The sequence below is a fragment of the Macrobrachium rosenbergii genome, chromosome 48 (genome assembly GCF_040412425.1).
Source record: "Macrobrachium rosenbergii isolate ZJJX-2024 chromosome 48, ASM4041242v1, whole genome shotgun sequence".
Classification (NCBI taxonomy): domain Eukaryota; kingdom Metazoa; phylum Arthropoda; class Malacostraca; order Decapoda; family Palaemonidae; genus Macrobrachium; species Macrobrachium rosenbergii.
Genome location: NC_089788.1, coordinates 62,681,020 through 62,825,198, shown reverse-complemented (window position 1 = coordinate 62,825,198; position 144,179 = coordinate 62,681,020). Strand labels below are relative to the sequence as shown.

General features: G+C 39.4%; 5 protein-coding genes across 8 annotated transcripts in view; 2 read left to right on the top strand and 3 right to left on the bottom strand.

The window, feature by feature from the left end:
* The window catches only part of LOC136831467 (mannose-P-dolichol utilization defect 1 protein homolog), a 37,029-nt gene extending 20,876 nt beyond the window's left edge, over nucleotides 1-16,153 (bottom strand). The window contains exons 1-2 of the mRNA XM_067091963.1: nucleotides 15,816-16,153; nucleotides 6,350-6,548 (exon numbers count right to left, since the gene is read on the bottom strand). Of these exons, the coding sequence (XP_066948064.1) occupies nucleotides 6,350-6,548; nucleotides 15,816-15,903 (287 nt within the window). The 5' untranslated portion in view covers nucleotides 15,904-16,153. The remainder of the gene's footprint in view (nucleotides 1-6,349; nucleotides 6,549-15,815) is intronic.
* A 3,077-nt stretch (nucleotides 16,154-19,230) lies between these two features.
* On the top strand, nucleotides 19,231-71,023 carry LOC136831466 (testis-expressed protein 264 homolog). 3 transcript variants are annotated; one of them, XM_067091960.1, is made up of 8 exons: nucleotides 19,262-19,535; nucleotides 31,310-31,448; nucleotides 34,527-34,746; nucleotides 38,036-38,175; nucleotides 38,692-38,764; nucleotides 49,245-49,394; nucleotides 57,546-57,710; nucleotides 68,657-71,023. In XM_067091960.1, exons 1-8 carry the CDS (start codon nucleotides 19,414-19,416, stop codon nucleotides 68,986-68,988), a joined length of 1,341 nt encoding a protein of 446 aa, XP_066948061.1. In that variant the 5' UTR covers nucleotides 19,262-19,413; the 3' UTR covers nucleotides 68,989-71,023. The 3 variants fall into 3 exon arrangements, with proteins under 3 accessions (XP_066948062.1, XP_066948061.1, XP_066948063.1); XM_067091962.1 differs by having other exon boundaries at nucleotides 19,289-19,535; nucleotides 34,484-34,746; nucleotides 68,657-69,432; XM_067091961.1 differs by lacking the exon at nucleotides 57,546-57,710 and having other exon boundaries at nucleotides 19,231-19,535.
* A 7,174-nt stretch (nucleotides 71,024-78,197) lies between these two features.
* On the bottom strand, nucleotides 78,198-81,645 carry LOC136831465 (zinc finger MYM-type protein 1-like). The gene is made up of 2 exons (XM_067091959.1): nucleotides 81,349-81,645; nucleotides 78,198-80,922 (listed from the first exon to the last, which is right to left on the bottom strand). Exons 1-2 carry the CDS (start codon nucleotides 81,366-81,368, stop codon nucleotides 79,788-79,790), a joined length of 1,155 nt encoding a protein of 384 aa, XP_066948060.1. The 5' UTR covers nucleotides 81,369-81,645; the 3' UTR covers nucleotides 78,198-79,787.
* LOC136831122 (52 kDa repressor of the inhibitor of the protein kinase-like) lies at nucleotides 78,464-79,504 on the bottom strand. The gene has a single exon (XM_067091076.1). It carries the CDS (start codon nucleotides 79,502-79,504, stop codon nucleotides 78,464-78,466), a length of 1,041 nt encoding a protein of 346 aa, XP_066947177.1.
* A 3,322-nt stretch (nucleotides 81,646-84,967) lies between the features above and the next one.
* Nucleotides 84,968-140,557, top strand: LOC136831464 (kinesin-like protein KIF18A). Of its 2 annotated transcripts, none has more exons than XM_067091957.1 (17): nucleotides 84,968-85,176; nucleotides 93,751-93,955; nucleotides 94,205-94,440; nucleotides 102,275-102,432; nucleotides 102,543-102,755; nucleotides 114,166-114,331; nucleotides 114,541-114,740; nucleotides 119,310-119,405; nucleotides 119,536-119,664; nucleotides 119,775-120,005; nucleotides 120,101-120,304; nucleotides 120,467-120,646; nucleotides 125,920-126,110; nucleotides 127,435-128,414; nucleotides 128,648-128,817; nucleotides 132,267-132,486; nucleotides 138,558-140,557. In XM_067091957.1, exons 2-17 carry the CDS (start codon nucleotides 93,756-93,758, stop codon nucleotides 138,725-138,727), a joined length of 3,744 nt encoding a protein of 1,247 aa, XP_066948058.1. In that variant the 5' UTR covers nucleotides 84,968-85,176; nucleotides 93,751-93,755; the 3' UTR covers nucleotides 138,728-140,557. The 2 variants fall into 2 exon arrangements, with proteins under 2 accessions (XP_066948058.1, XP_066948059.1); XM_067091958.1 differs by having other exon boundaries at nucleotides 85,071-85,176; nucleotides 102,270-102,432.
* The last annotated feature ends 3,622 nt before the right edge of the window (nucleotides 140,558-144,179 follow it).

The following is a 144,179-nucleotide window of genomic DNA, read 5'->3' as shown; positions in this document are numbered from 1 at the left end:
TCAGGCGGAAGGTAACGGTGCCTCTTCGCCAGCTGCAGAGTACGCCCTCCTGATTGTCCCATGAAGCCAAAAAGAAGCCGTGTTCTAGGACACTTCTTTCTTGGATGAGCAAGTACTAACGAAGAGTCGTCAACACTCAGGCCGGAGATGTCGAATCCTCTTTAGATAGTACAGCAGCACTCTAACAGGACAAAGTAGCATCTTGTCTGGATCAATATCAACTAAGTCCTCTAGATCATGAAGGACTTGAACCTGGCGTCAGCGACCAATGGGTTCTGAGTTTTCACAACAAAATCCGGGGACGAAGTCGAGTGTAACTGAGCCCCATCCCCTCGAGTGTTTAAGACCAAAGGAAAGTCCATGAAGTTCGCATTCTTTTTTCGCCGATGCCAGGGCAAGCAGAAAGACAGTCTTGAGGGTTAGATCCCTGTCTGACGACTCTCATAAAGGCTCATACAGTGCATGAGTCAGGCTCCTCAAAACAAGAGCCACATCCCACGCAGGGGGCCTGAGGTCCTTGGGAGGGCAAGACCTTTCGAAGCTTATCATCAGTAATGAAATCTCCAATGAGGAGGAAATGTCTACACCTTTCAGGAGCAAGACTAGGCCAAGTACAGCCCTATAGCCTCTCACAGCTGAAATGGAGAGAAGCTTCTCTCGGCAAAGGAAGAAGAGGAAGTTCACAACCTGCTGAATAGTGGCTCCGACCGGAGAGAGACCCCGTCTACTACACCAACCACAGAAGACGGTCCATTTTCCCTGGCATACCACTGCTGAGGACTGTCTGAGATATCCAACCATCTCTGTTGCTGTGTGGCAAGAATAGCCTCTCACTCACAAGAGATGCTGGATAGTCTCCAGGAGTGAAGACACAGGGACTGCACTGCCTGATGGTACTGCTCCATGTGTGGTTGACACGGAAGGTTGGACCAAGGAGGAATCTCTCTCGGTGCCTCGGACAGCAGAGCTAGCAGGTCAGGATACCAAACAGCCTGTGGCCATTTGGGAGCCACCAGAATCATCCTGAGATTTGGGGTGATCAACTCCCAGCTGATCACCTTGAGAATCAGACAAAACGGAGGGAAGGCATAAACGTCGAGGTTTTCCCACAGGTGTTGGAATGCAGCCTCTGCAGCAGCCCATGGGTCTGGCACAATGGGACAGAAGACTTGAAGCTTTCTGTTGTGCCAGGTGGTAAACAGATCCATGACTGGAAGCCCCCACAGCTCGAACAACCTCTCCACGACGTCTGAGTGAAGGGACCACTCTGTCCCTATCACCTGATTCTGGTGGCTGAGCTTTTCTGTCACTACATTCCTCTTGCCAGGAATGTACCTGGCTGACAACTCTATCGAGTGAGCTTCTGCCAACTCATGCACCTGCAATGTCAACTGATGCAGCGGAGGGATACAAGACACCCCCTGCTTGTTGACATATGCCACTACTCTGGTGTTGTCGCTCATCAACACCAACAAGTGTCCCATCACTTGATCCTGAAACTCTTGGAGGGCTAAGAAGGCCGCCTTGAGTTCCAGGATGTTGATGTGAAGATGCTTGTCATCTCGGTTCCACACCCCCAAAGTCAACAACAACTTCTCCAAGTGTGTGCCCCATCCCTAGGTCAATGCATCTGTGAACAGAAGCATGTCGTGAGGGGAGTAGGGAGGGATACTCCTATTAAGAGGTTCCTGTCGTCCACCCACCAGTCTAAATTCTGTCTCACTTCCCCAGAAATGGGAAAGGATTGAGGGTCTTAAGAATGGGACCAGTACTCCTACATTCTCCATTGGAGAGAACGAAGGTGAAGCCGCCCATGAGGGACCAGCTTCTCCAACGACGACAGGTGACTGATGACGACTTGCCATTGTCGAGCTGGCTGCTCCCTTCGAGACAGGAACAACTGTGCTACCTCCCTGAACCTACTGATACAAGAGACTGAGGGAAAGACTCCTGCTGCTACCCTATCTACCAGCGTGCCCAGGTACTTTATCCTCTGCTTGGGGATGAGATCAGACTTCTCCATATTTACTATGACCCCTACACTGTAGCAGAACTCGAGAAGATCCCTGTCCTGTAGCAACTGCAAGTGGGAACTTGCCAGGACAAACCAGTCATCAAGATACCTCAAAAGACATATCCCGTGTGAATGGACCCAAGCTGACACCAGGGTGAACACTCACATGAACACCTGGGGAGCAGTCAAGAGCCTGAAACAGAGCACAGTACCCTGAACTGGAACACTGCTTCCCCGAGCATAAAGTGAAGGTACTTGCGAAAGGACGGATGGATCGGCACTTGGAAATACGCATCCTTCAAGCCCACCGTAAGCATGAAGTCGCTCTCCCTAATCGAGGCAAGCACTGAGCATGCTGTTTCCATTGTGAACTGAGTCTGGTGAACGAATCGGTTCAAGGGAGAGAGGTCTATGACTGGTCTCCAACCCCCACCGAGGCTTCTCTATAAGAAAGATGAAGCTGTAAAAGTCTGGGGACTGATCCAACACGACTTCTACAGCGCACTTCTTCAGCATTCCTTGCACCTCCTCCTTGAGTGTGAGATCCTTCGGCCAGCTGGGAACATAGGTGAGGAGACGGACCAGGTTGTTGGTGAGAGGTGGCCGAGATTTGAAGGAAAATAGATATCCCTCCTGAAGGACATCCATTGCCCAGGTCTCAGCTCCATGTCACTCATGTTGCCCAATGGCTCCACAGGCAACCCCCCACCAATGGCAGTAGATGGAGGGGAACGGCGCCCCTAGCGTCCTCCCTCCTTCTTCTTACCTTTGCCCCTTTTCCTGACTGGAAAGAGGGCTGAAAGGGAAGCAATAGCATGCCTTTCTTGGCAGAGGAAGAAGAATGCTGGGTGTCCTCGCGAGAGCCCTTTGAAGCCTGGGTTTTCTTAGGGACCGAGGAAGTGCTAGCTGACGAGAGGGTCGGGCCACAGTGACATGCAAAGACCCGGAGGTCTTGGCCACTGCCTGGTGAACAAGGTGGTTGTTGTCTTCGGCACGTTTCTTGTCCACTGCAGCATCTACCAACTCTCTGGGGAAGAGAGAGGCAGAACCTAAGGGTCAATGCTGACTCAGGACCTACAGGCCTTGAGATCCGATTCAGCACCAGGTTTGCCCATAGGTTTGCCGTCTGGTGGGCTAGGTAGGAGATAGCCCTACCTACAGACTGGCACAGTCTCCCGAAGGTGGAGTCCTCTCCAGGGATGATTGCACCCAAAGAGGCAGCAACCTTGGAAACTGTGAACGACCACAGATCCAACAAGAAGACTGCCTGGAGAGCCGCCATAGCGGTGGCCTCCAGGTTTGCTGCCTCTTGCTGCAAGAGGGAGACCCCTTCCACGGCAAGGTGCTGCAGCGAGAGACCCAGGCCTAGACGAACCAGGTCCGGGTCAACCTGCTTAGTCGGCAAAGACCCCTCCGAAGGCATGTAGAATCACTTTTGTTGAGGCAGAGGAGGGGCAAGGAGCTTATCCGAGTGGTTCGACCGAAATGAATTTTCCTGCCCAGAGACAAGGTTATTCACCTGATCGAGTACTCTCTCATCAAGAGCAGACCATGGCAGCCCCACCGAAGCCTTTGGTTCCTTCTTGGGACACCAAAAACGATTCGAGGCATGAAGGAGGATCCACAGAAGAGGCCATGGTCCCCTCCCGAGACCACTGTGCTGATGAATTAGCGCAATGATCTCTGCAAAGGTCCTCTATATCTCGGGGGTGTCCGCATCCTGAGGAAGAGGACCCTCGAGTCCTTCTAAGATGCGGTCCTCCCGACCTACTCTCCCTGCAGGAGGGAGAACCTCGGCAGACCCCTGGGTCCCCTCCTCGACAACTCAAGCATACAATCAAGCCGGTCCGAGAACCGAACCCAGGGCGTAGGCCCTCGTAGCTGAACTCCGAGAAGAAGCAACCTTGTCGGAGTCCCTCCTGTCAGACTCATACCTCCCGGTAAAACCCCAGGAGGTTGAGGGGACAGAGAGGGGATCAAGCACTCTTTCCTGTCCTGCCATGAGAACCAGCAAGAGAGGTAGGCAGTGGGCAGTCACCAACCTGTGGTGGTGATGGCGGCATGGGTCTAGGAGAGCACCTGCGCCTTGGTGAAGCTCTGTCCCGAGGAGAGCAGAAGGTCCATCCGAGCAACACCCTCCTCCCCCCGGCAAACAAGGCCAATCACATGAGCAAGATCGTGGGCTGACCAGAGTCAAGAACTCAGGAGCTGCCTGACGTGAACTTTCGCCGTCCTCTCGACGTGCTCTAGTCTTCTACAAGGATAAAACCTCCTGAGAAGACTGAGCAGAGGACCTGGTCGCACACTCGAAGTGGTGCTGGCAGGAAGTGTTGAAACACCTGCATGTTTTGGCACTTCTCCTGTCCTGTGCCTAAACCAGACCAGGGAGTGGACTCGCCAGTGCTGGTTTAGGGTGCCCAAATTCTGTGGGATCCTGAGCACTCAGCATGACTCAGCTCGGCCAAGCACCCAATACTTCCGAATCTCATACAGAACAATCAATGGGAGCGGTCTCTTCTTGAGTGTCTAAAGAAACTCAGGAAGAAACAGGCACAGCACCAGTCTTAGAAGAGGACTTCTTCAAACCGGTGTCGGGCACCCTAGGCTCCCGAGACACAAGACTCCAGCAGGGTACACAAACCGGATCCCAAGCCCAAGGTCCCGAGGTCTGGGAAGAGCCAATGAGAGATCCCACTGCCTTCCCTGTGGAGGGAGGCAGCCCCTTAGAAGACCCGAGGTGGGACTTCTTATGGGGGGAAGAGGCCGCCTTCTTCTTTGGCTGACGAACCTCAGAAGAAGGGGAGGAGGCAGCAGATGACGAAGTCGAAGATGACGATAACGACGACACCTTATGGGACCTCTTCTTCGATTTCTTCCTCGACATCTTCTTCAGGATGGTGGTCAGGTCCCCCATCCAAGAGGAAGCAGCAGAAACCACAGGAACAGCCAGGGCTGCTGGGGCAGCAGGAGCATCAGGAACAGCAGGAGCAGCAACAGGAGCAACCAGGGTAGCTGGGGCAGGAGGCACAGCAGGAGCGGCCTGGGCGACAGAAACAGGAGGAGCAGCCCGGGCAACAGGAGTAACCAGGACAGGAAGCACAGCAGGAGCAGTCAGGACCACGGGTACAACAGGAGGCACAAACACCACATACTGGGGTGCCGGAGCATGAACGGCAGTCTGGTCCACCACCGTTGGTGATATCAGAGTTGGAAAGTGCGTTGACACTAATGTGGAGACCTTCCCAAATGCCAACATGGTTACTGTGGTCATCATCAGGGTGGCCGCAGCATGGGTTACCACCAGGAAATGCCTCAGGTGTGCCAAGATACCCTGCACGGATGGAGCGCCTGAGAGCCCCAAGGAGATCCATGCTTCTTGGAGTTCGGCTACAAAACCTGAAGAAGCAAGCAAAGTCAGGTGGGTAGAGGGAGACTCCTCTCGCTCCAAGGGAAAAGTTTCCCTCTCGGAGCAAGCGGAGTACCCCCGAGGAGAGGCCATCCCAGTTGACTGCCCCAACCCCAATGAAGTGAGTGAAGATGACGAGGGAGAGATTGCTCCCAAACGAGAAACAGCCAGAAGGGGAAGTTCACCAGGTGGGAGAAATAAGGGAGAGAGGTTAGCTATCAAGGGTGTAGTCAGAGGCATGTATTGTTCTGACAACGCCTTGGCAGCCTTCCTCCTATACTGTTTCCTCCCGAACTTCACCCAATGCACAGGCAACCAAGAACAACACTGCACAAGTAGTGCAGAGGACATGAGGGTCAACATCGATTGGCGATCGGAAGTGGGTACAACCCTTGCCGCCAACACCAGGGCACAAGCACTGGGTGACAGCCTTCCGAAAAGGATTAGATGATTCGTGGGTTTGCATAATTCAGAATTAATATCAAACACACATACAAACAAGAGCAAGCAAAAAAATAAAGATCCCACCAGGAAAACAGCAAGGACAATCAGGGCAGAGAGCTAATACATGTCTGCATCGCACTACGGCCAAAAGCAAATTGGAATGTTCACATCTGGGCAGGCAGGACTCCTGCCTACCAGATGCTAGTTAACTGCCTAACCATCTTGTTTGAAAGTTTAACAGCCCTTTCCAGCTTCACTGAGAGTAATTCCTAATGTAAAGGACTGAGGGTTTGTATATCGTGTAGGAGCAATTACCATTTTTAAATATAGAGTATCAACACTAATATACTATACAGTATAAGTTTCAGGGGGCCCTTGCCATAAAACAATCATACTGATTCTTTTAGCAGTCAATAATTTGCTTAAATTAATTTCATACCTTACAATTGTTACAATACTGAAATATTAACCCACTATTTTCTTACCTAAAAGGATAACCATTAATAAAGTTATATGAAAAATTGGCAATAATGGCTGTGAGCTCCAAAATAGTACCAGTGATGCTTATCCCTTCAGCACTCTTAGCAGCTAGAATTTTCAGAATCTGTGGCACCTTCACCAGAAGAGATCCAGCCACAATTCCCAGCCCCAAGCTCTTGCTTATTGCTGCTTTCAGGCATGGCACTGAAAAGAGATGAAAGAAAATGGTTGGATTTAATCTGTCATACTAACCCCTTTATGAATTAAGAACTATCAGTTCTTTCTTGGAATGTTGCTATCTTTGTATATTCGTTATCAAAACTCACTGAAAAACTTGGAAATCTGACAAAACAATCAAATACAGTCAATCTAAGAACAGTTGCAATTGAGTGAAACGAAGTTTTCATAATAAAACTAATATTGTAATACTTACCTGAACACCTGAATTTACCCTTAATCCCACTAGCCCAAACAACTCTCAAATTATCAACCCCACTAGTGGGAAATTTTAACAGCCAGCGTTACCAACGCTGCAGGTAAAATCCTGTCGCTTGAGCTACCATAACAAACTGTTGGCAATGCTGACACAGGTGAATGTCGACTCCTACCTTCGTCAATTGCTTTATTCAAGTTCAAAATTGATGTGGGGAAAGGAGGGTGGGAATCATTCAGGTGTTCTCATAAGTATTACAATATTAGTTTTATTATGAAAACTTCATATTGCAACACCCTCCCTGAACACCTGAATTTGCCCGATTAGCAACATTTAAAGGAGGAGGGATCAATTCTACTGCACGCCCTTTTTACAACCGCAGAGATGGTAGCTCACCAATCTGTTCTGCATAGGATATCTGTGTACTCATACACTCACCTTATCAATCAATGCTTTCGGTGAAGAGACATGCTGGAGAGTACTTTGATCGTCAGTCAGGTCAGTACTGTCCCAGTCCGTCGACCTCCCATGTGGGTCTTCAGAGCCTCTCATGTCTGGAGGAGTACGATGAGCCTCCCAATTCAGAGCCTCTCATGTATGGAGGGGAATGAAGCAGTGTGCAGAGCCACTGACCCTCCGGGAAACCCATCTAGGTTGCGGATAAGGCCCAACGACCGACAAATAACGAAGTATCTCAGCACCGACGAAAAGAGCCTAACCTACTAGAGCACCTCCTTGGACTCTCGTAGGGAGACTATCAAAGACTAAGATACTTAGAAACATACTAAACCTAAGTTCATGTGATTATACTATCACTGCTGCCTAAGATTCCAAAGACTACTAAAGGAATTCCTCTATCTGGTTAACCTAAGAACCTCTGAACTAAGAGAATACAACCTTAGCTAAATGAGCACACCCTTGATAATAGAGTTAGCCGCTACACATGGACTAAGAGAATAACCCTCCGACGAGGCAAATGGAATGTCTCTTAAGTAAAAAGACGTAACACTGAGACGGATTTCCAAGTGGCCACCTCCAGAATAGAAGACACTCAATAATTACTTAGAAAGATGAAATGGCCATACTCCAAATACTATGCACTCGGGGTAAGACAGAGCTTAAAGACGACAAGAACCCGGAGAAGCTGGGAAATCACCTCCCTCAGAAAGTAACTAATCACGTTCTTTGATGGCAGATGGGAAGGATTCCACGGAGGGACAAAAGAGTTTCTCAACCTTTGACAAATGGACATTTAATGCTCACAATGGACATAAAGACCTCTCCACTGGATCACCAGCAACAAACTCTTGCAGAGAAAGAACCCTAAACGAACGAGGCAGAGGGCTGACCTCCCCTCCATCTTCACCACAAATTCCAGAGGAAAAGACAAATACATATTTCCCGTATAGGAAACCAGCCTAGAAAATGCCTGAAGCTCGCCAACCCTTTTAGCTGTAGCTAAAGCCATAAGAAAAAGCACCCTCTTAGTCAGTTGTCTTAATGTTAGATCTTCAATGGGTTCAAAAGCAGGGGCGTGCAAAATTTGAAGTACTTCCGACAAATCCCACGGCAAGACAGGACGTTCAATCTTAAAAGAACATAATAATCATGGATGATCTTACTGCTAGAAATTTCGGGAAGATGGAAAGTAAATGTACTGCTAAGCATTGAGCGGTTGCCAGCAACAGCCGAATACAAAAGACCCTTGACTTTCCGAAGGAGTAAAAGAAAGCAAAAGAAGGTCTAGAGGTGGAATAACCCTCTTTAAGACACCAACATCTATACATTGTCCATCTGACCTGGTAAAGCTTACGGGTTGACTTTCTCAAGCAGAAAGAAAGCTATCTAGCCACAGCTTTAGAGAGTCTGGCCTGTCTAGCTGCTCACTCGACAGTCGCCATGCAACTAAGTTCAGCACGTGAGGGTTTAGGTGATAATGGTGAAAATGCGGTTGTCTGAGAAGATCTTTCCATTTGGGTAGGAACATCAGAACTTCCGTGAGGAGCTCTAAGAGTTCCGGAAACCAAGAGCGTTGGGGCCAGCAAGGAGCTATTAGAGTCATAGAGGTCTTGACACTCTCCCGCAATTTACTGATTACCTGATGAATGTGACCGAATGAAGGAAAAGCATACACCTGCATGTGATTCCAATTTTGTAACATCGCATCGGTGCCTATCGACATGGGGTCCACCATTGGTGAGAAATAAACCGGGAGACAATGGTTTATTCTCATCGTGAGTAAGTCCACAGCTGCAGGCCACTTCCAGAGAACCTGACATACTACTTCCTGAGCCAAGTCCACTCTCCCCCAATACCTGATGAGAGCGACTTCACAAACCGGCCAGTACGTTGACACTCCGATACAAATTGGGGAAGAAGAGACCGATCCGAAGAGAACCCAATTAAACATGACAACATCCAAAGGGCATGCGAAGGAGCCTCAGTCTGATTGTGCAACACAACCTCCAAAACACCTGCTTCCCTAAGAGAAATCCCTACAAGCCGAGACAACGCTGGAGACCTAGACAGGACTGCCTCATTCGATTCGTTGAGTGGCAACCTGACACCTGCCGAAGGATTATCTTGAACTGAATAACTCGCCTTACGCAGAGAACAAAGAGAAATGTCCTGCCTGTTAGAAGCCACAACTGACACTAGACGAGACCGTCCGCCTCCTCCAAAGCCTGCCTAACCCGACGAACCAAACCAGCATACACGAAAAAAGAGCAGGAGCTGGCTTAGTGGTATAAAAAGACTCAAAGACTGATTTGATGAATGCAGTTGGTCCAGAGCTCTTGCTTGAGGGTACAAAGAAGTAACATCCTCAAGCATACGTCTGTAATCTTTACTGCTAGCAAGAGGACATTCTAAGTCTGCCGGAATCTTCTAAACTTCCGGATGAGAATCCTGTTCTGCAAGTCCAAATGGTCTAAGACAGATGAAGGAGGAGGAACTGACCGAAACCCAGACGACGACGAAGAGTCTGCAAACAGACCACCATAACCAGAATGCTGAACACTGACACCTAACCGGGTACCCGGAGCTGAACGCACATTGTTGATTCCACCGGGAGGAAGAGAGAGAAGAACCTAGAAACCTGGCGCCGATTCCACATTGTTAACAAAAGGGAAGACAAGTGAGAGGAGCTGAACCCACATTGCTAAACCCTGGGGGAGGATGAGCAGACAAAACTGCTTGTGGCAGGACGGAAGAAGACAAAGAGGAAGGAGGGAGAATGCAAGAGGTAGAAGCTACACTCAAGAGGATCCGCAGTGGAAAATGACAGCTGCAACTCGTTCAGAGAAGGTGCCACAAGACCAGTCAAAACAGTGAAGAGCAAACCCAAACTAGAAGCGACAGGCAAACCCTGTGAAATACCTGATACTACCGGAACAGGCACTTGATGCAGAAGTAAGGGGTTGTGCGTACCCAAAGGGTTGGAACATGAAACGCCTGAGGCCAAATTCTGCCGAAACTGCGTTTTCATCTGTCTGGAGAAAGGAAAGGTGGAAGAGAGAGGAATAGCTGATGAAGAAAGAGTTACCTGAGAAGAGGAAATGCCAAAAGTCGAAGAAGGAGGGAAAGCGAAAGATGCAGAAGCCCCAGGAAAGACAGAAGAAGAAGAAGCCGAAGAGGAGACTGAAAAAGGAGCAATGGAGAATGTGGGAGCCAAAGATGAAGCGACAGATAACCCACAAGAAGAAGAAGAATCCTTAGAATGAAGGGACAAAAAGTACCCAGAATCTGCCCCTCCTTGATAATCCTGAAGCATATCCAACAAGAATTCTGGACACTCCTGTGTCACCTACTCTCTAATGTCAGAGAAACCATTAAAAAAAAAAAACCCTCACACCAAAAATCTGTACCTTTTTGAAAGACCCAACAAATCCACATTATATCCTGCCACATCCAATTGCCAATCACGCAAACCACTTTTAGAAGCCAAAAAAAAGACACCAGAATCTGCCTTACTAGATGAAGGAGAAGGAAAAACAGAGAAGGGGGAAACTAAAGTACAAGATTCAGGAACAGTCGAAAGAGAGTTAGGAGCTAAGGCAAAAGGATTCTGCCCACAGGAACTGAAACATTGACTTGAGACTTTGAGCCAGACCGAAACAGAAGCGATGAAGGCGAAAATTCTGCCGGAGCACAAATTCCACTCGGACCTGAATCTGGAACCCGTCCAAGAGAACGACTCTGTCCACATAATACTTTCTCCTCACTACCTAACCCAGACCTATCCATCTTTGTCACGCCTAGATCCTGATCCTGACTAACATTATCAACATTAAATTTATTATCAACACTACAAGGGGTTGGGGGGGGGGATCCTTCACTGCCTGCTCCGCGCTGAGGGGGCCGGCAGAACCTACCCACTCAGAGGCTTGCAGTTCTCCATTACCCTCAGCACCTGTTAGGGCTGGTTCTGGAACAGGCAGGGGAGCTGAAAAGGAAGATGGATTAGACATCCTAACACTACTACTATCCCTATCTGAAAATTTTTGAAAAATACTAGCTATTAAATTTGTCATACTACTTGCAATCCTATCCTCTATATGTTTGACTACCTCTGAACGCAGTAAATCTTTCAACTGATCTGTAACAGAAGCCTGAGACAATAGAGGCAATGAAGAATCGGAGCACCATTTGCCGCCAGCCAACGACTTGCGATGACGAATGTAGTCCTCCATCTCTTCTACCATCCAATCGGAACATTCATTGCAATGAGTCTGCACATCACGCTTAACCTTCCTACATACCTGACAGATTGAATGTCTATCGTGTCTCAAGGTACTCATCCATCTCTTGCAGAAAGAACAGGAGTGATGAGCGCTGGCATCCACAGTCGCTTGGGCAGTCGAAGTCGGAGTCGAAGCCAAAGGCGCGGTAGTAGAAGGAGAAAGAGAAGACTTGTCCATGATGACCAATCAAGTCTGGGAACCGGCACATCCAAATCCAAAAACGTTCCACATCAAAAATATCCAGAAAAAGCTCAGCAACCAAGCTTAAGTCATATATGCAGGAGAAAAACCCAGTACAGTATATACAATCCAGTTCTTCACTAGAAACTCAATTACAAAAGAGAAGTGGGGCAATAGGATTAAACTTCGCACTGCAGAAGGAAACAACCGTCCAGCAGCATAAACAAAAAGCAATTGATGAAGGTAGGAGTGTTGAAACACACCTGTGTCAGCATTTGCCAACCATTTGTTATGGTAACTCAAGTGACAACATTTTACCTACAGCGTTAGTAACGCTGGCTGGTAAAATTTCCCTCTAGTGGGACTGGTAATTGAGAGTTGTTCGGGCTAGTGGGAAGGGGGAATTCAGGTGTTCGGAGAGTGTATTGCAATATTAAACATTAGTAAAATTATATTCCGTCACAAAGTACTCATAAATTATCATGAGTGGAGGAACAAATCCACAGTTATGTCTGTGTACAAATATATTTAAAAATAAAGCTCTCTAACTTTATTTCTAAATACTGTACACTGTACACATACATACAGTAATTGCAGATTTGTTTCTCCATTTCAAGACTCATGCTACTGTGAGTATTTTTTAATTACTATGACTATTTAACTTGGGTATCAATATTCAAGTACTGAAAACAATTACAAGATAGGATGTAAGAATAATTAAGCAATGAAGTACATTTACTTGTACTGGTATGAGTCTACACAGAGTTCCTAAAATGAAGCTGAGAAGAATAGCAATTTATTATTATTTTGGATTTATAAAATAACAGATCTATAAACAAATTATCAAGCAAGTCAGTACAGTGTATAAAGTACAATAATGAGGGAGAAATGACAATGAAACATCAAGAAATTAAATTTCACAAATTCACTTAATGATTTAATCAACGAAACATTATTTGCCTTGTTTTTTCTTCAAGAAATTAATGCTTTCCTCCCACCTGACTTCAAGCTGGGAGAGTGCTGAGAGCCTATTTATGCTAATATCAATAAACTTAGAGTTCAATGCTTCCAAGAACAGTTACAGACATTAACATATGAAAACTTGGAAACAAAACTTAAGATAGGTCTACTTCAGTATTTCAGGGCCATTTACAAACAGGAGCCAATCTTGGAAGGCTCTCATCAGAAGCAAGGGGCTTCTTGGATACATATACAACTCTTCCATGAGATGCTCCTCCATACTTGTGTAGATCAGAACAGAATATAAAATTTGGGCAAAAGGCCAAGCACTGGGACCTCAGAGGTCATTCAGCACTGAAATGTTAATTGATGGTAAAAATACTTTAAAGGTGTAACAGGAGGAAAACCTCACAGTTCCACTATGAATCAACTGTTAGGAGAGGGTGGAAAGTAAGATGGAAGAAAGAGAATATGAACAGAGATACAGTAAAAGGAATGAAAGGGATTGCAGCTAGGAGCTGAAGGGACGCTGCAAAGACCCTTAGTAATGCCTACAGTGCACTGCATGAGGAACATTGACAGCACTAACCCTTATGGGGCCAAACTAGTGTAATCCTATATTCATTCTCAGAATTAGTCTTTTCAACTAATGATAGCTTTTATTTCCAACTTGGATTCACTTCAGCTTCAGTTTTTCTATAGATATTAAGGCATTTTTAAGGTCTTTTGATTATACACTCCATCCCATATCTTGACCTTGCTGTACATAACAGGTTTCACAATCATACAAACTTTATGGGGGTTACGAACTTGATGGTTTGTACAACCTAGGCCACTGACTTACAGACTGAATCATTTGACTGGCTCTTCAAAAAAGGCAGTTCTTTCATATCTTACAAATATAACTCAATCCATACAACTGCCCTGCAGTGACCAATTTTAATTTTGATAGCCGTGTCTGTCCTGCTCACTTGAGAATAAAAATATTAATTTTTTCAAAGTGATTTATATTTATCCCAAGTATTTTTGTTGGAACAAATGAGACAAAGCCTTCCATAAGAATTCATAAATTGGTTTTTATACTGAAAAGTATAAAGATCATTACCCACCATTTTGAAGGCAACTTCTTTTCAACCATTTTTTTGGTAACTTCCTTGTTAATTCTGAAAAAGGTTATGATATTTACATGGTAATAGAGGGATCAATCCACAAAATATGAGATGAAAAAGAAATTACTCTAACTTATGACCCTTTTTTAATACCAATAGATCCTTGTGCTCTACCATCACCAATGACATTCTTATACCTAGTTTTCTCTTCATGATGTTAGATGTGTAAGGAAGTCTTCCAACATCCTGTCTTGTGAACTTCTGCCTAAATTTCCATCTGGTACAAGCATTCATTTATACAATTTCTCCATGAATTTCTGGCCGTTCCTATCGGTCTTTCATCTCCAACTGCCATATCTACAATCTCATTAACTGTTCCTTCCCCATGTCATCTTATGCCAAAACCATCTCTGTCCATTTTCCAACTTCTGGGCACCACATCTCCCAGCACCTTCTTTAAACAAATTAAAAGTGCTTAAAAAGAAACGAATGCAGATGGCATCAACATTGAAAGCAACCTTTCCTGCAGTTCTTAGCAAATCCTCTTAATAAGACTAATTTTAGGGAATGCAGTCATATCTAGATTGTTTCTTGGGTCTTAGGATTAATCTGCCTTCTGGGCTAGAATTACAAAAGTAAATAAATCAAACTCACAACACTGAGATGCTGCAAACAAATGGACTACTGTATTAAATTCTCTTGTAATGTATCTGCATCCACCAAAGCAACTCCTACATGACTGTTTGTTCATATATTCTGTCTGTGGTGATTTCATGCTTCCATCTCATTTTGATTCATGGTTGTGAATGGTTATAATTATTTCTTTTGCCTCCAAAGCTAAGAAATGTCATGTCCACTGTCATGAAGTGAATCCTTTAATAATTTTCAACAATGGTACTCGTTAAAAAACTAGTTAAATAAGGATTTTCTCTTAGATTTTGGTGGGATTCTGAAAAATCTGATTCTCATCTTCATCATGTCTAACAAAGTGAGGGAACAAAAGAGAGAAACCATACCTTTGGGGTCAGGTGAAGAGGGGAGGAGGGTGTTATGAAGAAGAAAGTATAATAAAATTTTGAGTTATTTGGTTTCAGTTCTCAACCTGTTCCCACTGGGTGACCACCGCAATGCAGTTATATGTAGGGACTTACAGTTGTTAAACCAAGCATTCCCCAGGGAAGTGCATTTCAACTGTGTACATATTTTCCACCCTCATAACTCTATCATAAATTATACTGGCCTATTTTTGGCCTTCCAATCTTTATACCTACAACAGACCAAAAATTACAGTGAAACCTTAAGGTAACCTAAGCTAGACTTGGCTACAGAGAACCAGTTCTCATTAATATAAGGCCCTAATAAGCCATAAACACTAAAATACATAAAATTTTGTTAGCCCACATAGCCTAACACAAATTCTTAATTTATTAACAAAATTTTTTTAAACAAGAAGCTTTTTCCAACTTTATCTTTACAAATTATTACTATGTACGATATTAAAATTGTATAAATCAAAATCAATACTAGAACTTTCGGTAATCAGGGTTAAATTAGTTTTGGGAGGGTCACGGCTGGTCAAGTTAGGATCCAGCACCCTAGTTAGGTTGGGTTAGGATAGGATGTATACCTGTTGAAAGATGGCTTTTCTGATCTATTTCAGATTTTTTAAAGATTTTATTGATTTTTACTGGTGGTCCATAAAACTGGTTTGCCGAATTTTTACGGGTGGTTTACGAACGAAAGTTACCAGAATCATTCGAAACACCCACTACCGGTCAAAATACCTTTTGCAAAAAAAAACGCTACGTGCACTAAGCCTACAAAATTTTAACCAAAGGTCTAACAACGAAAGCTGTGCCTGGTGCAATTAATAAATCTTTATTTGCCGGCTACAAGTGCTAATATCAGCTCTATCCAAACGGAGTAGCCGTAAAATTCAGCCAAGTCCCTGCAAAGACTAGCCTACTCCATGACAATCAAGTCATGGCTCCAGTCATATATGAATAAGAGAACGACGTTTATCAAAGACTTATTGCTCATTTCTTACCATGAAGAAAATTAAATTTGATGAAAAACTCATCGTAGCAAGCCTCTGTAAGTACCAATAAGCAAAGCTGTCTGAAAATCGCAGCCATTCTCAAAATCAATTATCCAATCACGGCCACTATCAGCTGTTTCTGCCCGCAACGCAACGTCAGCTCAGCATAGACAGACAGACACGGACGCACAGGAACAAGGCAGATGGGACCTGCGGTCATCTACCTAATATAATCCAGAGTCACTTTCGATTACCATAATAGACTTCATTGCCAATGCTTCCGCGGTATTCACCGTAAAATTGAATATGACATACGCCATCGTATTTTGAGCATGATTCGTCATACTTTATCGTAAACTCTTTTAAAAACTATTCGTCAAGCAAAGCTGATGGATGCATCATCAGCGTCAAGCAGGAAAATCAAAGAGTTGACGTGTTCTTGTTCGCATCACAATTTGTTACAAATATATATTGAGATAGTCGTTTCCTTGGTGCTGATATTTTTTGGACCGATAATTTTCCTTATGTCTGTTGATTATTCAGTTGTTTTTAAGTCTTAAAAAATGTAGGTTTCTTCGTATAAAGGATTAATAATACTTTATCTTAATCAATGAAACGGTATTATAGCTTTAAAAAGAGGTGAGTGAAGATTACTGTAAAACCATTAATGGAAAACGTATAAAACAAATTTGTTATAGCAAACTTTACAGTTCGGCATCAGTTTGTAGGGACAATTCAAGCTTGATTCCTGTTTACCAAGGTCACATTTTCATCTTTACATATCACTGATGCAATGCTTAAGGAAACTGAGCTTTATATTTCGACCTTTTCTGCCGTCTGCTTAAATCTAATATTTTTTCTTTTATTTATTTGCATTATTCAGTTTCACCATTATCCTGCCACGATATATAATCGTATATTGTATGCATGCACTTAAACTATTTCCCAAGATTACCAAGAGAACTACTTGTGTGATTTACGTTGTCGCTATGTTATTTAATGAGTAAGACACTTCTAGCAAAATTTAATTGAAAATGGCGAAAGTGACTCATACTCAGTGTAATTAAAATATTATGGTTGCAAAAGAAGACACGATTGATGCATTTGTGATTTAATCTTGAAGGATTTACTTTTATTCAGGGGGAATAGAACATCCCTGTACAACTAAGATCTCCCATAATATCTTTTCATTACATTTGCCCCCAAATATTGGTCTTTTTACAGCCATTAGCTCTGTTGTATTGTAAATATAATGACGTTATAGGAATATATCACTAATCAAGATCGCTCATTTGTAAATGGTCAAGAGGCCTTCCTTTGTTAAGATAGTTGAAGTGAGCCTCTCTGATTAAGTATGTATGAGTATGACTCATTTGCATATGATTATGTGCCCTTAGTACCCAAAGAACTCTTGTTATACACTGCCAATTTAGGCGTTGTGTTGTTTCTCTGTAAAGAAATCACAAATTGTTAGATTTTCACCTTATATTTTACATATTACAAAATGTCACTACTGAATTTCTCTAACGCAATGTATTATGCAACGTCATTGTAGAACATTCATCCAATTTTTGCATGTAAAACCCTTGGGCAGACACTAGAATTTAGTATGTTATAGTTAGATAGCCTTGAAGTCCAAAGTAGGCTGCGCATCTGATAGCTTTCACACACAGACACAGACATACACAAACACGCGCGCACACACTATACTAGCCTTAGGGCAAGGGACCACGCTGGCAAAAGCGGCTTTATCTAAACCAATCATCCTGAAATCCCAGGTTGTGTGTAAGGCAGTGATATTGGTGACATATTCTCCCCGGTGAAGTATGTGTCAATGAAGATTAGATTACCCCTCCCCCGCTCACAAATAGCAGGCTACATTTTAGTTTCAATTCATGGAGTTGTCTTTAACTTTCAGTTATCCTTAAGCTAAATTACGTTTTATTTATCCCCTATAAACTTTTACTTATGTTAAAGTAAATATATCATATCAATGGAAAATGTCAACGAAAGTATTGTTCGGTGTGGGTCAATAACTAGACGCCATATACAGGAAAATCTATAAACGGAACAGTTGTTACAGGTGGTTTAAAAACTAAGTATTCCATACTAATACAAAAATGGCAGATAAAACATCACCCGAAGTACTTCAGTAACCAAGTATACCACATCAATTGAATATTGGCATGTAATCATTGCTGGAGTTGGTTCAACAACCAACTACACCACACTAATAGAAAGAAAATGTAAATGTAAACACTGCTTGAGGCGGTTTAATAACTGAATACGGCATAACAGTAGAAATGTAAATGTAAACGTTGCTCTGTGTGGTTTAATAGCTGGGAACACCATATACTAATATAAAATGTTAAAGGAGACATTGTCAGTGATGGTTTAAAAAGATGAACGAACGATACCAATGGTAGAATGTTAAGGGAAACATCACTAGAGATGATTCGGTAACTAAATATGCCATACTAATGGAAGAATACAAATAGAAGCGGTACTACTGAGAGTGGTTCAATAAATGATTACACACTATCATTGAAATAATTTAAATGAAAACATTGCTCGAGGTTGTTCAATGCAGCGAATCAATACGAAAAGGTCAAGTACATCGAGATCAATAGGCTAAGATCCTCGGTTAAAGCATTGATGGTTGAGAACAAGGTACTCTGTATGATGAATTCTCAATAGCATAATCAAGGTTTTACTTGGGAAGTAATGAGAACAAAATGTTTTTTAAACGAAATGTTTTTCAGTAATCCTTTAGATAATAATATTGTTTCATTCGGTATATTTTCATGCTTGTTTACATGATGGTTAATAAAGGGTTATTCGTTTAACTAATGTACAATAGTGTACAGTAAAAATATATTATCCAGGTTAAATGAGCTACCGTTAAATGTTTCAGTAGATCTCACGCTGCTGTATATGAATAAATGTACCCGGTTGCAATCTATAGTGAGGATGCGCGGGCAGATCACAAATTACAATAGTAACGGTGCTATTCTTATCATATAGATTGCAAGCAACATTTCCGAAAATCTAATACGACTTCGCCGCACCCCTCTTAAATTACTCATGTTCTATAACGAAAATTTTCAGTCATAGTTTAGTCAAATCATATCAGAAACTGTCATTTTACTTCTCGTACCGTCATGTGACTAAGTAATTAGAATGCAATGACTGCCATACCCCCATAGAACCAGTAGTGCATATTAATAAGGAAAAAATATGCATACGGCGAGCTCTGGAAGACTCGGTGTGTTCTATTGAGACAATTGTGTGGATGGAGACTGATAATTGAAAGATATATACAGACACTTTTTTCTACTAGTTTTGAAGAAATTGTCATAATAAGTCATTAAATGAACATGAGATCTTTCTATGTGACATTTCCCTTCCGTTAACCTAGGTCTTCAAGGAAAGCGCGAGCTTCCAGTGGTTTGCGCAATATGAAAATCATCAAACTAACTGAAGACACTACTCGGTAACTGAAGAAGAAGAACTTCGAGGTAGTTTAGGAACAACAACAAAAAGATCACAGAATAATTACGCATTAGTGGTTATTGTGAAGTTTGCTGATACAGAATTACTGGCCGACATGGAGACGGACGCAGCCTTATTATGGGGATTCTTGATCCTCATATTATTAGTCGTAGCCACGGTGACAGGACTTCTGATTCATTCCGGCCTCCTAACTACTGTCGAAGTTAAAACTTGCAAGTGAGCTTCTTTTACAGTTACACTTGACTAGTCAGTCATCTTTGTCTAACACTTTTGTTTGTTATATTAAGGCCTTGGCGTTTTCAGTACATGAACTGTTATGCTGTTGGAAGTTGGTATTCTTTGGCTTATTAATATTTCAAAATTTGTCAGGTAGGCCTAAAGACATCGTAAGAAGGCAAATGGTCGGGGTTGGTAACTTTCTTCAGGTTATGATCTGCTAGAGGCTGAAAGTATACGAGAGACGTGATGGCATTTTAAGATTTAGGCTATTGGTGGTAATTTCCGGGAGTGTCGATTCTTTCAGACCCCTCCCTACCCTAGGCATTATCCGTTTGTGTTAGGCCAATGACGGTGGGGATAGGGGGGCGTTTTCTGCTTAAAATTGGTAAAATGGTAAACCATTTTGTTATTTCTCGATTTCATGATTTGGATTAAGTTGATAGCCTGCTCACTATAGCAAAAATAGGTAAGCTTCTGCTTTTACAAGTTGTCCATAGTTGAATTTAGCAATTGCCTATTGCTGCATGAGAAATATGTCTTATGATAGTTTTGACGTTTTGAACAAGTTTGATGATGTTTGTAAGAAATATTTTAACACATTATTACTCTTGCCCTTACAATGTAATCTAATGATTTTGGGACAACTCTGTGTGTGACACTAGGGTTTATGGATAGAGAAAAATGAAAAAAGAGGATGAAATATGGGAATAGTAATCACATTGCCACTTCCTAACCCAATACAATAGCCAAGGATACTGGGTGCTGTCTTGATTTGAGAGGGTGGGGTGGCAAGTCGGGGTCTTTCCTAGATAGCCTAGTGACTCCCAAGGGTTTTAACCTGGTATGTATCCACTTTTTCTGCATGTTTATTATAACCCTGTTGGGGATTACTGTAAAAACATAAACAAAAGACTAAATATCATAAAGATAATGACCCCCAAAGAAATATTAGTCGTAGATAATGACCCCTAAAAACCTTTGGGGGTCACTGTCTAGGAAAGAACCGGCAAATCCAGCAGGACAACCCAGCTTAACCCAAAATTAAAATTTTTAATAGAAAGACAGTTTTACTTAGTGGACACTACCGAAGTTATGAACCAAATGTGGAACATTATGGAGTTAAATGGCGAGTAAAAGATTGACATTAATTGAAGATAAAACAGAATAGAATTTTATAGCTGAAAAGAAACTGTAAAAATAAATGGTACAGAGGTGCATATAGTAAAAACAGTAAGAAATATAAGCGTGGTAATTAATGGAGATCAAAACATGAAAGATCAAATTGTAGACTTTTACTTTACACCATAATTGGATTCCGGAATTAAAAAGATGACTTTCATGTTTTAATTTGTACTTTGAATATTCCTGATATTCATTTCAGTAGCAAATTAGTAATTAAATACTGGATCCTGCCCCTCTTATATCCTAAGATTATTGGGGAACACAGTGGGAAAGCAGGGTTTTTAGCTGGGAAAAATAAGTTTAATACAAGGATGTATTAAATTTAACCTAACCAAGGTTGCTGGTTCCTTAGCTGGATGCTAGATGGTGAGGCTATAATTTCCTGGACCCACCCCCACCAAATCAAACCTAGGACACTAAATTAAAATAACAATTAGGGTTGGGATTTAACCTAACCTAGGATACAGGAGCTGTAGCTGGCCAGTGGGGTTTTGCTTGGACTTCAACCCCCCCCCCCCAACCTAACATAGGGTACTGTAAGTTAAAATAAATAGTAGGGTTGTCATTGGGGACTCTGGGTCCTTACTGGCCTAGGGTTTTGGCTCCTCCTGGACCTCCATCACCTGACTTGACCTAGGGTACTGTAAATTAAAATGAATAAGGTTGTGACCTAAACTTCCCAGGTTACTGGGTCCTTACTTGGCCCAGGGGGCTTCATTCCCCTCCCCTTGACCCGTCCATTAATATAGCATAGGTTACATTGTCAATACTTATCCAGTTCATGGTGTCCTTTTAAATATTTTCAATAAATGTCACCCTAACCAGAAGAGTCATGGAGATTTTGAAATACATTCTTGGATAAAAAATTTATGTAATCCCCCTTCCCAAAAACCTCAGTTTCCCATTGTGGTCCCCCCATAATTGTTGGATATAAGGTGTTCCAGTATCTGTAAATTACTAATTTACCAAAATGAAAGTTAGAAATATTCAAAACAGAAAAAATCAGCTGTAATCATCTGAGGAACAAGAGTTACATATGTGCTCCAAAGGAACCATGACTATGAAATAAAGCTGTCTTTTTTTTAATCAGTACTGGAATTCCCCAATTGGCAAAACTTACAAGAACTCATCATGTTCCAGCATTGTCCATGTACCCACATATCCAGATGACAAAGCCATTCCGAGTACAGGCAGTCCCTGGTTAATGGCGATCCAGTTTTACGGTGCTTGTCTAGCGGCAAAAATCGGCAATTTTCGGCACTGAAAATCGCTGAGTTCTGCTTATCGGCACTGATAATTGGGTATTGGCGCCAATACATACCTAATAGAGGCTCTGATAACTGAAAATCGGTGATTTTTGGTGATCATCACACCTCAGAACGGAACCCCCACTGATAACCGGAGACTGCCTATGCTAATCATCTCTGCCCATAATGCTCTAGGACAAAAAAAAAAAAAAAAATCCCATCAGGAGCCCCACTTACATGGAGTAGCAACATTTGTTGGTAAATATCTTTGTAATAGCAAATTTATGGTAGATTTTAATGAGATTTTAATATTAAGCACATTAAGGAGACTTAAGAACTAGGCAAACACTCCAGTATTGAGAACTGGTAGTAAAGTGAAAAGATATTTATCAAATATTAAATGTAGTGAAAATAGGAGATTATCACCTAAGAATTAAAACTTCAATAAAGAAATGCCTAAATGTGGTTATGTTGGAAATACTTGTAATCACAAGACTAGAGGAGGTAATTAGTCTAAGCAGTGACACCTGGAATAATTTCTGAAGAAGCTTTAGTGATACATACATAAGAAATTCAATTAAACAATAAACTGTATCAGACAAAGAAATGGTTTGGGGCAGATAGGCCAAATGAAGGCTGAAATGAAGGCCATCATGAATGAACAAGGAGGATGATGAAGATGATAACCATACCAAGAGCGCTATTAATCCTGGAGGAGAATCCAGAACTGCATGCTAACCAAACCTGACTTGTAATACCTAAGGTCCTGCCTGACCAGGGTGCACCCCAACCTAACCTAACCTAACCTACAGCACTATAAAATATGCAGAAGTATCTCTACCAATCTTTGCCATGGCTCCAGAATGAAATTGATAGATGTAGGGTGTCGGTGGGTCACTGATACATATCGGATGGAAATGAAAGTCAAAATAGTCATTAAAAACAAAAATTAATAGAAAGCCATTTATCAGTAATGATTTAAATGATCAGCAATCTGTAAAATTAAATGGAATGTGTTAAGCCCTATAATGTAATCTAAATAGCATGGAGTTGATCTAATTATGCTGCAGTAAATATAACAAAATTTAAATTTCATAGCTTTATCATCTGAATGGTCTCTGCATTTTTATTATTTTTAGTGAAGTATTATTTTTAGCCAAAAAACTTAACAAATACTAAAGACAGCCTTAGAAAGGCAGATCTGATAAATTCAGTGAGCCTAAAACTCTACCATAATAACAACACCTAACAGGCAAAGTGAAAGGAATCGTATGACTGGTATGTAGTAAAACAATTGGAAAACCATTCATCATTGGGTAATGTTAATGCTCTCATAATAAAGAGGTTGGTGAAATGGCAGCACATTAGACTGAACTACAGTTGAAAAATACCCCATGATGATTAGGGTACCATATGTAAACAAACAAAAGATAATCTCTTAATCCTACAAATATTAGGTAAACTACATTTGCTGCGGATATTGCACAAAAGAAAATCTATCAGTTTCTAGGTAGCAGTAGAAAACAACGCAATGATTATAGTAAGTTTTAAGATAATACTGCAGAAATAAAAGATTTTACTGACAAATAAGTGGGTTGGTGTGTCAGACTTTGTGTAATGTTAAATCAGTGGCAAAATTGTGTTTTTATATGAATAACTCATCAAGTAATTACATTGCTATAGTTTCTATTAACTGCAGCTAAAAATTTTGAAATTTGCGGAGCGCTCTATTTTGTTTGGCTAGGTGACTAACCCTGCCCACTTTCGGGTTAAGAGAGGAACAACTAACAAAATTATTCAGTTTGTTTCTGCCGGCTAATGGCTGTACACCAGCTTTTAGAAGCGTCTCTGATTTTGGAATTCATCTTTTCTAATGGTTTCTCATCATATTTGGTGAAATATTCTTGCTTTGATAGCCTTTCGGCATTATTAGATAGAGTTAGACTCTGTTTTTTTACCTTAGACTCTGTTTTTTTACCTTTATTGTGATTTTCTTTATAAAGACTCCTTTACTGATTGTGACTTTAGTTGACTTGTTTTTCCCAAATGTCAGACTCAGTTTGACTAGCTTTACGTATAGCAGCAAAGGCTGCAATATGCGTTTGACTAAGGAATCGTACGATTCACATTCTATGAGCACGGATTGTAAGGGATAAATTTGTTCAGAAGATTTACGATGTAATGAATGTGTAGACTGAGACAGTAAGAAGTGGAAGACTTTAAGATCTCATTTAAACAAACTGGCTAGAGATGAAAAGAGAAAAGCGACAGCCAGAGGATTAGTAAGTCTTTAGCTAGTCAGAGATCTCCTGTTGATCATGATATTGATAATGCTAACATCTAGATTGACGTTCCTGTTATTTCTGTTGATCCCGTACCAAGTTCTCCTGCTATGCAACCCACTCCTTTACCCTGCTGTCTCGCTTCTGAACCCAAGACCATTGCCAGCCTTGAGTGTAAAATTGATTAAAGGTTCGAATTGATTGTCGAATCTATTGCACAATTAGCCTCTTCGATTAAGGTCCTTATGGACAATAAGAGTGATTCGGAGCACCCTGTTACTCCTAGTGCCAGTGCAGTGTCGGTGGAGCGCCTGATTGTGCCTAGTATCAGTGATATGTTGGTGGAGGAGGTGGCTGCCCATCCCGTCAATTCTCCTAGGCAGATGTCAATGTCATACACCCCTAAACTTTGGAGGAGTCAAACTGGTAGCCTAAGAGAGGTCGGTAGGGTCTGCCCACCGGTAGTCCCCCCCTTGGTTGAACCTGTTGTTGAATCCCAGGTTGCAGCCAAACGCTGCTGGAAAGGCATATCCCTGGATATGCATTGTCTTTCATTTAGCTCAGATGATTCTTCTCCCAGACGCCAATGGCGTTTTGTGGATGAATCACGCCCTTTGAAAAGGCGTGCGGGTGATGTGTCTCATTCTCCTCCAGTACCGGGTATGAAATTCAAGGAACCTATTTGCAGTCGTCTCCCGTCATGCAGTCATTGGGACAGTCCAGAACATTTTCCTTCTGTTCTGCCCTTGGTAGAGAGTCAGAGAGCGACTTCCAAGTATCCTGCTTCTCGTAAGCGCTCTTCATCTAAGGCGTCTTCTGAGCATCCTCTTGCACTCGAGACTCCTCTCGCTCCTGAGCGCCCTGCAGTGTTGGAAGCTCCCTTGACTGCCGAACGCCTGGTTTCTTCCGAGCGCCTGAAATCGTCTCAGCACTCATTGGCTCCTTCTCGTGCTGCTGCATCAAAGCGCCCGTCTTCTCTAGAGCGTCACAGAGCTCCTGTCTTTGTCCGTCCACTCTTTGATTCATGGATCGCCAACTAAAGCGCCCAGTGACAACTGAGCTTCCTTTGGCTCCCAATCTTCCGTTGGCAGCAGAGCGTCACCATGCTCATGCTGCCGACGTTTTGACTCCTTTTGCTGTTATTGTTCCCTGAGCAGTTGGGCGTTCTTCTGTCTTGAACTTCTGCACCTCAGGCTTTACCCTCCATGGTAGACCCGATTCAGAGCAAGCTTGGCAGTATTTTGAGCCTGTTGAAGGAGGCTCTGTCAGCCCCCCAGCCTATGGACTTAGCTTTGTCTCCTGCATCCTCGGACGAGGAAGAAGAAGTTATTGCTCAAGATGCTCGTCCTTCAGCTTATGCATCACTGCTAAGGTATCTTCTTGCTACCTCCCCAAATTGCTTTTCGCCTGCAGCTCCTTCTTCATCTGCGTCGACTTTTCTTGGGGAGTCACAGTCTTCCAAGTCTTCGAGACTACCGAAGTTAGTGCTTTCTTCTTCCGCCAAGAAAGTCTTCGGTATTATTGAGGGATGGCTAGTGGAGTAGAGGGAACAAGGTAGAGCCATTTTCAGCTTCCCTCCTTCTAGATTGTCTAAGAGGAGACAGCTCTCTTATGCCACAGGGGAAGCTCCTGTGGGATTGTTTGCCTCCTCCCAGGGGGACTTCTCCGGGTTGATCGACTCCTCTCGTAGATCTACCTTTGCTTCAGCGAAGATCATGTTCAGTTCGACGGAGCTCTCACACCTTAAAAACTTGTTTAAGGTGTTCAAAGTGTTGAGTTTTCTCAGTTGGGCAGTGGGCTCTCTTTCCCGTAAGATTAAGGACTGCCCTACTATTCTTGAAGATAGTGCCTCCAGTTTGCTTGTGGTCTTCTCTTGTATCGGTAAAGAAATCAGAGACGGTTCCCTGGAATTAGCTTCCCTTTACACAATGGGAGTTCTAAAGAAGAGACAACTCTGATGTTGCTACACCTCTAGGGGAGTGACTCCCTCCCAGAAGTCGGCCCTTCTGTTTTCCTTTGTGGATGATCATCACCTGTTCCCACAGGCTACAGTTCTGAAGGTTTTTTCAGGTCTTCAGAAGAAGAATACACAAGATCTTGCCCAATCCTCTAGGCGTCCTAAGGAGGTGCTCGCTCATACCTCCAGGACAGTCTCCCCGCTGCAGACTCGGCCCTTGCGTGGCAGCAGACAAAGATCCCTGTCTAGATCCCGTTCATCCAGCAGATTTGTCTCCAGAGCCATTATGAGATCCTCATCCTGTTCTGCCTCTAGTAAGTGAGAATTTCGTCCTTCTCTTCTGGGAGAAGTGGAGAGGGGGGTGGGGGGCAGAGCCCTGGATTGTCAACATTCTGAGGGAAGGCTGTTCTATCCCCCTTCAAAGAAAAGCCACCTTTAAGCAGCTCTCCAATAACATTGTCAGCGTACTCCAAAGGCTTGAAGAAGTCTTTGGTCCTCTCAGAAGAAGTGTTGTCCCTTCTCAAGAAGGGGGCGATAGAATTAATAGAGAATGTGGGCTCCCCGGGGTCCTACAGTCATCTTTTTGTGGTGCCCAAAGCTTCAGGGGGCTGGAGACCCGTCCCGGACATAAGCGCATTGAATGTCTTCGTTCAGTAGACAAAGTTCAAGATAGAGGCAAATCGGACTGCCATGTCATCCATTCTCCAGGGAGACTGGATGACATCTATAGACATGCAGGATGCGTACTTCCACGTCCCAATACATCAGGAATTGAGGAAGTTTTCTGAGGCTCGTGTTTGGGAACAAAGTGTTCTAGTTCTGCGCTCTATCTTTCGGGTTATCAACAGCGCCTCAAGTGTTTATCAGCGTGCTTGCTCCCTTAGCAAAATGGCTCCATCTGATGGGAATCAAAAGCTCCCTTTACTTGGACGATTGGTTACTTCAGGCCCAAGCCCTTTGTTGGCTGAACCGGTTGAGCTTCAGACTGTCATTCGATGGGCCGGAGTTCAATTCCCGCGGCCGGCTGATGAAGAGTTAGAGGAATTTATTTCTGGTGATAGAAATTCATTTCTCGCTATAATGTGGTTCGGATTCCACAATAAGCTGTAGGTCCCGTTGCTAAGTAACCAATTGGTTCTTAGCCACGTAAAATAAGTCTAATCCTTCGGGCCAGCCCTAGGAGAGCTGTTAATCAGCTCAGTGGTCTGGTAAAACTAAGGTATACTTAACTTTACTTCAGGCCCAATCGAAAGAGAAATGTTCGGAGGACCTTCAAAAGACTCTTCTCCTAGCCCAGGAGCTGGGAGTGATGATCAGTGTTCAGAAGTCTCAGTTGATTCCATCACAACGGATTCTTTATTTAGGGATGATAATGGACTCTGAGGGTTTTCTGGTTTTTCCCTCGCCAAAGAGAATACAGTCTAACCTCAAGATAGTGCACACATTCCTTCTTGTGGACCAATGCTCCGCCAACGAATGGATGAGTCTTCTTGGGATGTTATCGTCCATAAAACAATTCGTACTCTTGGGCAGACGTCATATGAGATTCTTCTAAGAATCAGTTGGTAACTCCAGAGATAAAAGAGAGGAAGGTTGTAGAGCTTAGAAGGAAGGTTGTCGCAAGGTAAATCTCTCCCTTTGAACCCCAACCTAGACTTCTTCTCAGACGCGTGAAACCTAGGCTGGGGAGCTCTGTTGGGGGACAAGGGAGTTTCAAGGACCTGGTCTCCGGAACAAAGAAATTGGCACATAAATGTCAAGGAATTGAAGGCAGTTCATCTGGGGTTACAATTTTTCAAAGAAGAAGTGTACAACAAGACAACCAGAGTGCACTCCGACAGTAAGACTGCCCTGGCGTATATCAAGAACCAAGGGGGGGACACACTCTTTCTCACTTTATGAGACGGCAAGGGATCTTCTGCTTTGAGCAGAGCAATTTCAAGTCAAGCTTCTTACTCGCTTCATTCAGGGGAAGCTCAACATTCTGGCGGATGAGCTAAGTAACCGAAGACAGGTGTTACCCAAGGAGTGGACTCTGGATCCTCATGTTTGCTCGGATCTTTGGAAGTTGTGGGGGACTCGGGTCATAGGCCTGTTCGCGACTTCCAGAAACCATTGTCTCCCTCTGATTTGCTCGCCAGTTCCGGATCCTTTAGTGTCGGTAGCCGATGCCATGCTTCAGGACTGGTCAAACCGTCACCTTTATGCGTTTCCCCCCTTCAGCATGATAATACAGGTGATCAGCAAATTCCAAACTCACCAGAATCTGTCAATGATCCTAGTGGCCCCCTTTTGGCCAACAAAGGAATGGTTCCCAGATCTTCTCGACCTCCTCGCAGACTTTCCAAGGTTGCTACCTCAAAAACCTCATCTGTTAAAACAACCCCACTTCTGGTGTTTTCATCAGGAATTGTCTACTCTGGCACTGACAGGATACAGACTGTCAGCAAACTTCTTAGGAAGAAGGGGTTTTCAAGATCGACTTTGCAAGCAGTTGCCAAATGCAGGCAACAGTCCTCTGATAGAGTATATCAGGCTAAGTGGACAATTTTCAGAGATTGGTGCAGGAAGCGCAGAGTGTCGTCTTCTCAGATATCTTTAGACCGACAGGAACCTGTCATCCTCGACGATCAAGGGTTATAGGCCCATGTTAAGCTCTTGTCTTCAGATACAGGGGAGTGGACCTCTCCTCTAATCAGGATGTATCTGATCTAATTAGATCGTTTGACAATACGAGACAAAAAGAGTTAGCAGTAGTGCCATGGAATCTGGATGTGGTCCTTAAATGGTTGTCTGGTCCCCGATTTGAGCCTATGCATTCGATTTCCCTGAGAGATCTAACTAGAAAGACCCTCTTTCTAGTCGCTTTAACAACCGCAAAACAAATCAATGAGGTCCATGCAATAGACAAAAGAGTGGGTTTTTTTCCAAGAGAATGCTGTGTGTTCCTTCTCATTAAGATTTCTAGCCAAGAACAGGTCCAGTTCCAATCCATGGCCTCGTTCCTTTGCAATTAAAAGCTTGTCTGAGATTGGAGGCCCAAATGAGGAAGAGAGAACTCATGAAATTAGGGCTGTAGCCACTTCGTTGCCATTCAAGCATTTTGCCTCTCTCCTCGATATTGCAAGCAACTTTTTGGAAATGTAAGTTGGTCTTTGCAACTCATTATTTGAAGGAAATTGAAACAGTACGATAATTGTAGTACTCTGGGTCCATTTTCGGTGGCTTTTGTGGCGTTAGGGGAAGAAGCGTAGGAAGTAATCCTTCTTTCCTTTCTTCGCCTTGATTTGAGGTGGTTGAGTTTTTAAGGGAGCCGGGGGGTACAGTGTACTGGAGTGCCCTCCAGTCCTTCGTAGTGTGGCAGTGGTTTTTAACCTTGTATGGTATTAGGTGACGTTTATTTCATTGTGGTTTTTTCTGTACTACGTCCTGGGCAGGGGCAGCATTATTACCTTTGTTAGCAGTTGGAATCATCCTTGCTACAAGGTACCCACTAATATAGTAGGCGAGCCTTGGCTATACCGCCGCGCCACTATACGATAAGGAGAGCGCCAATATAGGCAGTACCTTCCTGCAGCAGCTCCCTTATCAAGTAAGGAAACAACAGGCATTTTTTATTGCTAGCAATCCTTTCTATTTTCAAATTCATTACCATTATTAATGTTTTGGGGGTAGATTTGCTCATGCATCCCACCTCCTGTCAATGTGGGAATTAGCAATGTAAATACTTGGTAAGTTATTTATGTAAAAATGACATTTTGATGACAAAAGTTATATATATATTTACCAAGTAATTACATGATTGGAGTCCTCCCTCCTCCCCTCACATGAACATTATGGCACAAACAAATTGAATACTTTTGCTAGTTGTTCCTCTCTTACCCCAAAAGTGGGTGGGGTTAGTCACCTAGCCAAACAAAATAGCGCGACCCGCAAATTTCAAAATTTTTAGCTGCCGGTTAATAGAAACTATAGCAATGTAATTAATTGGTAAGTATATATAAAACTTTATTTTATTATAAAAATGTCATTTATGTTTAAGGGAAAAAGTTTAAATTTTATCAGTTGTCTCAAAAAATGTTTCCATGTCCAGTAGCATAAACCAGGGAGTGGGGATATCTTCATATAACATTCAAACATGTAGCCTGCCTGGGGTACAACTTGATGTAGCCTTACCCTAAGGTAACTGAATAGGGCATATCATCTTGACTTAATTGGGGTCTTAGCAAGCTGGGGGCTATCCAGATTTATGTAGGCTACATATTTCTCACTTAACTTGGGTGTTTGGCTCTGGATCCCCAAGGAACAGAATGTATTGAACCTCACTTTACTAGAACTTTAAAGCATATAACGTATGTTGTCACTGCAGTATGTAAAATTGAATGTGTAGCCTAGACAACTGCAAGAAAAATTCTGGAGAAAGACGACAGATGTACAGGAGTTCATCTGTTTGGTGCAAATTCCAATTGATACTTGGTAAACAGAGGTGGAGAAAGGTTATTTAGACCCATACTGCTAGATATTTCAAAGAATGAGAGACGTGAGGTACAATTCTTGTTGATACCACATTAACTTCTGTACAGTAATACTTCACCTTACGCCATTGTACCATTAAAAGTGTATCTGAAATGGATGTTGATTGTCATCCAGTCTCATTCTGTTCCAAGTTAAGAGCAGGTCACTGGCTGCTTCCCATCTCATCTCTGTGACAGATGCCAGATGCCACCAGTTTCTTGCATAAACAATTCTTGTTTTTATTTTTACCGGTTTCCAGCTAGCGCCAGAAGATTTACCCTAATGTTAAAACTGCAGGTTTGTTAGCTATGAAAAATACAAATTAATTTAAATTTGTCATTTTTTATGGGGGAAATCCATGCTTCCCTCTCACAGGAAGTTTCCTGTAATGTCCAGTTACCATTTTGCTTAATTTTATCAGTTATTTTCAGCACTCGATTTGGGGTGCTGTAGCTTATTATTTAGATATGATTAGATGTCAGATAGTATTTGTACTGTATCTGTGAAATAGGAATTATTCAGTACAATATTTACTTTTTCCATATTTCAGATTACAGTATACTTTTTTTTCCCCCCCTTTCTTTTCAGACCAGATATAGGAGAGATAAAGATAGCCTACAAATTTGCCAGAGGTCCTTATAAGGAGTCTGGAATGCTGTACACTCAGGTTCACACACTTCTACCGCAGTACAGAACAGTTGGAGTGTACTATGATGATCCTAAAACAGTAAGGCTTACCTTGCATTTCTTTTGGCATTCCAGGTTTACTAGGGCGACCCTTAATTGTTGCCAACCGAGGAATTTGTTATTCTACTTTCATTAGTGTATTGAAATCTAACTGAAAACTTTACTAATTCATGGTATGGTGTGTAAATGTAGGAAGGGAAAGCAGTTATAATTGCTTAGTATGTTCGTAACATTGTAGTAGCTCCGTTCTTTTACATCGTTTTCCCTTAAGTCATGAATGATAAACTACCTTGATGGAGCATTAAAGGACTGAAGTAGTTATATTTAATTATAAACTATAGTTTTCATGTAAGTAACTTACCAAGTAATTACATAGCTATAGAACCTCGCATGGCAGCCTTTTATTTAAAAATCATGATAGTACTTAGATAGCTAGTATAGGTGATAAGCCCCACCCACTTAATGGGGAGTGTTGGAAATACTAAGCCGGGAGCGTCATTCTGTTTTTGCCGCTCACACGGTCAACATCGTTGAGTTTGCTGCGGCTTTTTTCACGGGTTTTTGGTTGTTTCTTGCTGGATTTCAATGAAGTATTGTCGCTTTTGTGTAGCCTTCAATCTTTTGTTTGCTTTTGTCAGCTTTTTGGAATTAGTTATGTCTGATTCGAGTGCTTCTAGTGTTTGCTATTGTAGCGAAGGCTGTAGAACTAGATTGGCAAAGGTATGTTATGATTCGCACACTGTGTGCAGTAGTTGTAGAGGGCAAGTATGTTGTAAAGTGAATATTTTACTTATGATGAGTGCAAGGATTGGGATGAGAGAAAGTGGAATGCTCTTGAATCTCACCTTAGTAAGCTTGAAAGAGATAGGAAGAGAAAGGCGTCCTCTAGAGCCTAGTGCGGGGCTTCTGTTAGCCTAGATTCTACCCTTAAGGCTAAGTCAGATCTTAATCCTGCTATTCCTTCTTCCCCTTTTCCCACCTATTCTCCTATTCCCAGCCCTCCTGCTATCAATCTACTTACTCCTGTGCCTGGCTCCCATGCTTCTGACCTTGATGCCATTGCCAACTTTGAATCCAGGTTTGATAAGGTTAAACCTGGTAGTGCATGCTGTGCCTGAGAAAGGGGTGTACCTGAAAGTCCTAATGGACAAAGTGTTCTGTGATAAAGTGTCAAGTGAAGTGCAAGTGGCAGTGGTGGTTACCCGTCCTGCTGGCTTTCCTAGATGAAGGTCACTGTCCTGCTCCCCTAAACCTGGGAGAAGACATTCCAGAAGTCCAAGGGAGGCTGGTGGGGTTTCCCTACTGGTAGTTGCCCCCTCAGTTAAGCCTGTTGCAGAAACCCAGGTGTTGACAGACAGCTGTTGGAAAGGCCTGTCTCTGGATGTACGTCATTTGTTGTCAAGTTTGGATTCCGATTCTGATTCCAGCGCCACAGGCGCTTTCTTGAAGAGGCATGGGGACGACGTTGGCCGTCTGCTCTTCTCCGCTGCCTTTTAAGCAGTAGAAGGAGGCGCTTCACAGTCTACAGCCTTCCTGCAGCTACACTGTGGATCCCTCCATCTTTGCCCCAGTACGACTTCCTTCTCACCCATGGGATTCACCAGAAGTATTCTCTCCGGAACGCCCTTCTGTTGAGCATCCTCTTTTGGATCTCAGGCGCCCAAAGGACCACTTCAGGCGCCAGTCGTCTAAAGACCTGTCTCTTTCCAAGTGCCCAGCGCCTGCTCCTGAGTGCTCAGCGCCAGTTCCTGAGCGACCAGTACCAGCTCCCAAACACCTGGTGCCAACTTCCGAGTGCCCGGTGCCAACCCTTCATCACCTGTCTACTTCTCCTGAGCACCAATGGCCCACCTTGGAACAAGATGAACCTTCTTTAGTGCCCATGAAGCAACAGTTGTCTGAGATCACGAGCTTCCTCAAGAAAGCTCCCTTCTCCAAGCCTGCTTATGACTTATCCCCGTCTCTGATCACTTCTGAAGAAGAGGAGGAGTTCAACCAAGACCTTGCTCCTCCTTCGGCATAGGTAGCTCCCCTTCGCTACCTGTTGGCAAGTTTTCGGTCTTTTTTTGCTCCAGCAGCTGCCCCAGACTTGCCTGCTTCTTCCTTCCTGATGAGGAACCTCCAAGAAGATAGCTCCAGGCTTCCCAAGATTGTTCTTTCCTTGTCGTCTAAAAAAAGGCAATCAAGGAAATTGGAGACTGGCTCTCTGCTGAGAGGGAGCAAGGTAAAGCTACTTTCGCACATCCTCCCTCTTCTCTGGTTAAGAGGAGATACCTCTCTTACACCACCAGGGAAGTTCCCTCTTTGGGAGTCACTGCCTCCTCCCAAGGGAACTTCTCTGGCCTCATCGTCGAAAATTGTCAAAAATCCAAAGAAAACCTTACTTTTAATGCTTTTGGTGCATTGAAAATGATGTAAACTGCATTTTTATTGAGTTTTTCATAAAAAAAACCTCAAAATTGGATTATTCTGCCATTTTGGAGACATATTTCTTCCGTTGGATTGACGTTGTAAGCGTCATAACCCCAGAACATGCGTCGTAAACTGGGAAATAATTTCTGATGAATATATTTGAAAAGCGTCATAACCTTGGAATGTCATAAGCCGGACCCGTCGTGTATGTCCATTCATCCCACCCCCTATCAATGTGGGATTCAGCTATGTAATTACTTGGTAAGTGACTTATATGTAAATGATATTTTTATAATAAAATTAAGTTTCATACATACTTATCAAGTAATTACAGATTCAGGGCCCTCCCTCCTCCCCTCTAACAGACATAAGGTCACAAACAGAATGACGTTACCAGCTTAGTCATTCCAACGCTCCCCGTTAAGTGGGCGGGGCTTGTCACTTACACTAACTATCAAAGTGCTACTGCGATTTTTAAATAAAAGGCTGCTGTGTGCTGTTAAAACTATAGCTATGTAATCACTTGGTAAGTATACAGTATATGAAACTTAATTTTATTATGAAAATATAATTTTTTTTGACAGTAATAGAACAAAGTTAGATAGGATTTTCAAAATTTGTTACGAATTAAGAATTTATTGTACATATTTTTTACAATTCTAGAGTAGTTAGTGAAATAAAGACTTGTGCGGTATATTCTACACAGAAGCAGCCTCATAAGTTACGTTATATAGTGGGCATCATTATTTCGGAGAATGGCAGTGTTACGCCACCAGAACACATCACTCTTTTAGAAGAGAATGGATACCACTTTGCCACCTTTCCAGCCATTGATCATGCTGTTCAAACACGGTTTCCGTTTAAGAGCACCATATCCATAATTGTAGCCATCATGAAAGTTTACCCTGCCATTCGTGAATATATTGGTAAGTATATGTGTGTCTTTTGGGGGGGGTTATCTATTAAAAGTTATATCTATACCATTTACTGATTCCCTTCACACTTGGTAATCTCTTGTTATTTTCAAGACTTTTAAGGATTTTAGACATTTTGTATTTAGTCTTAGGAAAATCATTGCCAGACCATGCTTAAATGCAAAGATATTACTGTTTGAAGCAATAATGTAAATAAAAACTTACATGGGTGAGACATTTGCTAATTTTTAATTAAATGAATTGAAGGTCTGTAAAACTGTAAAAAAAAACTTTCTGCAACTGCATTGGTGTTGATCGCATTATTACTAAAGTTATAACCACACCAATGCCTGTTCAGTTGATGGCAAGTTCCTTTTGGAATTAAAGTTGGACAGGTTGATAATAATAGTTGCCCTATTTTGCTTGTGTGTATATGTATGAAAATTATACTTATTTGTTTATTGTCAGTTTTGAGAAATCAGAATTTTGTGATGTCACCAAATTCTAGGAAAGCAATAACCCTTAAATGCCGAGCCTCTATTTACAAAAACGTCTCCCGTATGCCGGCGGCGTTCGGGAGTTAGCGCCTTGCCGGAAAAAAGTTTTTTCAAAAATCACAGCACGCTTAGTTTTTAAGATTAAGAGTTAATTTTTGGCTCCTTTTTTTGTCATTGCCTGAAGTTTAGTATGGAACCATCAGAAATTGCCTGAAGTTTAGTGTGCAACCATCAGAAATGAAAAAAAATATCATTATCATATATAAATATTGAAATATATGAGAGCGCAAAAAAAATTTTCATATATAATTTTATACAAATCGCGCTGTGAGCAAAACGGTTAAAGCTAACGTATTATTTTTTTTTCTTTGTATTGAACACTAAATTGCAATGATTTTGGTATATAACAAGTTGTAAAACGATCAAAGCAACACACAGAAAATATTATCACAATATGGTGCATGAATCCGTAACACGCGGACGTAAAAAAATGTTTTTTTAGAAAATTCACCATAAATCGAAATATTGTGCTAGACTTCCCGTTTGTTGAAAAATGAAGCTAATTAATTGAATATTACTAGTCTGTAAGTGTTTTAGCTTACAATTGCAGTTTTCGACCATTTCGGTCGAGTTAAAGTTGACCGAAGGTCGAATTTTTTCTATTTATTGTAATTTATATGAAAATATTTCAAAACTGATAAAAGCTACAACCATGAGATATTTTCTGTTGTATTCTACATGAAATTGCGCACATTTTCATATATAAAAGTTTATGTAACGACTAATATAAAATTGTACAAACATTACGACAACGTGACGAAAGAATTTCTGAGATGTTCGGCCGAGTTACCGCGCGAACGCAAGGAAAATGTTTTTTTCAAAAATTCACCATAAATCGAAATATTGTGCTAGAGACTTCCAATTTATTGCAAAATAAAGGTAAATGATTGAATATTACTAGAATGTAAGAGTTTTAGTTTACAATTGCGTTTTTCGACCATTTTGGTCGAGTTAAAGTTGACCGAAGGTTGAAATTTTGGCAGTTATCGTGATTTATGTGAAAATATTTCAAAAGTGATAAAAGCTACAACCATGAATTATTTTCTGTTGTATTCTACATGAAATTGCGCACATTCTCGTATATAAAAGTTTATGTAACGACTAATGTAAAACGATGCAAACATTACGACAATGTGACGAAAGAATTTCTGAGATGTTCGGCTGAGTTACCGCGCGCAGATGTAAGGAAAAAGTTTTTTTTTTTCAGAAATTCACCATAAATCGAAATATTGTGCTAGAGACTTCCAGTTTGTTGCAAAGTGAAGGTACATGATTGAATATTACTAGAATGTAAGAGTTTTAGCTTATAATTGCGTTTTTACCATTTTGGTCGAGTTAAAGTTGACCGAAGGTTGAAATTTTGGCAGTTATCGTGATTTATTTGAAAATATTTCAAAACTGATAAAAGCTACAACCATGAGTTATTTTTTGTTGTATTCTACATGAAATTGCGCACATTTCCATATATAAAACTTTATGTAACGACTAATATAAACGGTGCAAACATTACGACAACGTGTGAAAAGAATTTCTGGCGCGGACGTAAGGAAAAAGTTTGTTTCAAAAATTCATCATAAATCGAAATATTGTGCTAGAGACTTCCAATTTGTTGCAAAATGAAGTTAAATGATTGAATATTACTAGAATGTAAGAGTTTTAGCTTTCAATTGCGTTTTTACCATTTCGGTCAAGTCAAAGTTGACCGAAGGTTGAAATTTTGGCAGTTATCGAGATTTATATGAAAATATTTCCAAACTGATAAAAGCTACAACCATGGGTTGTATTTTGTTGTATTTTACATGAAATTGCGCACATTTTCATATATAAAACTTTACGTAACGGCTAATATAAAACAGTGCAAAAATTACGACAAAATGACAAAAGAATTTCTGAAATTTTCGGCCAAGTTACCGCGCTGACGTAAGGAAAAAGATTTTTCAAAAATTCACCATAAATCGAAATATTGTGCTAGAGACTTCCAATTTGTTGCAAAATGAAGAAGGTAAATGATTGAATATTACTAGAATGTAAGAGTTTTAGCTTACAATTGCGTTTTTCGACCATTTTGGTCGAGTCAAAGTTGACGAAGGTTGAAATTTTTGTAGTCGGCGTCACGATGCGTTTACTTGGCACCCAACAGGCAATTTTAGTCGACGTATGATACGTCCAGTAGGCGTTTAAGGGTTAATAGACTAGATCTTGTGGATAACTTAGAGCATACCCACTCTATCTGCTTTTGGATGAATCTGGCTTAGTGAACTGACTGGATGGGCATTCCTTAATTTGCCAGATACTGTAAATGAAGGCATAATCAAATGCATTACTGTATTTGAAAATAAAAAGTGGCCACTAAACTATTGTATTATTAGATAACAAAATGGGCATAGTTCGTTGATCAGTGCCTGACAGCTGGTTGCTAATAAAGCATTATATTTTTTTTTTATTTCAGTATTTATTTAGCACTTTTAATCAACCCTTACTGGGTGTTTAGGCATAAATAACTACAAAATCATAAATAACTGCAATATTGATACTATTGTATACCTCGCCGAGGAGCAAAATTTATTGGAAATGCATTCATAGTATATTTTATTATTTATTCATAGTATATTTTATTTTTGCAGCAGTTTAAGTCCTATACGCAGTGAATTTTCATAATTGTAAAGACATGTTTAGATTCAGTATAACTGATTTCTCAGTTTAATTATGAGATATATTTTCTAATAAACTTCGTGTATTAATAGAGTATCGCAGCCTTTGTGCACGACCTTTTTTGGAAGTGTATGACAACGAAAAATCGGAGATAATTTTTGTGGGCCCACTTGCACGTCAGGATGATTTCTATGTGCCTGAAGTTCAGCAGGAAGAAGATGAAGATAATAGAGTAAGTTTCATTTTTAGCATATGCTTATTGATTTTTCACTTACAGGCAGTCCCCGGTTATCGGCAGCATCGGTTATCGGCGATGTGGTTTTATGGCGCTTGTCTAGTGAGGACGATAACCGAATTTTCGACACCAATTCCCAGTTATCATAGCTGATAACCGGTTATCGGCGCTGATCGCCCGTTATCGGCGGCGCTGATCACCGGTTATCGGCACCGATAACCAGGAATCAGTGCTACTATCACCGATTTTCGGTTTTCGTCACGTTGTCGGGAACAGAACCCCACCAATAACCGGGGACTGCCTGTATACTGTGCATGTTCCTGCAAATACAGTAGATCTCCCGTACACTAAACATTGTGTCACAAACTTCTGAATATGAGTAGGACTAAAAATGAAAAAAAATTATGTTCATAAAATTGAAGAATGCTGTTTGGTTGTATCAAGTTATAGATTATTATTTCAGATGTAGCTTGTTAGGATTTCTTTTTTTTAATTTATGTGTTTCTGGCTCAGGATGAAGATTATGATGATGACAGGACTGAAAATTCAAGCCGGTCATGGGATGAGTCCGCTTCATTTGTAAGAGGTAAATGTGAGATATTTTATAGCACCTTTTTTAATTTTACATTGTAAATTTGATTTTAGAAATACATTATCAAAGACTGTTTCTTGAAGAATGACTCACAAGTATTACAAACATGATGTTGAGACTGAGAATAGTTGATGTTTATTAATTACTCTTCCTAAAGTGCAGTATACAGGTTTTGAAATTAATGTTTGTTTAGTAATACTGTATGTACTGTTATTTTGTCATCAGTACGTAAAATTTCCACAAATCAGAAAATTTGACAAACCAAGCTGGGGTCAGAAGTTAAGGCAGGCTGCTACACTATGCCAGTCTTCGTTTCCATGCTGTTCGAGAAGACATACTTTTCTTGCATTGTCCATTATTACTGAAAGTTTCATCTTTTTACTTTCTCCTTTAATATGGAGGGTTACAAGCATATGTGGAGTATTAAACAAACCTCCAGCCATAAGTGAATGAATTAAAAAATTTTGCTGATCTCAGAAAAGTAGAAAATCCTTTACCGAATTAAAAGAGGATCCTCCAGTCACAGGGTGTGCAAAGATTTTCAAAAGAAGGAAACAACTTTCTGTGTTGTGAATAAGGTTAAGGATAAAATCCATAAATTTTATATAAGTAACTTACCCAGTAATTACAAAGCTATTAGTTTCTTTTAGCCAGCAGCTCAAAATTTTGAAATTGCGGGTCACGCTAGTTTGTTTTGGTTATGGAGACGTGCCCCACCCACTTTCGGGTGTAAGAGAAGGTACAACATAGCAAAGAGCTTCAGTTTGTTTCTGCCGGCTGTGGTTGAAGGACTGTGATTGGCAGCAGCTCGAATTTTGGAATTTATACTTTGCTGGTGGTTTGCCTTAGCTTCAGTTGGTGAAGTATTTATTTTTGTAGCCTTTCAGCATAATTAAGATAGTGTTAGGCAAATTTTGATCATTGGTTGATGACTCTTTGCCCATTTTTTGGACTTGTATCAGACTTTACTGGGATGTCTGACACTACTAGTTCTAGTATTAGGTATTGTAGCAAAGGCTGCAATACTAGATTAACCAAAGAATCTTACGACCCGCACACTGTTTGTATTCCATGTAGGGGACAAACATGTTCAGTAGATTTACGTTGTGAGGAGTGTAATGACTGGGATATTAAGAAGTGGAAGACTTTAGATGCACATCTCAAGAAACTAGCTAGAGATAGGAAGAGGAAAGCTGAGCGGTCATCGTATGTCCTCCAGCTCCGAAGATTTTAGTCCCAAGCGCGCACGGCACTATGCAGACAAGTCACACCCACTTAAAAGGCGTGCAGCGGAGTTTGAGATTTCTTCCCCTGTTCCTTGCAAGAAGAGCAAGGATTCAGCGTGCCCGTTGTGCAGTCATTGGACATCGCGGAACAGTTCTCTTCCTCTTGTTTGAATGACGATCGTAATTTGGCACCGAAGTGCCGTGTGGCGCGGAGACGTTCTCCGTCGAATAAAGAAGCGACTGCATCAGGAGTTGTGCACCCAGCGCCTTCATCTCTACGATCAGCGGCCAGCATCTAGTATCATAGTGCCCAAGCTCTCGTTTGCGGTTGAGCGCCCGTTCTCCGACAGGTTTCGTCTCTGACTCCCGTCTCGACAGCGCCCCCCCGAGCTCCCATTGGCGCCCGCTTCTCCACTGCTTCTTAGTAGTGTCATCTTGGACATTGTTACTCTGCCAGTTGACCCGATTCAGAGCAAACTGGATAATATTCTCAGTTTGCTTCAGAAGGCTGCTCCTACGGCTCAGACAACAGCGGACTTATCGCTTTCTCCTGTCTCTTCTGAGGAAGAAGTTGTTCCAGAACAAGATACTCCTATTCACCCCCTTGGACATGATGTATATTTTTCCACAGGCTACAGTACTGAACATCGCCTCTGACCTGCAGAAAAAGAAAACTTAGGACCTGCTCTCCCAGTCTGTGAGGTGCCCCAAGGATTCTTCGACTCTCCCTCTTAGATTTTCGTCTCCGCTGCAACCTACTGCCTTTCGGAGCTCCCGTTCTAGACCCCAGACTAGAACAAGAACTTATACCCGTTTCCCACAGCATTCCATCAAGAAGTCCTCTTCCAAGTCTTACTCCAAGAAATGAAAACATAGTCCTCTGTACTCAGGTAGGAGCGCGGCTCCTTCACTTTTGGGAACGGTGGGAACAAAAGGGAGGGAGCGGAATCTTGGATAGTGTCTGCCCTGAAGAAGGGCTATACTATCCCCATTTTGAACAAACCTCCTCTAATCTACAAGTCTGTCGAATTGACAGTTTACTCTCCAGGCTCAGAGAGATTTGCTGCTCTCATGCTAGAGGTGCAGTCCCTTATTCAGAAAGAGGCTATAGAGCTAGTAGAGGACATTCATTCTCCTGGATTCTACAACTGTCTCTCTGTGGTGCCCAAGTCATCGGGGGGCTTGAGACCCGTTTAGGACGTAAGTGCTCTAAATGTCTGTAAAAAAGACAACATTCAAGATGGAAACAAACCATTCGGTCCTTGCATCCTTTCGCCAGGGAGAACGGATGGCGTCCATCAACATGCAGGATGCATACTTTCACACTCCAGTACATCTGATTGAGAAAGTACCTCAGGTATGTGTTTCAGGGCAAGGGGTTCCAATTTCAGGGTCTTTGCTTCGGCCTCTCAACGGCGCCACAAGTGTTCTCCAGGGTATTGGCTCCCCTAGTGAAATGGCTTCATCTGATGGGGATAAAGATCTCCCTATACCTAGACGACTGACTATTATTTTCCCGCTTGAAAGCTCAGTGTATGGAGGACATTCGCACGACTCTTCTCTTGGCTCAAGAATTGGGCCTTCTATCAATCGGGATAAGTCTTTCCTGATGCCTTCTCAGGAGATTCCTTATTTAGGGATGACGATCAACTCTCGGGATTTTCGGGTTTTCCCAGTCCCGAAAAGAATAGAAAAGTGTCTCCAGACAGTGGAAGAATTTCTGAGTCTAAACTTTTGCTCGGCCAATCAGTGGATGAGTCTTCTAGGTACCCTCTTATCCATGGAACAATTCATCACTCTGGGAAGACTTCATATGAGACCTCTCCAGTTCTTCCTCAGAGCCAGTTGGAACAGGAAAAAGTTTCAGGACTCGTTTGTGCTCCCTATAACGAGGGAAAACAAGGAGGATCTTCATTGGTGGAATTCCAGGAAGAGACTATCAGAAGGGAAATCTCTTCATCCTCTGAACCCCAGCCTAGAGTTCTTTTCAGACACTTCGTACCTAGGTTGGGGAGCTCTTTTGGGATTAAAAGAAGTGTCAGGGACCTGGTCTCAGGAACAGCAAAACTGGCACATCATTGTAAAAGAATTACAGGCGGTATTTCTGGGCCTGCAGTGCTTCGCTTGAGAAATTTTTGGGGAGGACAGTAGCAGTGCATTCAGACAACACGACGGCACTGGCATACATCAAGAAACAAAGAAGAACCCACTCTTTCTCCCTGTGCGGAGCGGCAAGAGACCTTCTTTGGTTACACCAGAACGACACTCAAGTGACAACACATTTTATCCAGGGGAGACTCAATGTTCTGACGGACGAATTGAGCCGTCAAAGACAGATCCTTCCTACAGAATGGACATTAGACCCGTTGGTTTGTCTGGATCTGTGGAAGCTCAGGGGGAAACCCATGATAGATTTGTTCGCGTCCTCCAGAAATCACCGACTTCTTCTCTTCTGCTCACCAGTTCCAGATCCCTTGCCATGTTGCAGGATTGGTCCAACAAAGATCTGTATGCCTTTCCCCCATTCAGTTTAGTGAGGCAAGTCATCAACAAATTCTGGTCTCATCAAAACCTATCCATGATCTTGATAGCTCCCTTCTGGCCAGGAAAAGAGTGGTTCCCAGGTCTACTAGAACTTCTTGCGGACTTCCCAAGACTGCTGCCACAGAAGAGACAACTTCTCAGGCAACCTCACTTCCATCGGTTCCACCAAAACCTGTCTTATCTGGTCCTAACAGGGTTCGAACTGTTAGGCGACTGCTCCAAAAGAAGGGCTTTTCAAGAGTGGCTGCAGACGCAATTGCAAATTGTAGAAGACAGTCTTCAGATAATGTCTGCCAGGCAAAATGGTCCATCTTCAGGTCCTGGTGCAGACAAAATAACGTGTCCTCTTCTGAGACCTCTGTAGCAGAAATAGTGGACTTTCTTCTGTTCCTACGCTCCTCTAAAGGACTTTCCACCTCTACCATTACAGTATACAGAGCTATGCTTAGGTCAGTTTTCCTCCATAAAGAATGGACTTATCGTCGAACCAGGATTTGTCCAACCTTATTAAGTCCTTTGACACCGCAGAGCTTAAAGAAAAACCTTTGCTGTCCTGGAACTTAGATGCGGTCCTTAAGTGCCCTTCTGAAACCCTTGGTCAACGTCCAGATCTGCTGGAGGACCCAGCTCCTGTTAAGCGGTACAAGCAATCTCTTTACAGTCCCAGACCTTCTTGCAGTTATTCTGTGGACCCTTATGTTTCTGCTCCTGTCCATCAGCGCCCACCTCTGTCTCCTTTGGACAGTCCAGAGACCATCTCACCTGAACTCTCGACTTATGACCCTGAGCCCCCACACCTGGCTTCCAAGTGCCCACTCACAAGCGTTTGACGTCCACTTCCAAGTTTTCTGCCAGCTCCTGAGGGCCCTGCTCCTGCAATTCAGCACCCAGTGCCTGCTCCCAGGCACCCATCACCTATTTCATCTTCTCAGAGGTTGTGGTCTCCTCCACCTCCTCCATTTAGACCTCCAGCGTCATTTCCTTCACCTATTGACCCTGACGAGCCTGCTTGTGGTCCTGTTAAAAGACAGTTAGCCCAAATTATGGACTTACTGAAGAAAGCTCCTTCTATTCCAAAGCCTGCTCAGGATGACAACCTGTCTCCGATGTCCTTGGAGAAAGAGATCGACCAAGAACATGCTACACCTTCAGCATATGCTGCCTTATTGCTATACTTGACGGCGAACTTTACCTCTTTTTTCACTCCACCTGCCCCCATCTTCACCTGCTTCAATGTTTTTGATGAGAAACCAGCTGGATGACAGGACACTCCACCCCAAGATGGTCCTTTTATCCTCCTTTAAGAAGTCATTTACGGAGATGGGAGACTGGCTTTCCGCCAAAAGAGAACAGGGTAAAGTGTCTTTCGCTTTTCCTCCTCCCTATCTAGTTTGCAAGAGGTACTTGTCTTGCGTGGACCGGAGAAGCTCCTCCTTTGGGAGTCACTGCCTCCTCCCAAGGGGATTTCTCTGATTTAATCGACTCGTCTCGTCGTTCTGCTTCCTCCTCGGCCAAGATTATGTTTTCAGCTGCAGAACTGGATCACCTAGTCAAGGACATGTTTACAGCTTTTGAAGTCCTCAGTTTCCTTGATTGGGTTGTGGGCTCATTGACCAAGAAGATCGAGGACCGTCAAGATCTTGATGTGGACATCACCTCGGACTGGCTAGAGGTTTTGTCCTGTGCAGAAAAAGCCGTTAGAGATGGCTCTCTAGAAAAAAAAAGTCAAGTATACCTTAGTTTTACCAGACCACTGAGCTGATTAACAGCTCTCCTAGGGCTGGCCCGAAGGATTAGACTTATTTTATGTGGCTAAGAACCAATTGGTTACTTAGCAACGGGACCTACAGCTTATTGTGGAATCCGAACCACATTATAGCAAGAAATGAATTTCTATCACCAGAAATAAATTCCTCTAACTCATCAGCCGGACGGGGAATTGAACTCCGACCCATCGAGTAACAGTCCGCAGCTCTACCGACTCACCCAACGAAGAGTCTGGCTGAGCTTTCTGCCCTCGTTACTTGTGGGGTACTGAAGAAATGAAAGCTCTGATGTTCTTGCCTGTGAACAAAAATCCTCTCTTCCCCCAAGGCACATTGAAGGAATAGCCTCTGACTTGCTGAAGAAGACGACACAAGACTTGTTGACCCAGTCTTCTAGGCACCCTAAGGACTCATCTTCTTTTCAATCTAGGACTACCTTCCCCCTCCAGCAACAGCCCTTTCATGGAGGGAGATCTAGAAACACCATTTAGGTTCCGTGCAAATGTCCAGTTTGCATCCAGGACCATCAAGAAGAACTCTTCTAAGCCAGTGCAGAAAAAGTGAGACACAAGTCCTTCATGTACCTGTTGGAGCCAGACTTCTAGAGTTTTGGGAGAAGTGGCTGATAGGAGGAGCAGAGCCATGGATCATCAGTATTTTAAAGGAGGACTATGTCAGCTCTTTTTTTGGGGACCCCCCATTCAGTCACCTCTCCTATTGCATTGACAGCGAAATGGTAGGCTCCAGGAGACAATCGGCCCTATTAGAGGAAGTTTCCTCTCATTCAGAAAAGGGCCATAGAGGAGGTTCAGAACACCAGCACAGAGGGGTTTTACAATTGTCTCTTTGTGGTACTGAAATCATCAGGGAGTTAGAGACCAGTCCTCAATGTAAGCACCCTCAATCATTTTGTCTTGAAGACAAAATTCAAGATGGAGACAAGCCAATCAGTCCTTGCATCCATTCACCAGGGTGTATGGACGGTGACCCTAGAGATGCAAGATGTGTATTTTCATATCCCAATTCATCCAGTTTCCAGAAAATATCAGAGGTTTGTCTTCCAAGATAAGGTGTACCAGTTTCGGGCCCTCTACTTCGGCCTTTCGACAGCCCCTCAATGCTTACTCAAGTTCTCGCTCCTTTTCGAAATGGCTCCATTTAGTAGAATTCAATGTCAGTCTTTACCTAGATGACTGGCTTCTTCGATTCCTGTGGAAGGACAAGTGCATGGAGGACATACACACAAGTTTCTTCTTCTGACCCAGGAGCTGAGCCTTCTTGTAAACCTTCAGAAGTCCCAGTTGACCCCTTCGCAAGAAATCTTCTATCTGGGGATGTTTCTGAACTCTCAGGGTTTTCAGGCTATTCTGTCCCCCAAGAGGATATCCAGCTGCCATCAGGCAGTCCGGAATTTTCTAGCCCTTTCGTCTTGTTCAGCTCAACAATGGATGAGCAGTCGTTACTGGTCTGGAACATGGGTTGATATGATAATTGAGCAGTTTCTGATGAAGGGATTTAAATCTTCTGGAGGACTTATGCATAGCAGGGGCATTACTGAAAGTACTTTAGTTCAGTGGATAAAAGCAATTCCAGCAAGCACAAATTTGTGAAGCAATGGAGAACTTTACCGGTGTATCCTCTGCAACAAGTGAACAGCATGTTGAATTGCAAGACTCGCACCAAATTCATTATGAGAACCATTTACTGATAATGAAAAACTGACTGAAATCTCACTCTCCATTTCAATAAACATTTAGTGGATTAGTATCTCCAGGAACACGATAACTGCTAATGATTTAGTGAATTGTGTCTTGGCAAAATCAATTGGTTTAAAAGAAATTTATGATATGGAAGGCAAAAAATTCTCATATATACACCTGAAACAGAAGAATAGAGTGCGGTCAGTATCAGTAATGACAGATGGACTTAAAGTTCGCAGTGACATTGTTGCAGTAAACTCTCAACAGCTATTCAGCAGAATTATGTGTGCTGAAAGATGATGATCAATTAGTCGATTATATGACCTATGAGCTAGCCCCTATGCCTCCATCGCTGTTTAACAACATCTCAATGAGGAAAGGAAACAAATCAGCAGTAGCAACTATGCCGGAATCTTGTGGATCTTGGGAAGGATTAGTTGCAGATGAATATAGGTATGTCGTGGATGGAGGTCATCTCCTTCATAAAGTTGTGTAGCCAAGGCCAGCTATGTACCGGGATATTTTTCAAGCCTACACAGATTATGTTCTCAAACATTGCGGCAAAGCTACAACTGTTGTATTTTATGGCTGCCCAGAACCAACAATCAAATCTGATGAGCAAAAACGTAGAGCATCTAGAAACTGTTCTGTAGAAGTTGCAGTGGAAGAAGTTTACTCAACCTTACCGCAGGCGGATCTCCTTTGCAATAAACATAACAAGACACATCTGATCAGTAAGCTTAAGGAACACCTCCATTCTGCTGGTATAATTTATAGTTGATAATGATGATGCATATATACCAATTGTCCAAACTGCTTGGCCTTTACAAGGTACAAGACATAAAGTTGCAGTAGTGGGTGATGACACAGACTTACTTGTACTTCTTTCATTCCTTTCTAATCCATCCACGAAAGTACTCTTCATTAAACCTGGTAAAACCCACAATCCCAACAAGTCATATGATATTGGCAAACTTCAAGATAATCTGGGACACATGTGTCAACATTTGTTGTTCCTCCAGGCACTCACAGGTTGTGACACAACATCAGCTATCTATGGGAAGGGGAAAAAGAAGTCATTAAATATCTTGAAGAATAGGCAAGACATGTGACACAGTTTCTGTATTTACTAACCCAGCAGCATCTAAAGAGGAAGTGGCCAAAGCTGGTGAAGCTTCCCGCCTTTCTGTGTACGGAGCAGTGGAAGCTGACAGATGTCAAACCTTGGATAAGTATCGCATTTATGAATACAAGAGAACGGTAGCAAAAATGTCAGTCAAATCTGTATTTAATCTCTACGTTGCCACCAACAAGTGATGCAGCTCGCTTGCACTCTTTTTAGAGTCTTCTTGCAAGTACGAAATTGGCATGGCAACCATCTCTCTCCAGTTGAATGGGGATGGGAGTCTTGCAGAACTGGACTGAAACCAGTACCTTCTGTTAATCCACGAGCTCCAGATGAACTGTTAGACTTGGTCAGCTGTAATTGCCACAAGGGCTGTCACCATCAATGTGAATGTAAGAGGGCTGGTTTATTGTGTTCATCCATGTGTGGCTAGTACCATGGAGTTGGATGTGAAAATTCACACCTATTTGAGGAAGAAGATGAATTGGATAGTGAGGTTATATAAAATTTATTTCGAAGTGTGCACATATGCTCAGTTTGTGTGATATTTACATATGATTCAAAATTTGGATTGATTCAATTTTAATTACTCTCATTAATACCTTCATGGCATGTTTATTGCGTATGAATTTAAAACAAACATGCTGTAGTCCTTCACGTGTATGTGCATTTATTTTGTATATTTCTTTGTTTTTCCCAATTGAAATATTTTTTATATCTTTTTATTTTTAAGATTTAGATGTTGGAATAACAGAATATTTACTGCTTAATTGTACACAAGATATTTGTGTGATATAGTTTCGCATGCATCCTATGATAATAGGGAAAAAAATTCCATCAGTTTCTCTCACTGTAATTTCCGAGCTCATTAGTAAACATAATGTATAAAGATACGTTACTGTTCAGTAATTGAGTGAAACTCTTGCAAAGTAAGGCTATCTTTTAATTAGGAAAAAAAAGTTACTATTTGATTTGTTTGTCTGGCCATTTCCCATATTAATTTTTTGTTTATTTACAGTGATTACTACATTGTTTTTCTAGATATGTTCAAACTCATATATATTTGAAAAGAAGGTGATTTTTTCTATAACTTTTGTTTCGAAACATTTGGTCATACAGACCACCAGTTCAGTGGAAATTGTTTTTGAAAATGAAATTATAGGATTAGTTTTACTATTTTTATTCTTATTTTGTATATAATAGCTTAATTTTGTAAAACAAACTACCTATTAAAAAATAGTTTCTGAACAACTTTTACTCAGTGATGTTTTTCGTGATGTTTTTCGATAAAACCATTATTTTATGAGACATTTCAATTTTAAGTGAATTCCAAAATGTGGCCATTTACAAATATGGCGGCTAACGCAAGCATGGGAGGCCACGGGACTTTTGATATGTTGTTCATGTCACATATCTACATTTGTGCAAAGTTTCAGCTTTTATGTAATTATTTCACGTCAAAACCCTAAGTTCCTGGTCTATCATCTTTCTCTCATTGAAATGTTAGTTAATATATATTGTCTTTTGACGCATCTTAAGTACAAACATTACTGTCATATCCCTTGAGAATATGTGCTGTACTTGAGATTTCAGAGGTATAATGCCCCCAGAGCCTTGATTCCAGAGGTATAATATCCCCAGTTGTTTCACAGAATCCATTGGACTCTCATATACACCTGGAATTCATAACTTTTTGAATTCTCACCTAAATTGCAATGTGTGGTTTATATGATAGATGGATATGAAACAAAACATGTTATTCAAACCTAGGCTTTTTTTTTTTAATACAAATCCATCACTCTTATACAAAGTACTCACCTCCCATGCCTTCTTTTTCACTGTCTTGTCCTATCTATGCAGACAGTGAGGATGATACCTACTACCCCCCACATGTCAAAGGCACACATGCTTAAACAGTTGCTCTTAGCTCTTATTATGCTGTTTTGAAGAATGTAATATATTTGGGAACATTCAAAATGCAAAGGAGGGCTCTATATAATTGATGGGTTTATATAGAAACAGTGCACAGTATATGTTTCATGCTGTAAAAGTTTTATTTCTACTATTTTTTTGTTTATGCAGTTTTGAGAGCTTTGTATTTATTGCACTTAGGTCATGAAATAAATGACTCGGAGTGCTCAGAAAGTGTAGGTGGCGATGACAGTTCCAGTTTTGCCCGACCATTACCTCCACCTCCTGTTAATCCCAATGCCTCATTAGACTCTTCTTTGCCACCTCAGCCACAAGCACCAGTAATGCCAGGTTAGTCAGTTTGCTTCATTTGAAGTTTAGGAGGTATTGGTTTCATGGTAATTCTTCAATTTTAGGTTGTTTGGAGGGAGATGATGCCTGAGTAGCAGGATTGTCTAGTTGGAACCTAACCTGACACTGAGAAGCCCTAATTAATGTTCAGCAGTGATCCAATATGTTAGTTTGTTTTATGCTTGGCAAATACTGTGTCAGTGGGACCTAGTTTTTGTAAATGTCTCAATTGTAGATAAAAATTATTACTTATTGAAATTGAAGTTTGGTAGAACAGTTCGTTTTGATTTTGAGACCAAAATTCAAATTGATGGTGAACTGATGATGTTGCATTTACATTTGTAAGTTACACTTACCATATGCCCAAATACACCCATCAAAGAAAATTTTGTTAAAGAAGGACTCTGAATATTGTAGGTACAGGTTGGAGTAATTAGGTGAAGTGATTTTTTTGCCATACAGTCATGTAAATTTAGCTGCATTTGTGGAGGAATGTTGTAACTCAGACTCCCACAGGCAGGACCACTTACAGAGTGATATGCATGACACGCTGTAGATGTTAACCCTTTAACGCCGAAGCCCTATTTTCAAAAACGTCTCCCGTATGCCGGCGGCCTCTGAGAGGTAGCGCCGAAGCGGAAAAAAAGTTTTTTTCAAAAAATCACAGCGCGCTTAGTTTTCAAGATTAAGAGTTCATTTTTGGCTCCTTTTTTCTCATTGCCTGAAGTTTAGTATGCAATCATCAGAAATGAAAAAAATATCATTATCATATATAAATATTGGAATATATGACAGCAAAAAAAAAAAAACTCGTATATAATTGTATACAAATCACGCTGTAAGGAAAACGGTTAAAGCTAATGAGTTAATTTTTTTAGTTGTATTGTACACTAAATTGCGATGATTTTGGTATATAACAGATTGTAAAATGATTAAAGCAACACAGAGAAAATATTATCACAAAATGATGCATGAATTAAACGCACGGACGTAAAAAAGTTTTTTCAAAAATTCACCAAAAATCAAAATATTGTGCTAGAGACTTTCCAATTGTGCCAAAATGAAGGAAATTAATTGAATATTACTAGACTAAGTTTTTTTAGCTTACAATTGCATTTTTGAACCATTTCGATCGAAAGTTAAAGTTGACCAAAGGTTGATTTTTTCTATTTATCGTTATTTCGATGTAAATATTAAAAACTGTGAAGAGCTAAAGGAATGATTTATTTTTGTTGTATTCTACATGATATTGCACACATTTTGATATATAACACTTTATGTAACGAATAATATGAATCGGCGAAAAATTACGGCAAACTGACGCAAGAAATGACATGATTTTCAGCGGAGTCTGCGTGCGTGGAGCGGAGGAAATTATTTTTTCAAAAATTCACCAAAAATCTAAATATTGTGCTAGAGACTTTCCGTTTGTTGCAAAATGAAGGTAAGTGATTGATTGTTACTCGAATGTAATAATTATGGCTACGAACGCGTTTTCGATCATTTCGGTCGAAGTCAAAGTTGACGAACGTTAAAATTTTGTCAGTTATCGTGATTTCGGCGAAAATATTAAAAAACTGTGAAGAGCTAAAGGAATGATTTATTTTCTGTTGTATTCTACATGAAATTGCGCACATTTTGATGTATAACACTTTATGTAACAAATAATATGAAACGGCGAAAAAATTACGGCAAGCTGACGCAAGAAATGACAGGATTTTCAGCAGATTCCGCGCACGCGGAGCGGAGGAAATTATTTTTTTCAAAAATTCACCAATATTCTAAATATTGTGCTAGAGACTTTCCGTTTGTTGCGAAATGAAGGTAAATGATTGATTGTTACTCAAATGTAATAATTATGGCTTACGGATGCGTTTTTTTATCATTTCGGTCGAGTCAAAGTTGACTGAATGTTAAAATTTTGTCAGTTATCGTGATTTCGGCAAAAACATTAAAAAACTGTGAAGAGCTAGAGGAATGATTTATTTTTTGTATTCTACATGAAATTGCGCACATTTTGATGTATAACACTTTATGTAACGAATAATATGAAAGGGCGAAAAAATTACAGCAAGCAGACGCAAGAAATGCCATGATTTTCAGCGGAGTCACACACAAGGAGCGAAGGGAAATTTTTTTCAAAATTCACCAAAAATCTAAATATTGTGCTAGAGACTTTCCGTTTGTTGCAAAATGAAGGTAAATGATTGATTGTTACTCGAATGTAATAATTATGGCTTACAGATGCGTTTTTCGATCATTTCGATCGAGTCAAAGTTGACCGAATGTTAAAATTTTGTCAGTTATCGTGATTTCAGCGAAAATATTAAAAAACTGTGAAGAGCTAAAGGAATGATTTATTTTTTGTTGTATTCTATATGAAATTGCACATATTTTGATGTATAACACTTTATGTAAAGAATAATATGAAAGGGCGAAAAAATTACGGCAAGCAGACGCAAGAAATGCCATGATTTTCAGTGGAGTCAGCGCATGAGCTTAAGGAAAATTTTTTTCAAAAATTCACCAAAAATCTAAATATTGTGCTAGAGACTTTCCGTTTGTTGCAGAATGAAGTTAAATGATTGATTGTTACTCGAATGTAATAATTATGGCTTACGGATGCGTTTTTCGATCAGGTTCGGTCGAGTCAAATTTGACCGAATGTTAAAATTTTGTCAGTTATCGTGATTTCGGCGAAAATATTAAAAAACTGTGAAGAGCTAAAGGAATGATTTATTTTTTGTTGTATTCTACATGAAATTGCACACATTTTGATGTATAACACTTTATGTAACGAATAATATGAAATGGCGAAAAAATTACGGCAAGCTGACGCAAGAAATGACATGATTTTCAGCGTAGTCTGCGCGCGCGAAGCGAAGGAAAATTTTTTTTTTTAAATTCACCAAAAATCTAAATATTGTGCTAGAGACTTTCCGTTTTTTGCAAAATGAAGGTAAGTGATTGATTGTTACTCGAATGTAATAATTATGGCTTACGGATGCGTTTTTTTATCATTTTGATCGAGTCAAAGTTGACAGAACGTTAAAATTTTGTCAGTTATCGTTATTTCAGCGAAAATATTATAAAACTGTGAAGAGCTAAAGGAATGATTTATTTTTTGTTGTATTCTAAATGAAATAGCGCACATTTTGATGTATAACACTTTATGTAACGAATAATATGAAAGGGCGAAAAAATTACGGCAAGCTGACACAAGAAATGACAGGATTTTCAGCGGAGTCCGCGCGCGCGGAACGGAGGAAATTTTTTTTTTTTTTTTTTTCAAAAATTCACCAAAATTCTGAATATTGTGCTAGAGACTTTCCGTTTGTTGCAAAATGAAGGTAAAGGATTGAATATCACCAGAATATGAGATTTTTTGCTTACCCAAAAGAGACCCAAGTAAAAAAAATATATATATATATATATATATATATATATATATATATATATATATATATATATATATATATATATATATATATATATATATATATATATATATATATATATATATATATATATATATATATAAAAAAATATATATATATATATATATATATATATATATATATATATATATATATATATATATATATATATATATATATATATACACACACTACATATATACAGACATTCATACATAAACACATATAAATTATATTGTTTTTTACTTTGTTACGAAAGCATAACTAAAAGGAATGGTTGTGAAAAACTTTGTTTTTGCATAAAACGAAATAATATACAAAACAGCAATGAATACAGATATATAAAAACTTGTAATAAATATAAAACTAAAAATAAATTCAATGCAGAATACTCACTCGTAAATATAAAACGAAAAATAAAATCAATGCAGAATACTCACTCGTAATCCTGACTCTTCGTGCTGTTCTTGTTTTCTCCCTCCTCCATTGAAGAGTCTTGCATTTTTTTCCTTCCGACATAACGGGGCACAAGCGGAGGAGGGAGACGCGCGCCCTTACTGCTGGTGGGCCGCCCTTCGGCGGCTCGCTGCGCCCTCCGGTGTCGCTCGGGCAGGCACACTCCAGTAAATAACCGCATTGTGGTACTTGCGGTTACACTCCTCTAACCTGCAAAGTGCTACCTTGCAGGTGCGACACACGTACCGGCTGTCTCTCCTTTTGCCATTCATATGGCACACCCGGCACTGTTTCTGTTTGCCCCCTTCTATTAGCTCCAGTGTGTGATCTCCTGGCTGCAGCCGACACACAGGGTCGGCTACCTGACGGACACTGGAATTCGAGCGCATCTTCAAAGGCGGCGCAGCATCTTCAAAGGCGGCGTCATCATCAAGGTCGGCGGCAGCAGGGGCGGCGTCATCATCAAGGTCGGCGGCAGCAGGGGCGGCGTCGGCAGGATCAGGAATTCTGAGGTCAGGGTACCTAGCAACATCTGCCCTTTCCTCTCGGGGCAGAGCTGGAGCTCGGGGCAGGGGTGCGGCGTTGGAAGGCCACTCCTCCGGATTGAAGTTTATGAGGGCATTCCCAGCCACCTCAAGAAACTGGATGTGGGTCAACCTCCGGCGTCAATTATACCCACAGTAAATGATGTAGGCATTCTGGAGGGCCAACTGAAGGAGGTATTTGAGGAGCTTCTGTGTCCACCTCCTGGTTCTCCTGGCGAAGGGATAATACTGGATGAGTTGATCAAAGAGATCAACTCCTCCCATATGCCTGTTGTAGTGTCCGATGACAGTAGGGCGCTGGACACGAAACTCCTCAAACGTAACTCGGCCCTGCCGGCATGTCTTCTTCCGCTGGGTGATCTCTTCTTGGATGAGCTCATGACTCGTCGTAATCATGGGCACGACTCGGAGCCCCTTCCAACAGATGACGAAGACATCTCCCTTCCGCCGCCACTCTGTCTCTCCTCTTGCAAGATGTTGCGGATGGCTAGCAAACCTCTTGAGGACATTCGGGGCCCCACACACCAACCGAAGGGTACCACTGACGTGCACACCTGCTTCATACAGTTCCTGGGCCAGGGATACCGAGTTATAATAATTATCCATAAACAGGTGGTATCCCTGGTTACGGAAACGATTCACAAGACCGAAGACAGTGTCACGCAGCGTGGAGAAGACCCCAGAATACACCAAGAAGTCCACGACGTATCCAGTGTTGGCTTCCGTAATAAAAAAATAACTTTACACCATATTTCTTTGGCTTCTTGGGTTGTACACTTTAATACTTAGACGCCCTTTGTATGGCATCATACCCTCATCCAAAGAAAGGTTCTTGAAGGAACCATGAGAGTCTGGCACCGTTCACGAATGAACTCCAACACTGGGCGGACTAAGATGAGGCGGTCGGGGTTATTCGGGTATAGCCCTTCGGTTGAAGGCATTGAAATACCTGTCCAACGCCAGGAAACTATCACGGGACATAATGCTGGCCACATTGGGCGTACTTAAAAAAAAATTCCGCCTCCAATATTGCCTGACGTCGGCAGCAGGCATCATTCCAAAGAATATGTGGAGCCCCAAAAAATGCGCTATGTCCGTGAGGTTGCAGGCCCGCCAGCGGTGCGACAACGTCGTCTGCAATTCCTCACGGCAGTACCGAGTGTAATCTGCCGTCTCCGCAACCAGGAATTCCAGCAGTTCCCGCGTCAGGAAAAGCTGAATGAACCCCAGTGCCGTGAGAGGCACAGGGACGGTCAGTCCAGGTACTGCCGTGAATGGGTGCATGTTAGGTGGGGTGGGGTCCTCCAACCACCCCTCACCACTTTCGGACTAACAGCCTTCACCCGAGCTGCCACGGCGTTGCGACCTTCTACGGGTTTGCGCTCGCACAAGCGCGCAAGACGCGCGCATCGCTGCGGCACGCCTTCGCACTCCCACACTTCCAGCTGGGCCGTCTCCTTCACTTTCGCCATCACTTTCGGTATCGTCCCCACCAGCCACAATCGGGCATCCTCCTCCTCCTCCATCTCACTTTCTCCCTCATAAGCACTAAAACCACTAAATTCTAGTTCGCTTTCCTCCTGTGGATCCCGTACGGACATTGGGGGCAAATACTCGTCATCGCTGACATCAGGCGTGATGTCCTCATCGCTAGATGACCAGCTACCACCGAAATCAGGACTTCCCACCTGCTCTCGATTAAAGCTCCGACAAGTACTCGTCTATGTCCTTCTGTTGGAGGCCTCCCAAATGTTTTCGGATGCCCCTCAGGACACCTCGATGCTTCCTAGGGGTCGTAAAAGTAACGGGATGTGGTCCTTGGTCGCCATAGGTCACACGTGGGCGAACAACACGCTGTTGAGAAGCTGGGTCACTTTGGTTGCTGGGTCCTTCTCCAGCATCCCAGTCTAAAACTCGCCACACGCTCACTTCCGACAGGCAGTATCGCCTTTCACGGTCCTGACGCCTTTGTGACATCTCTGCAAACGTTCTGTTGCAGCACGAATACGCTAACACTCGCAAAAGTTCAACAAAACACGTCTGCGTCAAAGTATCGCTCCCGCAAGGTGCTGCTCTGATGCTCTCTGATGCGAGATGGGGGGAATTCACGCATGCGTGTCTGGGTGACGCTCAGAAACAAAACAACAGCTGGATCCGTGAACTCCCAGCATCCGCCGAGGCGCGGGATTTGAAATCTTCTGCAAACTAGGCCTATAATTATTTTTCCGCGAATATTTAAAAAAAGCATTTTCAGTCGACGTTTGCAACGTCCACTCGGCATTCGACAGACAATTTTGGACGACGTTTAAAACGTCCAACAGGCGTTTAAGGGTTAATAGAGGTTCTTTGCAGTGTTCCTTTGTTGTAAGTTGTATTGCTTTATGTTTAACTTTTCATCCATTCCATTTGGTGTCTTACATACCTATCTAATGTTTTTTTTATCTTTACCTTGCTCCAATTTTCCTTTGTCATTTTAAAACAGAGCCTACAAATGATACTTAGTGGTCTCAGGAAACTTTTTATTTAGTATTATTATTATGATAATAATGATAAGGTCAGGCAGTTTTAACATTATTTATGTACACATATTTTGTAGCAATATCTGTTAAGTCCAATTTGTGATAAGAGACCTCATTAGTTGGTATTTATGTAAAGTTGGGATTTGTCACACATCACCATAACTAGTTGCTCTTAGCCTCAGAGTTAAACTTGGGTGTTCTGCCATCACATTTAAGATACAGGGTGCTCTGCCATCACCTTTAAGATACACCAAGAATTTCCTTGACCATTATTAAGACAGAAAACATGTGTAAAATGCTGACAAATTTTATCTTTGCAACTATTCAAAAATAATGTACAAGGGTAAAAATCCTTGAAATTATTGAAATAACTTACAGGCATTTTATGTTTGTAGATGTAAGGCTACACAGTAGTTTGTTGGCATGATCATGCAATTAGTTATATTTGTTTTAATTGGAATGAATGATTGTTCAAAAATTGATATTAGTTATATGAGGTATAAAGTATCTTGAAGAACCTAGAATAATTCTATTATGTAATTATTCTGGCTTTTGTTGTCTTTTTGTTGAATTTAAAGTTATAACAGTAGGTAGTGAGCTTTAGTGACACAGAAATACTTTCATGTACAGTGTACAGTAATGTAATTATGGCAGTGCTTTCCGTTGTATTGTGGTTTTTAGCTAGAATGGTATTTTCCATGTAGTATTCTTGTGCTTTGCTTTATTTTCTAAATCTTGTACTAACTGTCTATCTGTTTTGTAACATTTGTAACAGCTGCCATACTTTTAGACAACTCTCCCTTCTCTGCTCTCTTGTGAGCTGGTGTATCTTGTATGTGAGATTCCTATTTCACATGGAAGGGATTCCTCTTGATAAAGCTAAGAAGTGTCGTTGTTTAAATGATGTGCTTGATATGAAGAGCAGAACTTTGATGCCAGCTGCATGAAAGGGAGTAGTGTGATGTGCATGGGTTCCCCTTTGTTTCTTGGTCTCATCTTTACCTTTTGTGTAAGTCCCCTTGGTTACCTTATTTCTGTGAGAAAGATATGTAGATGCCTGGTTGTTGTAAGTGCACTGATTTTGCTTGCTGGTGCTGTATGAGTATGTGCATGGTTTATAATTAATGTAGTGAATGTTAAATTGTTAAGGACAACTTTTGAGACAAATAACTTATGTAAATGTGGTGCAAACAGATTATGACATGAATGATTCAGAGTGTTCGGAGAGTTTGGAAGATGACAATTCGAGTCCTCCAACCTTACTACCACAACCACCTGTACCACAACACACAGCATCCTACTCAGATGTACCTTCTGAGTCCCTTTTGTTCTCTCAACCTCCTCATGTTGCTCAAGCAGGTTAGTTTTTATTCAGGTTTTTGGTTTATTGTCAATATTACTATTCCTAAAGAATGAAACACTGTCTTGTGCATGCTGCTTTCTCTTTATCCTGCTCCTTTTAGCAGGAGATGATTCTTTTTTTGTGAAAAGCTGCTACTGTATGTTGGAGGGATTCCTAATACTGTATAATTGGTACTTCTGGGTTCTATTGGTTTTCTTCATTGGATTGGTCAGTTTCATGTCTTATCATGCTGCCGGATGATCATCTTTGTTTTGTTACGGAAATACTGTACATGTAGAAATTGTTTATTTTTCAAAAGAATGATGAGTGTATGTATTTACAAACCATAGCTTTACGATGCCATACTCACTGTTGCTAGTATTTGTTAAGGAATTAGTGTTGAAAACTTAATTGATAATTGGAGGTGTATGTCTTTTGAAATAATGTGCACCTTAGTGACCCACCTTCCATAATTAGACTTCTTTTACAAAGTATGTTTGCTCTTGCTACTGGATGAGCCCCGCATACGTTTTGACAGGATGTACAGATCTCATCCAAAAAAAGGCAACAAGAAATGTACGGTATTCAAGGATTGTTTGTGAGTGCAGTCCTTGAGTTTGGGAAGAAGAGAGGGGCGGGTTGTTGAGGTCTAGAGGTAAGCTATTCAGTTTGAGTAAAGGACTACCATTACTAAAAACTGGGAAGCTACTTTAAAATCTCTTGGAATATGATGACCTAAATATAGATTGTAATATGATGACCTAAATATAGATTGAAGTATTGGGAATTTTTCACATCTAAGAGGAAATCTCTCCTTTGGAAAGAATATGTATATGACTTTCAGTATTGACCCTTACAGAAGCAGGAACTATGATGAGTTACCACCAACATTTTTAAGAGCATTAACTGACAGTGTCATATCTATAACCACATGCTATAAGCATCTTTTCCTGACTGTATGATCTTATTGAGAGTTGTAGTGCACTGATTAACTTTGGATTTGTTGTATAGTAAAAGCGAACTTTGTGTCTGTTCCTTTATGGCCTTATCCTCAAGGGTTCCAGGAACAGTTCTGTTCCCAGCTGACTGGTTCCTTTTCTCATACGAGTTGTAGCATCCGGCTTGATGACTGTCTTCTATTTAGGCCACAGTAATCAATGTCTTCTAGTTAGACCACAGCAATCAAGGTCTAAACAGAAGAGAGTCACTTTCATCCTCTTCGTACATTGTTCCTTTGGTGACCATCTTCAGACATAGTAGTGATGGGAATTTTTCCTGTGATATTCTTTTATTGGCACTATCTACAGGCATGGTAGGGTATAATGAAGTGGTGCAGCATTGGTGGACTCTTGTTTGGCTCCTGTAATCTCAATATAGACGTGACAGCCTCTAAGCTTGCACCTGAGGATATCGTCAGAGTTTTATTCATATACATGCCAGCCAGTACTTATGTGAAAGACCTTTTAAGTAGGCTTCATGGGAATGCCTCTCTGTGTGTGTTTGTTTTAACATAAGATACAAAACATTTATTGTACCTTCCTCCCTCCCCCTTCTTTTTCTCTCTCTCTTTGGTACACTATTTTAGTTGACATATATTTAATGTAGTACAGAATTGTACTTGATACAGTAATGCAGTGTTACATAAATATACATTTTTTTCAGTCTTTATGTGTGCATGAATATATGTACACATGCACATTTAGTCAGGTAAACTGTACTCTCTCTCTCTCTCTCTCTCTCTCTCTCTCTCTCTCTCTCTCTCTCTCTCTCTCTCTCTCTCTCTCTCTGACACACACACTCAGTTGTTTATAGAAAAATGTGGCATTTGTTTGCCTTTCTCTGTATTTTACAATTTTTTAACAAGTAATTGAGTCAGGTCACCCTTTCCTGGATGTGAAGTGACTCCAGGTGTTGCAGACTTATACAACACTGGCTTGTACATGAATGGTGAGAGTGAATGCTATGAAAGGTTTCCTGTTTAATGTCAGGAGGGCCCTGTCTCACTCCTCCACCTTAGAGGACTAGCTCAGAACTTGACAGGGCAGTGCAGGTGATGATCAACAATAGATTAGTAAAGGAAAAAAGTCAGCTGCTTTAACTGGAAGAATGGAGCAAAGACAAATGAATCACATATTTGTGGTATGGCAAAAAGACAAGAATATTGCCTATGCTACTAGCTATCTTGTCTTATTACCAGCAAGATGAGACAGCTCTCTGGCAGATTGTCTAAGAAAACATCTCCCCTAAGGTCGATGAGGATAAAATCAAGCTTCTCAACTGCTGTAATAAGAAAATGAATACCTCATTATGAAGATCAGCCCAGCCTTTATGAATGGTGACCTTAAGAGGCATTGTTTGACATACAGTAGCTCACTGAAATAATGGATTAAAGTGTCCGAGCCTACCCCGCTTTAAAAGAAACTCCAATATTTTGTTGTATATGTACGTGAATGCGTGTTTTTGCATTATAAACTTGAGATAGCAGCAAGCCTACGTCCTCAGTCAACTGGCAAATCCTTTCTCTGAATTTCGCAGCAGCATCTTCATAAAAGGATAACTTTTCTCCTGACACTTTTACTTTTCGGCCCATGCCATGCCTCCGTTTAAACTAAAAGCCCAACCAATTGCATGAACGCTCAGTTTCTTGGCAGCCTTGATGAGCTGTTCAGCACCAATGCTGATTCCTGCTGTATATTGCTGCATGTACCATCTCAGTACCATTGAAGTTTTTCGTTTTCCAATGCCCTCATAGATTTTCGAGGAGCAGCAGCTTTGTCCCCTCTATATTCAATATCATAGCCTTTATTCTTAAATGCTGCCAGTTTGCCGTGAGCTTTCATAATGTCAGACATTGTTGGTGCACGGATACCATAAAGTTCAGCCACACTTTTCTGCGACAAACCTCTCTTTACTTTTGCAATAGCATCCAGCTTTTCCTGGATGCTTAAACGCTTCCTTGAATGCTTTGCTTGGGTAGGAGCCATTGTGCAAATCACTATAAATCACAAGTCAGATGCATCAACATGAGGGATGCTGGCAACCGAGTGCCCCATTGAGAGCGTGGGTGAGCCTGGGTGATGCGCTTTCTCCCTCACTCAAACTCCCAGCATTCCTTTTGGCATGTAATTTGAAAATACAGTTCGCTCGATCTGGAGGCGAAAACCCTCAAATTGATATTTCCAATTTGCACCGGTATATCCAGAAGTACAGTATACCACAGTCCGTTATCTCGGTGTGCTACTGTACTGATAATTGAGGTTGTCCTCATTCCTATGGTGTTATGGCCATCTGATGCAAAATCCTGGAAAAGTTCCAGGATATGGCAAGGCTGAAAGTGCTAAAGGAGAACCTACCCTGAATACCAATAAAGCCATTTTGAATCTTTTGTTTACACAGAATTATAATTTCATCACATGATTAGAAACTATCTTCCCCATGCTGATGTTGTGGTCATTCAACAAGCCAAGTCGAAGAGAAGACTTCAGCTGGTGAATCTTGGCATCTGAAGGCCTGACCTTCTCCTCCAGGGTGTTGATGGTGAGATGAAGTTTTTGTGTAGAAGGGGCATTATCTGACTTTGCCAGATGAATTTCCTAAGGTGTTCCTGTCACCTTGTGATAGTTATTCTGGCCTTGTTTGTGGCCCCTACTAATTCAACCTTTTTTCTTCCTTCTCTGCTCCTCCAGTGTTGTCCCATTCATTCATTCTTTATTATTGGAGGTTATTCATTCAGTGGGTGACACTTCTGGTCAGACTCAGAACAAAGGTTTCTGTACTCCAAGACCAGTTCCTTACTGCACTTGGTTTTATTTAAGTGAGTTAATCATGAGGTCAAGATTCACTGTTAGTGACACCCAATGTCTCGTTACCAGCGCTGTTGTCCCCTCCTGCTTCAGTGTTATCTAATTTGACTTCTGCTTCGTTGGTCCCACATGCTTGCTTGGCTTTGCCTACTCAAGTGGCCTCAAGTATTGACATCTTCCCATGTACCAGACTGCCTTTGCATACTTGGCTACCTCCATTGTAGTTATCTTCATCAGTATACCAGCTGTTTCTCTGTACTCTTTGAAGTAGGTACTCTACAGTAGACTGCTCAGGTGTCTGTTTCTGTATATTCCACTGTTTGAATGTGCTTGACTGCACCTGTGCTGCCTGTTGTGCCAGTGCCCATATTGTATCTGAAGAGTCTGTTGCTTTATCCACTTTCATTTTTAAGATATTCCTCTGCCAGTTGGTCCTGCCTCTGGTGTTCCCATGATCCTCCTTTTGCCAAACAGTGTCCTTAAGCCACGTTTAGGGTCATCTTCACTTCATGATAGTGGTTTGGTTCTTGGTGAGTCTCATGTATACAGTCCTGTTCAATCCCCAACGCCTGAAAGTGACCTGCATCACAACACTCCATCCTGCCCCAGTTAGCCCTTCACATTCTTTTCTTCATCCTTCAGGCCTCTCTCTTTAGTCCACCAGCTATCCCCTTTCTGCTCATTATTTTAAATTGTGCCTAACTAATTATCTTGATGCTATGGATATCTGAATAGTTTTTCTTTTCTGGTATAAGCGGAGATGCAATGTACCCTCCTAACTGTAATTCAGCAAATATTGCTAGGCCTCTTGAGTGGGGAAGCTTGTAATAAATGCTGAGTTAAGGAGTGCCGGGAAGCAATGTGTGCCCAAAATGTAAAAGATTTTATAGTAGCATCAGTATCTAAAACACTGTAGAACTCCATCAAGAAATGGAAGGGCTGTAAGTCTGGGACATTCAAAACACCCCTGCCTTTCCAGTATTTTTTTTTTTTTTTTTTTTATGTTCAATTTTAGCCAAAGGAGAGCGTAGCCTGTGTGTTGAACTAGATTATCCAGAACAGCCGTGCCTTATTGTATCTTTCTACCTTTTGACATTTTTCTAAAAAGCCTTTAAATGTTTCATTTATGCTTTTAGACCTTAGTGGATGGCAAGAAATAAATATTAGTATGCACTTTTGTTTTTGGTCCTAGGGTCCAAGAAAAATTAATTGAGGATGAGTAGCAGACACTGCATCTTGTGGAGGTTTTAGATAATACTGTATTCTTCCAATATGAATATTGGTACTGAACATTTTCCAAAATGTCATCCCTGTTATTGTTTTACAGTTTTTGGCATTTCCATTTAATAGTTGGAGTTATTTGAAAAAAGATGAACATTCAAATTGCTCCAGTGGATAGGATATTTTTAGACATCTTGAAATACCAGACGTGAGAGATACTGTTTTATATTGTCCAAGAAAAATACATTACCCATAGTTTCATGTTTAATATAAGTAACTTACCAGGTAATTACATAGCTATATGTTTTCAACCACAGCAGTCTAAAAAATTCAAAATTCGCATCAGCGCTTCTATTGTCTTGTGTAGATGACAGGTCCCGCCCACTTTTGGATACCGATAGAACAACTTAGCAGAGAGCTTCAATTCATTTTCTGCCAGCTTCTGACCAACATCTGTGGCTTTCTGCAGTCTGCTTCATTGGTTTTTGGATTTTGTTTTGTATTTATGGTGAAGTATTCAATTTTTTTTTAAGTCTTCAAGATTTAGTGATAATGTTAGCTCTAGTTAACTTTATTTGTAGCTTAATTTTGTCAGAATGTCTGATTCCAGTACTTCTAGCATTCGTTTCTGCAGTGAAGGATGTAAGACTAGGATAACGAAATCTTCATATGACTCTCACACCAAGTGTGTTAAGTGTAGGCGGCCAGGAATGCAATAAGGATGAGGACTTGCATAGAATGTCAGGATTGGGATGACTAACTCGAAAGGGGTAGGAAGAGGAAGGCGGCCTCTAGAGCCGAGAATAGGTCTAGCTTAGAGTCTTCCCCTTTACCTAGTATCATAGACAATAGAGTTATTCCTTCTCCTTCGATTCATGCTGTCTCCCATCACGAACCCTCCTTCTTCTTTACCACATACTCCTGTGCCAGGATGAGGTATCATTGCTAAGCTACTGGAGAAGCTTCCTCTTTGGGAGTATATACCTCCTCCCAAGGGGACTTCCCCGGTCTAGTCAATTCATCTCGACAAGCTGCGTTTGCGCCAAGAAAGATTATGTTCTTGTCTCCCGAGTTGGACCATCTCATCCAGAACACCTTTAAGGTATTCGAAGTCCTTAGCTTCCTTGACTGGACTGTGGGATCTCTAGCAAAGAAGATCGTCGACTGCCCTGTCCTTGCAGAAGACTTTACCTTGAACTGGCTGGGAGTGTTGCCGTGCACTGATAAGGCAGTAAGGGATGGTTCCTTAGAACTTGCCTCTTTGCCATGGGTATTTTAAAGAAAAGAGAGTCGTGGTGCCCCTTCACCACAAAAAGGGGTCACCACTACCCAGAAGTCAGTTCTTATGTCTCACCTCTGGACAAGTCACACCTCTTCCCTCAAGACACTGTTAAAGAGGTCTTATCTGACTTGCAGAATAAGTCAATGCACGATCTTCTTGCCCAGTCCACCAAGCGACCAAGAGAACCCTCCTTTGCCGCTAATACAGTTTCTCCTCTGAAACCCCAGCTCTTTCATGGAAGGAAGCAGAAACCCCAGCCAAGACCTCACACCATTTTTCGTCCCCCTTCAAGATCCATTTAGAAGTCCTCCTTCAAACCTACCCCCAAGAAATGAGAGTTTAGTCCTTTGTGCCCCGGTAGGAGCCAGGCTCCACCTGTTTTGGGAGGAATGGATCCGCAGAGGAGCGGAACCTTGGGTAGTCAAGGTCCTAAAGGAGGGCTGCGCCATCCCTTTCAAGGAGAAGCCTCCGTTAGCTAGGTCTCTACTCATGTTGACCGCATACTTGGAAGGCTCCGAGAAGTTTTCACCCCTCTCTCAGGAGGTCAAGTCTCTCCTTCTCAAGGGAGCTGTGGAAGAAGTAAGGAGTACAACTGAAGGGTTCTACAACTGTCTCTTCGTAGTCCCCTAGGAATCAGGGGCTGGAGATCCATTCTGGGTGTCAGCTCCCTGAATCTTGTCGTTCAGAAGACGAAATTTCACATGGAGACAAACCTTTCAGTCATGTCACCCATCCAGCAGGGGGATTTGGATGATCACCGTGGACTTGCAGGACGCTTACTTCCATGTCCCCATCCATCCGGACTCCAGGAAGTTCCTACGGTTCATCTGTAAGGGCAGAGTTCTCCATTTTCGGGCCTTGTGCTTCAGTCTGTCTACAGCCCCTCAAGTGTTCACTCGGATTCTTGTTCCTCTCGGCAAATGGCTACATCTTCTCGGCATAAATGCACGCCTTTATTTAGATGACTGGTTTCTCCATTCCCCGTCACAGGAGAAGTTCATTGAGGACTTAAAGAAAACTCTTCGCCTGACACAAGAGTTGGGCATTCTGATCAGCAAACAGAAATTCCAAATGATTCTTTCACAGCAGATTCTATATTTGGGGATGATCCTGAACTCACGGACTTCTCAGGCTTTTCTGTTCCCCAGAAGAGTCAGTTCCTGCCTGCAGACTGTTCGAAGGTTCCTTGCTATCCCAACCTGCTCAGCGATTCAGTGGATGAGTCTCCTGGGGACTCTGGCCTCAGTGGAACAGTTCGTAAATTTGGGCAGACTGCACATGAGACCTCTGCAGTTTTTTCTTAAGGTGAGCTGGAGCAGGAAGATCCAGCCGGATGCCTTCATCTTCCCCATCACATCAGAGATCAGAGCGGATCTTCGATGGTGGTCATGCGAAGAAAGACTTGGAGGAGGGAAGTCTCTTCTTCCGTTGAGCCCTGACCTAGACTTTTTTCTGATGCCTCAGATCTAGGCTGAGGAGCTCTTTGAGGGAGTCAGGAAGTTTCTGGGACGTGGTCCACAGAAGAAAGAAACTATCACATCAGTGTCAAGGAGCTGACGGCCATTCACCTGGACCTCCAGTCCTTCTCGACCCTAGTCTTCAGCAAGACAGTAGTAGTGCGCATGGACAACACTACTGCCCTGTCATACGTCCACAAACAAGCAGGCTACCACTCTTCTCCCTACAAGGCAGTGAGAGACCTCCTTCTCTGGGCAGAATGCAACCAGGTGACTTATCACTCAATTCATCCAGGGGAGCCTGAATGTCTTAGCAGACAAGTTGAGCTGTCTCAGGCAGGTCCTTCCAACAGAGTGGACTTTGGAACCCCTAGTCTGCAACAATCTATGGAGGTTATGGGGCAAGCTGACCATAGACCTTTTTGCGACTTTGAGGAACCACCATCTTCCTCTCTTTTGTTCCCCAGTCCCAGGCCCTCTCGCATGGGCAATGGATGCCATGCTCCTGGACTAGACAAACCTGGACATTTATGCCTTTCCTCCATTCGGTATGATCAGGGAGATGATAAGTTTTTGACTCATCGGAACTTGTCAATGACCCTAGTTGCTCCTTACTGGCCCAAGAAGGAATGGTTTTCAGACCTGCTTCATCTATTAGTGGATTTTCCAAGACTCCCGCAAAAATGGTCGCTGCTCAGACAGCCCCACTTCGTCGGGTTCCACCAAGTGTTGTCCACTCTGGTCCTGACAGGCTTCAGACTGTCAGGGGCCTCGTCAGAGCAAAAGGCTTTTTGAAGCCAGCTGCAGAAGCTATCGCTAGGTGCAGTCGAGTTTCTTCTAGCAAGCTCTATCATTCCAAGTGGATAGTTTACAGAAGATGGTGCAGCCTCAATGGTGTCTCTTCTTCTGAAACAATTATAACCCAAATTGCCGACTTCTTGCTCTACCTGAGGTTATCCAGGAAGATGTCACCCTTTTCTGTGACCTTGCCAGATCCTTTGAGACTTCCAAGCAAGAGAGGTCAGATCTTGTCTCTTGGAATCTGTATGTAGTCTTGAAGTGGCTTTCAGGTCCCAACTTCGAGCCTCTCTGCTCTGTCTCGCTCAGAAATCCTACCAAGAAAACTCTCTTCCTTGTGGCATTGGCAACCGCCAGAAGCATCAGTGAGCTTCAAGCAATCGAAAGGAGAGTTGGTTTTTCACAAGGGAATGCAATCTGCTCCCTCTCTCTGGGTTTCCTTGCCAAGAATGAGGACCCTTCTAAACCCTGGCCCTGTTCGTTCACCATCAGGAACTTAATAGGTATCCTTGGACCAGAGGAAGAAGAGAGACTCCTGTGCCCTGTGAGAGCTTTTAGGTACTACCTGCAAAGGACAAAGAAAATCAGGGGACCTTCTAACAACCCCTGGTGCTCAGTTAGGAACCCCTCCCGTCCTCTGTCTAAGAATGTTCTGTCCTATTTTTTGAGAGATTTGATCTCCGAAGCACACTCTCAGATTCAAGAGGACGTCTTGCCTACCATTAAGGTTAAAGCTCACGAGGTTCAGGCTGTTGCCACACTTGCTTTAAGGTATAACATGTCTCCCTCAGCCATTCTACAATCAACTTTTTGGAAATGCAAGTCAGTCTTTGCTTTGCACACTCTCAAGGATGTGGAAACTGTTTTTGGAAATTGTGTTGCACATTATGACCTTTATCCATGGCTGGTATGGTATTGGAAGAGGAAACTTATGGGGTTCTCTTTCCCTCTGCTATCCACTCGCCTTGATATTGCTATCCACTCGCCTTGATATAGGATGGTTGAGTCCCAAGGGAAGCCAGGGTGTACAATGTACCTGGAGTACCCACCAGTTTTAGTGGTCTGGGGTGTGTTTTATTGCAGTGTAGGTGACAGCATTGTTTGTCTTTATTCTGGTCTTCTCCTAGGGCAAAGGCATCCTTTTTAAACTTTCCTAGCCAACAGAAGGCTTCCTTCACTGCAAGGTTCCCACTAAAGTAGGGGCGACCCTTGCTATACCATCACGCCACCACAGGTTAAGATGAGCACCGACCGGAGGCAGTACCCACCTGTAGTAGCTCTCTTACCAAGTAAGGAAATAACAAGCTTTGTATTAGTGCTGGCAACTTGTCTATTGCAAAGTCGTCACTTTCCTTAATGTTCTGGAGTAGAATATGTCCATGTATCCCACCTCCTTTCAGTGTGGAATCAGCTATGTATTTACTGGGTAAGTTACTTATATGAAAATGAAAAATTTTCAGTTAATTTGTATTTTTCGTAACATACAAACCCTAGGTCTTTATATGTGGATAACTTTCGGCGAAGCTGGAAAGTCTGGCCGTCAAACTTTTGCAAGGCAGCTATGGTAACAGTTACCTAAGGTAGGGGCGGGAGTACTGCCTACCAAACCGGTATACATTCACTCTCTTCAGTTTACCTTTTGGCCTAGGTAAAAGAACAGACCCTCTGTGGTGGTGACCTCCATGCCTCGCATGATGGTTTCCGCTCTTGCTGTTCCTGGCTTCACTGGCTCCCAGGCTATCCTGGCTGCTCCACCTGCCCCAGTGATCCCAGTCGCTGCTCCTGGTTTCCCTGGCTCCAGGCCTGCCCTGGCTCCTCCATCTGCCCAGGACATTCCAGTCACCCCAGTCGCAGCTCTTGGCTTTCCTGGCTCCCACACTGCACTGGTTGCTCCGGCTGCCGCATTCACTGCTCCCGTAGATGACTTTAATGCTGGCCAGGTAGCTCCCGCTACCCTGGCCTTTCATTTATACTTAGCAGGTAATTACAGAGTGGGAGCCCTCCTGCCTCCCCTCATGTGGACATCAGGGGATAAAACGAATTGAAGCTCTCTGCTAAGTTGTTCCTATCGGCACTTGAAAGTGGGCAGGGCCTGTCACGTAGACAAAACAGTAGGAGCGCTGCTGCGAATTTTGAATTTTTTAGACTTACGTGGTTGAAAACCTATAACTATGTAATTAACTGGTAAGTGTATATGAAACTTAATTTTATCATGAAAATAACTTCCATAAAGGTTGATAATTATTTTACACAGGAAAATCTTGAATAGAAATTTTTTTTATTTTGTACAGTGTTTGGTCACTACTTTTAAGAGACAAAATAATATAAATTTAGCCTCTTAAGAACAAAACTCTTGAATTTTATACTTGAAAAGTAAATAATATAGAAACCTTATATTACAGAAGCCATTAATACCGCTGAGCCTTTTGTGAGGACACCTGTTGTGGCTGCACCAGTAAGTGATGCTGCTCCTGTAGCAGATGCACCAGTTCCAGTTCCTGATCTTGAGTTACCAGGAGCTGCTGCACCTCTCCCAAGTGAAACTGCACCTGTTGTGGATGTCGGGGAGAGTGTTGAATCTGCATCAGTTGGTGGCACTGAGAGTGACGCCAACACGGCATCGTCATTTGAGGAGATTGACGAGAAAGAAGCAGCCTCCATTCCAGATATGGAAGCAATCAATGGCAGTAGGGGATCAAGTCTCAGGAAGGATGAAGATGAAGGTGAACGATAAGGTATAATAAGAAAAGATCACTTTTTGTACTTCTTAATGAGGTGTGGTGTTAGAAACAGCATTTTCTTTTAAAAGTATATTTAAGATTCCTGAACAAGCAAGTTATTGTTTTTATTATAAATTTCAAATTAGGTGAAGAAATGTTTAGCTATTGCAGAGGAATTAAGTATTGTTAATTATCAGAGTTGAGTCAGTGGCTTGGTCAGATTATTTGAGATTATTATCATTTTCAAGTTATTTATATAAGTGAACTTGGAGAAAGTCTCATCATGTCTTAAGTAACTATAAATTGTTCATGAGAATAATATGTAATCTACAGACTGTGAGTACACTTGCTTTCGTTCTGATATTTAAGAATGTGCAGTAACTATACAGTATTTGTAATATCAGATTAGAAAAGTATCGTAAAAAAAAGTAGATAATTTAATTTGAAAAAAAAGAAAAGAGTGGAGGATATGCAGTATCAACTTAAGGGAAATTATGAGCAAGCAATGATTAGTATGGAAGATGGCCAAGATTGTAGGTTCATTAGATTTTCAATTTGTTGTAACTTGGTGGCTTGATTCTACTTATTTGTAAAAGTATCTTGAGATTGTGATTGCAGTAAAATTTACAATGTGTTTAAAATATTGTGCCATTTTAAAGATTACTTACTCTATAAGTAGGGAAATTGCCTTGGCCATGATGAAATTTTAGGTAGAAAAATATTCAAAAATTTATGTGATGTTACAAATGAAAGCTCACTGAAAGTGAAGTTGGTAACATTCTGATTTCTACGGTTAGTCAGTCTTACCCACACTTCCGTAGTTTCTAAAATGAGAGTGTATGCTTTGTGAGTTGAGCAAGTATATAATGAAAGTAATAAGTTGCTGTTTGTTGAAAGTATGATTATATAGACATTCTATGAAAATTAAGCCTTTTGATATACTGTACCTAAGATCAAAGATTTCTTCCTCAGTATGTGGAGTAGAAACACTATACTACAGAAAGGAAGAAATCCTATTTTACTGTAATTACATACACAGGGGATTGTGGTGTATGTGTGTTATCTGTTGGGGAAACATTAATATCAGAGTAATGAAATGGCATGACATCCGTCCGTTGTCTGTTTATCTTTCTTTAGTTTTGATATCGTTTAAATCATTTGTCTAGTCTTTTTTTTTTTTAACTATTGCTGTTTGAACACATAACCAAGTTTGAATTCAGATGATTTGCTTACATTCACTTCAACAATAGTAGTTTTTAAGAATTTATTCATTTTAAGAGAATCGACAAGAGTTCTTGTTTAATGTAAACACTGGAGTGTGGTAGTAATGTGTTAGCATGTTCTGGAAATCAGAAGGTCATACATTTCCGAGCATTTGTTTTAGACAACTTTGTGGCTACATTACAGGAGATCATATCAAAGGCTTAACAGTATTGAAGTCACTAGGAAGGGTGTTTTTAGGTGTAGAATGGAACTTTACATAATATTTTTTCTTTGTAGCTTTGAAATTACTTTTTGCAAGTTTTCGCATGTTCATAGTGCAAATTTACAAATTACTACAGGCACTTTTTATTCCTGTCCTTGATTTAGTATTCTAGGTTCTCTCTGTTTTTTAGGTATAACATCAAAATACATGTACATAAGACTTTCCAGTCATTTGTATCTTGTAACTTTATTTTCACAAGTACTTTTTCAAGTAGGAACATCTATGTTCTTTTTATTTTCTTTTAAAGTTTTATTTTGTTGTAGTTAGATGATTTTATGGAATTTTTCTTTTCATCTTTTTTTATGTTTTGACCCATTATAGAAAGGATGTTGAAAGGAAATGTTTCTTTACATAGCAGTGGTTAGTAATGTAAGGATTTGAAATGTAGAAACTTACATAACAATGGCTGCAGCTTTGCTTTTTTGCAAACATACAGCTGTCTGTATTTTGCTGGTTTGACCATCTTATTAACTCAAGCTGTCATACTGCAACATATTCTTCTTCTTTGGCGTGATCTAATTGCTCTCCAAATATAACTTTGAAAACAAAAAAAAAAAGAAAAAGTCAAAATGGCTATACTGTACTGTAAAACTTTCAGAAAAGAAGCTTTCCAAATGTGACAGATTCCTTATTTTTATTTTTGTTATCTACTAAAACATGCCACAGTTATGTGTAACAAAAAATAATTTTACTGTATTTGCCAATGGTAGGTCGTATTTAATGAATTTTTGTCATGCTGTTGACAATTTTGTGTGTGTGTGTGTTTGAATAGATTGGTGAACAAGATAGATGGAAAATGAATTCCATGTGTTGCTGAATATAGATTTTGAAGTGTTTGTTTACATTAATATTGTGTATACACACTGGTATGTTTTCATTTTGAAAGATTACATTTCAAATATTTGCATTTTACATTGTAAAAGTGTAACTGCTTTTCACTGGCTAATTAAGTGCATATTTTTGTGGTTGTTCATAAACATAACTTGTTTTCATGGCTAAAGTACCACTGTGTGATGCTCTCATGTCATTTTTTTATTTCTAGTCCTTGCATTTATACTTACTGAGGAGTCTGAAGAAAAAAGTTTTTTTCTTGATCTTGGGAATCTACAAGGCAAACTGTCAGTATCAGGGCTGCATTTATTACTGTGTAACATTCTGAAGGTTGTTCAGATGCAGCTAAATAAAATGTATTAGGAAAACAGTGCATATAGTTTTGTCATTTACAAATATGAAAATTGGCATTGAAGTGTTAGGAAATGTTTAAACAAGATTGAAGATTTTAATTATCTTGTGCAAAGAAATTACAGGAACATATTTTTTAATGGATTAACTGGTACAAGTGATGTACTGAAGAAAACTCAGACTGGTGTAATCACACTGATAATTGTAGTTAGCTTGTTAGTAAAATGGATTTGAAAGAGCATTGCAAAATACCCTTGATAAAAGCCATCATACTGCAGATTGCAATTCGGTATTGATGAAAAAATGTGAATATACTATTTTTCAATTTTATAAGTTTTATAAGTTTAATTAGGGGAGTAGTTTTCAGTTAACATTTTAAATAGTAGCATTTATAGTAAAATATTACTGTATGTTATTTTGAGTATGCTTTTCATTTTATGATTGGTAATAGAAAATATGTGAGATTTTAAGCAACATAGTATTGTATTTTGAAATATAGAACAGTATGAAAATTTTCATACTTAAAACTTAAACACAGCTGTATTTGTTGATTGCATAAAATACTATGAGAGTCATATATCAAGAATTTTTTATGGATAAATGTGGGTGGACTCCAGCACAAAATTTTTTATTAATATGTCAGCATTTCCATTTTAATTGATATTGCATGGCTTTGGATTCCAAAGAGTTTTCAATATTTAAGAAAAGAAAACGATAAAGAAATTGATTACTATAGTACATTTTGTTAAAACCCCTGGGTATAGAATTGCTATGAATTGTGTAAGAGTGAAGTTATAAAAAAGAAAGTTACTAGAGAGGAATATGTTTTTTAGTTGTCAGTTATGGCAGTTGGTAAGTTTTTCATTTTCACTTAGGAAGAAGAACTTTGCTTACTTTACATTTGATAGCAGCCTGATTTTTGTTTTTTTCATACCACTCACAAATCATTTTGTTCATATGATGTTGGATAGAGATGAAAGATTTGTTTATTTTTTGTACATGATATGGAAATTAATTTAACATTATATAAATTTATCAGCATTGAAAATTGTTTTAGAAATGTTAAGGAGTTGAGACTCGAGAATAGAAGTTTTGAAGAATAAAAAGAGGAAGTAAATTGCCTTGAGGTTAACAATTTTAGTTAGTGTTGGCAGCACATTGTATTTGAAGTTAACTGTGATAAGCCTAATCCCCTAGGAAAGTAGTAATCTGTATGACCCTGTGAAATCTTGTGTGAGCTAAGTTCATATTTACAGATGTTTAAGCATGAAGTGGTATTGTGGTGCAGAAAAGTAAATTTTCTTTTTTTTTTTATTTTTAAGTTTTTATCAACTCTTTCATTGTAGGTTTAATAGTGATGGCAGTTATTATTTTATTGATTTTGTAGAAGTCAAGAGGGTGAACAAAAGACCTCAAATTGTTTAGGTTACCTCGAGTGAGAGAGAAGTCTTTGCATCCTTGAGGGCAGTTTTGCAGTCTTATTAACTTAAAGTACTTCGATATGCTGTAGTGAGGTATAACACGATTCTCTATTGGCACTTATTAACTGAGATTTTATTACAAGAAGTTTGTCATTTCTCTTTAGATGTGATATACCAGTAAAGTCTTAAGACAAGTAAAAAGTTGGAGATGTGGGTGTTCGTTTTGGCTGCGGAGAAGATATTACTTGAAAGCAGATTAACTTGATTAAAAACAAAATGAGAATGTGTTTTATATTGAATCAAGACAGTTATACCTCAAAGCCACAAGGGAAGAGTACGGTACTCTAGCATTAATGATATTGGAAAATTGTTTTGTGGATTTTAATTCCAAAACTGTAACTTGATGTTAAAGTGTTAGGCAGAAAGACTGGTTCTGGTAGGTAAATAAATTGTTTCCTTGGAAATGACATCTGTAGAGTGCTGCTGTTGGCACTTGTGTTTTTGCGGCTACTTTACCAAATATGCTCAAATTTTTAGATGTAGTGCTCACTGTTTTAGAAACTATCCACCCATTTTAAAGCAATACACTGTACCTCAGTGACGTATTTTCCTGAATGTTGAGTATGAAAGCATTTCAGAAAGTATGCCGTTAATGAAGATGAAAAGGAAAAAAAGTTGCAGACGCAAGAACTGCATTATTAAAGATTGTTTGAAAATGAAGCAAATTATAGAAGAAAGTTGAATGGCTGGCTTATCTTCTATCCCTCTGCTGTTTTCCTTCTATTACTGAGTTACATGAATGGTAGTCAGAGGTGTAGAAATAACTACAGTATGTATCCAAGGAATGTTAAAGTATACTAGGTAAACTTAGATAAAATAAATCACCTGTAAGCAATATAGAAGTTTTCTCTTTAGTCCTTTCATTACATTCTTAACTTGATTGACTTCTGCTCTGATCATAATTCAGTGAAACTGTGTGTTGTATATTACTGTACATATAGAACCCAAGAATATAGATGAATAATACAGAGAATCCTGATACAGTACTCATTTAAGCTTAAAGGGTTTTGATTTGACTTGAATTATAGGGACATTGTTGTTATAATATTCCAATGTCAGCATTTTCTGCACCAGTTTTTCATAATACGATGCCTAAATGATACATGTAAATATATATATAAAATAAGTTTTGAGGTTTCAATTTTCGTAGTGTATAATCTTACTTTATTGTGATGAGTTCACGACTTAATGATAAAGAGTGTGATAAGAAACTTACCTCGTAAGGTATTTCAAATGTAGAATTTTTTTTTTAGAGGTCATGTTGTTAGTTAGAATAGCAGCATTTTTTTTTTTCATTTTGGCCAGTAGTGTCTGTTGCCTAAAGCCATTGCAGATGAAATCATACTAAGTCTTAATATGTTAGAAGTTGTCTGGGCTATATGAATACAAAGAGTAAAAAAATACTCATAGTAGCATGAGTCTTAAAATGGAGAAACAAATCTGCAGTTGTGTAAGTGTACAAATGTATTACAGTATGCAAATAGAACTTGACAGAGAGCTTTTGAGAATGTGTATGATTCTCCTTTTCAGTCTCTGTTACATAACTGTGGATTTGTTTCTGCAGTACAAGGAATGTGTTCCTTTTGCATCAAGCACAGATGACAGGTTCTAGAGAAACTTTACACTGATATATTTTATAGCTTAGTGTTTTATGGCAAAAGGTTTTTAGGACAAAAGCTTAAATATTAGTGGGAATTTTTTTTTTCATGTAATAACTACATGTTGTGGCATTGAATTTCAGATCCAATCCTTAACTCTGTCTACAAAGGCTTTGCAACAGTTTTGAGGTATCCTTAAGTCTTTCATCAGTTCATCTTTCCTCACTTCTCAGTTATTTTCTTTTGTGTTTAGCTACACTTACCAACAAGTGCAGAGCTCCTCTCCCCAGCATCCTATATATACTGTATACTCATAGCTGAAAGAAAATGAAGAGCTTTTATGTAGGGTAATACAGGTTGTTACCTTTTTTTAACAAATTTTCAATGAATTGAGGATTTAGTGTTTAAGCACATTTTTTCTTTGCACAGAACCAATGTATTAGCGTTTTGTAAGAATTCTTCTGTGGGTTATATGTAAATGGTCTTTATTGCTTATATGATTTAGTAGTAAGTGATTACATTGTAAATAATTCTGTTAGAAATACATTCCCATCATGAATTTTCTAGTGATGTTGCAATTGGTCTTCAAAGGATTTCATGTACTGTACTTAAATTATCATAGGAATGTGTCCTTTATTGAAATTTTATTCACCTTTGTGAACATTATCAGTGTCTTAGTTACTGTAAATTTGATGATAATAGTTATCACCTATCATTGATGAAAGATAACTTTGCCTTACCTAATTTTGTCAGCACAGGTTGCTGTGGTAATTTTTAAATTGGTATTGACATTTCTGTATTATTTGCTTTGATATACATTGGAATTTTCATTACTCATTAATTTTTATATTAATGCTGTACAGTATTTACTTAACTACTAATAAAGTTTTATTTATGCCTTCTTTGTTTCACATTACTCATTTACCCGATGTGCATTAGCCTCCTCTTTTCATCATAAAAATATGGGGTTACAGTAGACTTGCATCTCAGTGAAGCAGGGCTGTAAAGTTAGTCACCACAAAAAATAATGTGGAATTTCTGTTATTAAGATTTGTCTGTGTCATCAGTGAACACATAACATCAAAACATGTACTAAAAGTCAGATGTGGTTAATTTTCATTGTATATGCAGTGTCTAATGACACCATTCTCCCTATTGTGGTTGTAATTAGCAGTACTTAAGCAGCCAAAACCTGGACCAAATTCATGAGCAGTAGTTTAATAAAATAAGACTTATCAGTTAAAACTTTGTTTTTACAAACCATCAAGAGTTGAAGTTTGGGAATGATAATTCCAGTCAAGACAGGTGGCAAACCACTGATTTTGAGCACCATGTAGTGATACAGATCACAATTTTGTCCATCTGTTAAAACTTTTCTATAATCACTTATGTGATGAGAGAAAGCTGATTGCACCATCCAATTGTCCATGGTGAAGGTCATCTTCATACTGAATGCTCATTTGTTGATTAATTTCTTCTGCTGTCAAATTTTCATTTCCCCACCCTAGTTTCTGTGACCAAAACAAGTGGGGAAATCAAGACAGTCAAGTTAAAACAGGTTAAATTTTTATTACTGCCATAGGACTTCACTTTTCTGTAATGGGGCCTATATTACCTGTGGAACCATAAGTTGAAAATCAAATACTATCCCTCCTCACCCATAAAATTTGTTTAGCTGAAATGGCCAGGTAAGGTGGAAGAATGAGGTTTATAATGTGGCCATCGGTGCTAGGCTTGATTTCTAGAGATGGTCACAGACACTAAGGATCAAGTATACACCTCAAGGTTTATTCTGGGGACAGGTCAAGATGGATGGCCAGGAAGCACTGTGTTGTTGGTGAAGAGAGATGGAAGGAGGAGAGTCGTGTTAGGCAGGGTAACTTAAATATACTCCGAGAATTAATACTTGATTGAGCTACTGCAGCAGTAGTAGAGTAGCATTGCGAAGCAGGTGTAAGTGAGGTATCGTGGTAAAATTCCTCCAATGGTAGGCCTAATTGGTATATAAAGTTTGTTCATACTTTTTCATATGTGGCAACTGTATAACTGCTGTTGACAAATAGAGTACTGGACTTGGAAAAAATAAATAAATTACTCAAAGGTAAGACTGAGTGTCCTAACAGAAAAGAAATGACAGGTACCTACTAGCAAGGGGTAAATCAAAGAGATTTTTACATAGAATAGTAAATGGAAGAAGATTTAATAGGAAACGGCTAGTTTTTACTTTCCAAGAGGGAAAAAAATTCAAAGAAATAGCTGACGCCAAATCAAACTAGTGAATAATAAACGTATAAGCCACAAATGCTCCTTCATGTGGCATTCCTTTTACCTTGGAAACAACTCGCACTCAAAAAGACTTATACTTCATAAGTACATCTGCTCAGGCCAGCATTCAAACCTGTGCCTTTTGGGTTTGATGCAGAGGAGACAGAAAACGCATCCATGCGGCTGTCAAGAGAGATATAAATTGATTTCGATTCTGCTGTCCACACTGCTTTTGAATTTTGCTTTTTTGCTCGGAACGAAATTCAGCACATTTCCACCAAGATAGTTGATTATAAAAGGCTGTGTGTAATACTCCCAGAGTACACTGAAACCGATTTTAAGGATTTGTGAATAATTATCTATCTGTCTATATATATATATATATATATATATATATATATATATATATATATATATATATATATATATATATAATATATATAAAGAAAAAATCCACAAAGGAAAGAGAAACACTGGAGTGCTGCAAGTGAGGCCTTTCGATTGTCATCCTTTACTTAGCAGAGACAGTCAAAAGGCCTCGCAGCACTCCAGTGTGTCTCTTTTCTTTATGGATTTTGTCTTTATATTTATATAATCATGTTCCATATTTTTGTGAGTCAGTTACACTTTTTATATTATATATATATATATATATATATATATATATATATATATATATATATATATATATATGTATGTATGTATGTATATATATTATATTGTGATTTCTACCACTATGTATCAGTCTTTCAATAATGGCTTGGAAAAATTGAAGCTTGTTGGGACCTACACCAGTTTCTCACTTTTTCACCTGTGTTGATGTGTGATAAACGAATCAGTGTTAATTGGATTATAGTAATCCTTCATATATATATATATATATATATATATATATATATATATATATATATATATATATATATATAATTAAAGGCAATGCCACCAGTGGCGGATCTAGGTAATATTTTTAGGGGGGGCACTTGGCAGTTGGCATACTCAGAGCCGTCAGAGGCTTCCTTACAGAGTACTGACTGCTGAGTACAGAACAGTACCTACACTTGTTGAAATATGCGTCTACATTATTTGGGAATAAAGTAAAGTACCTGGTACTATATATATATATATATATATATATATATATATATATATATATATATATATATATATATATATATATATATATATATAATTTTATGAAAAAAAAGAATCAGTTTAACTACAATGAGGCAAATTTATTCTTTAAATATATTCAGAAAAAAATACATTCATAGCCTAATAGTATATTGATTAAAAAATGTATATTTAGTGTTCTTACTTATGAATTTATTTTTTAAATGTCAGAAAAGAAATACACTCATTTCTATAGATTGGTGAAACAAACAAATAGTAAATTTATTCTTTTTCTTACTTATCTCTTCATTATACTTTATAATTATGACAGGAGAACAAGTTGGTGTGATGCAGATTGTGACACAGCTTATATGATAAACTCTTTCCTACGTTTTTTCTTCTTGGAAAATATATCAATGATACTTGTGACAAAATTTTGAATCACATCATTATTAGATAGTTGACGGTGTATGCATACCTTGGCAAGGCCATTCAATCTATCTTCCCCCATTGTTGCTCTTCTGTAGGATTTTATGTGGTTAAGAGTTGAAAAACTTCTCTCAGCTGTGGCTGATGAAACAGGCAAAGTGGCATACATTAGTAACAATTTTTTTGTAACAGGATAATTTGGTGAACACTGCTCATACGTATCTAGTATAGTAGTTGGCCAAGAGCTTTTTTCCACAGCAGACCAACGCGATCTCCACATAGTGAATTCAGTGACATAATCATGTGTATCATCTAGTCCCAGCATAGAGTCATTTATGAGAAAGTTTTTATACAGCAATAAAGATGGGGCCATATCATCAAAAGAGGTTTTGTGAAAATAGCTTGGAATTAAGGAACACATTGAGCTAGCAGTTGCATGGTAATCTGAAAAGCGTTCCTCAAACTGGCTGAGAACAAAATCCAAAAAGGGGATGAAGACTGCTCTGCGATAGTATTCACTTGGTGTGGAAGATGGATGATTTGATCTATGAGACTGTCTGTTTGCTAACCTGGGCACAGATTCATTTACATTGATCTCAAGTCCTAGCTTAATTGCATCTTGATAAACTGCATCAAACACGTCATTTTCTCTCAGACTTTGTACTTTCTCATGAACTGACTTTATTTGAGTGGAGCATTCCAGCATGTCTGTACTGACTGCCTGAAGTTGTTGTGACAGTGGTCTGGTCTCAGTTAATATCGCACTAAGAACACTCAAAGAAACAATGAACTCGAAATCTATCTTTTTAAGCAAACTACGAGCATTTCCATCATTTTTCCAAGATGCTATATCTGTGAGAGCTTCTATGACATAAGGAAGCAACCTCTTGAAAACAATCAGAGCATCATGCCTTTCTACCCACCTAGTGTCACTAAACTTGTGCAACCTGTAGTAACTGTGAGGATGGCTCCATTTCATCTTTTTGGATTATGTTTTCCATACATTTTATTCTCTGTGGTGAAAAATGAAAAAATTTACAATTTCATTAATGTCATTCCAACAATTACGGATGGCAGGCACTTGGCTGGATTTGGAGATTACCAAATTCAAGCAATGAGCAACACAGTGAATATATACAGCTGCTGGGTACTTCTCTCTGATTATAGCCTGACATCCTTTAATACCACCACTCATAGCACTTGCACCATCATACCCTTGGCCAATCATGTAGAACAAATCAATGTTATGCCTCATTAATTCATTAACTATTTTTTTCAGCTATACCTTTTCCTGAAAGATCATCAATCTCTACAAATCCTAGAAAATCTTCCCGCACTTTCCCTTCATCTAAGTACCTGACACTAACTGATAATTGTTCCTTCCTATTGTTGTCAGTAGTTTCATCAGCTATTACTGAAAAAAATTTAGATTTGCTAATTCTCTCTGAAATTACATTGGAAATGTGTTCATCAATACACGCAATAATATCATTTTGTGTAGTCTTACTAGTGTAGGTTGCATTTTTTTTAGCATTTTTCAAGTGTTTTTCTAATGCAGTATCCCCTCTCCTGACTGCAAACCGCAGGAGCTCACGGAAATTACCTTCATTCCCTTCTCTCTCACTTCCCTGAATGTTGCCATCATCTCTGTGACCTCTTAATGATAAGCCTTGTCTGCCCAAGTAAACAATGCAGTGAATGATACCCTCTAGTCCTTTACGGTTCAAAGATACTTCTTCTTTATGTTGCTCATCTAGTGCTGCATGGATATTGGTTGTAGGATCTTTCATTCTTTCAAGAAAATTGTCTGCTCTCACTGCATTAGTCTGGTGATAGGATGTCTGACTGTGTTGAACTAAATAACCATCATTACCTGTCAGCCTGTCAAATCTCCTTAAAGGTTCAGTTACTAATGATTTTAAACCCTGCTTACTTTTGCCACCATCCCTTTGCTCAAATACCGTGCAGACTTTACAAAATAATCCCGACTTTACGTGAGAATATGCCAACCATGCAAAATTATCTAAATGGCTTTGTCTAAGAAACCTTTTCTTTCCACCTCTCTCTGTGTGAGGTAGCTGGTAAGTATCCCCAGGTCTCCATGAATTCTGAAGAATATCAACTTTGTCTTTATCAGTTTTTGACATGCCCACCCATAAACCTATGTCCATGGCTGACAAAGGTTCTCTATCAACACTTCTTGCATTTGAAAGGGAGTCACTACTGTCACTCAGTCTCAGGTTACCAGATTCAACCGTTCGGTCCATTGGTATTTCTAAAGATTTATGGGATCTAGATGGTTGTGGGATATCTGGAGCTGGAAGTGAGATACTACAGCTGCTGGTATTTTCAACTGAATCAACACCTTGTCTTTCATTCCTTGAAGCTGAACCGGATCTAGGTGAGAAAAAAAGCGCATTAGAGCATTAGAGCTATAGAGAGAGAGAGAGAGAGAGAGAGAGAGAGAGAGAGAGAGAGAGAGAGAGAGAGAGAGAGAGAGAGAGAGAGATTAGGCTTTAAAATAACCCTTAATATGTTTATTATATTTATAACCACCAGACAACAGCATAAAGGAGAGAGAGAGAGAGAGAGAGAGAGAGAGAGAGAGAGAGAGAGAGAGAGAGAGAGAGAGACATGGTGTTTATTAAACGTTCTTGAGATAAAAAGATAGATAAAGTGAGAGAGAGAGAGAGAGAGAGAGAGAGAGAGAGAGAGAGAGAGAGAGAGAGAGAGATTAGGCTTTAAAATAACCCTTAATATGTTTATTATAACCACCAGACAACAACATATAGGGGAGAGAGAGATTTTATGCTATTTACTTACCCAGGAGGCTGAGAAGGCATATTATCTTTCTTTTGAAATACATGTCAAGCTTGGGTTGTTTTGTTTTTTTACTGCTCCCCTGTGTACCCTGTGTTTCCCCGGGGGGAATTTTTGGTTCATTCACTGTCACACGTTTCATGATTGACGGTTGACCATTGATAATTTGATTTTCACAAGTCTATAATCAACACACACTACCAACAATGGTGAACAAGCGTCGCTAACTTTGCCTTGAACCGATCGAGACTGACTGCGCTGCATCAGCCGTCAGTCAGCCTGGGGCCCTGCGACGTGACTAGTACAGGAAAGCTTCTCGTCCGTTTTCTGCACTGTCGTCTCAGACTCGTCTGTTTATGAAAATTGTCGGACAAATAAGTCAACTTATAAAACTTCCAAAGTACCAGCTAGCTCCTTTTTGAGCAAACAATGCATTCCTATAAGTATAATGATCTAATTGACATATTCATAAATTACTGTGTAATTTACATTCCTATACATAGTATGATAATACGATCATGTGCCAAATGTACTTGATTGATAATTATCCGATTATTATCGTACCCTGAGTCCTGACAACTGCCTGCTGTAACAGACGCGAGTGTTTTAAGTCTTAATACAATACATTACATACGTGTACTCCAAGATGACAAGTGAATGTTATTTATTTGTTATTTATAAGTAGTTTTTTGTAGCTATGGTTAACTTTACATCTGTGAAGATTATTATTATTATTATTATTATTATTATAATTTTTTTTTTTTTGGATTTTGGGGGGGGCACGTGACCACAGGCCCCCCCCCTGGATCCGCCACTGAATGCCACGAAGGAAAGTGAAACGACGGAGTGAGTGGTGCTAGGCCTTTCGACTTACTGTCGAAAGGCCTAGCGGTGAGTGCCGGACAACTGAACCAGTGGACAACTGAACCAGTGTACGACTGAATCAGTGAACTACTAACCAGTGGACAACTGAACCAGTAGACGAGTAAACCATTATTATTATTATTATTATTATTATTATTATTATTATTATTATTATTATTATTATTATTATTATTATTATAAAGAACCAGTGAAAACTGAACCATTATTATTATTATTATTATTATTATTATTATTATTATTATTATAAGGAAGCAATGAAAACTGAACCAGTATCATTACAGCATGTCTCTTCAGTTTGGGATCACCGAACGAGGGAAATCTCTCCTATTATATGGTTCATTTGTCACTGGTTCAATCGTAGTTGTCCTAGATCCATTTTTAGAGTCCACTAACATGAGAGGTTTGCAGATTGGTGGACGTCGAAGGGATCCCCGTTTCCCTATCAAAATTTGGAACCACTTCGAGGATGCAGAATAATGTGCTCCAAGAACCACAAATTGTTGTGAAGGGTTCCATAATGCCCTGAAATCTGTGTACATGTGTGCTTACCCAACCACGTGGAAGTTTTTGAAGGGCATCGCTCGGGACATCGCTGTCCAGCATTTGGCGTCTAAGAGCCCGTCGCCCCGATGCAATCTCTTCCAAACACACGTGTGTGTTCGTGTGTTCGTCATCCATCGGAGGGGACAAGACAGAACAAGAGCATCTCGTTTTCTTTCTCTGACGGAACGCGACTTCACCCATACAATATTTCAGTCTGTTTCTCCCTAACCATTGTTGTCTCGATTTATGTACAATCACCGCTAATTGCATTGCCATGCAAGCATTCTAATCATGTACTCATAATGTTCCACCGAATCTTCTGTATCAAACTGTATGTATGTTTCCGTTTGTGAAGACGCCAAACGTCTCGCCATTTCTCATATATTATGCTACTGCATTGTGTGCATCGGTGCCATGCACCCACTAACAATTACATCAAACTACACCGTTGTACAGAGGTGAACTAGACAAGGTCTCCTATTTGCTAACAGTAACTAATATGCGGGTCGTGTAGATAGGGGACACTGTAGTGCACTGTATGTCATTATATCAGCTGGTTTATATATATTTTTGTATTGTATTTTCTTTTCCTACAGCATTCACAATGATTCATGATTTTTTAATAGATGAATGTTTCTTAATAAATGTTTCTTAATATTTTTTCATTGTATCTTCTTTTCCTACAGCATCCACAATGATTCATGATTTTTTTAGAAGAATGTTTCTTACTAAATGTTTTTTCAATTGTACTTTGGTTCAATTGTCATTGGTTATTGTCCACTGTTGTCCATTGGTTTAGTTTTCCACTGGTTCAATTGTCAGTTGTCCATTGGTTCAGTTGACCACTGGTTCAATTGTCTACTGGTTCAATTGTCACTGGTTCATTTGTCCACTGGTTCAGCTGTCCTAGAACACACATATATATATATATATATATATATATATATATATATATATATATATATATCTGTATATATATGTACAGTAGATATATATATATATATATATATATATATATATATATATATATATATATATATATATATTTATATATATATATGTGTGTGTGTGTGTATGTATGTATATACATATATGTGTGTGTCTTTTTCACTATGTATATGTGTGTAGGCTATTCCCAAACCTAAGTCTAATCAACGAGTTTTGGACTTAGGCCTGGATCCCATCTGCTATATACAGTTTAATTTAAACAATAGTAATTTTAAGGTTGTACAGAGAAAAATCTTTCCATATTTAGGTTAAATTTTCTCCATACATTAACTCATACATATTATATGTTTAAGTTTCCTTGTTCTGGGAAACAAATGACAAAAATTCTCTCTTTTCAAGACTTCCATACACCTTCTCCTTAACCACTTCTTAAGTAAATAAAGGTAACTCTGAGAGTCACGTTTGCTCATTGTTGATTCGTTTCATTTTTATGTTAAATTTTTATGTTAAGTGAAGTTTGTTCTTTAGAAAAAGAAATAATAAAAGGGAAGATAGCAAAATAAAACTACGTTAGATCCATTAACTGAAGCCAGCCAAATTAGATTTGAGTGCTAGAGATAAAAGAAAAAAAATCAACTTTGCCTGAGGGCTAAAATAACGAAAATGGCGTGGCGTACGAAATACAAAGATGACGTAGAATATTACCAGCTTGTTAATTTTTTCGCACAATTTACCTTTCCACAGGTGCTAATTATTTCGGTTATGGATTCTGTTGGTAGCGATAGACAGGTGCCTTTGACTAAAAGAGAAGTAAGTGATGATTTCTCAATGTTTTTGTTAAGATACTATCACAGTTACTTGAAATTTCAGTAAAATGATGGCAGACACCTGTTCATCGTCTAGTTTTATTTAGCCTCTCTTTAAATGATTAACGTTTAATGTAACGTTTGAAATTCAAGAAGACTCTCTAAAATTCCAAGAAATTAAGTGAAAAGTTTATTTTCAATTTTAAAATCCACTTTCTTAAAATAACAAAGGAATGATGTGATTGGCGAGCTTTGTCCAGACAGGCCAAGCATGTGTTGTTTTTGCGTTTTGCATTGTAGTGATGTAAAACACAGCAGAGTAAGAAAACTTTTGAATTTTTATAAAAAATCACAAGTCATATATCAGTGATGTAGTTGAGCGATTTGTATTAATCGTCCAGTGACAATAGATTTAAAAAACGCCGCCATACCAATCTGATGTGGCTGGCAACTTTGCCTAGCAGCTGATTGGTCAAAACGTGGAGTGGTAACTTATCCTCGTCGCTGATTGGTCCAGATTATTTAAAAGGACGACGCCATCCTACCGACAGATTCAAATCGGCCAAGTGAAGGAAGTGTCTCCGTTCAAGTGTTGTTTATATTGATAGTTATTGTGGTGTACTATGTGTGCGGCCGTTTGGTAATGAAGGTAATGTTGGAGAAGAGTTTTTTAAGTTTGCTTTGTCGTAAAAAGGCTGCTTTTTCACTTCAGGAGGACTTAATTGTGGTTAAGTCAAGCAGCCGCGTAGCCAAAGTTTGATTGCCCCGAAGGTCATACAAAAACTGTAGCCCATCTTAGCTGGGGCTAATGATTTCATACCTTAATCTAGGTTTTAAGATCGGCTTTATGAATAAAATTAATATAATTCACATTTGTTAGGATATTCAATAGTTAGTTGTTAGGTAAGCGTAGTTTAGCAAGTCTAGGCTAACCCTCCTCGAATCTCCGTGCGAGGTAGCCCAGACCCAACTGGGGTCCTTTGGTTTTCGTAGGTTAGGTTAATTCCCGTGTTAGGACCACCTTAAAATCAGAATTAGAAGGTAGACCTAGTTAAAGCCCACAGTTCAGAAATGGGCGTAGCCTGTGCTCCTGATAGGCCTATGTTTGGTTGTCTAGGGCTAGGCTAAGTCCAATAGGCCATTACCGCATTTCGTTTGCGACCAATGTACATCTGAAGGTCTCTAGAGTAGGCTAGAGTAGCTAGCCTATAGATGACAGTAAAGTTATTGGCCAGTATTGCGGTTAAATGTAAAGGAGACGGGCGCACGAAGATATCGTTTAACATAAGGGTAAAACGGGACGAGGCTCTAACCCTGGGATACCTCTGAATGGAAGCGTAGTCCATTGTTTCCGATGTTTAGTGGGTAAAACTTTGTAATAGTTGCGTGGCCTGGTTCCTGCCAGTTGCCAACCGGACAGGTTACCATCTTTTGGGGGGTGGTCAGGGCATGGCCCTAAGTTAGATTAGGTAGGTAAGGTCTGGTTAGGTCAGGACCTGGCATTATGGGAAAGGTTTGGTCTGTTTATGTATGAGAAAATTGTTCTGGTCGACAACTGGCGGGAATCAGGCTGCGCAACTATTGTAAAGTTTTACCGATGGCAGAGTAAAGGGTCACAAATTACTTTGGAGGGAGGGGTCTGGGGGACCCCCCCCTCATGGCCAGGTTAGGATGTGGTATTTCAGTTTAGGTTAGGTAAAAGTCAGTCTGGTTAGGTAAAAGTCAGTCTGGTTAGGCCATATCTTGGAAATGCTTACTACAGAAATACCCACTACGCCTACAGTATCCCTGACTCCTTACTCTGCTATTGCTCAGGGTAAAGGTAGTTCTGGTTAGGTTGTATCCCCTCTGAAATGCGTACAGGTAAATGTAGCCTATGCCAGACTGCATGACCCCTCTATTTACATTGACAACATAATGTCATCATGACCTTTTCTCTGATGATGATACTACCTAGATAATGATTTACAAGAAAAACTCAAAAAGGTTTTACCAGAATTTGCATTATTTACAAGTATTCAGATTTGGAGGTAGCCCAAGGTAGGTATACCTGCCCCACTTGAGGTTGCATCTTTTCATTTGTGCATGTACCCTCCACCCACTCTGTCAGACCAACAGAGCTAGTGACGTTCATTAGGTCACTTGACTTTTAGTCACTAGATATGAAGTGTTCTTCTTGTGGAAGTAGCGTATTGTCCACAGCATTATTGGTCTAAAATTCAATTTTACCCCTGGTCCTAAGACAAATTGTGTTAATACTTCTGTGAAATTTTAATTCCTTGCTAAAGATTTAAACTGTTTCTGTGACTTTTGTTTAAAGCATTTTTAACAAGGTCTATCGTATTGCAATAAATTGCTAATGACCCATTGGTTAAAATAGTTCACTAAATCAAGGATTTACTGTAAAGCACTGTAGGCATTACTTGTTCTTTGCAGCGTCCCTTCAGCCCCTAGCTGCAACCTTTTTCATTCCATTTACTGTGCCTCCTTTCATATACTCTTTCATCTTACTTTCCACCCCATCCTAAAACTTGATTCATGGTGCAATTGCGAGGTTTTTGCCCTGTTACACCTTTTAAACCTTCTTACTGTCAATTTCCCTTTCAGCGCTGAATGACCTTGTAGGTCCCAGTGCTTGGCCTTTGGCCTAAATTCTATATTCTGTTCTATTCTATTGCATAACTGGATGTAGGCTGTAATTAAATAGGAATTAGACTTAAATTATAAGCTACTTAAACCATGAGTCCAAGTTTTGACAGTTAAGCCTGACCGAACCTTGACAGTGGCATAATAGCACACTCTAACATGTAATGCCCACTACTGCAGACCTACAATATTCTTAGCTTAAGCTGTAACTTCTAGTCAGCATTCCCAGTTTGGCTAGCTTCTTTTTTTTTATAGAAAAATGCACAAACCTTTATTTCTCTGACTGTTTATCTTTTATTTATTTTTTCCCATTTTATTGGTACAAGTCAACTGGTTTTTGCAGTTACCCTTTTCTCAGTAAATATTGATTGCCTTCGGTCATGTGGTGATTAATGTGGTCACTATTTTTGGCAATTTTACTTTCAGGCTAATTTAATTCATGAAGCATTGGCCAGTAATGAAATTTATATATTTCTTATCTTTGTGATTTATCCCTGTCCAAAAAAAAGGGGGGGGCTGGTTAATACTAATTTTTTTTTTTTTACCAATACCAAATTGGGAATGGACTAGCCCTAGAAGTTATAGTTAGATGGAATAGACTAGGAATGGGTGCAAGAAGTAATTTAATCATGTTAGACGAATACCTCAGCATTAGAGCCTCGATGGCTTGGTTGGTAGAGTGGCAACCACAGACTTCATAGAAGCCTTTGGCGAGGGTTCAGTCCCCGCAGCCGACCAGTCAGAGGCGGAAACTTTGCTATCCATGTAGACATCTCGGGATTACGTATGTAATCAACGGATAGGTTTGCTGAAAGCAAATGGATGTTACAGACTAATACACACATAAACAAAGCCACTCCAACATCTTCTAAAAACATAAGACACCTCACACGTCTCGAACTGTCGGACTACCCGCCCAGTTCTCCTCGTGCTGCTGGGAGAAAGGGAGCGGGGGTTTCGGTAATACATGTACACATTCGTTACCGGGGTCTAAGCGATGTCAGGCAGGGCAGCTGGTCGAGGTTACGGCCTACCCCACCGCCAAATCAAAGTCCTTCAAAGAAGGCACCGTGCTTACCCCATATAAAAATGGGTATAAAAGCACGTTAAAACGAAGAAGAAGAAGAAGACGAATACCTCAGCATTGAGTAAAGAAAAAACACAGACTACAGAAATATGTAGACCTGGTCTTGGGACTAGTTTTGAATTTAGTGTACAAAACCCTGACTACTAAATTCATCTCAAGAAGCTTGACATTTTGTATTCTTCTGATAAATTATAAGCTGTATAGTATTATAGTTAGAGGGTATATTGTACCAGCAGTTATTTCCAGGAGAGCATGTTAATTTTCCTGTTAAGCTGATTAAATCTAGGATTGTTAGAGATTGTTATTACCTGAAACTTGGGTGCCTTGTCAATTTCTTTTGAGTGGAGCACCATGAAGAACAGTTTAAACAAAGAATTTGACTGGGCTGAGTAGGTTTTAATTATTGGTGGTTATTATTCTAACCTTCACACATAAAAAGGTAAGATCACTAGAAATAACCCCTGGGCATGTCAAACCCTCTAACTGCAGTGATAGTATACAGCCTGTAATTCATTTTAGGAATAAAAAGTTTAGTCTCCTGACATGAGGCTGACCCCACCGTTAAAAAAACTAAAGCGATCTACCAGTTCCGATGTCATGTGAGAGGGTGCCCCAGCACTTGTTCGACATTGCACTAAGTGAAGTGTACCTTAGTTTTATCATGCACTACGTTAAGTGTACCTTTGTTTTACCGGACAACTGAGCTGATTAACAGCTCTCCTAGGGCTGGCCCAAAGGATTAGACTTATTTTGCGTGGCTAAGAACCAATTGGTTACTTAGCAACGGGACCTACAGCTTATTGTGGAATCCGAACCACATTATAGCGAGAACTGAATTTCTATCACCAGAAAAAAATTCCTCTAACTCTTCATCAGCCGGCCGGAGACTCGAACTCGGGCCTGACGAGTGCCAGTCCACAGCTCTACCGACTCTCCCAGTGAAGAGCTCTCGACCTTGCACTGCACATGTGCTGCCCTTGCACCTTAGCAGCACTCCATATTTTAAAAGAAAAGCACTTCCTTGGCCAAACATTCCCTCTTCGTATGAATATATGGAAACCCATTATAAAAATAACCATTTTTTACGATAATGATGCCACCAACCAACACCCCTCAGCGAGATGCTTTAAAGAACCAAACCTGTAGATTATCCTGAGCCAGCCCTCTGTCAGGCAGTTGTTGGAATTATGGTAAAAGACCGTCATCCTTCATAATCAATTACCTGGTTTATGTGGAAAAGGGTGTCAGAGAACCATCTCCATAGCATGAAAACAGCTCCCGCCCTCCATCTCCTCACTATTATGACCAGAAACTGCATTATAATTCAGTACTTCTCAGATTTTCTTTTAGGCCATGTTGTGTTGAACTTCAGCAAAACTTTAACAGCCATATTTTACATTTAAGTGTTTTGTTACATTATACCGTACAGTATATTTATACAGTATTGGTTAAATGGAAAATTTTCCGTGTCTATACCTTCCTTTTGATGAAATGGATGTAGGACAATTATATTTCCCTAACAGAACAAGGAAAAATAGAGTATAAATTAAACTCGGGATGCAGCCATAATTTTTAATCATACATTCTGAAGATTATTCATTCTAATAATGTGCAGAGGAGTCTGAAGATTAGTTCCTCATTGGATGGGTGGGTACCATTCTCAGCTAATACTCTGCTGGCCCCACATTCGATTCTCTGACTGGCCAATGAAGAAATAAATTAGAGGAATTTATTTCTGGTGATAGAATTTCATTTCTCGCTATAATGTGGTTTGGATTCCACAGTGAGCTGTGTGTCCCGTTGCTAGATAACCAGTTGGTTCTTAGCCATGTAAAATAAATCTAATCCTTCGGGCCAGCCCTAGGAGAGCTGTTAATCAGCTCAGTGGTCTGGTTAAACTAAAGTATACTTAACTTATTCATTCTAATGTGCAGAAGAGTCTGAAGATTATTCATTCCAATGTGCAGAGGAGAGCCAGACTGACCTACCTACATAATATCATACACACAAACACTACAGTTAACTGAATACCTGTATACTATTCCTGTTCCCTTACATATTGCATAGTATCCACAATCTGAGATAGCTGGCCATGCTTTACATTTCTCATGACACTTGCTCCATAATATTAATCATATGTTGTTAGGTGGAAAGATGAGGGTAGAAGGAAGATGGAAATAAAATATAATGGTAGAAGCAGAGGTATAGTAAAATATAGAAAACCTTAGAACTATACAACAGGTAATTATAACTAGAACTAGATTGTAATAAACTTTAGAATTAGAACATAAGTCAGACATAATGTACAGCACAGTAACTAGAATTAGTTAGTATTACTTGAAACAACCAGAATTAATTTTAGCAAGCCAACATTAGAAATCAGTGCTAGATAAATAAAACAAACAAGAACATCAGTATTACTAATGGATGTTTGAGACAGTCGGTTGATCTCTTTTGTGAAATAAGTTAGTTCTTCGCACTCTGTTCATGATGAAGACGTATTCTGTGTTGGAATCCATCAATGGAATGCTTAATTTTCATATGCCCAGTCATCAGTCCTCCAGAAAGTACTTTTCCTTTGTCTGAGAAGGGAGTGTTTGCCCTATCCTTATGACTGGGAAATGCCTCTAGGTTGTTGTCAGCCTGGGCCCACTGCCATTTGATATTCCTTCTGCATTACCTCAAAGTTTGGCTAGTTCTAGTGCCATTGGAGATGCAATTGCTCCAAGACATGTCAGGAACTGGAGATCATGATGAACTGGAGGAAGTCAAATCTTGTGTCTAGGCAGCAGAAAAAGTACCTGTCAGGACAGGAACAACTAACTACTTTGGCAGGTTGTCTTTGGAGAAGTTTTGCCTCATGGGCACTGCTGCCATCTCTCACTTTATCGGCATCACGAGTAGCTTTGATCTGCATCCAGCAACCTTCCTTGCTCCTTGCGCCCTTAAGCTGGGAAATTGGAGAGGACATAACCTCTGGATAGGATAACAGGAACCTCCGCAGGGGATCTGGTCTTTTCAAGTGTGGACAGATGACCATGTGATAAGCCCCTCTAGTGTTGACCAAAGACACTATTATAGTAGCAGCAGAATTTTTAAGATAGTTGGGACTAAGTGATTCATACATCCTTACAAGGAGAAAGGCTCTTTTAGCTTTATAGAACAATGGAGATTGGCCTGTTTGTCACATGGCTAAACAATTCGTTCTTGGTGTATTGTCCTCCTGTTCCAGACCTAGTGTTGCCTCTCAAGATGCCTTCCAGCACCCATGGGACGATTTGGATGTCTACACCTTTCTGCCATAAAGTCTAATTTGCCTAGTGACTCTTTGTTGGCCCCATGCTGAGTAATATCTCAGTCTGCCAGCTCAGCTGATTAAAGCGTCCAGAAAAAATTCTCCCATAGACTACCGTTCTTTGTTAGTCACACCAGTTTATATTAACCGTTAATCATCACGTTGGTGGCTATCTAGGAACGCTTGCAAGAAAGAGAGGCTTTTATTGCAGGATTGCACAGATCTGACTGTTTCCAGAGGTCCTCAGCTGCCATGTATCATGGAAAGTTGGCCATCTTCTGTGATTTAACTTTAGCAGGATGCAACTTCTTCATCCACCCTTATAGAGACAGTCTCTTTTTAGTCCCAGCAGTAAAAGGCTATTGCTCTGCCTTCAACCAGGTCTTCTGGCTGAAGGGCATGGATTAATTACTCAGTATGTTATCAGTGCTCTTGAGGAATGTCGAACAGTCTTGCACACCTCTGGAACTAACATGAGTGTATAGTCCATAAGTTTTTCAGCTAAAGATTTAAAGAAAAAAAAAAGTGGGATATGACTTCCATCCACAGCTTAATTCAGATGTCTGTGGTTCTTTTAGGTAGGCCTCTGACTGAGATGATATTCTCAGGACTTTTTCTGACAAAGTATGTTGGGGAATTTCATGGCCTTTTGTCCCACGTGTGACACTTGGAGGGTTGGAAATCTGTTATTACAGTTATTCCTAAGTTATGGCGAAAACTCAGAACGTCATCATTTCAGATGAGAGGTCAAAGTTTCTAAACTCCCTCAGACAGGTGGTGTCCAGGAACACCCATTCTTCATAGGTTTAAGATGCAATCATATGGGTGCAAACTTCAGTTCAGATCAATCACAAAAACTCCCTTAACTTTCTTAAGGCAAACACAAAAACAATCATGGAAAAGATGCAGGATTAGATGATAGGCAAAATATTTGAACAAAAAATAAAAACTTTTTATCACAGTCTCAACCAACCAACATAGTCTTGATACTAAATAAAAGGGGGGGACTTCTGGCAGGAGAATGGGGAGACTCCCTACTAACCCAGTTGCTGTTAGTTAACCACATAGTTACCAATCTTCAGTGACCATTTTAAGCTCGTGCTGAGAAATTTTCGTATGGAAAGGCTCTAATTTGTCTACCTAGACAAAATACAGATTACTTTAAATCAGATGATTTCCATATACCCATCAGTCAGGTTAAAGTTCCTTGGCTTTGTCTGCATTGGGACAGTCTACCAGTCAAAAGCTCTGCATTTGACTGTCATCTGCTTCATAGGTGTTCATTCATGCACAGCCTATTTCAATGACATGTTGACCCTGGCATTCTCAGATGAGCAATTGCTCCTTGATTGCGATTGTCTTCACTTTGTCATGATCTGTAGATGGGGGATCAACTGGCAGGAGTCAGAACTTCAACCCTGGCAGTATATAGGCATGCTGATCAAATTGTTGGTGCCAAGATGCTTTCCTACAGATTTGGATCAGCAAGTTCAGGGAGGTAGTGCAGACCCTGTTCAGAATGGAACAACATGCTTATCATTGGCAGGTTTTCCTCAGTGAAGTCATATGATGTGCAGTCTGAGGGGCAAATACCCCACCTCTAAAGATGCTTCCTTTTTAGTTCCATCGAAAGGGTGAGGAATGCATCTGGAGTTCTGTTTAGGAGAAATGCACTCTTCTTTGAACCTTTTCGGTATCTTAGACATCTCTCAGTTACCCAACTTTCAGTGAAAACATTTTTTTTTTCTGTTGACCATGTAGGGTTTTCAAGCTGGTCAGTTCAGGTTTTGGTTGGATACATCATAATTTTATTTTTTTTGTTTTCTGTTACGAAAACTTGTAAAAGTTGATACAGTACTGCTATTTGAAAATACTCTACATTATGTCAATATAGTGTGCAAGTTTTTTTTTTTTTCTCCATCCTGACTTAATTGTGTACAATTGTGATGGAAGTATCATCATTGGAATACATTTGGCTTTTTCCATGAGAATGTAAAGGTTTCATGGGTTAAGACAACTACAAGGTAGGGTGATTGGCTGTTCTGCAAAATTGATGTCCTTTGGTTTTTGTGGGAACTACATGGTTATACTTTTTAAAAATTTCATTTAAGGATGTGGAGCATTTGTTTATCATTTATGCTTCAGTGGTTAATTTGGGATGATGTGTAATAATTGCTCTTTACTTTACGTTTCAGACAAGATGACTTTAAACCGACGACTTCTGAAAAGGGCGAATTCGCCCCTTAAATCGCCGAAACGCATGAATACCTCTATGAGGAAGAGAGCACTAATTAAGCAGCTGAGTAGTGATATACAGTTTGGAGCTGCTTCAAAAGCTAATGTTAAAGTTGTTGTCAGAATTCGGCCTTATAATTCTAGGGAGCTTGAGAATGGTTCACGGTAAGTTTATACATTTGAATCTTGTACTAATTATTTTCATCAGGGACTGCAATTTGTAAAACTTCATAGATGATTTTTCTCATTTGCTAAGTCAGTGTAAAGTTTCTTTGTCAAATAAAATAAATTGTACGGTCAGGACTTGAATCTCTTATTCCTGTCAGCAGTTTATTGCTATTTGGCAATAGTTTAACCTTACTTTTTTCTTACAATGAGTTTACAATATTAAAGCCATGGGTTTTACTATTTTAGGTCAGTTGTGAAAGTTGTGGATGAGCATATGATGATTTTTGACCCTAAAGAAGATGAAGAAGACTTTTTCTTCAAAGGAGTTCGTCAACGCACAAGAGATTTTAATAGGCGTCAGCACAGAGAGCAAAAGTTTATCTTTGAGAGAGTGTTTAATGAAGAATCGACGAACAAAGAGGTTTATGAAGAGACTACAAAAGATATCATAGATACAATCCTTTCTGGATACAACTGTTCTGGTAAGCTTATCCATTTTTTGTCAAATGATTGCCCAACAAAAGTAGACCGTGATTTCACAGTTCCAAGTTGTTGAATTTAGCTACAATTTTTAAACTACTAAGTACCAGGTTTGCTCTTAAGTTATTAGGGTGAGTTACTAAGGTGTGACCTCAAAGTGAGATGACGCTTAATCGATGCATTGGTGGTTTTTTATATTGTATGGTTCTCTGGATGAGTCTGTCAAATGGTGACAATTTTGCAAACAGTGTCATTTTTCTGTTTTTAGAGCATAGCTTTATTTCATAACCAATACAGGTAATATAAGTAGGTCCAGCAGATTAACCCTTAAACGCCGAGCCTCTATTTACAAAAACGTCTCCTGTATGCCGGCGGCGTTCGTTGAGTTAGCGCCGAAGCGGAAAAATATATATATATTTTTTTTTTTCAAAAAATCACAGCACGCTTAGTTTTTAAGATTAAGAGTTCATTTTTGGCTCCTTTTTTTTTGTCATTGCCTGAAGTTTAGTATGCAACCATCAGAAATGAAAAAAAAAATATCATCATATATAAACATTGGAATATATGAAAGCGAAAAAAAAAAACATATAATTGTATACAAATCATGCTGTAAGCACAACGGTTAAAGCTAATGAGTTAATTTTTTTTAGTTGTATTGTACACTAAATTGCGATGATTTTGGTATATAATAAATTGTAAAACGATCAAAGCAACACAGAGAAAATATTATCACAAAATGATGCATGAATTTGTAAATGGACGTAAAAAAATGTTTTTTTTTTTTTAAATTCACCATAAATCGAAATATTGTGCTAGAGACTTCCGTTTGTTGAAAAATGAAGCTAATTGATTGAATATTACTAGAATGTAAGTGTTTTAGCTTACAATTGCAGTTTTCGACCATTTCGGTCGAGTTAAAGTTGACCGAAAGTCGAATTTTTTCTGTTTATCGTGGTTTATATGAAAATATTTCAAAACTGATAAAAGCTACAACCATGAGTTATTTTCTGTTGTATTGTACATGAAATTGCGCACATTTTCATATATAAAATTTTATGTAACAACTAATATAAAACGGTATGTAACGACTAATATAAAACAGTGCAAATATTACAACAACGAGACAAAAGAATTTCTGAGATGTTCGGCCGAGTTACCGCGCAGACGTAAGGAAAATGTTTTTTTGAAAAATTCACCATAAATCGAAATATTGTGCTAGAGACTTCCAATTTATTGCAAAATGAAGGTAAACGATTGAATATTACTAGAATGTAAGAGTTTTAGCTTACAATTGCGTTTTTTTACCATTTCGGTCAAGTTAAAGTTAACCGAAGGTTGAAATTTTGGCAGTTATCGTGATTTATGTGAAAATATTTCAAAACTGATAAAAGCTACAACCATGAGCTATCTTCTGTTGTATTCTACATGAAATGCGCACATTTTCATATATGAAACTTTATGTAACGACTAATGTAAACGATGCAAACATTACAACAACATGACGAAAGAATTTCTGAGATGTTTGGCGAGTTACGCATGAGACGTAAGGAAAAAGTTTTTTTTTCAGAAATTCACCATAAATCGAAATATTGTGCTAGAGACTTCCAGTTTGTTGCAAAATGAAGGTACATGATTGAATATTACTAGAATGTAAGAGTTTTAGCTTATAATTGTGTTTTTGACCATTTCGGTTGAGTTAAAGTTGACCGAAGGTTGAAATTTTGGCAGTTATCGTAATTTATATGAAAATATTTCAAAACTGATAAAAGCTACAACCATGAGTTATTTTCTGTTGTATTCTACATGAAATTGCGCACATTTCCATATATAAAACTTTATGTAACGACTAATATAAAACAGTGCAAACATTACGTAAAAACGTGTGAAAGAATTTCTGGCGCGGACGTAAGGAAAACTTTTTTTTTTTTTTTTTTTTTTTTCCACCATAAATCGAAATATTGTGCTAGAGACTTCCAATTGGTTGCAAAATGAAGGTAAATGATTGAATATTACTAGAATGTAAGAGTTTTAGCTTACAATTGCGTTTTTTTACCATTTCGGTCGAGTCAAAGTTGACTGAAGGTTGAAATTTTGGCAGTTATCGTGATTTATATGAAAATATTTCAAAACTGATAAAAGCTACAACCATGAGTTATATTCTGTTGTATTGTACATGAAATTGCACATTTTCATATATAAAACTTTATGTAACGGCTAATATAGAACAGTGCAAAAAAACGACAAAATGACAAAAGAATTTCTGAAATTTTCGGTCGAGTTACCACGCTTTTTAGAAAGTTTTTTCAAAAATTCACCATAAATCGAAATATTGTGCTAGAGACTTCCAATTTGTTGCAAATGAAGGTAAATGATTGAATATTACTAGAATGTAAGAGTTTTAGCTTACAATTGCATTTTTCGACCATTTCGGTCGAAGTCAAAGTTGACCGAAGGTTGAAATTTTTTGTAGTCGACGTACAGTACATCCACTTGGCACCCAACAGACAATTTTAGTTGATGTATGATACGTCCAGTAGGCGTTTAAGGGTTAATATACGTGTCACAAATGTGGTGAAAGGTTGCTCAATTTAAACTTATATGTATTAGATAGATGTGCAGATTAGGGAAATGTTGGTACGTAAGCTTAGAGAATATCATGTTACATTTAGGAAATGCCCTGTTCAATGACTAACATTTACATATAAAAAGATGAGTACACTTAATTTGTATAAATTTGTATACTGCATAGAAATCATCTTTTACCTACCTATGCTTATTTATATACCAGTACAGTAAACCCCCCGTATTCGCGTTCTCACAATTCGCGGACTCAAGTATTCGGGGATTTTTCTGTGGAATGTATCTACCCATTATTCACGGAAAATTCGCCCATTCGTGGTATTTTTCACTGAGAAATATTCACTAATTACTGTATTTTCATATAATTTTCATGACTAAATGCACTTTTTGTGATAAAACTATCAAAATACTCAGGTATAAGCATTTTTAGAGGGTTTTTCTTGTGATTAGGTTATCAAAATAGGCAGTTCTAAGTGTTTTTAGAGGGGTTTTAAGTATTCGCAGTTTTTAGCTATTTGTGGGGGGTGCGATATGCATCCCCCGCGAATACGGGGGGTTTCCTGTACATTAAAAAAAAGTGGGTAATATTGAAATAGTAATATCCCATATTTAAATGCGTCTCACTCTTGTGACCTGGACTGTTTAATAAAAATAACCCAAATGACTCAGCCTGTGAATTCAGAATTCATAACCACTTAAAATCAATCATGTCTTAGTTACTGTCCAACTTTCAACCAACTAAATTTATTGGAAAAAAATGATTTTATCAGTCTTCATCATTTTCAGTTTATCCAATTAAAGTTCATCAATAGGGCCTGCTGTATGGGAGTAATAATGTTAATTGAGTGGTCTGGTGAAACTATTAATAATAATAAACTAAAAAAAATTGTCAATTGCATTAACGTTTTGAAAAATCTTGTTTTGAAGTCCTCTCCAAATATGCTTGAAGTGGTGAACCTTCTTTCTCGCTGCACCAGTAGTTAGTAACAATATGAAGTGGAATAAAGACAGGCAAGTGATTCCAGTAAAGAACTTGCCATTGAAAAAGAGAATTTAAAACCAGTCAACCACCACCATTCATAAATGACTTTTTGGCAACGCTCGCACCTCAGCTCAGGATACAAGGGAGAATAGTCTTGACTTGAGATTTCATGGGGAGTGTACTGAAACTCCTCATCCCAGTACGTGTTGTATATATATTTGCCCATAAATATACTCGGGGATTGTTGCTGGTTTTAGTTATCTTTTATATGTCAGCTGTACTTGTAATTTTGCAAAATAAAGGACAAAAAATATTAGAACATGTATAACTCAATAAAAGGTAACTACTCCTCATCTCCGTACATCTCACAAATATTTGTCCATAAACATACTCATGGATTGTTGCTGATTTTTGTTTTTATCATTTTGGTATGAGTGCTGTAATTGTGACTTTGCAAAATGAATGAAACAATACTGAAATGTATAAACTGCTAAAATTAGTGTATTTTAGGAATGTCTTGGAAAAGAGGCCCCACATTGGGTTGGAAATATTTGCTTTGAACTTACTTTGGAAGATATAGGAAATTTAAAAAAAAATTTTCTTTTGCCATGTGTATTTGCGTATCTTCGTCTTTCCATTGATTTTTTTTAATTGGCTGATCTTAAAGTTTTCCTGTTTTGGGATATTCCAAGCCCGTAAGGGTTAAGAAGTTGACTAAATAATCTGGGTTAACTTCATAAGTAGTAATAGGAAAATGAAAGTCAAGTAGACCATGAGTAAATGTAGACCTTGACTAAGGCCCAGGTTATATATAGTAATCCCTCAGTTATCTGGATCGCCATTATTTGGAACCTGGCATTATCCAAGACACCCAGACCAAGGCCCTAAACATATATGATAGACCTGTATATATTAAAAAAAATGGAGTAAACTTCCTTCTGATGGTTGGCAATACTGGTCAGCCTCATGAAAATTTTGATGACGCTGCTTACACTCAAACCAATTGAGGAAGGGTTGTTTTTGCGGGGTGGAGGAGTTCTAGAAGTTTCCAAGATTGGGGGCGGTTGGATGGCTGGGTGTCATGTGAGAGGAGGGGCTGTATGGAGAGAGAGATAGAACAATAACTTGGGTATGTTTACACTGAAACCTAAGTGTAGTAAGACACACTCTTTAATTTTTATTTATATTATTTGCTACAGTATTCTCATTTATATGTTTACTGTATTTTCTAATATTTTATTTTTTCAAACCAAAAGATAAATGCCATTGTGAGTGTAGGGTACATACGTGTGCACACACTTTCAATGGCGTCTGAACTTGCTACAGCCTGTATAGTCTTGTCTCGCCTACATTTGAAATTTGCATTTAAATATTTTTATGGTGATTAAGAGATGAAATATCAAGTGATAAAATTCTCGTGTAGTTACATGTGTGATGATCATATTTATATTCCACTAAACAAAGCCTAATACAGTAACACATATTCCTTCAGTATTTTATTTATAATTTGTATTCCTTCACCATGTTACTTATAATTTATGCATTCCTTCACTATATTTATCATTTCTAGTAGTTTTCTGAAAATGAATTTGCTTTGAATAGTCATCATAAAGAAATGCCAAATGTACTAAAGATTTATGGTAGATGTACTAGGCCAGGCTTTCAAACAAGATTACCAAACTTAAGGCTTATGCATCAATTCATAACCATATCTTATTAACAACCACTTTTCTAAAGAACTGACATAAACAAATAAATTGGGAAACAGCCATTTTGCAATTTTGAGGGTGTTACTTTAATATAAAGTATGTTAGTTTACCTTTGTATACCCTTTTATATTTATGTAGAAAAATAAAAAGAGTTCCATTAATACATTAGTTTCTTTTAGCAACTAAAAATTATTATAATTTTTCGCTAGTAGGCTCAAGCAGCTGATTCTGAGAACGTAAACTTTAGAAATGGCGGGACGATCTTTTTTTTTTTTTTTTTTATGTACATATGATTATGATATACCAAAACAATACAGTATAAATGGATTCTTTAAGTAAAATAAGTTACCTCATATACTTCTGCAATGCTCAATCTTGCGTATCGTGCGACCCCCAAATTTTCACCCGTAAAAAATTATTTAATCATGTATTTTGTGTATCATGCACGTTCGTTTTTTGAGAGACCAAATTACAGTAGACTAACCTCTTTGCCTCCATCTCTTTATCTGTCCCATCTTCTAGTTAATTAAAATGTAACAGAGGAAAATAAAAGTATCATTAGTAACATTATTCTTGTTGCTAAATGCATCCAGCGAGAAACAGTTGTTTTGCTATGAACAACCGAATTAGATAACACCTGTTTTGCTTGCATTTCAACCAAAATACAATAGTAAAAAATTGCTATACTGTAGTTATGTTACAAATGACGTTAAGTAGAATAGGACTGATATTTTTACATTATACCCTTATTCGCTATGGAGAAAAGATCGGCAAGAAAATATACTGCTAAATTTAAGCTGCAAATTGTAGATGAAGCTGAGAAGACAGTGTTTAAGCTGCTAATAGCTATATATTATCATACATCAGCAACATGGATGAAACTGCCATAAACTTCGATATTGCATCAAACTCGACCCTAAATAAAATTGGAGAAAAGTATTTTAATCAAAACTACTGGGCACAGAAGAACACATTTTACTGTTGTTTTCACGCCGATAAAAGATAAATTTGTAAAGCTTGTATTATGATGAAATAAAGTGAAAATAGCAAACGAAATCTCTTTATTTTTTACACAAAAAACATGCCCCGATCGCCATCTATTCATGAAAAAATAACTAAATTTAATTCACATGACATTTAAATCATTTCTACCTGAAAACACTTTGTATAATGAAAAATAACCTTGTCCCATTTAAATAGAGAATCTAGGGATGCATTTACGCTAACTAGAAGGAAGAAAATCCCTCTTAATTGGGTTAAATATGGCAAAATAAACTCGCCTCGTAATCGCCCTCAGCTGAGTTCCAAACCAAAACATTGATTGCTATGTTTGTATTTTATAATACAGTAGTAACGCATGAGAATACATGTTATTGGATACAGTGAAGGAAAGCATAACTTTTTAAAGATCCATGGAAAAGATGCATATTCATTATGTTTGCATTTTATAATACAATAATATGTGAATATTACATACACTAATTTTATATCTCAAGTGCTGCGACCCCCTTAAGATTAGCTTCAAAATTAGTTCTTCAAATGTTGCATGATACGTGAGTATATACGATACATTACATTACAGTACCTTTATCTATTATCAATACCATTCCCTGTATTTTGAAAACAGCTGTAGTAGCTCATTTCATTCATGCAAATGGATACTGTGAGTGTAACACCTTGGCTAGCCTAGGTCAGTAGTTCACACATGCACATTTTGTATCTTGTGTATAGTAATACAATATGGTAACAACTAATAAGAAAGTTGCTGTATAAAAATACATAAATGGTCATAAAACCATGGTAGGCAGTATGTAAACACACACACTCTACCTGCCTTCTGAACTGTGTCCTTTACGAGAGAGAAAAAGGTTTTTTTTTTTTTTTTTCCTCCAGTGTATTTATGCAGTCTCTTTTGTTACAAATAATGGGATTAAAGATGGAAATTGCTGTATACATAAAGTTTTATGTTGAAAGTTTGATAGTTGTTGTTTATAAGCATTTGGGGTGTTTACAGTTGTGTGGTATTGACAAGGTTAGGTGAGGAAGTGTATGGAGTTGCCCTAGAACACCTAGATTTTTTTTTACTCTCCATTGTCCAGATTTTGCCGTTACTCGACGGCTCCATGGCTCTATTTATCTGGATAATTAAAGAATTACTGTATTATTTACTTTCATGTACATTCCTGAATGATATGCAGTTGTTGATACAAAACAGTATTCTAAAGCAAGCAAGCAAGCAAGCTTGCTCTCTCTCTCTCTCTCTCTCTCTCTCTCTCTCTCTCTCTCTCTCTCTCTCTCTCTCTCTCTCTCTCTCTCTCTCTCTCTCTCTCTCTCTCTCTCTCTCTCTCTCTCTCTCTCTCTCAATGAGTCAATGAGTAAGAAGAGGGATTGGATTCTTTAGAAAGAATAATTTTTTAAAAACCAGCACCAAGCCTTATAGAGAGTATTGCTTGAATTCTAAATTAACTGAAGTGTTGAGTTGTTCTAGTAGCATATTTTAAGGCAATTAATAGATAGTGACTTGAACTTCATCCAGCTCTTATATTCCCTCTTGTGTTAGTACAGTATTTGCGTATGGTGCAACTGGTGCTGGGAAGACATTCACTATGCTTGGGAAGCCAGAATGCCCAGGGATCACCTTCCTCACCCTTATGGAGCTGTACCGTCGCATTGATGAGCTGAAAGAAGAAAAGATTTGTGAAGTTGGCGTCTCCTATTTAGAGGTTTGTAATTCCTTATATTGATGCATAAAAAGTGGACTACTGTTTATAATTAGATTCTGTTGCTAAAATGCTGATTCTGGTATGTTATTCTTGTAATTTTTTTCTGACAGGTTTATAACGAGACTGTTCGAGATTTACTACGATTAGGTAAACCCTTAAATGTGCAGGAAAATGGATCCCAGGTTTTAGTTCCTGGTCTCTCGCTTCACAAACCAAAGGATGCTGATGATATATTGAAAATGCTAGAATTTGGGAATCAAAACCGAACCCAGCATCCCACAGATGCCAATGCAGAGTCCTCAAGGTCTCATGCTGTCTTTCAAGTAAGTTTATTGTTGTTTTTATTATGTTTTTATGAAAGGGTTAAGTTCTGCATTTCTTCTTGTCCCTACTTTTACATATTGTACACGTTAAAGCATTGGTTTTCATTCAGAGTACTATATTTGATTTGATATAAGTTAGTTAATTTGATTTTATTAATGACAAAACCTTCAGGCCAATCATATTTGATTCTTTGTTTTGATGTAGTTGACTGGTTAACCCTTAAATGCCGAGCCTCTATTTACAAAAGTGTCTGCCATATGCCGGCGGGGTTTGGGAGTTAGCGCCGAAGCGGAAAGAAAGTTTTTTCAAAAAATCACAGCACTCTTAGTTTTTAAGATTGAGTTCATTTTTGGCTCCTCTTTTTCTCATTGCCTGAAGTTTAGTATGCAACCATCAGAAATTGAAAAAAAAAAAATATCATTATCATATATAAATATTGGAATATATGACAGCACAAAAAAAAAATTTTTTCATATATAATTGTTTACAAATCGTGCTGTGAGCAAAACGGTTAAAGCTAATGAGCTATATATTTTTTTTTTTTTTTTTTTTTTTTTTTGTATTGTACACTAAATTTTTTTTATTTTTTTGTATTGTACACTAAATTGCAATGATTTTGGTATATAACAAATTGTAAAACGATCAAAGCAACATAGAGAAAATATTATCACAAAATGATGCATGAATTTGTAACGCTGCTGGACGAAAAAAAAAACGTTTTTTTCAAAAATTCACCATAAATCGAAATATTGTGCTAGAGACTTCCCGTTTGTTGCAAAATGAAGGTAAATGATTGAATATTACTAGAATGTAAGAGTTTTAGCTTACAATTGCATTTTTCGACCATTTCGGTCGAGTCAAAGTTGACCAAAGGTTGAAATTTCGGCACTTATCGTGATTTATATGAAAATATTTCAAAACTGATAAAAGCTACAACCATGAGTTATTTTTTGTTGTATTCTACATGAAATTGCGCACATTTTCATATATTAAACTTTATGTAATGGCTAATATAAAACGGTGCAAAAATTACAACAAAGTGACTAAAGAATTTCTGAGATTTTCAGCAGAGTTAGCGCACGTGGACGTAAGGAAAAAGTTTTTTTTTTTAAATTCATCATAAATCGAAATATTCTGCTAGAGACTTTTCGTTTGTTGCAAAATGAAGGTAAATAATGGAATATTACTAGAATGTAAGGGTTTTAGCTTACAATTGCATTTTTTTACCATTTTGGTTGAGTCAAAGTTGACCGAAGGTTGAAATTTTGGCACTTACCGTGATTTATATGAAAATATTTCAAAACTGATAAAAGCTACAACCATGAGTTATTTTTTTGTATTCTACATGAAATTGCACACATTTTCATATTAAAACTTTATGTAACGGCTAGTATAAAACTGTGCAAAAATTATGACGAAGTGACTAAAGAATTTCTGAGATTTTCAGCAGAGTTGGTGCGCGGACGTAAGGAAAAAGTTTTTTAAAAAATTTACCGTAAATCGAAATATTGTGCTAGAGACTTCTTGTTTGTTGCAAAATGAAGGTAAATGATTGAATATTACTAGAATGTAAGAGTTTTAGCTTACAATTGCATTTTTCGACCATTTCGGTCAAGTCAAAGTTGACCGAAGGTTGAAATTTTGGCACCTAATGTGATTTATATGAAAATATATCAAAATTGATAAAAGCCACAACCATGAATTATTTTTTGTTGTATTCTATATGAAATTGTGCACATTTTCATATATAAAACTTTATGTAACGGCTAATATAAAACTGTAAAAATTACAACAATGTGACTAAAGAATTTCTGAGATTGATAGAGCCTGACGCCGTCTCTTCCAAACACGTGTGTGTTCGTCGTCCATCGGAGTGGCTAGACGTTTGGCATCGTCACAAACAGAAACATACACACAGTTTGATACAGAAGATTCGTTGGACCATTATGAGTACATGATTAGAATGCTTGCATGGCAATGCAAGTAGTGGTGATTGTACATACATCAAGACAACAATGGTTAGGGAGAAACAGACGGAAATATTGTATGGTTGAAATTGCGTTCCTTTAGAGAAAGAAAACGAGATGCTCATGTTGTCCTGTCCACTCCGATGGACGACGAACACATGAACACACGTGTTTGGAAGAGACGGCGTCAGGCTCTTACAAGATTTTCAGCAGAGTTAGAGCGGACGTAAGGAAAAAGTTTTTTTAAAAAATTCACCATAAATCAAAATATTGTGCTAGAGACTTCTTGTTTGTTGTAAAATGAAGGTAAATGATTGAATATTACTAGAATGTAAGAGTTTTAGCATACAATTGCATTTTTCAACCATTTCGGTTGAGTCAAAGCTGACCGAAGGTTGAAATTTTGGCATTTATCGTGATTTATATGAAAATGTCAAAATTGATAAAAGCTATAACCATGAGTTATTTTTTATTGTATTCTACACGAAATTGCGCACATTTTCATATATAAAACTTTATGTAACGGCTAATACAAAACAGTGCAAAAGTTACAACAAAGTGACTAAAGAATTTCCGAGATTTTCAGCAGAGTTAGCGCGGACGTATGGAAAAAGTTTTTTCTAAAATTTACCATAAATTGAAATATTGTGCTAGAGACTTCCAATTTGTTGCAAAATGAAGGTAAATGATTGAATATTACTAGAACGTAAGAATTTTAGCTTACAATTGCATTTTTCGACCATTTTGGTCGAGTCAAAGTTGACCGAAGGTTGAAATTTTGGCTTTTAATGTGATTTATATGAAAATATGTCAAAATTGATAAAAGCTACAACCATGAGTTATTTTTTGTTGTATTCTACATGAAATTGTGCACGTAGAATACATTTTCATATATAAAACTTTATGTAAAAGCTAATAGAAAACGATGCAAAAATTACGACAAAGTGACTAAAGAATTTCTGAGATTTGCAGCAGTTAGCTGATGCTTTCTTTTGGGATAAGAAGAAATTCGCGCATGCGCAGCTGGGTTACACTTGTAAACAAAACAACAGCATGATCCGTGAACTCCCAGCATCCCTAATGGCGCGTGATTTAAAATTTTTCGCAAACGAGGCCTATCAGTATTTTTCCGCGAATATTTAAAAAACTTTTTGTAGTCAACGTATTTTACGTCCACTTGGCACCCGACAGACAACTTTTGTCGACGTAAAATACGTCTTGTCGGCGTTAAAGGCTTAATCTACCCATTGAATAATAACAATAATGAAGACTATGAAGAACAAACATGTTTTTGTTCTTCACAAATACACTGTCGTTCTTTACATAGAATTTAGCTTGCGAACTAGCTGGAATGGCTGTTTAACTTTCAGACAAGGTTGTTAACTACTGATGGTAGGGGAGAAGCCCTTCCCACTCATCAGTCTGCACTCCATTTTGCTTTCAGCTGCTGTTAAGATGTTTGCTGCTCTCTCTGCCTGACCACCGTTTGCTTCATGCTTTTCTGTTTGCTTGCTTTTATATTATATTGTGTTTGTAATAATGAATGCAGACCCCTCAATCACTAAGGCCACCCTTGGAGAGAAAACCGCAAGGCCTTCAGTGCTCCATAGGGAAGGACAAGCCCTGTAAATGGTTCTTCTCCTCTGTCAAGGTAGATCCTCATTCCTTGTGTGTCATGCTGTAGGCATGACTGTGATCAATGAAACCCTTGTTCAGAGTGCCAGGTCTGGCCTTCTGAACAGTGGGTGAAGTTTTCCAGGTTGAAGAAGATAGAGAAAAAAGTTTCTCTTGTGTTATTGGAGTGCAAAACTGCTGGAGACACCAAGGAGAGTGTCTAGTTTCTTCTTACCCCCAGCCAAACTTTCACATGCCGTTACCATTCCTAAGGGAGCAGTTTCCCTTTCACTGACTCCTACTGCTACCTCAGTATTGTCAGGAGGTGTGGGGCGGGGTGTGGATATGCCCAGCCCAGTTCCTCACCTGTGGTTTTGCTTTGTTTGGTGGAGTTGTTGCCCTTGGGGGGATGCTCATTCTCTGGGCGTGGGGAGACTACCTCACCCAACCCGACCTTTGCAGGTGCTGTGGAGCCCGAGGGGCCAAGGGAGCTCAGGCCCTTCTTTAACCTCTAGGGGGAGCCGAGTTTGTCTGGTCTCTTTGATCACTTGAGGGCTGTGCAAGGCATTCCTGTTTCTGCTTCGTCTGTAACGGTTACAGCTTCTACAGTTACGGTATCCACCAGTTTGAGGGCAACCACCACATCCTTGGTAACTCTGTACATCCCTTCAGTGATGTACCCCAGGTGCTGCTGTCAACTTTCTTTGGGTGATGTCCTCCTCCATAAGTTGTCTAAAGCAATACTTGTCGAGAGGAGGAAGGCAGAAGAGAGAAGGAAGTCGTCGCCTTCGTCCTCATTGGTAGTTCTATCACCTCCAATTCTTCCAAAGCTAGCAAGCAGAGAAAGGAGGTTGCCTCGCTCACCTGCGGTGCACTAGTACCAGTCCCAGTAGCTTGCCTACCCAGGCTGGAAGGGTCCCTGGTCTACGGACCTGGGGCCGCCTGCCAGGGCAGTCCAACAAGAGATGAGCAGAGAATATGCAGATGCTTGCTCACCCCCTCTCCTACTCTTCAAAGAGAGTGGCCCAGGGGTCCCGGGAGGGTGGCCCTGCCTTCTAAGAAGGCTGGAGTACGCTTACAGGACCACGCTTCCTGACCTGTGCGAATGTCATCACCACGGGTTGACGACTGCCCACATCCTCCTCACCTGCTAGGACTTAGATCTTCTGGGACTGGGACAGTTCATGATTCCATCCCAGCCCATCCAAGAAAGCGTACGTTCCTGGGTCAGTCCTTAGACTGGACAGGATGTATGCTTGAGTGGTTGAGAGATCACCAGGGGGCTTTGGTGTGCATCCATCTCTGCAGGGGGGTGACTTGGGAGTTATGCCCCAGGACTCTAACACCCCGAGTTAGAGGCAATATTTGGAGATCATTCGTATGATATGGCATTTTATTGATCTCGAGGAGGAGCCCTTGGCATTTCCTGCTGACAGAGCTTAGGGAGACTACCTCATCTTGCCCAACCTTTGCAGGTGCTGTGGAGCCAGAGGGGCCAAGGGAGCTCAGGCCCTTCTTTAGCCTCTTGGGGGAGCAGTGTGTGTCTGGTCTCATTGATCACTTGAAGGCTATGCAAGGCCTTCCTGTTAATGCTTTGACTGTAACAGTGACAACTTCTACAGTTATGGTATCCCAGCTCGAGGGTGACCACCACATCTTCGGTAACTCCGCACATCCCTTCAGTGACGTTCCCCCAGGTGCTGCCATCAACTTCGTCTTTAGGTGATGTCCTCTTCATTGTCAAGTTCTATCACCTCCTCCCCTTCTTCCAAAGCTAGCAGGCAGAGAAAGAAGGAGGTTGCCTCGCTACTGCGGTGCACTAGTACCAGTCCCAGTAGCTCACCTACCCAGGCTGGAAGGGTCCCTGTTCTACAGACCTGGGGCCGCCTGCCAGCCCAACCCAGCAAGAGGTGAGCCGAGAACGTACAGATGCTCCTTCACCCCTCCTGCTCTTCAAAGAGAGTGGCCCAGGGGTCCCAGGAGGGTGGCCCTGCCTTTTAAGAAGGCTGGAGCACGCTTGCGGCACTGCGCTTCCAGCATTGCGCTTCCCGACCTGTGCAGATGTCATCACCACAGGTTGACGGCTGCCCATGTCCTCACTCACCTGAGAGGACTTAGATTTTCGACAGGCTGAGCTAGGTTGCTTGCGACCCCTCGCCTGTCCCCTCCATCTCTTCAGGGTTTTTCGGGAGTCTAGGGCTTGGGACTTGGACTGTTCTCGATTCCATCCCAGCCCATCCAAGAAGGCATGCGTTCCTAGGTAAATCCTTAGACCGGACAGGGTGTATGCTTGAGTGGTTGAGGGATCACCAGGGGGCTTTGATGTACATTTGCTCTCCTGCGGAGGGGGTGACTTAGGAGGACTAGGACCTGGAGGGGCCCAAGGGTCATATACCCCAGGACTCTGACACCCCTGAGTTGCAGAGGCAAATTTTGGAGATCATTCATATGATACGACATTATAATTATCTCAAGGAAGAGCCCATGGCATTTCCTGCTGACAGTTTTTCAGCCTTCGAGTCTTTTTGATGACACCAGAAGGAACCCAGGTCTCAGTGGGCTTGCTTTAGTTGAGGCTTACTGGTGGGGTTTTGGAGCAAGTGAATTCTCTGGTTTCTAGGCAAGAGAAGTCTCTTTATTCTAGCCACTTTAGCAAGACACTTCCTTTGCCTCAAGCTCGCCAGACCTGACTTGTCTGTGTCCTGTTTTGTTGCTGGAGCAACTCCATGCTGAGGGGCTCCCTCTTGCTTGTGGAGGCAGTGGAATGGAATCGAATGCCATGGCAGAGTTCCAGACTTCGTTCCTGGCTCGCAGAAGGACCTTGCCCTTTGGGAAGATTTGTATGCAACGCTCAAGAACGGTGCTGTGAAAGTCTTGAAGGATGAGTCTCCAGGTTTTTACAGTCATCTGTTTCTAGTGGAGGTGACAGGCAGCTGGAGACCGGTTATCGACCTCTCTCCCCAAACCGATTCGTTTACTAGCTTGGTTGAAGATGGAAATGGTGCGATCAGTACTTGATTTCATCAGAAAGGGCAACTTTATGCTTTTGGTGGACTTGAAGGATACATATTTTCAAATACAGGCAGTTTCCACAGACTTGCATCATCAGTTAACGGCTTGGCTAGCGACGTCGTTAACCAGATTTTCGGCGCCATAAGCTTTTTATCAGCACTATTATCGCTGATTTTTGGTTAGCAGTGTTAGGGCAGGAACGGAACCCGTGCTGTTAACCAGGCTGCTTACCCATCCATCGATCTTGTAGGCACCTCCTCTTTGCCCTGTGGTTGGGGGGTTTTGTTGTTGATCCAATTCAGGGCACTTTGTTTCAGGCTCTCAACCACTCTTCAAGCCTTCACTTGTGTGTTCACACCGATCTCAGCTTGAGCCCATTCGCATGGGATATGTCTGTTTAGGTACCTGGGCAATTGGCCGGTCCTGGCGAGGTCACTGCTGCAGTTGCTTCTGGACAGAGATCATCTTATCAAGCTTGTTACAACCATGGAGTTATGATCAACTTCGAGAAGTCAGATCTCACACCCAAGCAGAGGGTAAAGTATCTGGGCATGCTGATAGATATGGCAGTAGCAAGAGTTTTCCTTTTGGAACAACTTCGAGAAGTCAGATCTCACACCCAAGCAGAGGGTAAAGTATCTGGACATGCTGATAGATATGGCAGCAGCAAGAGTCTTCCTTTTGGATTCGCATCTCACCAAGTTCAGAGAGGCAGCTCAGAAGTTCCTGTCCCAACAGGAACAACCTGCTCAGCAGTGGCAAGTCATTCTTGGTCACCTGTCGTCTTTGGTCACCTACACTCCCTTCAGTAGAGGATGGAGTTTTGGTTCCCAGTGAAGGACCCGCCTCTCTTCCCCATTTTTCCCTCAGAAGAGGTAAGGAAAGATCCAGCTTGGTGGTTAGATGGCAGGCACCTCTTTAGTGTCATTGGACACTTCCCTACTTGAGATGCTTCTGTTTTCGGATGCATCAACCGAAGGATGGGATGCTTAGTAGAGTTGTTAGTTTTGGGCGTGTGGGACCAGAATGACAGACAGTCCACATCAATGTTCTGGAACTTGTGGCAGCTTTTTTTTTTAGCCCTTCAAGAGTTTCAGGACTGATTGATGGGGCACTCCATGATGTTGGTGAGCGACACCACCATGGTGGTGGCATACATTAACAAGCAGGGAGAGCTAGTTTTCTTCCAGCTATACGAGTTGCCGGTGCAGTGCAAGGTAGCACACTTGATAGAGCTGTCAGCCTGGTACATTCTGGGGTCCCGGAATGTGGTGGCAGACAAGTTCAGTTGCCAGTGAGGTGATAAGGACGGAATGGTCCCTACACCATGACTTTGTGGAGAGGTCTTCCGATCACAAAGTTAACAGTGTTTTGCTCAATCATACCAGACCCATGGGACAACCTAGAGGCCTGCACCTTGCCTATGTTTCCTCTAATTTGTCAGGTGATCAACAGGTCATGATCAATTTGAATCTCAGTCTGACTCTAGTGGCTCCCAAGTGGCCACACGCCGAGTGGTATCTGGACCTGCTAACTCTGCTATCTAAGGTACTGAGAGAGATTTCTCCATGGCACAACCTGGTACTTCACGCCAGGAGGTTATCTGGTCTCCTGCGAGCAAGAGGGCTTTTTTCAATGCACAGTCATGTGTAGATACTTGCGAAAATCCTCAGCAGCTGTGTACTAGGGGAAATGGGCCATCTTCTGTAGTTGGTGTCATTGATTGGATAATCTCTGGTCAGAGCATCTCCTCATCAGGCAGTGAAATTTCTTGTCTGTCTGTACTGAAAGAAGCTTCCCTCAGTTTTGACCATTAAGGGCTATTGAGCTGCCATTGGCCAAATCCTTTAGTTGAAGGGGTAGATCTATTGTCCTTGTGCAAAATCCCCATGCTTTTAAGAAGCTTTGAACAGTCTTGCCCACCCAGGGAACTCAGGCCCCCAGAGTGGGACATACTCTTGTTTTTTGAGGAGCCCGACTTGTACACCATACTAGCTGTTAAGTCATCAGACAGGTATCTGTAAAACTTTTTTTGCTCTCCCTGGCTTCAGTGAAGAGAGTACATGAGCTTCATTGGCCTTTCTTCATTGTTAAGTAGTCGAGGGGATGGGGATCTGTTACGTTAGTTTGTTCCGGAATTCGTAGCTAAGATTCAGACTCAGTTGGTCTGTGAGGCCAGATTTGAGTCCTTTTCAATCCCTTCCTTAGAGGACTTTGTAGGTAATGATCGAGACTAGATATTATGTTGTCCAGTTAGGGTGCTGTAATACTGCCTCAAGAGAATTCATTATCTCAGGCCTGATTGTCCATGCCTCTTTGTTAGTGCTGGCTTGACCAAGAAAGAGGTGTCCAAGAACACAATCTCTTTCTGGATTTGTGAGACGATCAAGTGGAACAATTTTTTGTCTGATGAAGTAGACAAGGTGTGGTCCTGATGAGAGCTCACGAGTTTAGTGACATCGTCCCATCCCTTGCATTCTGGAAAGAACCTGTCAGTTCAACAGGTATTACATTTTCCTTGGGTTCTTTGTTGGCTGTCCAACAAGTTGTGTAGTTAATCTGGCTCTCGTAAGGGGGACACGTAGTATCGTATATAAGGTGTTCGGTAAGCAAGAGAGAATTTGTGGGAGCAAGTGGCATCCTCCTTTTTCTCTTTTACCTTTCTCTTAAAGCAGAGAGGGAGTTAGCGAGCTTTCACGTGCTGGACGGGCAAGACAAGCTGGCGAGTCTGTATGATAGCAGCACCCTGTCTTTCATATTTTTGTAGATTGTCAGATGCATGGCCCCCTTCTCTCCAGACAAGGGAAAGATGAATCGGTAATGAAACAAACCTGTTGATTTTTATTAGCAGTTTTATTTTGTCCGACACTATAGTAATACCTCAAACCTACGCGAGGTTAGGTTCCAGAACCCCTCGTGTAAGGCAAGGATTGGCATAAGTTTGGAAGTCACTAAAAATGCTAAACACTTTAATTTCATTTAAAAGTAGGCTTAATACCATACTGTAATTCAAATTTTATTACAGTGTGAGAGAGAGAGAGAGAGCGAGAGACTGGGGTTGCCCTTGTGTTAAATATCTTGAAATTATTCATGAATTATTATGGAGATAGAGAGAAAGAAGTTATTTTCACATTAGATATCAAAAGATGGAAATTTGTGATTTATGAAGGAGAGAAAGAGAGAGAGAGAGATTTTTCAGTATCCTTTGTAGTGGTACATGTTTGATAATTGAGTGGGCAACATATCTGACCATCGAGTGGGCACCATTTTTTACCCTTTGTGGTCAATATGTCTGGATAATTGACAGTTAGGTTACACCTCCCCCTCGTTCTGAGTTTCGGAGAAGACGGGGAATGGATATGTATTCTTTGAAGATTTTACATGATTTACTATAGAAATACATAAATTTTGTAATTATTGTATAGCTTGGAAAATATGAAAAAATTAATAAAGTAATGTCATGTTAATCTGTAAAACCACAGTACAGTATACAAAACAAACAAACATATGTTACATATGCATAAAAAATCTCTTGTCTCGATGAGAGAGAGAGAACAAAAATACAACTTACAAGTCACAGCAAATATTAAAGTGCGAGAGAGAGAGAGAAATGTTTGCGTTGACAGCTGTTTCATGGTTTTAGTACCATACAGAATGTACAAAAATAAAAATACAAATTTTCCATACCAGTTTTACACACAAAATCATGAAAACTTGTCAGTTATATAAAAAATTAATTATAATCACTTCAAGGTTTCTTGGGGATTTTGCAGATGTTTCATGTCTGTGAAAAAATTGCATATGCGAGTTAGTTAGGTTCCAATGAAAAGTTCGTGTGTCTGTGAATTTGCGCAACTTTAAGCATATAAGATCGAGGTATTGGGTTCATCCAAACCATTATGGAAATGACAACAGACTTGTTACTTCATGCCCAGAGGTCAAACAGTTGCAACATCCGATATGTTCAACAAGCTAGGGGTGCGGTGTTCTTTCCTCAGCTCTACCGGACCAGGAAAGTATTCCTGGGTGGGAAGAACCACCAGTTGGTTTAGAGATTTACCCTGACTCCACCCTTCAATGGGTAAATTTCCTATGTAAAGGAAGAGTGTTTGTATTTGCGCAGGAACAAATAACAAATTTTTAGCGAAATTTATATTTTTCCTAACACACAAACCTGAGTTCTTGCATTTGTCCCACCTCAGCCACCCCTCATTTTGGTACCTGGACTGAAAGGCAAAGTGGAGTGCAGACCAACAAGTGGGTGTGTCCCCCTAACCGTTGGTAGTTGACAACCTTGTCTGATTAAATGGCTGTTCCAGCTCGCTTTCACAAGCTAAAGCCATATGTAATGAATTCAGGTTTGTATGTTAGGAAAAATACAATTTACTTTAAAAACTTGCAATATTTTTTTACCATTCGGATTACAACCAACAGTGTGATATATTAAATTCTTTAAAAAAAAAAAAAGTCCTAACATTTTCATTTTATTCAATGTTTTAATTATTATTTGAAATGTTAATAAATTTACTGAGGTAAACTGTTTATGATGATTGCAGTGTAATGAAGAATATGCCAAAGGATTTTGGTAATGGAGTTTTGATACTTGTATTTTTTTTTTTTTTTTTTTTTTTTTTTTTTTCATTTTGTTCTTAATTTTTACTTCATTTTGTTAAACTTAATCATTTTTACTTAGTTTTAACAACTTTTTTGTCATGTATTGTATTCCAGTAGTGTGTATTTGTGGTATTTGGAAATAATTTTTTGGGATTCTGTTTTACATAAATTTATTTTTTTCTTGATTTTTTAATTTAAACAGATTTTTGTTCGCCAGCAAGACAGAACAGCTAATCTGAAAAGCAATGTGTGTATTGCAAAATTGTCAATGATAGATTTGGCAGGTTCAGAAAGGGGTGCTGCAACAGGCTTTAAAGGAGCAAGATTTCGGGAAGGTGCAAATATTAACAAGTCCCTTTTGGCACTCGGTAAATATTAAGTTAATACAGCACTCGTAGTGGAAATAATTTCCTTTCTATCTCCTCTCTCCTTCCTTTCTTTTAATGGGATGTTTGTGTAAGTAATGCCTATAACAAGGTAAAATGATAACAGCCCTAGCTACTCAGATTCTCTAGCTTTATAATCCAAATAAAAAAATGTATGAGCTCTAAGAGCAGAAACCTTGGAATATTTACAGGAAACTGCATTAATGCCTTGGCTGATGGACTACGACATGTTCCATACCGTGACAGCAAATTAACAAGACTATTGAAAGATTCTTTGGGCGGGAACTGCCGCAGTGTCATGATAGCAGCAGTCTCTCCATCATCAATGTCGTTTGAAGACACTTTCAACACTTTACGTTATGCTAATCGAGCAAAGACTATAAAAACTACGGTAAGTGTTATAAGTTTTAGTACTCAGACTTATTTGTTTAAACATGAATGCAAACCAACACCTTAATATATGGATTACTTGTGCTTAGCATGCTTCAGTAGTCATTGAATTCAGCTCAAAAAACAAAATAGTAATGGTTAGGCTGATGGTTGCCAGCGACCTGGGTTGGACCTGACCTTTCCATTGGGCTTGCAGCCACATCCACTTTTGCAAACAATCATGTCCTGTTTTCAGTGTGCTTTGTTATTTCTGCAGGGTGTACATGCCCTTCACATGTTTAGTGTCAAGTCGTGGCCCCACAAGTCCTTCGGCATTAGCATAATTGTGCAGTGCTTTTTGTTTTTTGTATATCACTTTTCACTCCCCCTTTTATTTTTTCAGACAGAGGTAGAGTGTACCTGTGCTGAGTAGTGCTTATCACGTGGCATCCTCCTTTGTGTGTAGTGAGTGGTAGTGTGGCGTCCACAAGTATCTCGGTTTTCCTCTGCTCTTACAGTATGGGCTAGTGTGTCTGCCCAAAGGATGAGTGCTTTATTCCTTCAAGACCCTCGTAGTGATTTTTGTTATGAGACTTTTCAAGTACCCCTTTCTCTCCCAAGGTACTGCTTGGTACCCACGTGTGTGTCTTTGTCCCCATGGCCCTATCTAGTGCTTGTTTTGTTGGTGATGGAAGAGACCTTAAACTTGATTTTAGGTGTTGGTCAGGCAGAGCTAGACCCTGCAGTGTGTCTCCTGTACCCTATTGTTGTACACCCATAGTCTGTGTGTTTTAATGTGTTGGGGAAGAGAGTGCACATATGAATGTGTGGGGTGGCTCACCCCGATGGTCTCTCAGCGAGAAGAGAGACTAGAAGGGTGGTCCTCATAGGTAATTGACTCTTAGCTAGCTTTTCTCCATGCCCTCCAGTGTTACGATGGAGGGAAGCTAGACATCCTTTGGCAAGGCTTGAGTATCCAATATGGCGATCCATATGAGTTTTCCCTTGGGTCTCTCTCTCTCTCTCTCTCTCTCTCTCTCTCTCTCTCTCTCTCTCTCTCTCTCTCTCTCTCTCTCTCTCTCTCTCTCTCTCTCTACCACCACCATTGAAGGTCCCTTACAGATCTCTCCCTCTCTGTCGCCCCAAGTCAAGTCCCAGAGTAGAGAGAGAGAGAGACTTAGAGTGTCTCTGACACCCGAGGCTCAGGGAGGGGGAAGAGAAAGAGCTTCCTTGCTAACAGAAGGAGAGCTGAGCGAGCCACATTTTGCTCTTAACCTCGCTGCCACCCAGAGTTTTAACCCCCCCCCCACTTTCCTTTGGTGGATTGCTCCTCCTAATAGATTACAGCTTACAGAAGCAATGTCAATAGAGGGATCCCTCCCTCCCTGTAGGGGGAGAGATCAGACAAGATCAGTGAGAAGGGGGGAAGGAGGGGACACTGCAAAGTAGAACCTATTGCCTAGGAAAAAGCACACATCAGAACAGTCAGGGAGTTGCAGGAGTAGGAATCTGCTCTCCTGGAGAAGAGACCCTGGAGCCAGAGGAACTGCATTCAGGAGAACCTTGAGTATTCACTTCTGCCTTTTTTGTGTGTGTGTCCCCCATTTCTTATAGAGCGGTGGAAGGGGCAGTGTCTGTCCCAAGATAGAGGTACAGACTGCCCTTCAGCGCCACTCAAGTCCCTGCTAGTGAGTAGCCCACCCCCTGTTTGGGACCGGATCTGACTGGGACCAAAAAGCATCTGGTGACAGGCCCTCGTCCTGCTCCACTCTGTCTCCCTGATCCTCTTGCTGTGAGGCAGAGCTGCGACAAATGCAAGCTGAGATCTCCCCAGTGGGAATGCCTGGACAACCAGCGAAGGGGGCTCCTCAGTTGGTCTTCACATCCATCACAGGGAGATGGTGTTTGGTCACAGACTTGTCTGTCCTGAACCTCTACCTCCAGCAGTTGTCCTTCTCTATGGGACACCACAGTCTGTCTGGACCCCATCAGGGGCAAGGATTATATGGTATCCATAGACAGGCAGAGTCCAGGAAGTTCCGAGGTTCGTATCCCTAAAATTAATCAACCAGTTTGGGGCCATTTGCTTTGGACTAGCAACAGCGCCCCAAGTCTTCATGTGAGTGTTCCAGCTAGTCTTCCCTTGGGCACACCAAAAAGGATAAGAATGCAAAGATACTTAGACGAATGACTTATCCTAGCATCCTCAGTCATCGAAGCGGAACGCCATAGGGACCAGGTCTTATCTCTTTGCAAGGACGTGGGGGTGGTTGTAAATTTGCCTTAGTCAGACCTCTCCCCAAAGCAGACCATCAAATGCATGAGGATTAGGATCGACACCATGCTGGGGAGGGCTTTTCCATCAGACATAAGGATTGCCAACCTGTTGGGGTATCAGGGCCATTCCTTCCCCCAACCCAGCAACCAGTGGAACAGTGGCAGATCATAATTGGGAAAAACTAGTTCCCAGGGGAGAACCCAAATCAGATTCCTCTAGTGCCAGCCAAAAATGACCTGGAGGAAGAAACAAGAAGCCCCGTTGTATTCATTCGATTTGCTGACCAGGGTCACAGAGGACCTGCCGTGGTGGAGAGATCCCAAGAACCACCTGCAGGAGGTACCATTCAGCTGGCCCCCACCGGAGATGCTGGTATTCTTGGAATCCCGAAGGGGATGGGGTGCTCATCTGAAAGGATGAGTGCGTTTCGAGGATGTGGAGACCTACAGAGAGAGGAGCATATGAACCTGTTGGAGATGCAAGCAGTCTGGCTGGCACTCAAGCACTTCTAGGAAAAACTAATGGAGATACACCAGTAGTCAGAGACCTGGGGGTTGGTATGAACTGCTAGGTAAATCCCGGGTAAGAAAAACATCATGGCAGACGACTTTAATAGAGCAGAACAAATAGTAGGTACAGATGGAGCCCTGGAACAGGGCATCACGAACAAATTGCTGAGTCTGTGGGAGAGACAGATGTTTGTCCTCTGCCACAGCTGGGAACAAGAAGCTACCACTGTATTGTTCCAGGCCCCATCCAAAGGGCTGGTCTTCAGGATGCCTTCCAGCAACCTTTGGACAATATGGACGCACATGCCTTCCTCCTGTTCAGCCAACTTGGAAGGTCATCATTAGACTTTTCGTGTCCAGTGGCTGAGAATAACATTTATAGTTCCAAGGTGGCCCCAAGCAGAGTGGTGTGCAGACCTGCTCCATCTACTACTGGTGTTCCAAGGGAGCTTTCTCCCACTTCTACGTTATTGAGGCAAGAACACAATGGGCGGTACCACCAGGCTGTAACCTCACTCCATGGTTGGAGTCTGTCAAGCAGCTCCTTAGAAAGAAAGGTTTTTCAGAGAAAGTTGCAAGTGCCATCTCCAACCACCTCAGACCATTGTCTGCCGGAGTGCACCAGGGAAAATGGAAGGGCTTCCATTGTTGGTTTTGTGGGAAAGTTCTTACTCCACTCGAGACAACTGTAAAGAAAGTGGCAGACTTTATCATCCTACACCAAGAGAAGGCCCTTTCCGTGACCGAGGTCAAGAGGTACAGAGCAGTCATCATCAGGGCATACCAGATCGGTCCAGAAGGCAACCTTTCCCCAGGCAGAATAAAGGCACACTGCATAGGGAGATAGTACCCTCAGTAGTATTCAAGGAGAACCACTTGGTCCTCCAGGTTCTGAGAACAAGTGATGTGGAAGAGACAATCGGCCGTCACTTCTTTCTCCTTGGACCCAGTACAGTAGCCGCAGTCCAACTTGTGATACAGGAGTGTTGAGCCCTCGGGGAGCTTTGCTCAGTGAGGAGAGGGGTCCTCAGGTTTGTCATTTTGGGATTGGTGAATACTTAGATGACACTTTGTCACTTCCTGCATAATGGCAACCTGAAGTTCAGGAGGCAGTCCCCAGTTAACAGTGGGGGTTCTGTTCCCAGCTAAGTGCTGCTAACTGAAAATTAGCGATAATAGCACTAATGACCTGCTTAACGATGCCGTTAACTGGATATCAGCACTGCTGTTAAGCGGAGATCGGCTCTGCCGTTAAACGGAAATTGGCGCCAAAAATCCAGTTCATGGTGTCACTAGACAAGTGCCGTAAAACCGGATCGCCGTTAACTGATGTCGCCAGAAAGTGGGGACTGCCTGTACACTACAGGAGGGGATCCTCGACAGGGCAATTGGAACAGCTTCTTGTGTGGGTACCCTGTAGGGATGGGCCCACCAGATGACCTTATGTGAGATCGGCCTCCTGCCCTTGACTGAGCCTCCATATATAAAGGCATAGTTCATATTCATGTCGGAGCAAATAGCAGTTTCTAAAGTAATTTGCATTTTTCCAAACACAAACTACACTTTCACAGATATAGTCTTACCCTCCTCATACCACCCGCATAGCCCTGATTTGGAATTTTTGAGTTTATTCAGTTACATCCGAAGCATGCCTAAGTGTGAATATTTCATGTATAAAAGTGTAGGTTCGTATGTTAAGAAAAATACAAATTAATGTAGAATTTGGCATTTTATGGTACTGTTTTTTATGAACTTTCTTTATTCTGTTGAGTTTGCATACTACAATTTAATGTTTTTATTACAGTTGAAGAAAAACCTTATGAATGTAGACCATCATGTGTCTCAGTATGTCAAGATTGTTGAAGATTTACGCAAAGAAATATGCTCCTTGAAAGATAAGGTATGTTTAAGGAATTCCTGTATGTGGTGGAAAGTTTTTTCTTGCTGAATCTTTGGTGACATGATTCAAATTTTACAAATTGTTCCTTGTCTCGTATTTTCTTTTTAATTTCTGACAATTTTGTACGTAGGTAAAGTATTATGAAGAAAAGGAAGACCAGATGGGAAAGGAGCAGTTAGAACTTGAACGGGCCAAGGAGAATTTGGAAAAGTATAGTGAACTTGAGAATGAGATAGAAGTGTTGCGGAAACAGCTACAGGTTTGTGGGTTTTGAACAGAGTGTATGAATAAATGAATATAAACAAAAAAACGAAGAGGAACATGTCCTAGTTCGGTTCCTTAATTTTACTAATTTCTTTTTGTATGCAGGAAAAGACTGTAGAAGCAGCAAAGGCACGATCATTGGCATTTGTAGTGGCTGAAGATGAACAGGAAGTTCAAAATTGCCTTAAGGATATTAGCATAGAGCGAAAGGCTTTGCGAAGAGAATTGCTGCAGTTGGAGAGTTCGCAGCGGGAGCTGGAGCTGAAGATATATAATTGTAATCTACGTTTACAAAGAATGAAGATGATATCCTATACATCTCATCGATTAGATAAGGTAAATATATTCACACATTTTAAATGGTTTGTTGTATTTTGAAAACATGTTAGATTTGTATTAATGTACCACATGATTTTTACTTATCCTTTCAGAGTATTTCTAAGTGTGAACGAAGTATAAGGAACTTCACCACTAGACTGGAACAGACAAAGAAGCTGCAAGAAACTCTAGAAGGGAAACTTGAGGCAAACATGAATAAGTTGTTATCCATCCAAGATGATCTGAATCAATGGGGACATGATACTTCCCAGCCATCCCAGTCTTCAAAATACTTAATAGAAAAGATTGAAGCCTCGGTATGTGTCTGACAAGAGATCAAGATTCCCATTGTCCTGAATAAAACTAGATTTTCATTATAAGAGAAATATTAAGTGGTTGAACTAGATTATGAAATAAGTAGCATAAGTTGCTGAACTAGATTATGCAAACAGTAAGCAGTGTAATTTTATATTTTTCAGCTTGTTGAACATGACATTGGACGCTACAGTGAGTACCTAAAGGGAATACTTAAAGAAATTTTAACTGACCACTGCTCAACAGAGCACTTCATCGGTCAGCTCTTGCATGTGGTGAAGGAGTTTTACATTCAGTTACGAGCCAACAGTGTGTGTTTACCAAAGTTTGAACAACTCTTTGAGGTGGGTAAAATTTAAAGAGAATTTTGGTGTTTGTAAGTTTTTTTTTTTTTTTTTTTTTTTTTAAGACATTGGGAATAGAGAGAAGGGTCTGTTGCTCTTGTGAGATTATAAACCTTACTTTCGTATGGTATAAGGTGCTTAGTGGCACGCAAGTGAGGGGTTAGGGGACCCACCCACTCACTTCGGGAAACAACAGCTTTTCTTCAGCACAATTTGCCTTGCAGATGTTCCGAAAGACTAGTGTCAGAGATATTACTGGGATAATTTATCTTGGTGGAATGGCATTAATGTCCTGGGCATGGTTGAGTTTATATTGGGAGTCTCGATCGATCAATCGAAAAGGTCAGGAGTGTATGCCATCCTTGAACTGTGTTGTGTCGTGTCGACAAGTGGTTTGTGGTACCATTTAGCTGCTAATACATTCCACTCCAGTGGAATGTCTGGGTTAATCAGCTTAGTCTCGGCATAGATCATGGGGACTAGATGGTCCCTACACTTCAAATAGTGGAAAAGCAGTTTGAGTTTGGGGAATCATGGTGATCAGCCTGCTTGCCATGCAGCTAAAAGGAAGATGTTAATGCTCTGCTTGCCAGTGTATGACCCCTGGGCTGCATTGGAAGCCTTCCAGTCCCTGGCACAACCTTGATGGATGTGTTTTACCTTTGTTGTGCCTGGTCCACCAAGTAATCACTGAGTGCTGGTCACTCCTGGTCTCAGAATTACTTTTGGTAGCTCCTTACTGACCACAAGCTGAGTGGAATCTTATCTATGGGGCCTTGTTGAACTGCCAAAGGAACTACTTTTATGGCCAACATCTATTGAGGTACCACCGGTGGAGCTGCTTGCACTACATCGTTTGAGACTATCCATCATTTCATACAGGAGAGCCTTTTCTTGCAGGCTTGTATAGGCTCTCATTGTTTGCAGTTGTCAGATGTGTGTATCTCCTGTAGGAGTCACTTTTTAGCTAATGGCAGTTTCTTGTCTACCTCTACCAAGACAAGCTCCTTTCTGTTTCTGCACTAGGGATTACTATTCATCTTTTCCTGGTTCTTACAGCTTTAGGACTTGGACCTCCACCTTGGTTGGAGTTTCCAAATGCTTGAGAAAATTTGAACATTCTTGCCCTGCCTGCAGTCTTTGTGGGAATGGGATGTTGTAGGAGCTCTCATCTCTTACACAGCTGGAGCAGGATATTGGGAACAAATTTGAACGTTATTAAATGAAACTCTTACTTTCCTGAACATAATTTATGACTTTAATATTACAATATATATACAAAAGATATTAGATTAATAGTCTGGTGCAAATTATTAACCTTAATACTACATATAGTTGAAAGATAAAATCTTTATTGAGTCTACTTGGAATTTTCCAGCATTGATTTAGTATACAGCTTCACTGTCAGCCTGACTCTCACACTGATTCATCTCACAATGGTTTTGATTTCCTTGGAATTTCTCTTTCAGCAATCACTTGAAAATGTTTTGTATTATCAATTCCTACTGGAACTAGAATAAATCAGACTCTAGGTTCCCACAACTTATTTAAAGACACAGTTCACACAACTGATTTGCATACTGAGTTTTCCATATTTCCAATAGAGATGTTTGGTAAAATGCCAGTTTTCATCATGTGCCCCATTACCCAATTAATGACCACATAACAGCAATTTATAGGTAATACTTCCTGCGAAGCAGGGTAAGTATTCAACTATGGGCATCTGGGCGAAGGGGAGTCCGGTCTACCCTACCACTCTCAAGCAACTGCAAGTAAAAAAGGAAAAACACAAATATTAACCAACAATTACACACCCACAAACACCAAAAAAAAAAAAATTAATTCATGCAAACTAAGCTTAGACTACCACAGTGTGACTGTTGTCCTTTATGCAGCACTTGGAAGGATGTGGCTTCTCACTTATTTTATTGTTTTTGAGTGGTGGAAACGTAGAACCTGCCAGTCATTGGCGAGAGAGTTCTTTTTCCATTCGTATTCCTTGGAGACTACTGACCAAAACGAACTGTTTCATGTCAAATGTAAGTAACAGTTCATTAGTACTAGCGAGCACAAAAAATGAAATATCCAAGAACACCATATAGTTTTGGACCCTGGGAGGTCATCAAGCTAGTAAGCAAATCAGCTAGGAGAGACAATTCTATACCCTGGGTGAAGACAAAAGAGCTCATGGGCTTTGTCCCATCTGTAATGTTCAGGAGGAATTTTGCAGTGTCAAGTACTGAGGTCAGGTGTTTGCCAGTGCCAAATTCCTGGTATGTCTTTGTGCATGATTGAATTTGCCCATCTATATGATGGAAGTTGCACTTGGGTCCTTGGATGCTCTCTCCTTAGAACTTGTGGTGGTTGCTCAACATGTATAACTGCCTGAGCTCCACTAGGACAGAACAAAACTGCTAAGTGTTGTGGTGGTGGTAGGTTGATTGAAAGAAAGGTGACTGGTGTTCTTTCTCTTTTTAACCTCTTTCTCCTAGCAGCGAGCGGCTGTTATTTTTCTGGTCATGCCAAATGCATGTTAGTTACATGCTGCCAATTTCTGTTTTGATGGTCAGTAGATATGACTCCCTCCGTTCCTCTTTCAATGAGGAGTGGTAGAGCATACTTACATCTGCACACACACGCGTATGATCAATCCCCAGAAGTGGAAAATACAGGAGAAAGGGAAAGGAGGGAAACAAGGAAAGAAAGACATAGAAGATAGCAAAGGATTGCATGGCCTTAGATTTATATACTATAGGTGAACTGGGAGAGGTGCTACTTTGTTGATGTTAGTTGCACAGCAGAATGAGGGTAGATGCAGAGAACTGGGATGATGCATCTTGGGTAGTTCTACTTGGAATAAAGCATCCAATTATTAATATCTTGTATAGAAATGACCATACAGTACTGATATTTTTAAGTTAAAAAAACTAATTTGCAAAAATATAGAGCAGTTTTGAAAACCATATAAATCATCTTTATTTTCAGGGCTTAGTCTTTGTTTTAAAGCAGGAGAACTGTTCCTATTGCTCATTTTTCTGATTGAAGGGACAACGATTAAATTGTTAGTGTCATAACTGCACCTTTGCCCCGTAGTGGAGTAGTGCTGTCAGTGCACCTCACTTGGTGCACTGTAGGCAATTACTTGAGGTTCTTTGCAGCATCCCTTCGGCCCTAGTTGCAACCTCTTTAATTACTTCTACTGTACCTCCATTCATAATACCTTCCATCTGACTTTCCACCTTCTCTAACAATTGTTTCATAGTGCAACTGTGTGGTTTTCCTCTTGTTACACCTTTCAAACCTTCTTACTTTTAATTTACCTTTCAGTGCTGAATGACCTCATAGGTCCCAGCACTTGGCCTTAGGCCTAAATTCTGTATTCCAGTGGTGGTGGTGTCTTTTGACAGGTGCATATAATTTTTAAAATTTAATGGCTAAAGGGTAGTGTATTTTGACCTGTACATGTGAATATTTGAGTAAAAGGTTGTAGACAGCTGGTTGGATAAGTAGTTTTCTATATCATGGTGATTTATATAACATGACTAGAAGATTACTTATCCACCTGACTGTTTAATAGCTACATTTAACTGCATTTGGGTATGTTTTATCTGCATATATAATAACTGATGATTTTGAAAATGTCACTCTATGAACCAGTTAATTAGTATGATAATCTTTTTTAATCTTCTCGGTGGATCTTCGCAACTTGGGAATGTTGGCTATTACCACTGATGGGTATTAGTCTGGTACATGTTATTTAAAATCATGACTAGAGTCTTACCCATCTATGGTTTTGGCTTTTGGCAGCTGTATCCCAGGAAAGCTTGGATATATAAGCCAGTGTAGTAATGACCCATATAATAACACTTCAACCTAGCAAACTTGTGTACTTAGAAGTTACCACAATATGATTAGTTTTTCTTTGCTACCATTTTAATGTGATACATTTTTTATATATCTCCTGAAGTGTAAAGTAGAAGTTAATTTAGGTTAGGAACTTTAGATATCTAGAAAATATTCAAGTGCAGGCTATAATATATGGGTCTATTAGAAAGCAGACCCAAAGTGTTAAGTTGAAGACCAGACCCTCTCAAAGTGTCTGTCTCAGTTCTCTCTCTGCTCTCTCTCTCTCTCTCTCTCTCTCTCTCTCTCTCTCTCTCTCTCTCTCTCTCTCTCAAACCAGTCTTTCAAATCTTTCAAATATGTTGGTTATGATATATGTAGGTTTCTATATAGGGAGATTGCTGGTATGTAGCATATGGGAAAAGCTGGGTAAACAGTCTTATATTTAATATAATAATGTCTGAATGCAATCCTTATGTGTTCCTCCTCAGTATTAAGACTGTCAGTTTTAACCCTTACATTCCAATATGCCATGATCAAACCACAGCTGGAAGAATGAATTGCCAAAATCGTGGCAACATAGAACCTCTCTCAATTTTGATGTTTTGGAATTAAATTGGTGTGATTGGCTTACAATTCTCCTTGGCAACTCAGCCAGCCAATCATAACTGCTAATATTAAGAAACAGAACCTACCACCAAGAACCACTCTGTCTAAAAAGAGTTAACTCTCTGGCAGAAGCGGATATCCATACCGGAAAACAGTATTTTAGCAAAGGGAGGACAAATGACCTAAAGCAAGTTGCATTGATTTTATAAATATATGAGGCCTTTTGTACAAAACCTAACTTTTGTGCAGCATTTAGCTGACACTTTCAGGTTTTACCTTCAATAAGATATTTGCAAAATTAGTATTCCAGCATGTAAAGACTAGTCAGAATTTAAGAAATCTTAACTTAATTTCAATATAATGTTTACTATACTTTTCAATATAATGTTTACTAATGCATTTAGGCTTTGTTTAAATTTAATCAATTTTACTAAATGCTGAGAGGGGAAGGCCATTATGTTCTTATGGAGTCTACTAGTTCAGCATTCATTGAATGCATGGTGCTCCATGGGACAGATGGCCTTGGCTTGGAATCCAGTTTTATTGTCAGTTTTCCTTGACTTGTGATACAGTGCTGGTACTGGGGCCATGATTTTTTCCTTTGTCCTTTGAGCATGCAGAGTATTTATTTAGATAAATACTCTAGTTTGTGTAGCTTTGATGAATACAAATCATCCTCAGTATGTTATGTTTTTGGTTGAATATCATGGCTGAATCCCAATAAAGATTTTATTCCTAAACCAGTGATCTGCTTTATTGATTAAATTTAATTACAGTTTTTAAGAAGTTTGCAGATATTTTTAATGAGCAGTACATTGCAGGGTGTTATAGACAGTATGGATGAAAGTAAGATATTGTGGGCTGATCAGCAAAGCGAAGAAAAACTCGTGCAGAAACCTGCTAGTGATTTAACTCGGCATGTATTGGATGTTAATCGTATTACACACCTTCCACTTTTGCCTAGTGTATACATCTCTCCAACTGTTCCTCAAGAGTCGAATAAAGTTTTCAGGTATTTGTGATTCTGCAGTAATGAACATTTTAATATTTTTAATTCATGTTTAAATTAGAAATTTAGTGAAAATGCTGTTCAGGTGATTGTAAGCTGTAGTTTTGTGCAGTATTTTAAATGAGTATTTGCATTCAAATTTATTATTAATAGTTTTTAAATGTCCACTTTGGAAATTTATTATTAGTTTATGAACAAATAATTGACAGTTATAAAAGTCTTCACACTCATACAAACATTTGCAAATCAAGAAAATTTAAGCAAATGACTCCTAATTCACATTCAGTGATATTTCAAGTAAAAAGTAGTCAGTCATAGTATTTCAAAATTAAAATTTCTATTACAAAGTTTATTTAGGAATTTATTGATATCTAAGAAGGATCGTGTTTTATGAGGGGCATTTTTAATTCTAGAAACTTATAATATTCTGGGATTTACTGGATTAATCTAGAATAATATATTCTCTTATTTAATGATAATAGATCTTTGTCTATATGTACTTTTGTATTTGTCTCTTTGCATTACTTTGAAAGAATTTAGATTCATAAAATGTAATATAAATTGGTAGTTTTAGGGCTTTAATTAGCACCCATAGGGATACTGTCTATAAATTTATATATCAAATTCAGTATAGTAATGGTTTATCCAGACAAAAGTTAGTTTTTCCAATTACTATTCTTTTATTTTTATAGTATATTTCTAAATCAGAGTGAATACTGTATACCTATTATATAAGGCCTCAGTGCATTTGATTAGATCTTGGTGTTAAATTAGTATATATAGTATTAAAATTAAGCAAAGATAGAATAAAATTACCAGGACCTCTAGGATTATTGTTACATGACTGATTTGATTCCAGTACTTTATTTTTAATGATCCAGTTATTATAGATATTATCAGTTTATAATAATAAAATTTATCTAAAATTAAGTCAAGTATTATATATCTATGAATGAAATTTACCTAGCTTGTTAAATATAAAAATTTTGTGGGACTTTTTATGAAATTTTGGTGTGTTATACATGGTAAATTATATGAAGTGGGTAACACTATGTGACTTTGTTTACAAAAATTAATATCTTTCTGATCACTATTGCAGCTCCTTGATGTAAAAATCCATCAATCTTAAAATTTACGTTCTAGTGGTTGAGCAAAAGTTTCAAGAGAAAGGAATGATTTGTAAGGATTTATTTTGAAATAGTCAGTGTGTGTGTTCAGTTGGTTTATGTATAGAAGACAACTACTGTCGTTTTAAAATTGTAGAATTTACTTTTTATAATAGGTAACTATTGTTGGGTATAGTCTGAATTTTTCTGTATTTTTCCAGGCGGTCCATAATGAAGAACAGCAAAAGTGCCCCTTCTCTTCATAGTGGAAAATTGACAACTTTGTCAGAATGTGAATCTAATTCGGAAGAACCTGAAGTATTGAAAGATGAAATAACCACAGGATCTGAAATAACATTAGGATCTCAGGAGCATGTATTTCCAGAGTCCCCTGTGTTGTCAACATACAGCTCTGAGGTTGCTGATTTTACACAAGAACCCTCACCAGTTATTGGCAGTGTTTATGCTCCAAGAGTAAATCCATATTCTCATGTATCTTCTTGCTCAGCCACAGACAGTGGTGATAAAACTCAGTCTCCACTGAATAATTCTTCTCATTCAGAACCTAGTTATAGTTTACCCACTATTACCACTGTGGAAGGTTACCAGACTGAAACAGGTGTGGCCAATGGATCGTATGTAGTTTGTCCAACTTTGGCTGACAATCATTTACCAGGTTCAGCACAAGAACAGGCAGGAGTCATAAGTATGCCTTCTTTGTTTGTTAGTATGGTAGATAAGCAAGCAGGGTCAAAAGAGAATCCTGGGAACATCAGTAAGGGTTTAAATACTACTGAACTTTTAGAAGATATCCAACCAGTTGAATGTTCAATGAATGCCACATTTGCTGTTACACCTGCTAAGGCCCTAAATGTGACAATGGACTTGTCTTCTAATGTGAGTGCGCTTAATACTACTGTAGATCTTCCTAATAGAACGAGAGATGCATCACCCTACACGTGCTTGAGTACAACGAAAGCATTTAAAACTGATGAAATCACTAATCCTAATATAAGGAGCTGTATAGACAGTATTATTGCTAGTAGTAAAAAGATATTAAACACAACTGTAGATTTGAGTGGCACTGGTGGTCCAGACGACATTCCTGTATGTGGAGAAGGTAAAGAAAAAACTGCCTCAAAGAAGCTATTCAAACAGGAAAATTTGGACTCGACATTTTCAGTTGACAATACATCCTTCGGTAAGTATTACTATTTTTAGGTGGTAGTTTGCATAAAGGAATTTTGTTTGTTAGAATGACTTCACAGCATTGGTGTGTTTTCTCATTATTAATTGGTTAATCATTCTTGAGAAAATCTTTAAAGCATATTTGTTCTAAAAGAATATTGACTATTCTTTATCCGTAGGGTACTAACCCTAGGAGGGTTCAGAGGTCTGGTTAAACAAATCATTTATAACTAACTTTATCTGTAGGCTGTTCATCATTGGATTCAAAGTCCCCTGTTCCTGTAGTGAGGCATGGAAACCTTAGTCAGGTGCAGCGTTCTCCTTTAGTGCCATTGGAGAACATACAACCCCCACCAGTGTTGAAGGATCCACCATTCACAAGCGGTGATGAAAACTTGATGCAGCCTCCTAGTTCTGTGAGTACATAGAAAAGTGGTATTTTAGTAGAAGGATATAATGTAAATTCTTTCCTGTGTGGTAAATTAGCTGAATGAGACCAGTTAATTATGCTTTGAGACACTGGTAGGGCATACCCAAAGGATTTGTTCTTAAATTATAGCTGAAAATTGGAACAAGGTAAAGCAAAATAAATTCATCAGTTAGGTTTGAGACCATAAGGATCAGATGAAAATTAAAAAGCAGGGAGCAGTGCTGCAATGAATTTCAGTGTGCTGTGTAAAGCACACTAAGCAATACATACCCAGTGGGGTTTGTACGTTTGTGGTTATAAGAGTTGTTTTCTGGTTTTATCTTGTGAAAGGCCAACTATGATATTTTGATTATCTTGATCATAACCCTGTTAGAGGTAAGATTTTTAGCACAGTATTCTCCCTGAAACTAGGTCTAAAAGAAAACAGGTTCATGCTTATTTTCCTTATCTCGATAGATCAACTTGTCTAAGGATTTAAGATGGTATGGTATATTACTTTGTTTCATGACTGGAATCCAGGGTGAACTCAGGTCTTTAAATATGTAGTTAAGTTTATAACAATAATAATATTTACATAAGGGGATATGACACTGAGACTAAGATAGTAATTTTGAATGGACGGAACATGTAGAAGAATATGCCTCTTTTTCATTTTAATATAACATTACTGTATATTTGCTAAAATTTATACTTGTGCATATATAATATATAAGGACTAGCCTAATTTTTGGTTGCATTTCATAATTTTTTAATGCATTTTCTCTTAATTTCAAAAAATGCCTGGTATTGGGTGCTGCCTTGAATCAGAGAGATGCTTTTGCTGCAAAGTATTGTATTAGTACCTTAGAAATGAACAGACCTTTAGTTTGTATACTGTACTCAGTGCAAGGGCTTGAATGCTGCATTTACATTGTGTTGCCATTTGTTTATTTGTCCAGGCAGGTATGAAGGAAAAAACAATACATGTAGCATAGGAAAAGGAGCAAGTACATTTTTTTTTTTTACAAAGATAGAAAGAAAATTGAAAGGAGGGCAGTAATTTGAGTAAAAAGTACATGTACTGTATTTACAATGTGCTTGTCTGTTATAATGCTGACTACTGGTATAAAGGATAGCAGCAGGAATATTTAAGTTAATCATGTAAGCCACAAATGAAAGTTTGCAGTTGTAACCTTACCACACCACCACTAATCATTAACTAGGCTAAAAGTTAAGCCTTCATTCTTACAAACTTTTAAAGAATATGCAGAAAACCTCATAAAGCATATAAATATAAATTTAATAGGCTTCAACAGTTGAATATGTAAATAAACAAAGTCAAAAGTATTATAGCTTGGATAAAATTCTTAAGTAGGTATATATACTATACCATTTTGTGAGCTTATTCCTTGACCCCCATCAACAATCTGGTCCCTGTTCAGCATCAAAGGACTTGACAGATCATGAAATCTCATCCAAGATTTCATTCTAGTTACTCACTTAACTGAAGAATTTTCTTTGAGGCAACTGTAATTAGAAAATAGAAAACAAGGAACTTGATCAAGGCATAGCCATCATCATAAAATCTTATTTCATTATACATAAATGAAGAATTCAGTAGGAAAAATTACTAACAAATAGACATTATAATCAGTTATAATTACACAAATTGTCAAATATATATACTGTATGTAAATTTAGACAAATGACTGGTTTTGTTTTTTCTCTCCAAATGATTGAGGAAGTTTTATATTTGCTCATTGTGAAATTTTCAAAAGTTCCTAATGTGAAGAATTACAAAAAATCAACTTTGTTTAAAATAATGTTGGAATACATGTATGATTTTTATTCCTTTGGTGTTCTCTGAAAGCATGTTAATGAAGAAATTTTTTGTTTCATAGATGTATGGATGAAATTCAGTAAACTTTGATTACATGATATATCTGCTGAAGTACAAGGAAACAGTGTTTGGAGGGTAACTTTTAATAGTAAATTTTAAAATGTAAAAAAGAAAAAATTGTAAATAACAGGAACTTGCTCTTATTTTTGGGTTTCCTGCCTAATATAGATTAGCCATTAGTTGAATGACATTGTGTTGAAATTTGAAGCAAATCCCTTTTGTCATAAGCTCAGAATTTTAATTCATGTTACATTGTTATATTGAGGCCTTATACCATTGATGTGTTCCATAAGTGTAAATGGCTTTGGGTGTCACTAACCTAACTAGAAAAGCAAAATCCTATCGAGTAGGCCTGTGAGTAACTTTGTGACCTGAGCCAGCCTTAGTCTTCCATTTTGTTCTCGGCCATACCTACGCTAATGTCACTGCGTTTATCCCATTTTCGCTAAGATTGTGTGTGTGTGTGTCTCGTGTGCTCATGCCCTTGTTTTATTGTTACTGCAGGGTCATTGCCCTCCCAGTGTCCTTTGCACCTCTAGTACCCCAGTTTGTTTGTATTATTAAAGTAATAGTGCTGTATTTTGCTAAAAAGACCAGGATTTTTCTGTTCATAAAAATTTTGAGAATTGCATGATCGAGAAGACAAATTTGTGGATGATAGGGATGAGAGGTGAGGAATTAACTGGGGAGCTGAATTATCTAGAAAGCCATACATAGGAGAGGTAGACTGAACTTGAACAAAATTATTATAGAAACAAGGACAAGAGTGAAAATTTTCCTAGCCTAACCCGTCCAAAAAACGTTTCAATTATGCAATCCACCCACCTGCTCACATTGTTCTTCTTTTATTATGCATTCTAGATTACGACAACAAAAACCATAAACTAGACTTACAAACCAAAATTACCGACCTAACCATCAGAGAATTATACCGCACTACACTCTGTTCCAAGTTCAACACACTCCTGCCCGCGTTTGTTTACATTTTTATTCCCTCCCGCCATTTCCGACCTATGACGTCACAACAAGAACAAGAACAGATACTTTTTAAACTTAAAGAATGCTTTGCTGTAAAAACATTTTATAAAATTAAACGTGCTTTTTATACATTTTGTAATGCCCATACCTTTTCACTAATGCAGAAAATAAAAATAAAATCATGACAATTAACTTATAAAACTAACATATAATCAAAGAGTGGATGGTGGGCTGTCAAGTAAAGATATAAAACATTCAAAGAAAAGTCAACATTGTGAAACAGTAGCAGTAATAAAGCATAGGGTTTTACCTGATTGGGCATCATACCAAAGTCTGTTAATACCTTGGAGGTATGAAGAGCAACCGTGAGTGGTTAACCAAGGGTCAGCAATGTTGACATTAACAGTTTAGTCAGTGTCCACTTTTGGAATTATTCAGAGGTGTTTTTTTGAATAGTGTTGCATAACACTTCTAAAAGTTATGAGTATTGTATTTGATATTTCATAAAGCAAATATTACATTGGAGTGTTAACAGATCTCTGCCACCCTATCTTGTTTACTTGACATTTTCATTTCAGACCAAAAAAATTAATTCCAAAACTGGTGTGATTTCACACAAGACATTAAAGGTCACTACACCTCATATAACGAAGGGTTTCTTGTCTACAAGTAAGACACCCAAGACTCCCCGAAGTAGCGGTTTGAGGAGAAGCCTGAGCACGTCAGCTCTCCATGGCAAGCTCAATAGCAGTGGGAAACAGATTCAAGAGTCTCCTGTTTTTAAGAGGAAATATAATGGTAAGGCCAGTTCTTTACTTGTAGTTTGAGGTATTGAGATCCACCAACAATATGTTCCGATAGATATGAACCTATGCTTTCATATACGTGGTGCTCGTGCTTAGCACGCTTCAGCTGTCACTGTATCATTACAAAAAAACAAAATACTGATGGATGGGCCTATGGTCACTGGTGACTTGAGTTGGAAGGCCTTACCCTTCTATTGTGATTGTAGCCACATCAATTTTTGCATGCTCACTGAGTCAATCTCATTTTCACTGTTCTTTGTCTTTGTCTGTAGGGTGTGCATGCCCTCCATGTGTCTAGCATCAGGTTGTGGTATGAGGGTTTTTCCCTTCAACATTAGCATAGTGTAGTGTGTGTGTGTGTGTTTCTTCTCTCTCTCTCTCTCTCTCTCTCTCTCTCTCTCTCTCTCTCTCTCTCTCTCTCTCTCTCAACGCAGAACATCAAGAATTCTGGACATTAGTAAATCCAAAGCAATTTCCACTACTGAAAGAAGTATATCAAAGACTACATTTGTGCTTTGGTTTGACATACCTGTATGAATCAGCATTTTTGACAATGAAAATCTTGAAATCCAAGTACAGGCAGTCCCCGGTTCACGATGGGGGTTCCAGTTTTTATGCCGCGTCGTAAACCAAAAAATCATCGAAAATCCTAAGAAACCCTTATTTTAATGCTCTGGTTGTATTGAAAACGATGTAAACTGCATTTTTGTTGAGTTTTTCACAAAGAAAATTCCAAATTTTGATTATTCTGCCATTTTGAAGCCATATTTCTTCCGTTGGATCGGCGTAAGAAGTGTTGTAACCCTGGAATGTGTGTCGTAAACTGGGAAATAATTTCTGATGAATATATTTGAAAAGTATCGTAATCTCGGAAAGATGAAATGCTACTGTGCCTGGTTAGGTCCTTGAGAATCTATCTCATGCATACACCTCCCAGAGGCCAGCCTATAGGAGACTCATCAGTATGGGCCATGAGACAAGGGAAACCTCAAAAAATACCACCTGGCTGAGGTAAGTAATCATCAGGGCACACCAAACCAGGCCAGATGGCGACCCTCCCCCAAGCAGAATAAAGGCACATGATATCAGGGGATAGGACCACTCAGTCCTCTCAGTTCTGAGAGCGGGAATCTGGAAGAGACAATCAGCCATCACTTCCTTCAATCTCAAGGACCTGGTACACAAGTCCATGGACTCCTTCACTTCGGGTCCAGTAGTAGTAGTACCCCAACAGATGATACAGAAGCATCGAGCCCTTGGGGAGCTTCACTCAGGGAGGAGGTGGACCTCAGCATCATCACCTGGGATTGGCGAGCACTTAGATGGCACGTCCTGCAAAATGGTGACCAGAAGCTCAGTAGGGGCACACCCAGCTAACGCTCTTACAAGAGATTGGTCTCCCACCTCCAAGTGAAAGCAAATTCTAAAATAATTTATTTTTTCTAACATATAAACCTATGCTTCCATATGTATATAGTTTTACCCTCATACCACCCCATGCAGTCCCGATCTCTCTCCATCTATGGAGTATAGTGCAGCTGCAGATGGGCTGGTGTACACAGTGGAAAGGTAAGGTCAACTCGGGTCACTGGCAACTGCAGGCCTATCCGTATAGCTGAAGCACACTAAGCACAAGTACAGTACTCTGTTATGACAGGATAGCGTCATATGTTAGGAAAAATACATAATACTTTAGAATTTTTGTATTTTTCATAGGAAGTTAGTTTAAGGCTATGTTGTGCATGAATTAGGGGAGTTGGTTTTTTAACTAGTTACTATTAAGTAAATATATCCTTGTAGTGTTTTTTTTTATATGTATATACTTTGATTGGGTAGATGATTTGTTGTAAGAATTGCAAATGAAAATTAGTTGTTTTGATCCATTTTTTTCTGTATGATATTTAATTCTAATTTTTAGGCAAATAGTAGTAAAAGTTTGTTTTATCTCAACCACATTGATTCTTTATTTCCTTATTTGTGTGACACAATCCCAGTCTTGTAGGACTCATTATTCATGATAGAGAAAGCTCACTGCATGCTGTCATTCCACTTTCTTTGGACTTGTAAAGTCAGTACATTTTCCCAGGATTGTCTTCCTATGTCAGTTTTGTTTTATTTTTAGTTTCATTTCTAAGTCCTTAGTTTTTTAGCTTTCTTGATTAACCTGCTTCTAGTCATCCTTTTTTTGTTATATAGCCTTTGTTTGAAATTTGTTTTTTAATTTTTGTTCTGTCTGTTTCAGTAGTTTGACCCTTTTGAGTGATCTCAGGACTTCATTTTTTATGCTGTATCAGTGTATGGTTGGTAGTCATGAGTACGTGATAATGAAAGCCTGTGTTATTTGTTTAACTTGGCAAGTGTTTGTAGTTTTCATCATACTTTCTCTGGTCTCCTTGGAAGCAGTTGCAACTTATGCCTTCAATGACTGGTGGCAAGATGTAACACATGATGCAACCAGCATCTTGGACAGTAGTATCTTTTTATACAGAAGAGCATATATAGGTGCCATTCCTCAAAGTCTTTGGGTTCTCCAAGCTTCACTGGCAACCTCAATGAAGGATTGGATCTCATTGTATGGTATCCTGTTCTGGGATATGGCTCTATCGTGTCGTGTCCTGGATCTGGTAAAGTGCCTTATACCATAAGACATATGGGACCCCTGCCTTCATCTACAGACAGAACCTGGCTCCTACTCTGTGGCAACTGCTGTCTTTCTATTCAGGGCAAGACATCCCGACCCAGCTGGATATGACAACTAAACTTTTCCATTCAGCACTTGACATCTATCTGCTTTCAGTGGATCACTTCACTCTTCTCTCAGGTCCCCCGGAAAATTGTGTTGAACCAGTTGCAGTTGTTGTCCTTGGTTCATCTTTTGGCAAACTTCATTCAGAGTGCTGCTGTTCCAACTTCTGGGATGTCAAATGAGACAACCAAACTTCCACCTCGGCTTCTAAAGTTTGACCAGAGCTATCAGAGGCTCTTGTGCTGATGCCATGGCTGGGGAACATGATCTCTGAGCCCTGGCAGTCATTATCCAAGTGCTCTCTCCTCTGTTGCAACTTTTGAAGGTAGTGTCCAGACATTCATCTTCCTTTGAGCTGCTGAATAGATACATCAGTGCTGACACTTAGCTGGATAACAAAAGAGCCATAACCACAGTTATTCAAGGCCCGGCTGAGATGAATGGGACTTGGGGAGCTGTGGCATTGGAATGCCTATCTTCAGCCAAAACCTTGTTAACCCTTAAGGGATGGGCTAAATATATATTAAACACCCCCAGATGAGGCAGACTTTAGGTTGCCAATTTAAGAAAAAAAAAAATCAATGGAAAGAGGAGGATATGCAAATGCACATGGTGAAAGAAAAAATGTAAAAAATTATACCTACCTTCCACAGGAAGGTGAAAGTGACTATTTACAGCCCTGTGTTGGGCCTGTTTTGCAAGACACTTGTAAAAATATGCTCATTTTACCCAGTTATACATGTTTTTTCTAATAATTTATTTTTTATATCGTAAAATGAGAATTAAAGCTCGCGTAGCATCATAACAGATAAAAACTAAAATCGGTAACAAATTCTGAGTATATTTGTTGTAAATTATTTATGAGATGTATTGAGCTGGAGAGATGCAGTAACTTTTTGTGAGGTATACATGTTTTTTCTAGTGTTTCTCTTTACTTTTCTTTGCAAAACTACAATTATAGCTGCCATACTGTCATAAAAGATAAGAACTAAAACCAACAGCAATCCCTGGGTATATTTATGAGCAAATAGATTAAAAGACGTCATGGGATAGAGAGTGGCAATACATTCCCCTATCAAGTCTCAAGGCACACTAATCCCCCCTCTGTCCTGTGCTAAGCTAGACAGTTGCCATAAGTCATTTATTGACCATTGAAGTGCTATAAGAATCTTTCCCGCAAAATTCGTCCAAATCGTATGGTGCGTAATATGAATACTCATATGAGTTAGCCTGTCCATTGCTCAAAACCTGTTATAGATACTCATATGATGATGTCCATCCATTAAGGGTTAAGGGGAGTGCGTATGCCATAAGGCCCCATTATAAAATAAGTACCAGTTGCTACCTTATAATTGAAGGGATTTGCTTCAAATTTTTACTACTTATACAACTAATACTGAATAAAAATAAGTCGGCAGATAAAGAAATTCAACCTCTAAGTTTATAAATTTGCAGCTGAAAAAAATTAATTTTTCAAAAAGCATATGCAAAGTCAAGTTACTAAAAAAAATCTCATGTAATTATAGATATACAGTTATACTACATGCTGTAAAAGTTTAATTGAATTTGCTTCAGTTGTCTTGGAGGTGTAAGCATTTAGTTTTGAAAAAAGTAAGTTCTAGGGAAACAGCAAAAGAAAAAAGGTTTTGGACTTTCAAGAATATTGAAACAATCAAGACATCTTGAGCGAGTTGACCCTATATCATTATAATTCCTTTTCTCTAACACTAACACTAGAGAGAAAGGTATATTTTAGTGGCAAGTATTTTTGTACAAGTACTTTTGACACTTTTTACATGCTTTTTACAATTTGTGGTTCACACAGGGCCATACAAGCAATGAACAAAATTGTCTGTGAACCAATCTAAACTTTTGTTTTTTTCAGCAATAATGCTTCAAGTCTATAACTCACTTGCACTATCCAGAAATTATCATACGAAAAAAAAAAGTTAAGTATACCTTAGTTTAACCAGACCACTGGGCTGATAACAGCTCTCCTATGGCTGTCCTGAAGGATTAGATTTATTTTATGTGGCTAAGAACCAATTGGTTACCTAGCAACGGGACCTACAGCTTATTGTGGAATCCGAACCACATTATGATAAGAAATGATTATCTATCACCAGAAATAAATTCCTCTTAATTCTTCCTTGGGTTGTCGGAGACTCGAACGCTATGAACATTTCTTACAATTTGTTGTTCACAGTGCCATACAAGCGATGAACAAAATTGTCCATGAACTATCTAAACATTGTTTTTTAGCAATAACGCTTATATATGTGTTTATTTACACGTAAAAGAGTCTATAACTCACTTGAACTTATACAGAAAGTGGCATACAGACTTTTTTTACAGGTTTTTTACAATTTGTGGTTCATAGTGCCATACGAGTGATGAACAAAATTGTCAATAAACCTATCCAGGAAAAAAAAAATTTTTTTCAGCATTAATGCTTCAGGATATGTTTATTTAAACATAAAACAGTGGAAAACTCTTAATAACTAAAATTTGATCCTAAAAATTTGATGTTAGGCTGCCCCTTAGATGGAACTAAGAGTGAGACTGACACCTGGGTCTTAGAATTGTTATTGTCTTGGGAGCATCTCTTTGATGTTCCCTCCTTAATCAAGATTCATGCATTTTATGAATAAGGGGTTGTGATGAAAAAGAAAAATTGAAAATACTAGTTTACATACAAACCCATTAATCAAGGAGGACTGTTCCCATCTCCCATCCCTGCACTTACTTGATCCCTAATAGGGCAAAACAGAATGAGCATAGGTGCAAGTGGTGGTAGGAAGCTGTCCTGATGGAGTGGATGCATTCGTTACAGGATAATGGTGCTTGTAGGTTGAGTTTTATACAGAATAAGGCATCTTAACTGTAATGGGTTGACCAGAAATTTTATTATACAAAAACTTGCATAAGTTGTTTGCTTGCAAATCATAAAGGGAGTTTCCTTCTCAACCCTTAAGCTCACTGCTATTTCTTTATACAAGCACACAATGAAGTGGAGGTATAGTACCAGTGGCAGGATAGAGCATGTGTAGTATTACTCTGGATCTTGAAAAAATGCAATAAGCATGAGACTGCTTTTTCTCTGTGGAAATAAGGCAATTTATTAATAACAGATGTGCGCAAAAACTTACTAAAAAAACAGCTTGGCATATTTTTTGTGTAAGGCTGGCAGAATAAATATTCCCTTGTTAATTTTCATACATCATTACTCTTCTGTTTATATTTGCCTAGATGTTTTGAGTACTGTAGTTCATATGTAGTTTGCAACCAAAGTAAGTTTTTACAATTGTATTTTTCAGTACTGGGAAATGCTTTGAGTAAAACATCAAATTTTGTGAAGATGAGGAATCAGGAAAACCTACCACCTTCAAACGTAAGAAGCACACCAAATCATAAATCCTTGGTTTTTAAAGAAACGGTTTCATCGTTAGCTAAGCACACATCATTCAAACAGCAACAGAAAACTTGAAGCTGTCAGTCATCTTGTCTTCATGACATCAAAGTCTTGGATAATGGGATTGAGAAAGTCTGTCAAAAGCCACCAATGAATACTGTGCAGATCATTAACACTGATGTGGATGCACAAGGTCATGGTTTATCTTTGTTGATCTCAGAGAAAACCTGTGACAGTGTGGTTGACAAGGAGGCAGTGGAATTGGAGACAGATCAGGAAAATTTTATCACCAGGGAAAAAGAGAATATGGTTTTGATGGTGAAGTCCAACAAAACTTCAGTGGAATTTGGTATTGAACCATGGAGTATTCATCGTAGTTCTTGGGTCTCCTCTTCTGGAATTGTTCGCCGTCTGTCATTATGGCTCCAAAAGGATTAGTTTTAAGTACCTTGAGTGATTTTATAGCTTCTGGCTGTACTGTATTGTCCCACCGATTACCAAGGGTTAGCGGTGTGTACATAGTTGAAATGTACATATTCTTATATATTGTCTTGTATATAGCTATCACATATTGCCATAAATAGATAAGATAATTTTAGTTGACTTTTGTAAAAGGTATCAGCTTTCCAGTATCCTGTTATAGCTCCAGTATATTTTCAATATTTTTAACATGAAATAGCCTTGCTGTCTGTTGTGTAGCAGTTTTCCCAGCAAAAGAAAGCTAAAACTTTATAACCTCCATTTTTGTGATTTTGTCCTCTGATTTTTTTTCTTAACTTTTTGTTTAACTTGCTGCCTTCCCTCTTCTATCTTTTCTTTTGCCGTTGTTTTCTCCTATATATTTTAAATGTTATGTTTGTATATTTTTTCTTTTCCTGTGTTGTGTATGTGATTGAACTTCTCTTGTCTGTCTGTTTTTTGACCTCTAAAGAGTCCTGAGAGTTAAATATTTTAATTCATTGGTCTGGTCAAAATACTTAGTAATAAAAGTAATTTACTCCAAATATTTCCATGCTAGAGTCAAGTTTAAAGCTACTAAGTATTTAATGCCACAGGAGGTTGATTAATGGCCATAAAATTCTTCACTAAAAGTGAATTATCTCCCAAGTAGTTAATGTATATAAACGATTCTTATCACTTGCCATGACTCTTAGGTCTGGCAGAAAGGATTAGTTTTTAAACAAGGAGCAAATTCGGAGTGGGAATGAGTGGAAGTAGCTCAAATAGGAAGTGGGCAAATGGAAAAGCAGTGATGCAACAGCTTCCCTTGGGGCATGCTTTATGCAGTACATCCATGCGTGGTACTGGCACATTAATACTTTTTGAAATTCACAGGTCAAGTAATCATGTTTTATTAACATTAACCTTGTGAATACTTTGTATACACAGCTTTATTTGAGGTGCTTTTATAATCAGCGTTTTTCCTTGAAAATAGTCTCACTGGATTAACTATTACCTTTCATTGGCTCCTCTGAATATGGGTAGAAAAAAATTCCATTTCACAAGTGGTATTGTATTGAATAAGCACAGTAAATCATGTTTATAAAACTTAACTTTTTTTTTTTATAGAAAACAATGTTTTTCCAGTATGATAGCTAATCCTTAAAATGAACCTGTGAGGTGAGTGCTATGAATATTAAGTGTTTTAAGGTCAATCTACATTGATCTGTTAAACTGTTTATTAATAATGTGCATGCCCAGCATAGTCAATTTCAGTGTATTGCTTTTGGAAAGGTCTCTTAAACTTGAGTTTCATGTTTTGACTGTATCCATTTGCTGCTTAAATATGTTTTACTTCTATTCCTGAGCAACAAGTATATGTGAAATAACTTAAATCATTTAAGATTTGATTTTATAAAGAAAAGCTTTATTACCTTTACTGGAATAAATAAAATATATATTTTATGTTTTTCTCCTTGACATTTGCCTTGTCCCTGTCTGAAAAATCTGTGATTTCAATACAGTATATGAATCGTCAGAATCAGCTTTAAATAATACAGATCCAGTCATAATGGAGGGCTTGGAATCTGATCTAGAGCATTTAAATCTCCAACCAAATTATTGCACAATTGGAATAAACTGCCTCTCCCTATGTCATAGACTTGAAATCATGCAGAATGCAACAAAAATTCAAGCAGGTTGATTCTCTTACAAAGGATATTTGATCTAGACATTTTCATAAAAATCACTTCTTTTCAATCAGCAAGCAACTTCACAATTGGATGAAGTTTTCAGAACTCCTGCCTCCTTGGATTTTGAAGCAAGTAAAAGTATGCTCACTTTTATATTTATTCCAAAGCTATGCATATACTCCTGAACATCATAAACATCACTAGAACATTATAAGATGTGTAGGTCCGCAATATGCAGGTTTGACTGATATTTTCAAGTTATTGGAATCAAACAAAATCGTTCTATTTGCAAACTATGCTAGTGTGCAAGGCGAAACTTCCTTAATATATTTAGTAAGCATAGTTATTAAAAATATATAATTACAGAAATTGTTAATCTCAAATGACAAGAAATCATGTAAAACTAGTGTCCTATATTTATGTGAACAGTTAAGTGTTCATTACACACATGAAGCTTATTTAAATGACAGCTATCATTACCAGAATAAGAACAACCATTCCTGTTAAACTACTTGCATCCCACCCATTAACTCTGGGATTCTGTGTAGCAGTGAATCTTAATATATAAACACATGAAATCCTTCATTGGATTATGATATTCTTCAAAATGACACATGTCAAAGTAATTCTATCAGTTCCTGTAGGCAGTTCAATACTGACAGATTTTATTTGAATGTCCTAGTTTCTGCTGACAACGTTAATTTGGGAACAAATCCAGTAAGGAAAATTTTTCGCTAGATTAGTTTTGCTTACCCAGTTAAATCACGAACCCGTTTAACAAGCTGTATTCCATGCTAAGCCCCAGGGCGGCTCTTCTCTTGTTCCCCAGTTTGTATATCTTGAGATGAGCAGCTGGCATTCCCATGTCCAACACTTTTTCGTGTTTTTCATAGATAATCACAATCATTCATTTAACAAATTTAGATTGATAATGTAAATATAACACTATTCCAACACTTGTACTAACTGTCCAAAAACTGCATATACCCCTGAAATTCATAAGCAACTTGTAGTACGAGTATAACATCTAAAGGTTCACATTATGCAGTCAATTCAGGTAGATCCAAGTCTCAGTGTAATGGTTAACGCTCTATAATCTAACAAAGTTTGCAATTTTCTTTTTCCAGTTATGCATCTACAGCAGAATTGTTTGGAACAGGGTTTAGCATTTATGATTAAAAACATGCCACCGCAGAAGTTTATAATTGTCAGTGACAGAAGTTCAGAACCCTTTAAAAATTCTTTTAAAATCCTTTTGTTCAAAAAGTCAAGTTTTCATTCCACAAATTGTGTGAAGGCGGTACAGATGTGGAAATACAGTTTCTACGATTAATAGACATTGAAGGAAGGGAAGCTGTATGACTAGATCAAATAGGGGTTAGAGCTGGCAGTGCACCTTATGTGATGCACTTATCGTTTGGCCTAAATTCTATATTCTATTCTATTGTATTCCTTAGTAAATAGCAGGTAGGATGAAATAATGAATCTGAGAATAACAACTTGAAACATTAAACCAGCTGTTGGACTGTGATGTTCCAAGAACAACTCCACATTGATTGAAGTAATAATATCCATACTTCTGGCAGATCACATTTATCTTGTCTTATGGGTAATTGATGAACACCCAACACGAGCCAGTCCCCAAATGTAGATCAGCACTTACAAATGTACCTTTAGTGATCATCCAGCTTTCAACCAGCAATGTGTCGAGTGCTAGAAACAAATTAAATTTCTTTAGAATCCTCATTATTCAAAGTTTATATGCTTATTAAATTTTTAAGAAGTTGCAAATTTAAATTAATATAATTAAGAACAAACCTTTTGGGGCAGCCTTATGCGAGATAATCATGGTAAACTCCAAGGTCCAGAGAATATTCGTTGGACCTTGCATAGTGGTCTGTTAAATTATTTACTTATAAAAGTTTCATCTTTTCACTAAAGTGGAATGCTCAGTCTTTAGTAAGTTGTTTACTTTTTACCTTTCAGTCAGCAGCCAACTCATCACCCTTAGTTACTGTAAGTACTTTCCTTTTGCCATTTGTAGTACCATTGCAGTAGTTTCAATTTAGGGTAATTAGTTTCAATATGTAATCCTAGTTTGGAATTCTCTACTAAAGAGGAGTGGGCCAAGCAGAGCAACATAGGAACTACTACCTGGTCCAGTGTCGAAGACTACATACAACTGTTGAAGTGAATTACTTTTCCTCAGGCATTTCACTTTTATTCCTTCTAATTATGTGCCAACTACTATATGTACATTTAAATGCTTTCCCTGGAAATCATACCAAAATTTCATGAAAAACTTTCCAAATTTAGAGGTCAGTCAATTGCATTAATAAAGTTTAGGTAAATTGTAATATAACTGGTAATGCAGAAAATAATTAGATCATTAAAAATAAGAGCAAAATACTACTTTACTACAAGATGATCATAGTTGCATTTTTGTTTTATATAATAATATGTTCACTGATTTAATAAACTACCATAAAATAGGATTATTGCTGTTAAAGTGACTGTTAGATTACTAAGATTGAGTTACAGTAATAACTATTAAATTTAATAATTTAATTTAGAGACAAAAATATGTATCCTAAGGGTGCTTATTGTAGCCCTAACAATACAAATTTTATTTGCCTTTTGTAAATAAAAATTTTTACATAATTTCTTAGCAGGCTGCTGCTGACATATATATATATATATATATATATATATATATATATATATATATATATATATATATATATATATATATATATATATATGTATATATATATATATATATATATATATACAGTGTGTGTGTGTATAGATGGATTAATATAATTGAAAAACAGAGATATATTATTTGTTGGTAATTCAATACAGACTTCAGTCCGTTGCTTTATGTTACTTGTGCCTAGGTAACTGAAAGAAAGTAACAGATTTAAGTCCATTACTTTCTGTTACTTCTAAGTAACTGAAAGAAAGTAAGACTTCTGTCCCTTACTTTCTTTTACTTCTGTCTAGGTAACAGACAGAAAGAAAGTAACAGATTTCAGTCTGTTACTTCTTTTTACTTCTTTCTAGGTAACAGACAAAGAAAATAACAGACTTTTGTCTGTTACTTTCTGTTACTCTGTCGTAACAAAAATAATGTAGCAGATTTCTGTTTTGCTTTTTGTTACTTCTGTCAAAGTAACAGACATAAAGAAAGTAGCAGACTTCTGTTCATTACTTTTTGTAAATTGTTTTTAGCAACTGACAGAAGTATCAAACTTTTGTCTGTTACTTTCTGTTGCTTCTAAGTAACTGACAGAAAGTTACAACCTCCTGTCTGATACATTTTGTTACTTTTAAGTAACTGACAGAAAGAAGGTTACAGATTTCCGTCATATACCTTCTGCTACTTCAAGTAA

Coding starts and splice junctions, on each gene's coding strand:
- LOC136831466 (XM_067091960.1), top strand. CDS start 19,414: ATGGAGACGGACGCAGCCTTATTATGGGGATTCTTGATCCTCATATTA. Junction 19,536..31,309: donor GTCGAAGTTAAAACTTGCAA/GTGAGCTTCTTT, acceptor CTTTCTTTTCAG/ACCAGATATAGGAGAGATAA. Junction 38,765..49,244: donor GTCCGCTTCATTTGTAAGAG/GTAAATGTGAGA, acceptor TATTGCACTTAG/GTCATGAAATAAATGACTCG.
- LOC136831122 (XM_067091076.1), bottom strand. CDS start 79,504: ATGAAATGGAGCCATCCTCACAGTTACTACAGGTTGCACAAGTTTAGT.
- LOC136831465 (XM_067091959.1), bottom strand. CDS start 81,368: ATGCCTTCTCAGCCTCCTGG. Junction 80,923..81,348: donor ATGCCTTCTCAGCCTCCTGG/GTAAGTAAATAG, acceptor TTTCTCACCTAG/ATCCGGTTCAGCTTCAAGGA.
- LOC136831464 (XM_067091957.1), top strand. CDS start 93,756: ATGACTTTAAACCGACGACTTCTGAAAAGGGCGAATTCGCCCCTTAAA. Junction 93,956..94,204: donor GAGCTTGAGAATGGTTCACG/GTAAGTTTATAC, acceptor TTACTATTTTAG/GTCAGTTGTGAAAGTTGTGG. Junction 102,433..102,542: donor TTGGCGTCTCCTATTTAGAG/GTTTGTAATTCC, acceptor TTTTTCTGACAG/GTTTATAACGAGACTGTTCG.